This window comes from Gobio gobio, assembly GCF_949357685.1.
Source record: "Gobio gobio genome assembly, chromosome: 18".
Lineage (NCBI taxonomy): Eukaryota > Metazoa > Chordata > Actinopteri > Cypriniformes > Gobionidae > Gobio > Gobio gobio.
In genome coordinates this window covers 45,886,447-46,030,625 of record NC_137111.1, presented here as the reverse complement: position 1 = coordinate 46,030,625, position 144,179 = coordinate 45,886,447, and the positions used below count along the sequence as shown (strand labels likewise).

General features: G+C 39.1%; 3 protein-coding genes across 7 annotated transcripts in view; 2 read left to right on the top strand and 1 right to left on the bottom strand.

Annotated features, from left to right (window-relative positions):
• map10 (microtubule associated protein 10) overlaps window positions 1–2,712 on the top strand; it is a gene marked incomplete at both ends in the record, with an annotated part of 4,872 nt that extends 2,160 nt beyond the window's left edge. Inside the window, one exon of the mRNA XM_079842281.1 lies at window positions 1,364–2,712. Within this exon, the coding sequence (XP_079698407.1) occupies window positions 1,364–2,712 (1,349 nt within the window). The remainder of the gene's footprint in view (window positions 1–1,363) is intronic.
• A 3,101-nt stretch (window positions 2,713–5,813) lies between these two features.
• ntpcr (nucleoside-triphosphatase, cancer-related) lies at window positions 5,814–25,587 on the top strand. Of its 2 annotated transcripts, XM_079842546.1 has the most exons (5): window positions 5,814–5,925; window positions 8,169–8,331; window positions 8,422–8,518; window positions 15,514–15,714; window positions 25,143–25,587. In XM_079842546.1, the coding sequence occupies exons 1-5, from the start codon at window positions 5,895–5,897 to the stop codon at window positions 25,209–25,211; spliced, it is 561 nt and encodes a 186-aa protein (XP_079698672.1). In that variant the 5' UTR covers window positions 5,814–5,894; the 3' UTR covers window positions 25,212–25,587. The 2 variants fall into 2 exon arrangements, with proteins under 2 accessions (XP_079698672.1, XP_079698671.1); XM_079842545.1 differs by having other exon boundaries at window positions 5,816–5,925; window positions 8,169–8,518.
• Window positions 25,588–44,826: 19,239 nt separating this feature from the next.
• On the bottom strand, window positions 44,827–130,756 carry mymx (myomixer). 4 transcript variants are annotated; one of them, XM_079843592.1, is made up of 33 exons: window positions 130,023–130,756; window positions 126,632–126,700; window positions 116,150–116,290; window positions 105,861–105,998; window positions 105,159–105,350; window positions 103,387–103,470; window positions 102,929–103,047; window positions 99,010–99,124; window positions 98,729–98,806; window positions 98,473–98,588; window positions 95,644–95,797; window positions 80,726–80,841; window positions 80,536–80,617; window positions 78,672–78,821; window positions 77,518–77,667; window positions 75,450–75,706; window positions 75,253–75,373; window positions 73,839–74,033; window positions 73,549–73,701; window positions 69,765–69,982; window positions 68,135–68,318; window positions 67,623–67,778; window positions 62,943–63,254; window positions 62,708–62,815; window positions 55,525–57,432; window positions 54,510–54,575; window positions 53,825–53,905; window positions 53,628–53,714; window positions 53,396–53,487; window positions 53,225–53,310; window positions 52,873–53,139; window positions 51,104–51,211; window positions 44,827–47,947 (listed from the first exon to the last, which is right to left on the bottom strand). In XM_079843592.1, exons 1-33 carry the CDS (start codon window positions 130,485–130,487, stop codon window positions 47,715–47,717), a joined length of 6,801 nt encoding a protein of 2,266 aa, XP_079699718.1. In that variant the 5' UTR covers window positions 130,488–130,756; the 3' UTR covers window positions 44,827–47,714. The 4 variants fall into 4 exon arrangements, with proteins under 4 accessions (XP_079699718.1, XP_079699721.1, XP_079699719.1 ...); XM_079843595.1 differs by lacking the exon at window positions 55,525–57,432; XM_079843593.1 differs by lacking the exon at window positions 62,708–62,815.
• Window positions 130,757–144,179: the final 13,423 nt, after the last annotated feature.

Below are 144,179 nucleotides of genomic sequence, written 5' to 3'. Positions count from 1 at the left end.
TTTGTTCAGAGAGTCTGCCCACTCTCCATTGACAAGCGTTAACTTCCTTGAAGGCGGGTCCTCTGTTGAAGTGTAAAACTATTGGATCCCGCTCTGGATCTGCCATAACCAATCGCTAACGTTTGGTCGTGATGTATGTCATCTCAAACTAGCACACGTTCTCAGACACTCCCTCTGTTCGCTGATTGGACCGGTTCAAATTTGACCGGAGAAAACCAGAGAATATACTGCAATCCCAGACGGAGTACTGAAGGAAAATGAAAATTGAGCGGAAATACGTACACTCTAAAAAAAAAAAAGGTTCTATATTGCACCAAAAATGGTTCTTGGCTCGTAATCATAGGGGAACCTTTTTTAGTGCTATATAGCACCAATTTTGGTGCTTCAGTGGTTCTTCAGCAGTTCTTCAGAGGTTCTTCACCGGTTCTTTGACTAAGGTGCTATATAGCACCTATGAAGAACCGCTGAAGAACCACTGAAGCACCAAAATTGGTGCTATATAGCACTAAAAAAGGTTCCCCTATGATTACGAGCCTTTTTTTTTTTAGAGTGTAGGCGGGCGGAGCCAGGCTAATGTACAGGGGCAATTCTTTCATTTTAGGGGGGCTCAGTCCCCAGTGAGGGTATAAAAAAAAATTGGTATAGTTTAGGGTCCAGTTCTCACTATAGAACAGTACGCCCTAAAAAAAAAAAAAGTTCTATATGGCACCAAAAATGGTTCTTGGCTCGTAATCATAGGGGAACATTTTTTATATAGCACCAATTTTGGTGCTTCAGTGGTTCTTCAGCGGTTCTTCACCGATTCTTTGACTAAGGTGCTATATAGCACCTCTGAAGTCGGAATTGAGAGGAACAGAAACTAATATTTACTGGATGGTTATTTACCTTTTCACCGCTAGATGGGGGAAAATATCACACAGTGTAGCTTTAATTAAAAAAAAAAAAAAAATTATATATATATACATTTTTTATTATGGAAAAAAAATGCTGGGTCATAATTATTGCATAAATATTAATTATAAATCATAAATGATCTCAAAACACCAAAAAAGAAAAGAAAAAATATTATTGAACAAAAATATATTTAATTGATTTTACTCAAATCTTTTTTATCTTAATCCTGCCCTCTGGGTCATTTTTGACCCGAAGGTCCTGAGTGTGACCCATAAATGAAGAACCCCAGAGGGTTAAATAACGGGACGAGGCCGAAGCCTCCCGCCAGTTTGAAAGGTTAATCACACATTTTTTAATGAAGCCCCCCTAAAAAGGGCCTAGTGACGCCTATGCTTGTGTATATGAGCCATAAAAGCCTGATGTATCAAATAATTATTTTAAATTTCCTGACGATTATTTCTTTTTTCAGGCTTTACAGGGTTTCATGCAGCAATGGAGAGTCTTAATCTAGAGGATCCAGAAGATGGAAATAATGAATCATCTGTCAATCATGAGTTTCCAGAGATCACAGCTGGACAGGCGGACAGATCGAGAAAGTTGACTTCAACTCCAAAGTCAGCGCATGAAGAGACGGATTCAGCTCCGCTTGGGAACGTTATCAGGCAGTTACCACTGCTCAATGCTTTACTCGTTGAACTTTCACAGATTCACGGACAGATGCCACAGCAGCCGCTATCCATTCATCCGAACCTGGCGTGGCTGTACACATCAGCACAGAATCCACCAGCGCCTGAGGAGCAGAAAACAATCAAAGCCAGTCCCGAAAAGAGACCTGGCCAATGCAAGAGAAAGTCAGCGAAGAGTGCAAGTGGTGCGAAGAAAAACGAACCCAAGAGGACGCTTAAATACGGCTTGACGAAGACGTTTCGTCTCAGACTCAAGATGGTCAAACCAGGTCTGACCAAACGGCACGAATGCATCGAAGACCAGAACATAAAGCAGGACCAGCCAATGAGACCGGACCGGAAACATGTTCGTAAGGCCGTTTACAGAGGTGAAACTATTGAAACATTAGTAAGCAGTTTTGAAATGGATCCAACTGCAACAAAACATGTGGCATCCTTCACAGAGACGACTTTGACTGAGAGAGACAAAAAAGTCAGAGTTCATATTCCAAGTGACCGCAGTGAGCAGATTTCAGATCCTGGCGTCCAGAGATTTAAAGAAAGCATCAGGGAAGGTAGTCGAGCGAGCAGCCGTCCTCTCACGAGGAATGACTCCTTCGAACAAGAAGAGTATCAGGATGACTTCACAAGCCTCAACACAACCGACGGATACTCGCCTGACCCGCTCAGCAGTCCCGAAACACACAGGCGTAAAACACACTCGAGTGCTTCGAGTGCTTCCGGTCAAAATAAAGCTCTTCCTGTTCCTGTCAAAGCGGAGAAGTCTCCACAGCGCTCTCTCAAGGCCACGCATGTCATCCGCCCGCGTCTGCAGACCTCGGCTCTGAGTCTGTCTTCAGACGACAGTGAGGATGAGTTCCAGTCCTCTGGGAGCGGCAGACACGCGAGGCCTGGGTCGCAGAGCAGTGGACCAAACGCTCCATCTGTCTGCGGGACGTCCAGAACATCACAGAGCTTGGACAGTGACTCTGGTGATAAGGGCTTGACACAGGACTCGGATAATAACCCTGTGCTAAAGCCCGTTTCAGACGCTGAAGAGGAACGGGACAAACTGGGCTCTCTGGGACTGGACAGGAATTGCCATCACATTTCAGAACTGGTCTTCAACAAACTTCCTGGATACACACTGTGATTAGACACGAAAGGAGTTACGCCAGAAACCAGCAATATGAATAATATGCTGTTTCATACTGTTCAAATACAGCTTTTGATTTGATATGGCAATAATGGTTTTATTATTGATATATTTTTCAGTATTTGTAGAAAATCCACAAAGGGTTATTTTTGGACCTCAAAAGCCTCCAAACCCACTTTTTGTATGTAAAAGATGGTAAAGATTCTGTTAAATATCTTGTGTTTTCCAAAGTCAGGTCAGTTTTTCTACATTACAGCAATTAACACAGTTAAAGGGATAGTTCACCCAAAAATTAAAATTCTGTCATCATTTACTCACCCTCAAGTTGTTTCAAACCTGTACGAGTTTCTTTGTTCTGCTGAACACAAAATAAGATATTTTGAAGAATGTTTGTAACCAAGCAGAGAGAGCAACCATTGACTACCATAGTAGGGAAAAAATTAGGGCTGTCAAAAGATTAATCGCGATTAATCGCATCCAAAATAAAAGTTTGTGTTTACATAATGTATGTGTGTGTACTCTGTTAATTATTATTTATATACAAATACACACACAAGCATGTATATATTTAAGAAAAAAATATTTTTATATATAAAACAGTTATATTTATATATATATTATAGATTATATAAATGTATATACAGTATATACATGCAAATATTTCTTAAATATATACATGAATGTGTGTGTATTTATATATAAATAATAATTAACAGAGTACACACACATATATTATGTAAACACAAACTTTTATTTTGGATGCGATTAATCGCGATTAATCTTTTGACAGCCCTAGAAAAAATACTATGGTAGTCAATGGCTGCCGAGATCTGCTTGGTTACAAACATTCTTCAAAATATCTTCTTTTGTGTTGAGCAGAACAAAGAAACTCATACAGGTTTGAAACAACTTGAGGGTGAGCAAATGATGACAGAATTTTCATTTTTGGGTGAACTATCCCTTTAAGCAGAACCGTGAATAGGCCTACATTAGGACATGATTAATGAACCAATGTCAAGTCATTTAAATATGGATTAAATGGGAATGTGGATTATATTAAATTAATATTTGTTTTAAATGAGATGCTTCATGCTTTTAGTTTTTATACAAAAATGATGCCCTGTATGCTTCAATATTTAAGCACAACAACAATGTTATATTTTATAAATATATTAGTGCTGTCAAATCGATTAATCGTAGTTAAACATAACTATGTTTATATAATGTGTGTGTTTGTGTTGGTCGCACTTTTGCTGTCAAAACAGCCCTGACCCATCGAGGCATGGACTCCTCGAGACCCCTGAAGGTTTGCTGTGGTATATGGCACTAAGATGTTAGCAGCAGATCCTTTAAGTCCGGTAAATTGTGAGGTGGGGCTTCCATGGATCGGACTTGTTTGTTCTGCACATCCCACAGATGCTCGATTGGATTGAGATCTGGGGAATTTGGAGGCCAAGTCAACACCTCATGTTGTGCTCCTCAAACCATTCCTGAAGCATTTGTGCTTTGTGGCGGCGCATTATCTGCTGAAAGAGCCACAGCCACCAGGGAAAACCGTCTCCATGAGAGGCTGGACATGGGCTCAACAATGCTTAGGTAGGTGGGACGTGTCAAAGTCACATCCACATGATGGAGGACCCAAGGTTTCCCAGCAGAACATTGCCCAAAGCATCACTGCCTCCGCTGGCTCGCCTTCTTCCCATAGTGCACCTGGTGCCATGTGTTCCCCAGGTAAGCGACGCACACACACCCGGCCATTCATGTGATGTAAAAAGAACACGTACACACACACACACACACACACACACAGTCTGGTGCGCTATCCTTCTGGGGACTCACCATAGGCGTAATGGTTTTTATACTGTACAAACCGTATTTTCTATCCCCTTACACTGCCCCTAAACCTAACCCTCACAGGAGACATTCTGCATTTTTACATTTTCATAAAAACTCATTCTGAATGATTTATAAGCTTTTGTGCCCGTGGGGACCTCAATTTAGGTCCCCACGGTGACACGAGTCCCCATGAGTCTTTCTACAGTCAGGTTGAAGTCCCCACCAGGCTAGAAAAACATGTACACACACACACACACACACAATACATAATTATATAAACACAAACTTTTATATGCAATTAATCGATTTGACAGCACTAATAAATATTATTTTTATATACTGTAGATTTCTATATTTAATTTACAGCCTGCACAACAAGATTGGGCTGTAAAACTAAAAACAAAAAATAAAGAAATCAACAATTTCCACATTCTCTATTCGTTAACTTGAAATAAGATCATAATTTGATGACTGATTTGTTTTTGTTTGTGTTTTTTTAAACAGCATGACTTTTTAAATATATAATAATGTGTAGTTAATCAGACCAAACCTTTAAATTAATATAGTATTAAATCCTATAAATAGAATACATATAATTTATGATTTCTCCCTTTCTTTTAAACCTTTGAGAATAAGTACTTTCAGAGTATAATAAATCTTTGGCTTTTTTGTCATAAAAATAACAGATGATTTAATGTTCCTCGTGGTGAAGGAATCAATTCTTGCACAAGACACATTTTTCCTCATTTATTTATTAATTTGTTTTATTGATTGCAAACAGTAGAGATGACAATAATGATTTACAACATTGTAGACAATACACAAAATGTATCAACAATATGTTCAATGTCATCAGAACATACAGGAGAGGAAGAAAAAAAGTTTTTGCTTAAAAATAACAAAGGAATACAATAGGAGACGATAGAGAAAAAAAAGACCATAAGGTAAGATATTATTAGAGTGTGTACAAATTAAAATCATTACAAATTGAGGTTGTTTTACTTGCTTTCTTATTTACTGAGGATGAAATAGCGTTAAGGTAAAAAAGAAAGAAAGAAAAGAAATATGGGTTTGATGAATTTACATTTATGGATATAGAATTTGCCAAGAAAATCAATTAAATTGATAACAAAGCAAGCTTTGTTTTTAGTGTGGTAACAGTCAAAGTATCCAAAAATAATAGAATTTCCTCATTTATAAACTTTCAGTCTTGAGTCTCGAGCGGGTGACTCCCTCTGCGCATGCGTCATAATCATGCTGCCGGAAGTAGCAGTCATATGGTATGGAGTGTGTGGGATCCTGACCTGAACCTCAACTAAAGCAGCAAGAATCATCTGTACACGATGAAGCACGTGTTCCTGACTGGCGTTCCCGGTAAAATGCATCATACATTCATCAAGTTAACACAAAAGTCGTGCATTGTTCTGCGTGCCCCATGGAAATGTGAATAAACGCGAATATAATATTCATTTACACTAATAGAAGGTATAGACATGCTTTTAAAGAGAAGGACTCGGTTAGCTTGTTTTTAAGCATTAATACTACTATTATTAGTACAAACCTGACACATCTACAGCCCCTTTGAGCTTAGTCAAAACTTTTGAAAGATTTGCAATGATATGCACATTTAATATGCAATTAATTATATTTGATATTAATCAATCACAACATTCTGATCACTGAACCAAGCAGCCAATTTCATGCATTATTGTGCTAGAATATAATTTCACAGCATTTTCCTTCTTACGTAAAATAATTTCTAATCAATATTTCATCAATCAATTAATATGTGCTTGTAGTAATTTATGTGATAAATAGCCATGCAGAAAAATAATTTACAACAGAGCCCCTAAAGGGACATGATGGTGGAAAAAAAGGAAAAATAAATGTCAAAAGATTGCCAAATCATTTTTTCTCCCATCTCATATTAGTTCTTCTCCATGTCAAGTCAAGTCAACTTTATTTATATAGCGCTTTTAACAATGCAGATTGTTTCAAAGCAGCTTCACAGTGTTAAACAGCAAAATAATGCAGCATAATTTTATTCAGCCGTCTAGCCGTTCTGGAGAAAACGGTGATGTCATCAGTTCATTTCAATTATCATACAGTGTGACAGTGTGGGCTTTAGATCAGTAATTTAGTTTATATAGTTAATTTAGTTTAATAATTAGATTTATTTTGATATTTAGTTGAAAATTTAGTGTCTCCAACTGAGCACGCCAAGCCAGAGGCGACAGTGGCAAGGAAACCGAAACCCCATCAGGAGCAGAATGGAGAAAAATAAACCTTGGGAGAAACCAGGCTCAGTCGGGGGGGCAGTTCTCCTCTGGCCAATTAACAAACAGCGTATGATTATTATTCTGGCAACCTTACAGGTCAGAGGTCATTATAGATCGGAATATTCGAAGGATCGGAGGCAACACGCCAGAGACGGGTTTATTGAGGATGATGTGTCGATTAAATAATTATTAAAGTGCAATATTCGAAAGATCGGAGTCATCACGCCGGAGACGGGTTTATTGAGGATGACATATCGATTTAACAATTATTAAATTGTAATATTCGAACAATCGGAGTCGTACTAGCGAGTTCACACACCTCTTTAAAGGGTTAGTTCACCCAAAAATGAAAATTCTGTCATTAATTACTTACCCTCATGTCGTTGGACACCCGTCAGACCTCCGTTCATCTTCGGAACACAAATGAAGATATTTTAGTTGAAATCTGATGGCTCTGAAAGGCCTCCATTGGCACAATGCACGGTTCACTCTCAAGACCCTTAAAAGGTACTAAAGACGTCGTTACAAAGTCCATCTCACTACAGTGGTTCTAAAATAACTTTATTAATTGGCGAGAATAGTTTTTGTGCGCAAAAAAAACCTAAATAACGACTAACATAGTGATGACGATTTCAAAGCACGGCCTCATGAAGCTTCGAAGCGTTATGAATCAGCGAGTCGATTCAGCAGTTTGAATCGCCAAATTTCAGCAGTTTGGCGGTTTGACACGCGATCCGAATCATGATTCGACTCACTGATTCATAACGCTTCGAAGCTTCATGAGGCCGTGTTTTGAAATCATCATCACTATATAAGTCGTTATTTAAGGTTTTTTTGCGCACAAAAACTATTCTCGTCGCTTCATAAAGTTATTGTAGAACCACTGTAGTGAGATGGACTTTGTAACGACGTCTTTAGTACCTTTTAAGGGTCTTGAGAGTGTAACGTGCATTGTGCCAATGGAGGCCTTTCAGAGCCATCAGATTTAAACTAAAATATCTTAATTTGTGTTCTGAAGATGAACGGAGGTCTGACGGGTGTCCAACGACATGAGGGGAAGTAATTAATGACAGAATTTTCATTTTTGGGTGAACTAACCCTTTAATGTTAATTTTGGTGATCTCCGACTGGCGAAGTCGAACATCATTAGTGCCGACGTGAATAATAATCTTAGAGAATTTACGATTAGCTTACAAAGAGGATGGTAGAACAAAGAAGATATATCAAAATAGAGATTCAACCTTTAGGGGCTCCGTAATTTACAGTCAGATGGTCATTATCACCAAAATAAATCCATTTGAGGTGATTAGCCCAGAATGAAGTGTTTTTCTGTCCCAGGTGTGGGCAAGACGACTCTGGTGAAGAAAGTGTGTGAGGCGATGGCGTCCGCCGGGGTCTCAGTCAGTGGGTTCTACACAGAGGAGGTGCGAGAGAGAGGCAGGAGAGCGGGCTTTGATGTGGTCACACTCACAGGTGATCGAGGACGTCTGTCCAGGCTCAGGTATTGTCCATCAATCAGCCACTGCTCTTGTGTTTTAGTGCTGTCTCATCCTCTAAAACACACACACTCTCTCTCTCTGTTTGATCCTAGCACTGAATCGGCCGCAGGTGGACGTGAGTACAGGGTCGGACAGTACGTGGTCGATCTTCAGTCGTTTGAGAATCTTGCGCTCCCTCTTTTCAGAAACGTATGTATGGATGGATGATATAAACAACCTACATAATAATATTCATCATTTAGTGGATTTTCTTATCTAAACTTATGTATGATGTACAAAATGCATGTTATTTTTTTATTTAGTACTGTCCTGAATATTTAGATATTTTACTAGATATTTTACATAAAATATGTTTACACAGTCCACAAAACAAAAATGTATAAATTTTTAATAAATAAATTAATACATGTATCCAAATTACCCCCGAAAAGTTTACATACCCTTTCTTAATACTGTGTGTTGTTCCCTGAAGATCCATGGCTGTGTGTGTGTGTGTGTGTGTGTCGTTCCCTGATGATCCACGGCTGTGTGTGTGTGTCGTTCTCTGATGATCCACGGCTGTGTGTGTGTGTTTTGTGATGGTTGTTCTTGAGTCTCTTGTTTGTCCTGAGCAGTTAAACTGAACCTTCTGCAGTTTTCCAGTAGGGCTGCACGATTATTCAAAATCGAACCGGAATCGGAAGAGAAAAATTGTAAAGTGGGCAATTATATAGTGGGTCCGTTGTGTTCAAGTCCCTCAATTGTCCTCAGTGTGAAAAGATGGATCTTAAAATCATAGTCATTGCTGGAGTGGGTTCAAATATGCAAAAGAGGCTGGAAAAACTGAAGAATGTGCAGGATCTGGAGGATTTTTCAGTTTATTCAGTTTATGATTGGACAGTTTAACTGCTCAGGACAAACTAAAGAGAGACTCAAGAACAACCATCACAAAACACACACACAGCCGTGGATTATCAGGGAACACACACACACACACAGCCGTGGATCATCAGGTAACGACACACAGTATTAAGAATCAATGGTACATAAACTTTTGAACGGGGTTATTTTAATAAATTCAGCAATTTTTTTGTCTTGTGGACTAGATGTAAACATATTTTATGTAAAATATCTTATTCAGGACAGTACTAAATTAAAAATAACATGCATTTTGTATGATCCCTCTTATTTAGTTAAAATGATTCACATTTTCACAGATTCTGCAAGGGGTGTGTCAACTTTTGAGTAAGACTGTACACTGAAAATTAACAAATAATTACAATGAAACTGCATGTAACATTGAATTAAGCGTGACATTTTAATGTAGAAAAACTGACCTGACTTTGGAAAACGCAAAAGATATTTAACAGAATCTTTACCATCTTTAACATACAAAAAGTGGGTTTGGAGGCTTTTGAGGTCCAAAAATCACAAAAAAAAGCACCATAAAAGGAGTCCATACAATTTCTGTGCTATATTCAACGTGTTCTGACACCACACAATAGACCTTAATCAGGGTAGCGCCATATTTAAGTTTTGACAGGAATAAAAAGGAGGTTTAGAAATACAGGTGTTCAATGGATTGTAGTGTTGTTTAAAAACACAATATCGAAAAACCACTTGAACAATGTTATATATTTTGTTGACTTGTGTACTTACATTATCCTAAATGTTTCCAAGAATGTTTAAATCCAGAGAAATAAGCAATTTTATCCAGGACATGGACCGTGGGACCGCTTTAAAGGTCCCATGGCATGAAATTTTCATATTATGAGGTTTTTCAACATTAGTATGAGTTCCCCTAGCCTGAATATTGTCCCCAAGTGGCTAGAAATTTTGATCGTTGTAAACCGAGTTCTGGCTGTCTTTCTCTGCCTTTGAGAAAATGACAGGCCAGACGAGCTGATTTTGAATTCTCCTGTTATGATGTCATAACAGAAACGGTTACCTCCCTTTCCTCCACCCAGAGGATTTTGCACACCCATGCGAGCGCCATATTTGTCCTCGAGAGATCATGGCTTGTGAAGGAGTGAATGCTGGCAGTTTCTCAGTGTTTGGATGTATAAATGAAAACAGAAGTCTTTTTTCAGTTCCTTCTGATCTGTGATCATTGATTTCTGATGTGTAGCTAATTATTTATTATTAGTGCACACACTGCGGCTTCTCTCTCCCGACACAGAACGGTGTTTATTATCTTGTGAGTCAGTGTTTTTGTACGTCCTCGTCGCGTCTCTCTGTTCTAAAATGTGCATACAGTCGTGAGTTTCTGCTCAACATCGGCAGAGTCACATCTTTAGAGATAAACCTTACACACGCCGAAGCTCTGGCTGCACTGGCTGGTGGCCTTCAACATCCCCGACCCCCAGTACTGCATCTGGCCCACAGCGGAGGCACCAAACGCGGCGTGAGATTAAGCAGAAGGAGGGTAAGCGTGAGCGTATCTGGGCTAGCCAGCTATCCCCACAATAAACTGGATTACATTCGATTACTGCTGTTGTGTCTTTGTTTGCGCTGTGTACTCAATGCGATATGATAGGAAAATATCTAAAAATAATGCTTTAATCAACACTTACTCGTAACTCGTTCATCTTGACAGCTGTAATCGACATTACATGTGTTACAAAGTTGGCAGAATAAGGAGGAAGACGGACTCGGTGTGACTGGGACTCGTGTTTATTCAGAACTCTCACATACAAACACAATAAACTCACAGCGCTGACAGCTCTCACAACTCAGTACAATATACACTTTGTTAGCAATCTCTCAGTTTCTGGTCCATTGATGTCCGGTTTGCGAACGAATCGTTCTTTTGAACCGTTTTTTTTTTAGTGAACAAGTCGAACCAGTTCACCAAATCGGACTGAATCGTTTTAAACGGTTCGCGTCTCGAGTCAGTGCTGATCCATAATTTACTAAAGTTACTAACTTTCTGACATAAACTAATAACCTGAAGTATATGCTAGTAACTACAACAGTTCACTGAACTGAGACGTGCTGAGAGAACTGATGAGAAGTGACATCCGTCTCTCTGGCACAGCCTTGTGCATCGTAGACCTCGCTAAACCACGCCCCCTCCGCTCATTTCAAATGCAAAGATGACAGCCAATCACAACAGTGGGCGTTTTTACTTAAGTCTCACAGCAGACACGCCCCTTGAAACAGGGCATTCAGCCACAGGGCAAACAGCAGTATAGAAAAAATGCCTTTTATTTCTAAATTATGACATTTTATGATGTAAAAATCATACTAACAATATAAGTGCACCTCAGAATACATTATAAAATAAAATAAAAAATCCATGCCATGGGACCTTTAATATATTGTGCGTTTTATTAGACAAGGGAACAACTATTAATACATTAATGGATACATTCATGAACAGAAAATGAATCATTGTTCTCCAGCTCAACACAGTTAGTCTTATTGTTTAAATCTGGTTTTCTCGATTTACCACGAGTACCATGTTTTACCATGACTAATGTGGCGTTCACACCGGACGCTTGAACATTTTGAGTTTACTCGCTTCAATCGCGCGTGACATTCACTGCACAACAGACGCGAATTCGCGTCATGGGCGGGGCTTCTGCCAGGGACTCGTCTCGTTGAGAAATGGCTGACATGGGCTGTGTTTACACGTCTTTTTTTTGTTAAAATCTACTGTTAATGTGTGACAAAACGTAGTTTTAAGTCTTTTTCAGTCAATAATGTAGTTGTTTAAAGCTCAAATCTGTGGTTTATTTATATAAAGAGTGCCTATTTGAACATTTTATCTGGCATTTTTGGAGTTGTGAGCTCCAGCGGATCAGCAGCGCTCAACGCTCATTAACCCCGGCGAGGGCAACCTTTCCTCGGCCAGTCCTTCTGCCACTGGCTCTGATGTCTCTGATGTCTCTGTGGCGTCTCGAGCTATAATTCGTCTTGTAACGGCCGATCTTTGGTCTCATGGATCTATAATTTGTTCCCTGGCAAATCGTTTAGGCTGAGGGCAAAGAGAAGTTTCATTACTTTATATTTTTAGGCTATAACTGTACGTTGCAGTTGTAACGTTAGCCGACTAGTACTGACTTTGAATATTTGACTGAATTGTTTGCTTTATTTCATGTATGGCTTGTTATACATTACTTATACTTTTGTATTATTGATCATACATAAACTTGCATTTAACAAAGAGACTGTGTTGTGTTTCATGTCATTTGATGTTATCACAGTGATAATCAGATTGTCTGAACCAGATATTAATATACAGATTTTCTCCTCATTGTTGTCACTACTAGAGCAAGCTCCTGATTGGTTAACGCGGCGCGAAATATCCGCCAAAGTTCAGATTTTTCAACTTGAGCGATTCGTGCGATTCCCGCGAATCGTGCGTTCAAAACGCTCAATTCGCGTCGCCTCAATCGCGCCGCAGAATGCCATTTCGCGTCTCTGCATTGACTTGTATTGTGAATTGCGTCCGGTGTGAACGCACCATTATATAGCTCTAGCTCACTGCAGTGTGAACAAGTGTCTCATATTCACCGCCGAGCGAACGCACAGAGTAGCACACTCAAATAATGTAACTAATATGATAAGACGCTGCATTATCCCCGGGTTGGGCGATGTCTACCAAATTGGCATCAGATGATGTTTTGCTTTCCTGTAGCTCAAACAATAGAGCACGGTGCTAGCAACGCCAAGGTCAAGGGATCGATTCCCAGGGAAAGCAAGATCTGACAAAAATGTGTACATTGAATGCAATGTAAGTCGCTTTGGATAAAAGCATCTGCCAAATGCGTAAATGTAAATGTTTACGGTGAAATATTGTGATGGCCGATGACATCTGGTGTTGTGTTTGAGTCATTTCCTGAACACATGCTTAGTGGAGGAGCTGTAATAAATGTAAAGTATGTGAAAATATATGTTTTTTGAACAATCAAGCATAAAAGCATTTTCTAGTACACCCCAAAAACAAAATCAAGACTTCGTAAAAGGGCCTAACAGGAGCCCTTTAATTGCACAAAGATCAAGGCAAATTTGACTTCTCGTGTCATGACCTCTAAGTTCTTGTTCAGTGGAAGTGTGTGATAGGAAAATTTATGAGTCAGTCATTTCAGGTTTGAACTTCCATATCTCCACCACTATGCTACCATCATACACAAACACATATTTCATCTGTCTGTGAGCCATAGTCATGCATTCCTGACTGACACGTTTAGTGTGTCTGGATCCAGAGCCTTCATGCTCATAGGACGAGCCCTGAAACCTTTGAATGAACTTCAGCGTTATTTCAGTATCATTATGACAGCCTCATCGTTTTTATTCATATTTTGAAGTGGTTTTTATTTTATATTTTCCATTTTAATTTTAAAGTTTTGGTAATTGTGTTTGTCATTTTTAATATGTCTATGATTTTTATTAGTTTTTTTGTTAAATGAGAAACGTTTTTTTACACCATTTTATTTCCATTAACATTTTATTTTAAATAACGGATTTTATGGTTTTAATTTTAGTTAATTATAATAACCCTGCACTATACAAAAAGTTAAGTACAGTCCACTTGGATATTTAAGTTGTTTCAACTTAAATTACATTAAACTGATTTAAGAAATGAGTTGAATCTTGTAAAACTAATCAAAATAAGTTATGCAACTGTTTTCATGAGTTAAATCAGTGTAAACGCATATGTTGTCATAATTTATTGATCATATCACAACAGTGTAATGCATTTAACACAATAGAAGTACAACCATCTGTTATCAACACCATGAGACGTTATGACTAAAGAATAATTCTGGCATGACAAACGCAGCATGCATATTAATATGAACTCAAAGATATAATTGTGAAAGTGAGAGTTGTGGAGGAGGGGGACTTTATTACACAAATAATACATTACTATTATGATCTTAAAGGGATAGTTCACCCAAAAATGAAAATTAGCCCATAATTTACTCACCCTCAAGTCCTCCTAGGTGTATATGACATTCTTCTTTCAGACAAATAAAATCGGAGTTATATTACAAAAGTCCAGGCTAATCCAAGCATTAGAATTTGATTCATAGTTGCTCTGTTTTTGAAGTGCATCTATCCGTCATATAACTGCTCCACGCGGCTCTGGGGTGTTAATAAAGGCCTTCTGAAGCGAATCGACGCGTTTGTGTAAGAAACATATTCATATTTAAACTTTATCACGTTAACTTTCGACCGACCGCCTTCCATGGAAAAGTGTTGAATGTTGAAAGTGAAACTCAAGATGCGTACGTGACGTCATGACGAGCGGTTAGTCTTTCGATCGGCAGAGGAACTTTCAACAATTTTTCCATAAATCGAACAGGGAAGGTGTTCGGCAGAAAGTTTACTTGATGAAGTTTTAAATATGGATATTTTTCTCACACAAACGCATTGATTCCCTTCAGAAGGCCTTTATTAAAACCCCAGAGCCGTGTGGAGCAGTTATATGATGGACAGATGCACTTTTTATGGACTTCAAAAACAGAGCAACTATTACTGCTATTATAATGCTTAGATTAGCCTGAACATTTGTAATATAACTCAGATTTTATTAGTCTGAAAGAAGAATGTCATAAACACTTCGGATGACTTGATGGCGAGTAAATCATGGGCTAATTTTCATTTTTGGGTGAACTATCCCTTTAAAGCTACACTGTGTGATATTTTCCCCCATCTAGCGGTGAAAAGGTATATGACCATCCAGTGAATATTAGTTTCTGTTCCTCTCAATTCCGATTTTGTTTTAACTCCTACGGTGGCCGATTTAGTCCAAGATTAATATGGCTTCCAGTTCGACCTCGTCCACATTCGACACGGTGCCATTGAGTGTTAAAACGCGAAAAGGCGAAGCTTGAATTTACGGGTATGTCCCTCTTTGGCTGATGTACTTTCAAGATGGAGGGGCAACATGGCGACCCGCATTCGAACCCTCACCCGTATGTATTTTCAATGGCATATTATAAACTTACGAGAATACTTTATTACTTGAAACAAGTAAATATACATTAATGAGCACATATATTTTTGAAAGAACTAAGCTAAACTAAAAAAGTTACACAGTGTAGCTTTAATAAATGTTTTTTGGAGCTTGGTGGCCACCGTCACGGTCTGGTTGAAAATCATAACGGTTCCTAAATAAGTGTCGCTGTAAATGCAGAAAGTTTGTTAAACATGTTGAGATTTGAGGTTCATTATCCGCTGTCCTTATCAAACAGATGTGTGAGGGACGCGGGAGGGTGTTTGTCATCGATGAGATCGGGAAGATGGAGCTGTTCAGCCAGGCGTTTATCCGTGCGGTGAGACAGACTCTGGACGGCTCCAGCTGTTCAATCCTGGGCACCATCCCTGTTCCTAAAGGAAAAGCTCTCGCGCTGGTGGAGGAAGTGCGCAGCAGACAGGACGTCAAGATATTTATGGTAAAAATGTTCACTGGAATTTTCCATACAAACATCCTTGGTACCTTTAATTTATACTTAGACCTACTGTAGAGAGACTGCAGATGGAAAACACTATAGTTCGCTCTTGTCCTGTTCGGAAGTTCCCATGAAATCATAATTGCATTTTTTTGGCTTTTAGTGTGAATATTTAGCCTTACTGTTATGCCGTAATGTTACCTTTAAGATGATGTGCTCCAAAACAATGACAGAATTTAGAAGATAGAAGCATTCGAAACTTCTCTCACTTCCACCAATAAGGATCAATGATTTTGATGACATCCCTGCACTTGAGCTTCTCATCAGATTTTCTGTCCAATCAAATGCTCTCTAGAATCTGAAGCACCGCCCCCTACATTATAAACAGACGCTGAAGCTGAAATCGGTCACTTTGGTCACACATTTACTATTTTCTACATGGTGAACGGCACTGTGCACTTTATAGGGGATAGGGAACAATTCAGACAGTGCACTATTCAGGGGATAGGGAACGATTTAGACAGTGCACTATATAGGGGATAGGGAACGATCAGACTGTGCATTATAGGGGATAGGGAACGATCAGACTGCACTATATAGGGGATAGGGAACGTTTCAGACAGTGCACTATATAGGGGATAGGGGACATTCAGACTGTGCATTATAGGGGATAGGGAACGATCAGACTGTGCATTATAGGGGATAGGGAACGATCAGACTGCACTATATAGGGGATAGGGAACGTTTCAGACAGTGCACTATATAGGGGATAGGGAACGATCAGACTGCACTATATAGGGGATAGGGAACGTTTCAGACAGTGCACTATATAGGGGATAGGGAACGATCAGACTGCACTATTTAGGGGATAGGGAACGTTTCAGACAGTGCACTATTTAGGGGATAGGGAACGATTTAGACAGTGCACTATATAGGGGATAGGGAACGATCAGACTGCACTATTTAGGGGATAGGGAACGTTTCAGACAGTGCACTATATAGGGGATAGGGAACGATCAGACTGCACTATTTAGGGGATAGGGAACGTTTCAGACAGTGCACTATTTAGGGGATAGGGAACGATTTAGACAGTGCACTATATAGGGGATAGGGAACGATCAGACTGCACTATATAGGGGATAGGGAACGATCAGATTGTGCATTATAGGGGATAGGGAACGATCAGACTGCACTATATAGGGGATAGGGAACGTTTCAGACAGTGCACTATTTAGGTGATAGGGAACGATTTAGACAGTGCACTATATAGGGGATAGGGAACGATCAGACTGCACTATATAGGGGATAGGGAACGATCAGACTGTGCATTATAGGGGATAGGGAACGATAAGACTGCACTATATAGGGGATAGGGAACGTTTCAGACAGTGCACTATTTAGGGGATAGGGAACGATTTAGACAGTGCACTATATAGGGGATAGGGAACGATTCAGACAGTGCACTCTATAGGGGATAGGGAACGATCAGACTGTGCATTATAGGGGATAGGGAACGATCAGACTGCACTATATAGGGGATAGGGAACGATCAGACTGTGCATTATAGGGGATAGGGAACGATCAGACTGCACTATATAGGGGATAGGGAACGTTTCAGACAGTGCACTATATAGGGGATAGGGAACGATTCAGACAGTGCACTATATAGGGGATAGGGAACGATCAGACTGCATTATAGGGGATAGGGGACGATTCAGACAGTGCACTATATAGGGGATAGGGAACGATCAGGGAACGATCTTCCCGTGGGCCCACCACTCACGGGAGGGACCGTAAGGGGCCGGTGCAAAGCGAATCGGGCAGCAGTCGAAGGCGGGGGCCTAGACGACCCGATCCCTGGACACGGAAACTGGCTCTTGGGACATGGAATGTCACCTCGCTGGCGGGGAAAGAGCCTGAGCTTGTGCGTGAGGTTGAGAGGTTCCGACTAGAGATAGTCGGAATCACCTCCACGCATGGCTTGGGCTCTGGAACCACACTCCTCGAGAGGGGATGGACTCTTTACCACTCTGGAGTTGCCCATGGTGAGAGGCGGCGGGCTGGTGTGGGTTTGCTTATAGCCCCCCAGCTCTGCTGCCATGTGTTGGAGTTTACCCCGGTGAACGAGAGGGTCGTTTCCCTGCGGCTTCGGCTCGGGGATAGGTCTCTCACTGTTGTGTGTGCCTACGGGCCGAACGGCAGTGCAGAGTACCCGACCTTCTTGGGGTCTCTGGGAGGGGTGCTGGAGAGTGCTCCGACTGGGGACTCCGTCGTTCTACTGGGGGACTTCAACGCCCACGTGGGCAATGACAGTGAAACCTGGAGGGGCGTGATTGGGAGGAACGGCCCCCCTGATCTGAACCCGAGTGGTGTTCAGTTATTGGACTTCTGTGCTAGTTACAGTTTGTCCATAACGAACACCATGTTCAAGCATAAGGGTGTCCATCAGTGCACATGGCACCAGGACACCCTAGGTCGTAGGTCAATGATCGACTTTGTGGTCGTTTCATCTGATCTGCGGCCGTATGTCTTGGACACTCGGGTGAAGAGAGGGGCGGAGCTGTCAACTGATCACCACCTGGTGGTGAGTTGGATCCGATGGCGGGGGAGGAAGCTGGATAGACTCGGTAGACCCAAACGTACTGTGAGGGTCTGCTGGGAACGTTTGGCCGAGTCTCCTGTCAGAGAGATCTTCAACTCCTGCCTCCGGCAGAGCTTCGACCGGATCCCGAGGGAGGCTGGAGATATTGAGTCCGAGTGGACCATGTTCTCCACCTCCATTGTCAAAGCGGCTGCTCGGAGCTGTGGACGCAAGGTCTCCGGTGCCTGTCGAGGCGGCAATCCCCGAACCCGGTGGTGGACACCGGAAGTAAGGGATGCCGTCAAGCTGAAGAAGGAGTCCTATCGGGCCTGGCTGGCTTGTGGGACTCCTGAGGCAGCTGACAGGTACCGACAGGCTAAACGGACTGCAGCCCGGGTGGTCGTGGAGGCAAAAACTCGGGCCTGGGAGGAGTTCGGTGAGGCCATGGAAAAGGACTATCGGCTGGCCTCGAAGAGATTCTGGCAAACCGTCCGGCGCCTCAGGAGGGGGAAGCAGTGCCCTACCAACGCTGTTTACAGTGGCGATGGGCGGCTGTTGACCTCGACTGGGGATGTTGTCGGACGGTGGAAGGAATACTTCGAGGATCTCCTCAATCCCGCCGTCACGTCTTCCATTGAGGAAGCAGAGGCTGGGGGCTCAGAGGAGGACTCGTCCATCACCCGGGCTGAAGTCACCGAGGTGGTCAAGAAACTCCTCGGTGGCAAGGCACCGGGGGTGGATGAGATCCGCCCTGAGTACCTCAAGTCTCTGGATGTTGTGGGGCTGTCTTGGCTGACACGCCTCTGCAGCATCGCGTGGCGGTCGGGGACAGTGCCTCTGGGATGGCAGACCGGGGTGGTGGTCCCTCTTTTTAAGAAGGGGGACCGGAGGGTGTGTTCCAACTATAGGGGGATCACACTTCTCAGCCTCCCCGGGAAAGTCTATGCCAGGGTACTGGAGAGGAGAATCCGGCCGATAGTGGAACCTCGGATTCAGGAGGAACAGTGTGGTTTTCGTCCTGGTCGCGGAACACTGGACCAGCTCTATACCCTCTACAGGGTGCTGGAGGGTTCATGGGAGTTTGCCCAACCAGTCCACATTTGTTTTGTGGATTTGGAGAAGGCATTCGACTGTGTCCCTCGCGGCGTCCTGTGGAGGGTGCTGGGGGAATATGGGGTCCGGGGTCCTTTACTGAGGGCTGTCCGGTCCCTGTATGACCGAAGCAGGAGTTTGGTCCGCATTGCCGGCAGTAAGTCAGACTTGTTCCCGGTGCATGTTGGACTCCGGCAGGGCTGCCCTTTGTCGCCGGTTCTGTTCATAATTTTTATGGACAGAATTTCTAGGCGCAGCCAAGGGCCGGAGGGTGTCAGGTTTGGGGACCACACGGTTTCGTCTCTGCTCTTTGCGGATGACGTTGTCGTGTTGGCCCCTTCTAACCAGGACCTTCAGCATGCATTGGGACGGTTTGCAGCCGAGTGTGAAGCGGCTGGGATGGGGATCAGCACCTCCAAATCCGAGGCCATGGTCCTCAGTCGGAAAAGGGTGGCTTGCCCACTCCAGGTTGGTGGAGAGTTCCTGCCCCAAGTGGAGGAGTTTAAGTATCTAGGGGTCTTGTTCACGAGTGAGGGGAGGATGGAACGGGAGATTGACAGACGGATCGGTGCAGCTTCTGCAGTAATGCGGTCGATGTACCGGTCTGTCGTGGTGAAGAAAGAGCTAAGCCGTAAGGCGAAGCTCTCGATTTACCGGTCAATCTACGTTCCTACTCTCACCTATGGTCATGAGCTTTGGGTCATGACCGAAAGGACACGGTCCCGGATACAGGCGGCCGAAATGAGCTTTCTCCGCAGGGTGGCTGGGCGCTCCCTTAGAGATAGGGTGAGAAGCTCAGTCACTCGGGAGGAACTCGGAGTAGAGCCGCTGCTCCTCCACATCGAGAGGGGTCAGCTGAGGTGGCTCGGGCATCTGTTCCGGATGCCTCCTGAACGCCTTCCCGGGAAGGTGTTTCGGGCATGTCCAACCGGGAGGAGGCCCCGGGGAAGACCAAGGACACGCTGGAGGGACTATGTCTCCCGGCTGGCCTTGGAACGCCTCGGTGTCCCCCCGGAAGAGCTAGAGGAAGTGTCTAGGGAGAGGGAAGTCTGGGCATCTCTGCTTAGACTGCTGCCCCCGCGACCCGGCCCCGGATAAGCGGAAGAAGATGGATGGATGGGAACGATCAGACTGCATTATAGGGGATAGGGAACGATCAGACAGTGCACTATATAGGGGATAGGGAACGATTCAGACAGTGCACTATATAGGGGATAGGGAACGAGACAGTGGACTATATAGGGGATAGGGAACGAGACAGTGCACTATATAGGGGATAGGGAACGATTCAGACAGTGCACTCTATATGGGATAGGGAACGATTCAGACAGTGCACTCTATAGGGGATAGGGAACGATCAGACTGTGCATTATAGGGGATAGGGAACGATCAGACTGCACTATATAGGGGATAGGGAACGTTTCAGACAGTGCACTATATAGGGGATAGGGAACGATTCAGACAGTGCACTATATAGGGGATAGGGAACGATCAGACTGTGCATTATAGGGGATAGGGGACGATTCAGACAGTGCACTATATAGGGGATAGGGAACGATCAGACTGCATTATAGGGGATAGGGAACGATCAGACAGTGCACTATATAGGGGATAGGGAATGTTTCAGACAGTGCACTATATAGGGGATAGGGAACGATCAGACAGTGCACTATATAGGGGATAGGGAACGATTCAGACAGTGCACTATATAGGGGATAGGGAACGATTCAGACAGTGCACTATATAGGGGATAGGGAACGATTCAGACAGTGCACTATATAGGGGATAGGGAACGAGACAGTGCACTATATAGGGGATAGGGAACGTTTCAGACAGTGCACTATATAGGGGATAGGGAACGTTTCAGACAGTGCACTATATAGGGGATAGGGAACGTTTCAGACAGTGCACTATATAGGGGATAGGGAACGTTTCAGACAGTGCACTATATAGGGGATAGGGAACGTTTCAGACAGTGCACTATATAGGGGATAGGGAACGTTTCAGACAGTGCACTATATAGGGGATAGGGAACGTTTCAGACAGTGCACTATATAGGGGATAGGGAACGTTTCAGACAGTGCACTATATAGGGGATAGGGAACGATCAGACAGTGCACTATATAGGGGATAGGGAACGATCAGACAGTGCACTATATAGGGGATAGGGAACGATCAGACAGTGCACTATATAGGGGATAGGGAACGATCAGACAGTGCACTATATAGGGGATAGGGAACGATCAGACAGTGCACTATATAGGGGATAGGGAACGATCAGACAGTGACTGTCCAGAGACACTATAGCACAGAGTGGATCATGTGATCGAGTCAGCGCAGACCAGAAAACGTATCGGACCTGTTTGAATTCTGCACAGAATTATACAATATGGAGGAGATCAGCAGGAAACTGTGGCTTTATCGAGCTCAACGGCTCTGGCCGAGCTGTGATATAAACTAAACGCTATTGGCTATTTAAAAAAAAGGGGAGGAACTGTTTGATATGTCCCGCCCTGTCTTCCTCTTTCAGTGGAAATTACATCAACACATTGAATAATGCGGTGCGTTTTGAGGCACTTCAGTGGGACTTTAAGACGGGTGATTCTCCGGAGGTTGGAGATTTAACTGCTCCATGTAAACTTTCTCGCTTGTTGTGACAACCAACCACTGTCACTCCCACAACAGACACGTGTCAAAGCTTTACTCTATTTACAGATATGACAAGACACGAACGGGCGAGTGACATATGTACAGTTTCCCAGCAAAAACCATCCCGACAGGTCTAAAATATAAACATGTAAAATAGGCTTACCATAGGGGATCAGGGAAAGACAAAATCCTTGTTTTGGAAGAAGGATTGATGTAAATTTTTTTCATTTTTGAACAGAAAAAAAAGTTACAGTGTATATTTAACGGGATGCATATTTGCACGCATTATGAAATTGTGAATTGTTTCACAAATCGATCTTAAATTTATGTCAATGTTTATTTTCCATCACCAAAAGTGCAACGCACAAAATTCCCCAAAAGATATATTATGCATGCTGGCCTATACAAAAAGGAAAATGGAAGTGTGGCTACTTTTAAGCGTTCATCCGTGAGTCATCACCCTGTGTGTCTAGACCAGTCTGTGATGAATCCAGGCGTGTGGAAACATACGTTGTGAACCCCAGGTTTACATGTGTTGTGTGCTGATATGATGGTTGATAGCACAGATTCCTTTACATAATGTTTGGTCTGTATGGAATCTGAGCCCACATCAACAGAAGTCAAACTTGCATTGTTCATCAAATTCTAAGCATTCCACAATTCCTTGTTTATTTATTCAGTGTTTTGAGAAATAAGTGTTTAAAGGGGCTATATGCAAGCATTTATGTATTAATCGCTTGTTTTATTGGCAGTGTGTGAACCGAACTTATGATCACGCAGCACATATTTACATGCTCATCTAAACGTCGCTCTCAGCAGCGTCTTGATGTTTGTTAACAGTATATCACTGCAAAGGCATTTCCAACATCTTTTTACCTTTAAAGAAGAACAAAAAAACTTTGCCGTGAGTATATCGGGGTTTTGAATCATGTTCCCTGCATCCCATTGTCCATACTATCCATCCTAAATAGTATGAGAGTTTAGAATAAGTGTGTCCCAATGCATAGTATGTTGAAAAGAGTATGTCAAAAGTCCCCAGATGGTCTTCTATTTCCGGTAGATTTTGTAGTGTGGATCTGTGCACATCGTAACGGCTAATAATGCTCATAACCCATTGCACTTTGGAGGAGGATTTGGTTCAGAACTACAAATATGAGTGAAAAAATGTTTTAAAAAAACCTACAAAACATGGCGGATATGAGCAACCGACGATGAGAGTTTGAGTGACAAATCAAAGTTTAACCTGATAATCACGTTCCCTGCATCCCAATGTCCATACTATCATCCTAAATAAAAGCCCACATTGTTATTGCAGATGAAATATAACATGTTATCCATATATAACAATGTGGACTTTTATAAAGATTTGTTTGGCTATTAACTTTTAACCCTCTGGGGTTCTTCATTTATGGGTCACACTCAGGGCCTTCGGGTCAACAGTGAAGGGGTGAATCTCTAAAACATCAAGAGTGCAAAACAGACAAAAAAACCTCACACACACACTTATACACACAAAAAACACGCACAAATTCCTAAAGCTAATTGTGAGTGTGTGTGTGAGTTTTTTTTGTCTGTTTGGCACTCTTGATGTTTTAGAGATTCACCCCTTCACTGTTGAGTGCTTTTTTTCTGCATCCTGGCTGATTTGTAGATTGTATGCACAAAAAAACTCTGTATTTTGATATTTTTGCCAATTTCCCATTCATTTCCTATTGGGGTCATTATTGACCCGAAGGTCCTGAGTGTGACTATTTTTTTTATGACCACTTAGACTTTTCAAATCATGTACCCAATTTGTTGGGGTGTTCATATACCAAGTACCAATAAAGTCACCAAGTTTTGGACCATTCCAATGAAGCTACGATTTTTTTTTTAATTTTAACATCAGAAATGACCGAAGAGCCCCAGAGGGTTAAATGCATCGTTATGCATTAATATGAGAAGTTCTTCGCATGAAAGACCCATGACTATAGATTGACGTGCTAAAAAAATTATTTTCATTTTTGGGTGAACTAACCCTTTAAACTGTGACAAGATGATTGACACGCCCCTTTTACAGTGACAGGATGCCCCAAAGCTTGTCTACTCTTTCTTCACAAAAAGAGTCCATACTTCTAGGACGTAGTACAAGTAGGTGGAAGAGTGTGAGCATGAGCATTACGTTTGTGGCTGTAGTTCACTTAACGGCCACCGGTGTCGCTAATAACAAGTGTTTTTGAATTCTACATATAGCACCTTTAAAAGGAACACGCCACTATTTTTGAAAATAGGCTAATTTTCCGTCTCCCCTAGAGTTAAACAGTTGAGTTTTACTGTTTTCGAATCCGTTCAGCTGAATCTCCGGGTCTGGTGTTAGCACTTTTAGCATAGCTTAGCATAGATCATTGAATCTGATTAGACCGTTAGCATCTCGCTCAAAAAGGACCAAAGAGTTTCGATATTTTTCTTATTTAAAACTTGACTCTTCTGTAGTTACATCGTGTACTAAGACCGACGGAAAATTTAAAGTTGTGATTTTCTAGGCCGATATGGCTAGGAACTATTCTCTCATTCCTGCGTAATCAAGGAACTTTGAGCCGTACCATGAGTGCAGCGGCTCAATGATATTACACAACGCCTGAAAATAGTGTCCAGCATGCTCCCTGTGCAAGCAGATTGTCACGTTGGTTATATTGACAGAAGAACGCATATTTTCAGGCAGAGTTGGAAAATGAGCCTATTTTCAAAAATAGTGGCATGTTCCTTTAACTAATTTAACAGTGCTACATTCACTTTATAATACTGTCTGCTACCAATATATACAATAAAGAGCCAAATTTCATTGTATAGATCCATTCTGCAGAATTCTACAGACAATTAGCAAAGACCGTTTGAAATGCGTCGGATATATAGGCTTTTCTAGTTATTGATCCACTAGAACCTGCTCTTTTAGAGTGCAAACTCTATGAAAGTATATTTAAAGTCTTATTAAAATCGCAAACAACTGGGAAAAATCATGTAAACTTGAGCTGGGAACAGTTCAGCCCTTATTTTTGCTCATTTCATAATTGCTCATCGTTTTCTTCAGAAAATTCCAGTTAAGTTCTGCGGTCTGTGTTTCCTCCCACAGGTCACAAAGGAAAACAGAGACACGATCTTTGATGACATTGTGTCTGCTGTTCAAGAGTGCCTGAAGTAAGCGAGGAGGAACTGATAAACTACTGATAATATATTTAAGTCAACCAGCCCTTCAAGATCTCCATTCTTTTAATATAGTGCAGTGTGTCACACGTGTTAAATACATGCATGTGAATGAGCTTCTCTCTCAAACACGCCTCATAATGGATCGGCCTCTGCATTATTGATTGGGAGCAAGTGCACTGGAGGAAGGGAGCGTGAGAGCCACGGATTCTGTGGATGAAGACGAGATGATGCCCCTGTGAACACCCGTCAGGCCTTTCAGTTCCAGAGAGAGGCCACTGAGACGCCGACCTTTCCTCTTGCAGAGACGTGCACTTCCTGTATCTATGTTTCCCATTAAACAGGAAAATAAATTCATATTTGATAGGACAACACTGTCAGGCTTCCAGATGTTTTATTTATTAAAATAACTCCTTATAATTCCCGTGAATATGGAAACATGTGCCTCAATATGCCTAAAACAGTCTTTTTTAGTACACAGAAGGACAAATTTCACTTTTATGGTTCTTTTTTGAATAGGAAAATACTGTTTTGATTCACTAAAACCTTCCTCTGTGCAAGTTAGATTTCAGTGCTACAACTCTTGAAAGAATAACAACATAAATATTGATGGAATAACACCATAAATGTGGCTTTTCCTCACACGAAGCTGTAATATCACTTGGAATGTAGTCATATGAACTACTATTATGTTTGTTTGTTTTTTTTTTTTGGGGGGGGGGGGGGGGGGGGGGGGGGGGGGTTAGGGTTATTTTATACCCCAAAATATTTAGGGTTATTTTGTCCTTTTTGGTACTTGACAGTCCCTGGTCAATGTGCTTTTGCCAAGCAATTCTGGAAAACATCTCATGTGTTCAACAGAAAAAAGATGGACAGGTTTTGAATGATATGTTGAGTTTTTCATGAACATCTAACATTCCTTAAACACAAAGTATTAACAGTAATGCATACAGTATTATTAAAAACAATGGTAAAAATTAAGAGTCATTGTGCATGATCACAGATGGCCAATCCAAAGATATTAATCTAACCATAACCACTGTTAAAAATGTGCATATCGACATTAATACATGTAAAATGAATGATCACAGATGACCATATCTATTAATCCAACAGCTGCCCCCCCCCCCTCTTTATAATTTGTTTATCTCACTTTAAGCATTTTAAGCACTGTATTTAAAATAAAAATAAGGAATTTAGCCAGAAAGTGCTCGTGTTCAAACTATAGTGTTGTGCTTTAGTGAAATCAAATAAAAAATTCATCTGCCATTGCATTTGCATTAATTAGTGAAGATTTCCTCTTGCATACGCTGCGATCAGACCAGACAAAAACTCAACTGCTTTTGTCTGAGTTTTTGCAGAGATGAACGGGCCAAGGGTCAGTTGGTTAACAGCTTTTCCAAAAGCAAAGGAAGGAGAAAAGGACGCTGCCAGGCGAGATGTGCGTCACAGACGATTCTGTGCCAGTTTGATCTCTGCATTGACGTCCAGCATCAGACGCAGGACTCTGACTCATGAATCATCTGGTGAAGTCTGTGTTTTAGTGTGTATACACATCATATTCTTAGCTACTGCTCATATAGTTTTCAACTAGCATGTAACGGGTCTCAAAAAGTTTAAAATTCAACCTGAGATGACATTCACAGGCTATTTTACTTGCATATTCTGTCACAAGAATGCGTCTTCTGTGAACGGCCCCCTAAAAAGTGTTGAAACATCGCTTTTAAAGTCGGCATGAAATGGAAGTTGTGATCTTTTCTACCCTATTGTGACTATATCTGAGTTAAATGGTTTCTCAAACAAGAAAAATGCTGGACGAGGCTTGATTTTGTCAGCGGGGAATTGATTGGATGGTCGTGGTTTGCTATTGGTGGATCTGATGTGAGTGACAGGTTGCCCCGCCCTCATCATCAGAGAAAAGAAGAGATGTCACTGCAGGAGGGAGGGGAAGATATTCAAGTCAATTAAAATGAGTAATAGTCTAATTGACTTGAATTTGTGATGTTAGACTTGAATAGTCAATATATTTCCCATATTTGTTTATGTCTGATATTAACTGAGAATTATATATATAAAAAATAAAATAAAAAAATAACTACGTGCTTGTTAGTAAAAAGGTTGTGAACTAGTGTTCAATACGGTGACAAGTCACGTGGCAAAAGAACGAATGACTCAAACGTCAAACCCGAAAGACTCGTAAGAACTAATCTTTTCTGTTTCCGCTACTGACAGCATAGAGTCTATGGGACTGACAGGAAGAACGAAAGACTCAAACCCGAACTCGAGAATCGAGACTCGAAAGATGAACTAATCATTCTGTTCCCGGACCTGTGTCACATGACCCGGCCCCATCAGAGTCAGACACAGGCGAGTCGACAACTAACTTGAGGAGTTCGAAGACACGAGAGGCGGAGAACAAACGTGATAAATATGAAGTTGCAAAAGAAAGAATGTCTTGGATCAGGAGGTGAGGTGAACTAACAGAGTTAGACTGCAGTAGCCTGACCCAACAACTAATCAATTCATTAAATTTTTCTTATCATTTGGCTTTGGTTGCAGTACCCTATAGTTTATTTTTATTTAGTTTTACAAATGTAATCAACATTTTCATAAGTACTAGATGGGTTGGGCTATTTAACATGTCATTTTAATTATATTTTTCTGAACTGAACGAAATGACTCGAAAAAAGATTAGTTCATTTTGCTGAACGAGACTCAAAGATCCGAGTCAGTAAAATGATCCGAACTTCCCACTACTAACTGATCCAGCACAGAAGCCGTGGGACTTGCCAGTTATGGTAAGGTGTGTTACATTTCTGACACGCTTTCAAAGCGGTTGACCAATCACAGCCGACGTTGGCCGGCTGACCAATGAGAGCAGACTTGACTTTTCAAGAGGTGGGTTTTAAAGAAACTGAAACTTGTTGAAAGTTGTGTCCCAAATAGTGCACTATGATGGACTTATACTATGCACTCGCGCGCAGTCCTACATCACCGGACTAATTTGCCTAATCTTCACGGTACTTTAGACCGCAGTGGAAACGCAGACATTAGATTAGATACAACTTTATTGTCATTACACAAGTACAAGTACAAGGCAACGAAATGCAGTTTAGGGACATGGATATGTACTGAATATATATAAATATATATAAATAGAGAGATGGTTATTACTATAAACAGAATTTACAGGTGAATATGTACTATGAATATAATATAATATACAGATGGCTATTACTATAAACAGAATTTTACAGATAGAGTACATTATAGTAGCAGGTCTGGGGGAAAAAAGTTCCTGGTAGTTTCGGTGGAAACGGGGCTTAAGCATGCGAATTGGGACGCACCTTAAAACAGAGGATGAAAAAAGGTGCTGCAACAATTTAAAAGTTATACGAAAAATAATCAGTTACATTATATCATGTAAATGTATTCTTGTAGACCCCCTGAACACAATTATGAACCTGTCAATTACCATAATATAGGCCCTTTCATTTTGGAGTTTATGTTTCTGAATTACCATGTGTGTGTATTTGTTCCAAGGCTGCATTAAAGTAAAACATTTTATGCCCTTCCCTCCATCTCGTTCACTCGGATGTACGTCATTGCTATAAGTGCAAAGTGCGTAATTTGGGACATCAGTCTTGGATGTTAAATGGCCAAATAACCTTATTAAATGACATGGTTGAGTGCATAGTATAAGTCCATCATAGTGCACCATTTGGGACACAACTTTCAAAAAGTTTCAGTTTCTTTAAAACCCACCTCTTGAAAAGTCAAGTCTGCTCTCATTGGTCAGCCAGCCAAAGTCTGTTGTGATTGGTCAACCGCTTTGAGAGCGTGTCAGAAATGTAACACACCTTACCATAACTGGCAAGTCCCACGGCTTCCGGATCAGTTCGATCCCGAGTTCAATTAATGACAGTAAAGATTTCGATTTTCAGTTGTGTTGTTTTTAAAGTCACCATTAAAATCTAAATTAGTTTTTTTAATGGAATATTGCAGCATTTATTATAAATGATTTATCCGTGCACATCATTTTGTCAAATTCATGCGTCTCGTAATCTTTAAACAGAATATCTTCCCCTCCCTCCTGCAGTGATATCTCTTCTTTTCTCTAATGATGAGGGCGGGGCAACCTGTCACTCACATCAGATCCACCAATAGCAAACCACGACCATCCAATCAATTCCCCGCTGACAAAATCAAGCCCCGCCCAACATTTTTCTTGTTCGAGAAGCCATTTAACTCGGATATAGTCACAATGTACATGCTTATGTTGCACAAGCGCCCACTACTGGCGGAACCCTTGAAATGTGTTTAAATGGAATCCAAAATGGCGCTGATTTATTATTCATAAGTGAGTTTATATGTTGCGGGTCTGTCCAAATAAACTTCCCTCGCCCACTTGAAGTTGACCGCACTTCAAAATGGCGAGGGGGAAGTGTTTAGGGAAGTTTGTGAGTGTATGTCTAAAAGTGGAGTTGAACGCAGCCCAGGTCATTTGAAGGGGAAGGGCTGCAGAAGGCCAGACAGATTGAGAAGGGGATTGTGCGGAGTTGTGGCTGTCAGGGGACCGGTGAGGGTCACCCCGTTGCTGTTCTCTTCAAGGCAGTGCCAATCGCCTGCAGCGGCAGCACAGATGGATTATATAATAGTGCTGACGGGGGCCGTGCCAATGCCCGTCCCGTACCTCACCCACTGCGACGGCCAGCTCTGCCAGAGACGCCTGACCCAATATGCATCTGTGTTCCTCCCTTTATCTAAGCTCATGTCTTCTTGCATAACAAACCAGAGAATAGCATGCCTTGGGAAATAGATGTAACCATGAATAAAGGAATATGTTTCACATGAAAGGGCAATAAAATTCAGTTAAGTAGACAAATAAAGACTAACTTTACTAATAAAGACTCTGTCTTTACTACTATAAGACTATATCCAGTGAGAGGCTGTTGCTAGGATTTTGGGTGGTTTCTAGGGTGTTGCTATGCAGTATTCTGCGTGTTTGCATTGCTAGGGTGATGCTATGCAGTTGCTAAGGCATTCTGGGGGGCTGTTAGGATTTTGCCATGTAATTGTTCGGGTGTCTGTACTGTTTGCTAGGTCATTACTATGCAGTTGCTAAGGGGGTGGTTGCTATGCAATTGTTAAGTAGATGTTAGCGTATTGAAATGCTGTTGCTAGGGAATTCTGGGTGTTTGCATGTTTCTATGCAATTGCTAGGGAATTGTGAGGGGCATGATGCCATGTGATTTCTAAGATGTTTTGGGTGGTTTCCAAGGGTGTTGCTATGCAGTTGCTAAGGCATTCTGAGGGGATGTTAGTGTGTTGCTATGCGATTACTAGGATGTTTTCGGTGGTTTCCAGGGTGTTGCTATGCAGTTTGCTAAGGCATTCTGAGGGGATGTTAGTGTGTTGCTATGCGATTACTAGGATGTTTTCGGTGGTTTCCAGGGTGTTGCTATGCAGTTTGCTAAGGCATTCTGAGGGGATGTTAGTGTGTAGCTATGCGATTACTAGGATGTTTTCGGTGGTTTCCAGGGTGTTGCTATGCAGTTGCTAAGGCATTCTGAGGGGATGTTATTGTGTTGATATGCTTTTACTAGGATGTTTTTGGTGGTTTCCAGGGTGTTGCTATGCAGTTGCTAAGGCATTCTGAGGGGCTGTTAGTGTGTTGCCATGCGATAATTAAGGCATTCTGAGGGGCTTGTAAGTGTGTTGCCATGCGATAATTAAGGCATTCTGAGGGGCTGTTAGTGTGTTGCTATGCGATTACTAGGATGTTTTTGATGGTTTCCAGGGTGTTACTATGCAGTTGCTAGGATATTCTGGGTGGTTGCTATGTCATTGCTAATCAGTTGCTAAGGTGTTCTGTGTGGTTGCGATGTCATTGCAATGCAATTGTTAAGTAGATGTTAGCGTATTGATATGCTGTTGCTAGGGAATTGTGAGGGGCTGATAGCATGATACCATGTGATTACTAAGATGTTTTGGGTGGTTTCCAGGGTGTTGCTATGCAGTTGCTAAGGCCTTCTGAGGGGACGTTAAGTGTGTTGCTATATGATTACTAGGATGTTTTGGGTGGTTTCCAGGCTGTTGTTATGCAGTTTGCTATGGCATTCTGAGGGGATTTTAGTGTGTTGCTATGCGATTACTAGGATGTTTTGGGTGGTTTCCGTTTCCAGGGTGTTGCTATGCAGTTGCTAAGGCATTCTGAGGGGCTTTTAGTGTGTTGCCATGCGATTACTAGGATGTTTTTGGTGGTTTCCAGGGATTTGCTATGCAGTTGCTATGATATTTTGGGTGGTTGCATTGCTAGGATGTTGCAATGAAGTTGCTAAGACATTCTGAGGGGCTGTTAGTGTGTTTCTATGCGATTACAATCATTTTGGGGGGGTTTCCAGGGTGTTACTATGCAGTTGCTAGGATATTCTGGGTGGTTGCTATGTCATTGCTACACAGTTGCTAAGATGTTCTGGGTGGTTGCTATGTCATTGCAATGCAATTGTTAAGTAGATGTTAGCGTATTGATATGCTGTTGCTAGGGAATTGTGAGGGGCTGATAGCATGATGCCATGTGATTACTAAGATGTTTTGAGTGGATTCCAGGTTGTTGCGATGCAGTTGCTTGGGTATTTTTGGTGTCTGCATTGCTAGGAAGTTGCTATGCAGTTGCGAAGGCATTCTGATGGGCTGTTATTGTGTTGCCATGCGATTACTAGGGTGTTTTGGGTGGTTTCCAGGTTGTTGCTATGCAGTTGCTTGGGTATTTTGGGTAGCTGCAGTGCAAGGATGATGCTATGAAGTTGCTTAGGCATTCTGAGGGGCTGTTAGTGTGTTGCTATGGGATAACAGGGATGTTTTGGGTGGTTTCCAGGGTGTTGCTAGTGTATTACAAGTGGTTGCATTGCATTGTGTTTCTATACAGTTGCTAATTAAAATAAAATGGCAAAATAATTCCACATTTCTATGACATTCTGGTCTCTAGAATCTGTCGCTCCTTCAATATAGGCTAAGTAAGATCTGTTTAAATGGTGTGATGGGTGTGTTTGATTGCTTAGAAAAGTATTTGCTTTATATTTTGAGGTAATATTAGACTACTAAGTTTCTGCATAAATGTCGACTCATTCTCTTTTAGTTGGACTAATAGCATTTAACATCAGAGCATCATTACACCCAAGGATTTTGTATCCTGTTTTTTTATTCATTTTCCTCTAAAATAGCTTTCAGTGCCGTTCCCTTGTGCGCACTAAAGAGGAGTTTAGCCTCAGCGAAAATGGACAAAAGCAATTTCTAGAAGTCTACTTTATCTTAGCTTGCAGAACAGCTTTGGCCATAACCACGAGCGTATGCCCATAAGAGCCCCTCCATCCGCTGCCAACACATACAGATGGTGAGGAGCACGCGCGTGTGTGTGTGTGTGTATTTCTCCACTCATTGACAGATCCGTCAACACAAAGCTTTACTGAATAAGCATGTTTGGACGCCTTCGAATCGGCTTTCATTTCCATATCGCTGACATGCATTCAGAGAGGGCAGACGCTAAATGTCCAACCCCTCCCTGAATGAAGCCCGGGGGGGTTTACACAGTCTCGGGCTTATAGAAAAGAGCGAGGGGGCTTTTGTGAGCACCCTTTTAATATATTATAGTGTACAACAAGCTTCCTCACACATTGAGATGAATCTCAACAGACAGGCGTGCTGCCAATTAACCACTGGCTCAGAATACAACAAATGAGAGATGCACTCTGAACAAAGCAGAATAAAGAGTGAGACGGCAGCATAAAGTCTGAGATAATGAATGAGTTAATGCATAAAAGATAGACTTCGGAAATTAAAGCCAGCACAATATTTTGTTCAAAAGGGTGGAACAGATTTCAGGGGTCTTGAAATGTGTTTTTCAAAGGTTGAAAGCGGTTTCATCTTAATGTTAATGATAATTCAAATACAATAATTGTATGCAATATACAGTATATTATAATATTGCATAATATAATAATATATATATTATTATAATATAATATTATAATATTGCAATCAATATTTTCTGGAAAATTCAAATACATTGCAATATTAATGATTTTTGGATGTTTATATATATATATATATATATAAACATCCAAAAATCATTAATATTGCAATGTATTTGAATTTTCCAGAAAATATTGATTGCAATATTTAAATATTTGCAATTAGTTTAACAAATAAATGCAGTTAATTTGTTAATTTATTGACAGCTCATATACAGGCAAAACTGCTTATTATTTATATACTGCTTATTATATACATATTTACACAATTAACCCTTTGTTTGCGCATTGGCTGTGGCTCTTTCAGCAGATAATGCGCCGCCACAAAGCACAAATGCTTCAGGAATGGTTTGAGGAGCACAACATGAGGCATTGACTTGGCCTCCAAATTCCCCAGATCTCAATCCAATCGAGCATCTGTGGGATATGCTGAACAAACAAGTCCGATCCATGGAGGCCCCACCTCACAACTTACAGGACTTAAAGGATCTGCTGCTAACATCTTGGTGCCAGATACCACAGCACACCTTCAGGGGTCTAGAGGAGTCCATGCCTCGACGGGTCAGGGCTGTTTTGGCAGCAAAAGGGGGATAATGTTATGCCTGATCGGTGTATATATACACATATATATCAAATTTCCACAATTAATACATTTGTTTGCATAACCTTTAACCTGAAAGGAGAACAAAAGTACAGGACCGACCACAAGAGCAGAAGTTCCCTGTAAAAGCGCTGCGAGGCGAGCCGTGATCAAAACACGCGTGTAGGGTTTCACCTTTGAAGACACACGGATCAAAGCCACTGAGGAAGACCACAGTAAAGAGATATAAAAGCACCCGAACTACAAACACTCGATACCAGACACCTGTTCATGAGAAACACACTCACGTCTATTCAAAGCTTGGTGAAGAAGTCAGTTTGATGCAGTAAAGCTAAACTCATCTCTGGTGCAACCTATGAGCAGATCTCTCAATATATTCCAGGAATGGGGTTATGCACAACAAACTTCTGTATAATGGGTTGCATCACATCCGGTTCTGGTCTTTTGTATGTGCGTCGTTAAATATAAAGCAGTTTTACTCAAGAGGCCTTCAAAGGAGCGACTCGTGAAGTTTTCCTGTTGCTCAAACAGAGCGTGATGCACTAAAATCATGGGTTCAAATTCATAGAAATTCATAACTGATAAAATGTCCACTTAGATTAAAAGTATCTGCCAAATTATTATCTGTGGTAATCAACAGAATTGAGACAAATCATCATGAAACGTTTGCTTCAGTCAAGAGCTCTTGTTTCTCAGCATTCATTTGACAAACACATCCTTAGTTGTCCTGAGACGGGGTATAGGATTCCAGCCTCCTCGTATGAATCAGTGAATACTGAGAGAGGTCGTGACCTCTGAGGCTACTGGCCACTGGTGACAATAACAAGAGAGATGGTCAGAAACGGCCCTCAGGGACACATTTGGACAGAGTTTCCCATGACACCGGGTCAAACCCTTCAGCTCGCGTTCAGAGAGGAATCTGTGGAAAGTTAGCCAGCGAATTTGTGCCCATGCATAACTAGATTTAACTCATCACCAGCAAGATGCTGCGCAAACACCACTAGAAATATACCATGAAATACTGCTGTATATCTTACAGAACCACAAATTTGTCGTTCAACCACGTTGGTTAATGAGGAACTTTTAATGAATCGGTTTGAGGTTGAATAAATGCTTAGATTTTTTGCTATAAATGACAGACATGCCATCTGAGAACTAGTTCTCATTTTGCTTTATTTCCAGATTCAATCATAGGCTCGTTCTTGCATACTAGAGCACGTACACACACTTCAAAAACACCACTTTAAATCTCTTGACAAACTAAAAGACGTAAATGACACATATATATATTTATATACACACATACACATACACACACACACACACACACTAGATAAGATATAGATTGCACTCAATAAATCCTTATTTTGAGCAAATCTTTCTTAAATCCACGTCATGCAAACCAAAAACTTTAACCACAGACCACTCAACTTTGCGATGCTGTTTGCGAATGTTTGTTGGAACGATAGTTTCGGAAAACACAGAACTCGTTGAAATATGCTGATAACGACAGAACGATTTTTTTTATTGTTTTGAAAGAAGTCTCTTCTGCTCACCAAGGCTGCATTTATTTGATCAGAAATACAGTAATATTGTGAAATATTATTACAATTTAAAATAACTGTTTTCTATGAGACTATATATTAAAACATAATTTATTCCTGTGATCAAAGCTGAATTTATCATCATTACGCCAGTCTTCAGTGACCCTTCAGAAATCATTCTAATAGGATGATTTGATCCTCAAGAAACATTATCAATGTTGAGAACAGTTGTGCCGTTTCATATTTTTGTGGAATTTTAAAATATATTCAAATAGAAGCTATTTTGAATTATTCACAATATTAAGTTTAACCCATAAAGGCCCACTGAAGTGCCTTGGAACGCGCAGCATTGTTCAATGTGTTGATGTAATTTCCCCAGAAACGGCTCCAGCTGTTAGCAGCTCCTCCCCTTTTTTGAAACAGCCAATAGCCTTTTGTTATTACCACAGTTTGACTAGCCTTTCTGTTTTTTTTAAAGCCAGTTTCCTCCGAATCTAACCGTTTATCATCATAATCTCCTCCACATCTCTTTGAAATACAGCATTCTGTGCAGAATTTAAATGGGTCCGATATGTTTTGTCTGCGCCGACTCGCGCATATGATCCGCGCTGGGCTCTCGCGTCTCTCAACGGCTCTGGTCTGGACTGTGTGTGTGCGCGTGAAACTATCGTGAACCCAGACTTCATTCGCCTCAACTGAAAACATATTTACACCGTCTGAATCTTTTCCTATCGCATGTATAGTGCGCTATGTGCCATTCACCATGTAGAAAATAGTAAATGTGTGAACAACTGACCGTTTTCAGATGTAGTTCAGGGTCTGTTTATAATGCAGGGGGCGGGACTTCAGATTCTAGAGCGCATTTGATTGGACAGAAGATTTGATGAGAAGGTGAAGTCTGAAAATCTTTGATTCGTTTTAACGGAAGTGAGAGACTGTAAGTTTTGAACGCTTATATCTCCTAAATGCAAATGTTTTCATTGTTTTGAAACACATCAGCTTACTCATATCCTTAAGGCTAAGATAATCATACTAAAAGCTAAAAAACTTTATTTTGATTTCAGTGGGCCTTTAAGGCTGGTTTACACTGGGACGATTTTCGTGCACGTTCATCGCAGACGTTTAACGCCTCGTGACTAAACAAAGGGCGCCAATGCGAGTGTGCACACGCGCAAAACACCAGACGTAAAAGCGGCATTTAAAATTTTTTTAAAACTGGCCGACCAATGAGATCTGCACTTTTATTCAGGTGCCTGGAGCTGCTGAAGTGACAGTAAAACACCACTTGGTGGCGCTCATGCGCAAAACGGTCTTGCCGAGCACACATTGATACGACGAAGAGGAAGACAGACAGACAAAGAAGAAGATGAGCTTTTCATATATATGGAGCTGTTAATGCTGCTTGCCAGTTAGCGAAAAGTGTGTGAATGGTTTTGACCATAGATATACATAATAAAGGCTAGATGTCTCGTCCGCGCTGCTGGCCAATGGAGGTCGACGTCACCACCTGGCGGCCATCTTGTCACAGGCAGCACGCTCACTCGTAACATTATTTTCATGGTGCTTGCACTTTTTAAATAACCATAACTTGCTCAGTTTTCTACCGAAGAAAGCTTGCCTGTGACAAGATGGCTGCCGGTGATGACGTTAGAGACTCCGCCGTAAGACATCTAGCCTTTATTATGAATATCGATGCATGTAAATACTGTCCCTCTTCTTCTTCTGCGTGACAAGCGAGTGTCAGAAGTGTAAAGTGGCGTAGCACCACCAACCGAGAGAGCTATCTACTGAATTTGCACGTTCACGCATCGCCAGTGAAAATCGCTTGGGTGTGAAGACAAAGACGCGCCGAAAAACGTCTCGAAAAATGCTGGCGAATCGTCCCGGTGTGCACAGGTCTTTATGTTCTGTTCATTTTCTTTTTCGTTAACTCTTTCCCCGCCAGCGTTTAAAAAAAAAAAGTTGCCAGTGTTTTTGATCATTTTCACAAAAATGTAATAGCCCATAGAATATTTTGTTGTATGAATATCTGAGCATGCAATATATCAAAAGAACAGAACCTCTGCTTTTAAACAAACAACAAAAAAAATGTTTTATTCTAGCTTCATGTATTCCTTTTTTATCAACACTTAAATATGGGCAAGTTTCATAAAAATAGCAACATTTTGAACAAAAAGCTGAGAAAATCGAATTTTTGTCAAAGACTACATCCAGATCAGAATCAGAGCGATGATCAAACACAGATGGAGTCGATCGAGTTCATCAACACCCCAAAGCTTCACAGTCCTGTAGCTCGTCCCGGGTTGACATTACATTCAGTAACATTAGGCAGTTTTGATTTATATGATGTTTAATGTAACATCATATAAATCTTGTTTTTTGTGTCTTCTTTTTCCTGTGTTTTGATCAGGAGACTCTGTAGTCATTCAGAAGATGCGTAATAGCGCCCCCATAGCATATATTTCTTAAATATATACATGAATGTGTGTGTATTTATATATAAATAATAATTAACAGAGTACACACACATATATTATGTAAACACAAACTTTTATTTTGGATGCGATTAATCGCGATTAATCTTTTGACAGCCCTAATCTTTATGCTATGTTATCACCAAATATTGGATTCAATCTTTTTGTCAACTTGTTTTCTTTCAATTAGGGCAGGTTTTGAGCTGACAGATTGTAGGCCTCATTAATCTGAGCTTATATTGGTCAAAAATGACCATCCATTGAAAATGAATGGGGGAGATCAAAAATAACATACATGTTCATCATATTCATGTTCACATAGGAACACGTGTGCTTGCAAAGATAATGGCCTCCGACCTGTGCATGCATGGATAAATGCACACACACACACACACACGTACACAAACCAACTATTTTGAGTATTCATGCTTTCACAGATGAACTTTATCCTCAGATCAATGAGGCCTACGACCAATCAGATCAAAAAATTCATACAAAACCAGTCCTATTTGAAAGAAAAGTTTTATTTAAAGAGTGATTTACAAGCAATTTTTTTAATGCCGGTCATCCGAGAACACCAAAAGTGTTACAAGGTTTTCAACACATGAGGGTTAATGTATTCATTCAAAAACGTTAAACTCTTATTTATTCTGGTAGTGTATATAGAATATTCCATATCATTTTTGATAAGCGTTTCTTTGGTTCAGGCAACGATGTAGACTATTGAGAATGTGAGACGCCTGTTAGTGCAGATTGATTTCTTCTTTCTTGTCCCATAGAGTCAAGTGAGTTTGACCTGTGACGTGATCAAGTGTTGACAGCGGGACAGACTACAGGAGCGGGTCACGACCTCTGTGACACGGGGCAGTGGAGGCGACACATGCCCCTCTGCCCTGCCATTGACCGGGTACTCTCCAATTCAGTCCCTCTGCTGACCGACAGAGAAAGCCTCGATTGTTGGCTTCCATCAGTGTAATTGACTCGTGACCACCAGTCAATGTTCTTTTTAAACCGGCTCTGCTCATTTATCAACATCGTGGAGTAAAAGTGACAGCAGGACCATCAGAATGAGACTGGTGGCCCCAGAACTTTGGACCTATGACATTTAAACATTGATGTTTGCTTCAGACGGTTCTCCTAAAATTCCTTAAAGGGTTAGTTCACCCAAAAATGAAAATTCTGTCATTAATTACTTACCCTCATGTCGTTCGACACCCGTCAGACCTCCGTTCATCTTCAGAACACAAATGAAGATATTTTAGTTGAAATCTGATGGCTCTGAAAGGCCTCCATTGGCACAATGGCACGTTACACTCTCAAGACCCTTAAAAGGCACTAAAGACGTCGTTACAAAGTCCATCTCACTACAGTGGTTCTACAATAACTTTATGAATCGGCGAGAATAGTTTTTGTGAAACCCTAAATAACGATTAAATGACGATTTCAAAACAAGGCATCATGAAGCTTCGAAGCGTAATGAATCAGTGAGTCGAATCAGCGGTTTGAATCGCCAAATTTCAGCAGTTTGGCGGTTTGACACGCGATCCGAATCATGATTCGACTCACTGATTCATAACGCTTCGAAGCTTCATGATGCCGTGTTTTGAAATCGTCATCACTATGTAAGTCGTTATTTAGGGTTTTTTGCGCACAAAAACTATTGTCGCCGATCCATAAAGTTATTGTAGAACCACTGTAGTGAGATGGACTTTGTAACGACGTCTTTAGTGCCTTTTAAGGGTCTTGAGAGTGTAACGTGCCATTGTGCCAATGGAGGCCTTTCAGAGCCATCAGATTTCAACTAAAATATCTTCATTTCTGTTCTGAAGATGAACGGAGGTCTGACGGGTGTCCAACAACATGAGGGTAAGTAATTAATGACAGAATTTTCATTTTTGGGTGAACTAACCCTTTAAGAGAAATAAAAATCAATAGTTGACACACAGTCAGCGCTATAGCAGCTCAGATCAAGCTCCATTTTCTGTATTTGATCTTTGAGATCTCGTTTGTGATTTTCTTTCCTGCGGGATGTTTTTAATGACCACAGACGAATGTTTTTAGAGAAAAGTCCTTGAAAGTAGAGAGTTTTTCATAAGTCGTTGATTCATTATGAGCGCCAGGGATCAAACTGGGGTGAGATGTGATGCGAACGGACAGGAAAATAGCAGCAATGTTAAACGTAGCTCAGTGTAAACGACTGACTCATTGAAATAATGAGTCTTTGACAGAGAAGAGGGTTTAATTAATGCCCTGTCTCGCTGATGTCAGGCATACAGCCAGGAATAAATTATATTTTAAAATGGCTATTTACAATACAAAACAGCTATTGTAAAAGTAACATCTTGCTGTGTTTAATGTATTTTTGATAAAATAAGTGCAAACAAGGCATTTCTGGGCACGCACTGAGGTTTTATGAGTGGTTTTAGCATGTTGCTAGGGTGTTGCTTGAGTATTCCAGGTGGTTACAAGGCCGCTGCTAAAGTGTTCTGGATGATTTTAGCGTGTTACTAACTTGCTACTGTAGGCAGCTGCTTTCCAGTGTAAGATTACAAATTTAAGAAAGTACATTGTATTTAACATTTCAGGTATAGATAATAATTCTGGGGTTTTCCAGCAGGAGATTCCTTTTTCAGACTCTCACCGTCGTTGCCTCTATGCGTTTGAATAGTTATGCTGATTAGGAGTAGGATTGGTGATACTCTGTCTGGGCGGGTTTTTCCCAAAACCTGTATATTTAATTTACATGCTTTGTTCAACCTCAATGTAAATCCCTCCCCCTTTGGAATGTATATAACCTATCAGGTATGCTGTTTGAGTCAGACTGTTTTCGGACGACCTGCAGCACAGAGAGTTCTCATTAAAAGAATAACTTCTGTTTGATCCCGAAGTCTCCTGGTCTTCATCTTCTGAGTTTCCTACACTTTAGAAGATAAAAGTTCACAACACCAGCTAACAATTTTGGCTCCCAAAACTTTCTGGGAACGTTCCCAAAACATGTATTTGTTATGTTTGTATTTGGTTAGCCAGGAAAGTTTGTGTTACGTAAATTAAATTATAATTTTGCTACAATTTTTGCTTGAACATGTTAAACACATTTCTGTAATACATTTTCATTTTAATTTTGCAACTTATAAAGCGTTAAAATTTGTTAAATTATATGTTAAAACTAGTGTGGGAAATAGCGAATTTAAATTATATTATTCAATTTGAATTATCATTTTGCTCAAAAGGTATGGAAAATTTAAATTTAAATACTGAAATGCATTGCCATTTTGAATATTGCATTGCAAATTAAAAAGTGTTACCCATATGCTTCCATAAATGACAGATCCCCATAGAAGTCAATGGCAAAAATGTTAAATGTGTTACTAGCAACAAAATAATAGTTACAAGTCACTATCAAAATAGGTACTAAGTATTTATATCTAATAATAAGTAGTAACGATAGTATCTAATAAGAACTAGTACCAATTCAATAGGCACTAGAATCTAATGAATAAGTACTAGTGTCTATTTAAAAGGTACTAATATCTAATGAATGAGTACCAGTATCTAAAAAATAAGAATCAGTATCTAATGAATAACTACTATCTTTTAAAAAGGTACTAGTCTCTAAAGAATAGGCACTAGTACCTCTGCAGAGACAGTGTCAATTAGACTCCCCCCTGAAATTGCCTCATCGACACGGCATTCTCAATAAACCCGTCCCTGGTGTGATGATGACTCCGATCTTTTCCAATACTCCTATCTAATAATTGCCTTATCGACACTACATCCCAAGGTACCATCTCCAGCGTGATGACTTCGATCTTTTTGAATAATCATATAATAATAATGGTCTTATCGACACGACATCCCAATATACATCTCCGGCATGATGACTCCGATCTTTTTGAATACTCCTATCTAATAATTGCCTTATCGACACGACATCCCAATATACCGTCTCCGGCGTGATGACTCAGATCTTTCGAATATCCCCATCTAATAATTGCCTCACCGACATGGCATGATGGCCAGAGGAGAACTGCCCCCCCCCCCCTGTTTAATTTTCTCCAATAGGCCACCTGATGGAGTTTTGATTCCTTGCCACTGTCGCCTTTGGCTTGGCTTGCTCAGTTGGGGACACAATTTTCAACTAAATATATATTTTAAAAAAATTCAACTCTGTTGCATTATTTTCCTGTTTAACACTAGCTATGTTTCCATCGACCTATTTTTATGCGCATTTTGGGATATCGCATCAAAAAATGCTGAATGGAAGCGCCAAGATGCACATAAATTCTAAAAATGCGCATTAAAAACGTATGTGCTCGTTGGAGTCGGATACATTTTCTATCCAATACGAAAACATGCGCATAAACTACGATGGAAACGCATTTACCGAATAAATTCCTTGATGCGCATAAAGAAAATCATGTGACTTTCGCGATTTAACAGCATAACCGTACAAACCAGCGGAAAAATCTTGTTTGCACTGCCAGCAGCTGAAATGCTGTTTTGGTCTTTCAGAAGTCTTTTGTCAAATATGCTCTGTATATTTCCCTCCTAGAACTGTCTTACACGACTGCGTTCCCAAACAGCACATCTGCCTCTGAAAGCATGACAACACGTTTATTGAGACGCACAAGTTTCTCTGAGATGCAAATAAATCATTTATTATATACGAAAATTATTATATATGGCGGCTTCTCCTATGTTTCTTAGTGATTTTTTAGCGGTAGTTTATCAGGAAGTCCAGATTATGTTCTCTTCAACTCACTGGATGGAAACGGTGCTTTATTCGCAAATGTTTATGCGATATTGCATTTTTGCGCATAAATTATATTCGCAACTTTGGATGGAATTAACATAGCTAGTGTGAAGCTGCTTTGAAACAATCTGCATTGTAAAAAGCGCTATATAAATAAAGGTGACTAAAGAATAATCACTTATAGCTAATGAATAAGTACCAGTAGGCTACTTAATGGAATTAGTTTGTTTTAAGGATTACATGTTAAAACGGCTTGCCATAGTAGGCCTACATTGGGGCCACTGCTGAATGATGCTACACGGTCCATTAAAAAATCTGTCCGTCCCTTTGCACTTGGCACATTTCGAGTACTTAATGCATTCTAATCCGACATTGACCATGTGGTGAAAGCCATTGTTTGAGCACTTTCACCCCCCGCTGTCTGTCAGCACTCTCAATTGAAGCTCGGATTTACCACGGATCCTCTTTTGTTTGGCATCTTTTCGCGGTTCATTTCGAGTGCCGACTGTACCGTCTCTTATTATCAATTCAACATGAAATACTCACCAATTATGTATGCGCAGACTCTTTGAACGCTTAAAGGGATTGCAGGGGCATCCAGCTTCCAGCCATAACAGCTTTTCATATGCAAACGCACGAGCGAGGCATCGACCTCTGAGGGTTTGGGCTCGAGCCGGAAGGCTCTGATCTCCTCCGCTGTCTTAATGATTATTGTGGAGGATTTCTAAGTGTTTGTTTGTAGTTGCCGTATCAGCGCTTTTGAAATCCCCATCGGAGAGGGAAGGACGAGGTGTGTTGAATTGGAGGTGAATTTGCCAGGTGGATCGTTAAAACAAACAGGCATCAAACAAACATCTCATTTTCTTCTCTATGAGAAGCTGCGGACATTGATCTATCCGCTTTTCTTTGCCTATAGGAACACATTTTGCTCATTTTACAAATATATAAAGATGCTTTCAAATATTGTCAGTCAGATGAACCATCCAACAAATACTTCCTCTCAATTACTGGCCTCTCTCACATAGGCTCCAGATATATAGACCAGATTTATAGCATATAGACCTACTGTTATTAGGGTTGCACACCTTCAGTGTGGCAAAATAAGGGACACCCATTCTGTTTTGCAACAGCTTTAAACAAAATGCCACTCATTCAAATTGCTGTAATGACATTATTTTCCTTTTAAGGCACAATTCAGTAAAAATGTTTAGGGATGCATGATATATTGGCCACGGTATCGGCTGATATATGTCCAGTTTTAATGGTATTGTTATCGGCCCAGTAACACAATTTGGCCAACAAATTAAAGGTGCACTATGTAACTTTTCCGTCCACTAGATGCCGCCTTTTCAAAACAAAGGCGTAGTTTGATGACGCCAAGTTTGAGCAAAGAATCTTGGGACATGTGGTCTTCACCTCACAGGACTTGGGCAGAAATCATGTTGATGGATGTTAATGTTACTGTAGTCTGAAGTAGAGCAGGAGCGAGTGTTGTGGAGCTGAGGAACTGCTGGAGCGATTGTTAATAAGATGAACACAACACACGCCTCGCGAACAGCGGGACTTTTATTTTGGCATAGTCGTCGCCACTTCCCCTTTTCCAGTCATGAGTGTGAGGTAACGCAGCTCTGATTATCATATTAGACACATCGGAGTGTGTTAATGATGTTACTCTGTGCGTTCTCTCGGCGGCTGCTATGACACTTGTTCACACTGCAGTGAGAGTAAAGCGTTTCTGCAAAATAAAAAAAACAGAGGAAACCGAGGGGAACACGGATGACGACGCAATCAACAGGCGACTCCCGCGCACGTCCCGGTTCCTCGGGTAAAATAGCAATTTCTCACAATTTACAAATAGTTGGAAACATTTGGGATATTGTAAGTACTCAACTACACAATATATATATATATATATATATATACACAACACTGGCCTAGTGGTTTTTGGATATTTTATGGAATTTTTTTCTTTACATAGTGCACCTTTAAAGCCTATAAATAATGGATTATTTCCTTCAGCTGAGACACTTCAGATGTTCATCATGATGGTTTTGAATTGCTTGAAATATGATTGGAATCACTTTAAAAAGGAAAATATATGCAACATGTGCACCGCACATCTATCATATAGGCTTCATAAAATTATAATGAGAGCATCATTATAATTGTGTGCTTGTCTTTTTATGGTTTTTGTAATAAAATATATGTTATGAAAATTTGGATTTATGTTTATTGGCCCATATATCGGTTATTGGCTTTCAAATATAAATAATCACATCGGCCAAAATGTTCATATCAGTGCATGCCTCATTTTGTTTTTTACAAACATATCAACATAGTCCTAGAATGTTTTCCACTGTGAAAATGATGCATTACATGTTTCAAATAGTGTACAAATGTTCATAAACACCCAGGCCACCAACATTATACGACCGTAAAAACACTTCTTCCTATAAAAACATCCTTCTATAATGCACAGGACACACTGCATTAGTTTAAATACAGAAAGCAACCCTAGAATAAATGAATCAAATGTTTAGTTTTGAAACACATGTGTTAAAGGTATCATTTGCCAAAAAAAGTGAATGACAGAATCTTCATTTTTGGGTGAACTAACCCAGCACGACCACACAGAACTCAAACCAACACAGAAAAACATGACAAATAATATGTGCCAAAACCTAATACAAGATAAACAATGACTGGACAGATTGAAACTAAACTGCAATCCAGGCCCAAAACAGATCATACATGAAAACGCATCAGACCACCTCAACTGGAATGTGGTGGGAACACTGAACACATTAGATATCAAGAGTCTCAGATCAGTAGATTCATTATGGCACCATGTCCACAGCAAACTTCACTCATTAATGCACATTTCAAACAACAATGGCAAACAATGAACTTTTAGCAAACGCAAGAATTCATCCAACTCATGAAACTCAGCTCACCCTCTGGATGTTGCAAACTCAAATATCTCACTCTCTTGTGTTCCCTTTTTGAAGAATATTCAGTCCAGTCCTTCTCCTGGACGGCCACTTTCCTGCAGAGCTTCACTCCAACCTTAATCATACACACCTGAACCAGGTAATTAAGGCGTTCAGGATGACTAAACACATGCATGCAGGTGTGATAAAGCATATGCTGCCTTCACATGCTATCAGAAGTATAGTAAATACGAGTTTCCGAGGGTTAAATTGCACATGAGCGCCCTCTGATGTCGTGTTTACCACTGGGAAGTTCGGAAATAATTTTGATACTTTAAACATAGAACTACTGCTGTGTCAGGTATGATTTATTAGGTTTTCCCCCACAACAGCTTGATAGTCTTGTCATTAATGTAGTGCATATTTACACATACGAGTAATCATTTGAAGTATTGTATGTTTTAAACACAGCGAAGCCTGCGTTTGACTGAAATGACAGAATCTGGAAAGCATCATGAATGTTTATATGGATGTCAGTGCATGGGACAGTAACGTTACATACTGTATAATTTAGTTTTTAAAGGTGCAGTGTGTAAATTCTAGTGGTGAGGTTGCGAATTGCAACCGGTCACCGCTCGCCCCTCCCTTTCGAAGCACATAGAGAAGCTACGGTGGCCGACACAGGACAAAAATGTCGTCATCGGAGACATAGATATACATAATAAAGGCTAGATGTCTTACGGCGGAGTCTCTAACGTCATCACCGGTGGCCATCTTGTCACAGGCAGGGCTCTGTGGCTCCTGATGTAGGGCGAGTGATCTGCATGAACACAAATACTCTTATCTCGGATTTACAAATGTGGCTATAATTATGGATGCTTGAACAAATTATGAATAATTTTTCATAAGTATGCAGTGTCATAACTACATCTCTGACATTTATAACACACCAAACAGTTTGAAAATCGGTAGAAAACTGAGCAAGTTAAGGTTATTTAAAAAGTGCAAGCACCATGAAAACAATGTTACAAATGAGCGAGCTGCCTGTGACAAGATGGCCGCCAGGTGCGGACGTCGACCTCCATTGGCCAGCAGCGCGGACGAGACATCTAGCCTTTATTATGTATATCTATGGTCGGAGAGAGCAGAGAGTGACTAGCGCTCTGTAGAGAAGTTTGTCAGTTTAGGGCTCCTGTAGAAACATGGCGTCGCAAAATGGCGACTTTACGGTGTATGTAGATAGAAATGGCTCATTCTAAGGTAATAAAATATAACGGTTCATTATGTAAGGTCTTTATACTCCACTGAAAACATAGTTATGTATATTATATTGCATTTCTGTCAGTATATCCTCATATATACTACACACTGCACCTTTAATAAGATTTTCCCAATAATTAGGCAAGAATAAACCTGGTGTCCATGATTCCTGTTCAAATGCAACAAGTTCGTAATCACGACTTCTGAACGTGGGAATTATGAAATGTCCGATAGCATGTGAAGGCAGCATTAATTCTGCAGGAACAGAAGGACTGGACACCCCTTTTATTTAACGAAAGGGGTCAGTCAAGCTCCAAAATGACAAAAAAGCACAGAGGCGCGAGTCTGTTGCAAAGCTGTTTTATGACTTGGAATATAGTGGACAAGTCATATGCACTGTTATGATACTTTTGTGGTGCTTTTTGTCATTTTGACACTTGACAGAAGTGGTCATTATAAACTGCTATTCCAGGGTTTCCTTCTCTGCATTTTCTCCTCTTTTCTAGCTTGTTTGAATCTTAATAAACCTGTTATGGTATATTACGAATATCATTGGCTCTGTGAGGATTTGCTTTTGTTCCTTTTTTGGATAAAATCGTCTGCTAAATGCATAAATACAATGTTTGTATTGTATAGTAAATGCGTAAATGTTCCATGAAAGAAAGAGTCATATTGGTTTTGAACAACATAAGGGTGAGTACATTTCATGTGTGGCTAAACAAGCCCGATATCAGTACGGCTGATGAAGTGAGTGAATATTAAACAATCATACAAGATTTCATTTAAAAATGACAAGAAATGATTCTCGCCATCAAGTCCATAAATAAATTGTAAGAAAAAAGTTTGAACTTGTGTCCTGCACATGTCAGTCAGGGTCTTAGACCTGCACCGTGTCACAGAAAGTGTCAGTCACTCCTTTTTCCCAAAGAACTTCCTGAAGACGGATTTGTTCCGTGGCCGCGGGAGGCTCATGTAGCTCCTCATGGGCAGATCGGAGACGTCGCTTGGCTCGGCCATCGCTGTGCTTTTACAGACCGACGGCATCTCTGGATCTCCGATGAATAAAGTCACAGAGTAGCTGGAGCTGCTGTCCTGGCCTTTGCCTGAAGGGGGCGCTACAGGCTTTATCCTCTGATATGTTGCTGTGGACAGAGATATCAGTGTTTAAAGTTCATAAATACATAGATTACAGTGGATGATGTCCAGCCTAGGGAAGTTGACATCTTCATGCTTTATTTAAAAGCTTGTTGGCAATTGTGCATACCTGCCAAATGCATTAATGCAAATATACAGTAAAGTGATGTCCGGCGGGGATATTTGTTTTTAATGACCATACAAGTTTGATTAAACCATCAAAATACAAGGTAAATATTTAAAATTTTGATATATTTCAAATATGAGGGAAGAACAAAAGACTAAACTTGGTAAAGGTATTTATCTGACAAAATTATTCGGCAAAAAAAGGTAAACTACAGCTGCAAGATTTATTTTACAATGCATAGAAAAACAAAAATCATACATAAGTCCTATTCGGACAGTAATTGTTTCTCGTGGGGTCGTAAGGTATTTTCATCATTGACAGGGGCTAGTCTGTGATTTTATTGCCGTCAGAATCAGGCACGTGGAGAGGGAGGGGGGGGGGGGGGGGCTTTGGGTGCTCGAGCCCCTGCCCTTTTTCAAAATGAATCAAAAAAGTGGCCCTCTCAGACACATCAATGATAATATCGTGGTCAATAAAACTAAATAAATGTGATTATTATAACATGACATTGATGACAATAGTAACGAACGGCTCAAAAGTCGGACAATTTCTGTTGAGGCGTTGCCATAACGCGTTGCTATGGGTTGCGTGCGTTTTGATTGACAGCTGATTTTCCTCTGTTCGGAAGCGGCTCTCGAGACAAATATGGTCCTTTCAGAGAGTGTGTGGCCTCACGGGAAAAAAAGTAAACCAATATTTTTTTTCATCCATAATCAGAGCTAATGTGTTGAATTACAAATCTATATATTATATATTTTAAAGTGTTACACAATTCACCAATGCCCGTTTGTCATCATGTATATACACCAACCAATCGTGATCTGGCAAAGCAAGTTCAAATTCCATTGGGCATGTGAAGTGGAGCGGAAATTTTCTGTTCTTATTCATAAATCGGTTAAAAATTACATGGACAGACGAACTAACGTTTCAGGCTTTCGGTACGGTGCGCGCGTGTACCGAACGGTTATGAATGCAATCTATAACAGTTAACAGTCGGCTTGTTTAAAGCGCGGAACACACTTCAATCCGAGTTCCCACACGAACATATTAAGTATTCAGTCCATTTTATCACGAAAATTCAAACGATAAATGCCGTTTTAACGCTCTATTATGTGACGTGACAATTTGACGCGTATCAGTTCAACTTCAAGCGGCAGCGCGAGTGAACGCGATCATCTCTTCCTAAAGAAATTAATCTAAAGGTATGTTGAGGATACATTACAACTTACTGAAACGTATCATATGTTGTGTAATCGCTCCATCAGTGTTTCAACCGCGAAAAGACAATAAAACAGCTTGTAAACAATGTCATGTAGAATCACATTTACCTCAGAAGTCATTCAGTGTCCACAGCTGTGAGTTCACTAACTTAGAGAGATTAACTCTTTCACTGAATACATGCACTATTAGCCTATATATTCGTTATATTAGCCTATATATATATTCATTATATACCACTTAGCCTGTTAGTGATGTCTTGTTTATTTAATGTATGTTTAAATAAACCTGTCATGAAAATTACAGCCACTTAATTATTATATTTCAACAACGAATTGGAGAAAAAATAATAATAATTAGATTTAGATATTAATGCAAAAACTGCCTTATGTGAAGCTTATGAGTGTTGATTATTATATCTAAAAATAAATAGCAAATGAATTTAAGCTAATAGTTTGGGCTCTGTTGTTAATCTTTAATAGCAATATGTAAGGGCTCCCTATATAGTTTACAGCATTATCTTTAAGAAACTTTTTGTTATAACTGAATTTATTTAAGGACAGACACATTTTCTTTTTCATTAAACCACTGTTGAATAAAAATGAATAAAAAGCAATTTTGTAAAACTGCTGTACCGAATCCGTACCGAACCGTGACTTCAAAACCGAGGTACGTACCGAACCATCAGTTTTGTGTACCGTTACACCCCTAAAATATATATATTTACATATTGCCCCTTTTTTACATTTGAGCCCCTGCCTCTGAAGAACTCTCTGCACGGCCCTGGTCAGAATCCAGAATGTCAGTGTTTTTCTCCCAATACCCAGCTGAATTACCCACTGTTTTTAGACAAACACCAAGGTCGTGTGGTAATTTAAATAATAAAGTTTTCAAGAAATATCACTTAAAAATTCACAGTTTATATCCTTTTTGACCCATGCAGAGCACCGTACGGTTGCACTTCTCTGTAATTTAGATTCATTTTAAAGACTAGACTCTTATTACTGAAATGCTGGCCCGTATTTACATGAGCAATATATATCATCACACTCAAAAAAGAAAAGCACGTAAACATTTGAAACGGGCCGTTATTACGCATGTTAAAATAACCGCAGCGTTATGTTTACTCATGTAAATAAGAGGCTGTATTCACTTATCTCCGCTCATTTCCATGCGGAAAAAAATTACATCCTTTATTTTGAGATAAAACACAAGTAGTTAACCATTTTAACTATAATGTGCGTCTATATATCTTCCTATTTTTTTAATCATTATGATATTATTTTCCTATTATTAAATTAAATATGCATTTATTCTTATTATACCAAGCATATGAGTATTTTATTTACAGCATGCAATCATGTTATTGAGCACGTGAGCAGCCGTTCCCAAAACTCGCTCCTCCACCGGGAATAAATCACATCCGAATGCACGAGTTATCACTGAGGTGGCTGCACATTTATTTATACGGACGTCCACGTGAGAAACAATTACCGTTGGAATAGGGCTATAGACTACATCGTAATCAGTTGTTAATATTTCATTGGTTCTCTCTTGTTTTTGCATGTGTTCATAATTTCTTGCCAATATTGTCAAAAATGACGTCTGCTCAATTTGGCATGTTTCATTGTGCTATCAAAAATAAAACAATTGACTCCCGGCACAACTACGCAATATGCTTGTTTAGCACATTTTTTATAATATTTGAATAAAGGGTGTAGATGTCAATTTTCCTACCCCGGACATCACTTTTGGACACTACTGTACATCATAAGAATGAGCTGTTTACATGCAAATGTTGTGACTGTAGAGGCTGTACCTGAGGTAAAGGAGTGTGAGCGTCTCTTTTCACTGGTCCAGCCCGGAATTGAGGACACAGAGGACAACTTCTGTCTCAGAGACTCGCCATGAGACTCAAACTCATCCTCTACCGAGAGAAAAAACAGAACATGAATCATTCAACCTCTGCAGTACAAGGGCAGACAGTATAATAGAGTAACAAAGCACTGGAGGTGAGAAATAATGTGACCAAGGTGGAAATGACAGAATCCAGAGAGCTGAGTAGAAGTGCTCCTCCAGAAATAGAAAGCCACTGACAGCAAACAGATGTGCCCATGCCTCATTATGTCTGAGTGAAGCTCGGCTCATACCAGAGTCCTCTACTGCCCTCTTTTGGATGTCCAGAACATTTGTCTTGCATATCTTTTATTTATTACTAGCATTAGTGGCCAGTGTTGAGGAAGCTACTGTCAAACTAAAGCTACATTTATCTCATGAATGCTTTTAAATGCATTATACTAGCATACTTAAGATAAATTAGATATTTAATTAGATATTTATTTTAAAAATGTACTCGACAACAAGACAAAATACTGATGAAGAATTTTTTTAAACTACTTTGACGCTACTTATGGAGGAAACATCTAAAGTATACACATGTATAATAAATGAGATATTTTATCATACACTCTGAGACATTGTTCTGGAAAAATAACAATACACTTGAGTAATTTATAATATAATCGTAATGAACAGCAGCATTTAACCAAATTTCACTATAAAAAGTGGACTTACTGTAAATGCAATAAAATACATATATATATTTGTTTAGATAGATAGACCTACGCATTGACAGAGACAGACGGAACAACAGATGAAACAGATGGATGGGGAGATGGATGGACAGGGATGGATGGATGGATGGATAGTTGGACGGATGGACAGACAGACAGAACGACAGATTAAAGACAGATGGATAGATAGATAGATAGATAGATAGATAGATAGATAGATAGATAGATAGATAGATAGATAGAACGACAGATGAAAGGCAGACGGATGATGTATGGATGGATGGACGGACGGACCGACAGACAGAACAACAGATTAAAAACAGATTAAAGACAGACAGATGGATAGATAGATGGATGGATGGATGGTCACAGACAGACAGATGAAAGACAGACGGATGGATGGACATAGATATATAAATAGACAGACAGACAGAACGACAGATGAAAGGCAGATGGATGATGTATGGATGGATGGATGGACGGACAAATAGACAGATAAATAGAACGACAGATGATACATGACGGACGGACGGACAGATAGACAGACAGACAGATAGATGGACAGACAGACAGACAGACAGATAGACGGACAGACAGAACGACAGATGAAAGACGGACGGATAGATGGTCAGACAGAATGACAGATTGAAGATGGACGGATGGATGGATGGATGGATGGATGGATGGATGGATGGATGGATGGATGGACAGATAGACAGACAGACAGATAGATAGATAGATAGACAGACAGACAGACAGACAGACAGAACGACAGACGGATAGATGGATGGATGGATGGACAGACAGAATGACAGGTGAAAGACAGATGGATAGATAGATAGATATATAGATAGATAGATATATAGATAGATAGATAGATAGATATATAGATAGATAGATAGATAGATAGATAGATAGATAGATAGATAGATAGATAGATAGATAGATAGATAGATAGATAGATAGATAGATAGATAGATAGATAGATAGATAGATAGATAGATAGATATCTTACCAGAATGACCTGCATTTGGGAATGAGGGGAGCAGCAGATCCTGATGTCTTTGGTGGATCTGCAGGCCGTCATTGGTGTGCACTATGATCTCTTTGGTTCGGCCTGAGGCAGGCTGACTCTGTGCTAAAACGGTGGTGGTGACATAATTTCTCATGGAGCAGTGACATTTATCTCCATACTGACAGTCTGTGATAGGAGGAGAATGTCTGGAGGGCGTCGCTGAAGACCCATGACATGTCGATCTATTCACTACAGAATCACTGGACGCTGTAGAGAGAGAGGATTTCATCTGAATATGACTGTAAAAACAGACTGTTAAAGACAGACAGACAGATAGTAAATGGTATAATACCAGTGTGTGCTTGGATTCTAAGGATCCATTTCTTCATCATAAATCGGGAGGAGGCACTAAGGAGATACTCAGATCCATCACGCAATCTGAGAGAAAATGGTAAAACAAGTGAAGCGATTCAAACTACTTTCATCTGTAACTAAAACAACTCATTAGTTGTCCATCATTTACCTCAAGCAAAAGCAATTGGGTTTTTTGGTGTACTCCGGCGACGGTTCACACACTGCTCCAATTAGGTTCAGAGGAAGGCTTGTCGCACAGCTCTATATGGGGTACAAATACAGACTCGTTTTGGTTAACTCGTATCCTTAGCTGCTTTACAGCTGCCATTGAATCACAATTCAACCTTGCAATAAGTTAACTAATGATGTCTGTTTATAATAAAGGAAGTCTTCAAGCTTACCTTGAGTGTATCTTTCCTGTCCTGATAGAAACATATTGTTTGTTTGTACAGCACAGCATGATAGGAGTTCCACGTCCTGCATGGTGCCTGAAGAAATAGCACATTTATTGGTGGCATAAAGAACAACCAAATATACACCAAAATAACTTAAACTGACATATACCATGAGGCCTGATATCTGTAACTGTGATATTTACCTTCTTTCCGCCCAGCTGTAGTTTGTGTTTCCTCTCCAGAGTACCTTCCATAGACGGCAGTTCCAGTTCTTGTCTTCCCCTCTGAAAAAGCCCGGTTCAGAATAACCAACCATTATTTCACAATGAATAGAAACAGTCAAGGGTGTCGGAAGCAAAAAAAATTTGCCATTTACATTTAGTACAAATATACCGTCATGTTTGCTAAACGTCTAGTTGGGAAAGACACAATTACGGAAATCACCACATCATTGAGAGCAGCAATAGTGTAGGGGTAAGATGCATGGCATCAAGTTTTGACGCAAATCGAACCGAGGTTCAAATCTGCCTTTTGCCAAACTCACTCTACTCCCTTTTCCCATCACATATCAGATGGGAAAGGCATTTATTTTCAATAAAAATGAAGAAAATATTAGAAAAGTGGAAATAAAGTGTCTAACGTGTTTAATAATAAGTGTTTATCGGTTAGGGGTAGGTAAACAGACATGTGCTGAATTACAGACGATAAAAGTGAGTGGGTCCAATATCATTGGTCGTAAAAAGTGGGTGGGTCTTGTCCCATCCACATACAATGGTTACGACGACCATGGATACAGTAACGTCTTTTATTATTTTGAAGAACTTTTAAGCAGACTTGCAAGTAAATCTCATATACTATCCAATGCAATGGTCTGCAATTTAACTGTACCTGGATATCAGAGTCATCTGTGCCACCCAATCCCATATGGACAGACAGGAGGCTCATGGACTGCTCCTGTGAAGAGAGGAGGACACAAATCAGTGCATGCAAAAACAGATTAAATGTGCACTAATAATAGCTACAACAATGGGGATAATGATATGAAATGTGCTGGTCACAACTTCATTTGAAGTTAAAGATTTCCAAATAAAACCCTCAATCCTCCTGGGAAGATCCTAGCCTTTTAGTGCAAAAGCAACAAAACGAAGAGCATTTTATTATGTGTTTAATCATTCTCTTGATCCCTCATCAAATAACGGGAAATGTAACCGGTCACCTCATAAACCAGCCGACCAAGGAGTACTTTCTGGCCTTAAAGATAATCCTAAGATTCTAATTACAATACTGTGGTGGCGCTCATGGGTGCCCATCTCATAAAAATCATTCTGACATGTTGTGAAGGCAGCACAAGTCAACAGCTCAACTACTTAAACCAGAGTTGTCCAATCCTGGTGGTCCAACGTCCAGCAGAGTTTCCCAGCAAGCAATTTTACCATAAATAATAGCCATCCAAAATAGCCCTGACGTCTAGCCTAAAACAAGGCAAAAATTGGGCTTTCAGAGAAAATGTAATAGACGTCTAACCATAGCCCAAGTATAGACTAGTCATCTAGAACATGAACATATCAAAGAAATTAAACCAAACACCGTGCAATCACTGTTGACTTTGCTTACATGATGGAATATCATATATCTCGCAAGTATTTTGGCAAAAACGACATATAACCAAATTCAAGGTTATTTTGGCTAGAAGTGGGTTACTCATAGCCGGACTATATCGGGTCTATAGTTAACCGAGAAAGTGAAATGACGGCTATTGCTTGCTGGGTTAGATCTAATTTGACCCAACACCTTCCCTGATGTTTCTAGTAATCCTGAAGACCTTGATTTCCTTGGTTCAGATGTGTTTAACTTCCTAAACCACAGGGTTTGACAATATTAATTTCCAACTTGCAGACCTCACCTTCAGAAACCCTGTTTCCTTCTCCTCCTCCTCCTCTTCCTCCTCCTCCTCTCTATAATGGTAGATATACTTTTGCTGGTCCTCTATTTCGGGTAGTTTCACCGGATCTGAAGCGGTTTCGTTAATGGCCACCTGTTTGTAAACCTGTTCCTGTTGAGTGAATGCAGCCCAAGACCTCCTGTCCCGTTTATGCGGAATTTGCCACTCTTCCATTGAGTTTTTCTGCTTCCCACAACCCACCATAGACTGGATAGATGGTGCCAATCTAAACTCCGCCACAAGAAGGTTGGGTGCAGAGGCTGTGACCAACTTCCTGAAGAGTCCTGCTTGGTCTTTGGGTGAGGGTTCCCTGTGGTGGTCTGGAGAAGAGGTGGCTGTCAAAGCCTGGTAGCCATTATACATGATGTCAGAGTTTAGACTCTGTCGGTAGCTGTTGGTGTGGTTCCAGATGTCCTCCAGCTCCTCCTCTTCCTGCTCAAACTGTTGGTGGTCAGGGTGAACCGGATCCTCAACGTCAATAGATAAAGTAAGACTTTTGTCTTTGGAGAACTCTAAGTTCTTGTTGCAGACTCCTGCATCCAGGGATGGTACCTTTCCGATGGTCCTCTTGGGCACTGGACACTCTGAGGAGTCTACGTAGAAACCCTCTGAACACAATTTGAAGCTTCCAGAGCTGGAGTGACCAGAGTCCACTGAGTCCTCTCTTCCATTGGCTCTGAAGTTCAACACCACCTGAGATGCTTGGTTTGGACTTATCCGTTGAGTCTTTGTTGGCCTATGTAAGATGTGTCCATTAAGATTGTGAACCAAGGTATGGATGCTAGGACATACATGAATCTCTGCTGTAGTTGAGCTGTGGTTGGCTATCTCTTGGCTTTCATCTTCTGGAGGACTTACATTGTGGTTTTCTTTGTTGTCAAGTTTAGTTCCCATTGTATCCCAACTAACCACCTCTTCTTTGGGCATTGTACTTATCCAAGACAGGTGTTTCTGTTGGAGTAATGAGGGGTGATTCTCCTCAAAAGCGATGTCTTCAATGACTGGAGAAGGTGGAGGAGGAAATTCATCTTCAGTAAATGAAACTGTGTCAACGCTGATCCTTTTGGAGTCTTTACAATCAATCTTAAGGATTACTTCACCTTCTTTTTGCGTTGGAGGCGAGCGGGCTGTTTTAAAGGTGCTCAGAGGTGTTGGACGATCAACCTGGGAGTCCTGGTGTTGAGAGTCTGTCTTCTTTTGCTCGGGAGGGCCAATTGTAATGACATCTTGAATGCTAGGGATGAGGCTCATATCCTTGGGCAGGTCAAAGCTTAATACTGAGCCCAAGGACAGAAATCTACAGTGGTTCTTCACATGTCCTTGGGTGGCAACCTCTAAGGTGTGGTGAACTGGAGATCCAACCTCTCCAGAGCATTCTGCATCTATGTCTTTCACCAAAGGGTTCTTCATGTAGTCCAAGACCTGAGTCTCTTCGCTGTTTGGTTTCCTTGCATTTTTCCGCTTCTTCCTTTCCTTCAGGGGCCAAGTGTGCATATCATATGTCACCGGTTCATGTACAGGTTGCAAACCAGCCTCTTCTGACACCTCTTCTCCCATGATCTTCTGAATGGTGTGTCTACGGTCGTCTTTCTTCTTCTTCCCCTTCTTGCTCTTCCTCTTAAGGCTGCTGAAGATTGAGATGTTGCCGTTCTTTGGCAAGAGGTGAACAGAGGGGTTGCTGGCCTGCTGAAGGGGGTCTTCAGTGGAGGACGAGGAGTATGGAGAGGTGCAAGGGGAGGAGAAAGCGTACAGGGAGGTCCTGGGAGAGGAGGAAGAGGGCCTTGGGGCTTTGTCTCTGGGTAGTGTCATACTCTCATACACTGGGGCAACTGCCATGTTGTTTTCCATAACATGCAAGTAAGTACTCACCTAAAACAAAAGGAAAAGATTGTTTTAGAGTGTTATTTTCATTACTTTTTTCTCCCATGCATAAAGGGTTTAGCATGCATAAGTATCACGCTTCAATAAAAAGTTCTAGAGGTCGATTGATTCATCGTTTTTGTAATTAATCGGCACCGATAACCATTGCTGGAATAATCGGTTATCGGCAAAAATCCATACCGATAGTTTTTCTGGGTTGTGTCCGTTGCTGGAGCAGCTGAGAAGGGTCCACTGTCGTTATACAGTACGAGAGCGGCCTCTAGAGGCGAAATTAAAAATATCACTGACACCTTATGGAGTTTGTTTTGACACGTGAGGCTTCACTTCAGATACGGATTTAAAACAGACAATGAAACGGTATGTTATACAGTACACTACCGTACAGGTTTTCATATCATTATAAAGTAATTCATTTGTTGACTAGATGCTGCATTAGTGGAGAACAACAGTATGTTTGCCATCGAGGATGAGAGGACGCTAACATTAGTAGCTTTCCTCAAGCGGTTAAAACAATGTGACAAAAATACACTCAAGTCCGAACCAAATGTTTAATGTCACAATTGTTACCATCTATTCGCATTAGTTTATATCCAGCTGGTCAGTTTAAAAACTATCGGTTGATTAATCGGTTATCGGACAGCGTGGGCCAACATAGTTAGTGTTATCGGTAAAATCCCCTATCGGTCGACCTCTACAAAGTTCACCCTTTAAAGATACATCATGCTAATTAACGGACGTGCAAATGTCCAAAAAACATTTGGACAGTTAGGTCACACATAAAAAATGCATGAATGTCATTGCATTACATAGCAAAAGTTATGAAGTGGCATCTGCAAACAACTGTTGATGTTGTTTACTAGGTCATTTTTCATGCATTTATGAAATCAGTTCTTGTCGAGATCACACAGGTGCAGCTCATCACATTAACTATCAACATTCACTAATGTTTTACAACATGTCTTCATTTTGGACCATGCTTGTGTTATCTTTATAATAAATGTAACTTGGTTTGATATATTAGCATCTTATGCAATGGCATATTTAAGTCTGGCTTAAGTGTCCAAACATTTTTATAGCCAGTGCAATTCATAATTCAAACACTGCTGCAGAAAAATGATCATTTGTATAATCATTTGTGTAAATAAGTGTGTTTTAGTATCTGAGTATACAGCACTTCTGTGAGTGTTTGGCTCGATTTACATGAGAACAACATGAACACACACAAAAGAACACTAGCATGACTTTTTCTTTTTTTACTCCGGGCTTTAATAAGAATCATCTGCTCTTAAACATGTCGTCATACACAGCTGTAATGGCTTGACCTTTCACCTTGTGACTAATCTTGTGCTGCTCTGGCAGCCCCAGACCATAAATCACACAGGCCAGTCAAGAGGGCCTTCTAGAAAGTTCACAACAAATTTATCCAGCACCCCCCACTCCTGCTGGGAGCTATTTCAAAACTCAACGATCATGGGAAGCGAAGGGTGAGGTCACAGAGCTGCTGTCATGAGTGGGTTTACATCAGGCTTAAAGACAGCTTACATAAGAGTGAAAAACTCCACTTCATGCATCTTATCACCTCTCTTATCATCTGCTTCCTCTGTCTCTCTCCGTCCATGCATATCTAATTAAAACTACTGATTTGTAGCAAATCTTTAGATCTAACAAAAGCCCCTGGCCTCTGCTGGTTTCAGACTCGTCATGACGGAGCAACCGTTTAAAGAGAGTACATACTAAACATTTTGCTTCAGAAAACTTGAAACACTTTGGGAAACACTCTTAAAGGTGCAGTAAGTGATTTCTGAGAAACGCTGATGAAAAACAGACACGCCGCATCTTGATAGCTCCGCCCCCAAATTCACAAACATGCTATGCAACACAGGTACCCCCCCCCCCCCCCCCTAATGAGTGGACACGCCCCTTAGTGATGATTGGCTACAAGTGTGTTTTGGTGCTCGGCCCGATCCACTTTCAACATCGTTTCTCAGAAATCACTTACTGCACCTTTAATTTAAAGATGTCTGATGTAAGATTCTCAATGCATACATGTTTCAATCATCATTTCTGACTCGGTGTGATTAAATGCTCTGATCTCTGTGGTCTCAGCAGCATATACATTATGCAAAGTTATTGCATAAGTTCAGAAGACTTGAAACACTCATTATAGAGTATATTTCTGGTCTTAAAGGTGCAGTGAGTGATTTCTTAGAAACGCTGTAACCGATAATTCTATATATTTGAAAGGGAATAACCAATATATTGGCCAATAAATATAAATCTATATTTTTATCTCATTTTCGAGAGCCTGATTACAAAAACAAAAGTCTTGCCATGAAAAGCCATATCGGCCAAATTTTCTTATCGGACCGTGACGCTTTTTCGTACTATAGTACAGCGATGACTCATTGATGTCTCATAATTATTCCTGAATCTGCGTGTCCTTATCCTATGAGAAGACGCCTCTTGCTTAATTATTCACGAGTCTGCGTGTCTTTATCCTATGAGAAGACGCCTTGCTTAATTATTCACGAGTCTGCGTGTCCTTATCCTATGAGAAGATGCCACACTTAATTATTCATGAGACTGTGTGTCCTTATCCTATGAGAAGACGACTTGCTTAATTATTTATGAGACTGCGTGTTCTTATCCTATGAGAAGACGCCTCGCTTAACACAGCGCTTGTGATTGACAAGCGCTTCAAAGAGTGAGATCGCATTCGTAAGTGAGATCATAAGTAAGAGATGCATTAATGGATCAAAAACGAGTGATTATTTTTGCTTTGTATTAGTTTCTGCGTCGCATAAGTTCTCTTCATTAGATCCTGAGTCATCACACAAACGCGATTCATCCACAATGTGAGTGTAACCTCTCTTTACGGCCCATAAACCGATCAAACGGCTCATAAAACACTGCAAAATAAGCCTCAAAAGTTATCAATGATGCAACAGCGTGTTCGTATATATTTTCTATACAGAGAACAAGGCTGTGCATTTATTTGTGCAATAAATAGCTGTCATAGGATATGTATTTTATGTATTTGTGTTATTTAAGGTGAGCTTACAAAACCATATGTATATTGTGTTTACGTAATGATATTTTGCAGCGTGCAATTTTTTGGGAAGCGTTGATGCTTTTACTGAGAGTGAAATAATACTCAGTTTTAGGGCTGAACGATTAATTGCATTTGCGATAATATCGCGATATGCTATAACGCGATTTCCTAACCGCAAAGGCTGCGATTACAGTCTGGTCACGTGACACGCGAGAGTAAAGTCTGCAGAAGAAGCATCAACACGTTACACATAGCCTATCATATGCCTGGCCTAAAAGAAAAAAAAAATATTTGTGTTTGATCTATCTAATATGGTGTTGTTCATACTATAGGCTAATCATCTCTCCAATGATTCTGGATCGATTCTGAGCTTAGATTTTAACTGCAGGTGCGCGGTGGCGCTGCGTGTGTTTTAGAAACACCCGTATTCTGATTGCTTCCATTATATCTCTCTCTCTCACACACACATACATACACACAATCACGCACGAACCATAAAATAATATTTCATAACGTTCGGAAAGGTCGACGGCGCGAATTGCAATGACATTGCAATGTCATGATTAATAATCAAACAGTAAAGCTGAGAAAGAGAAAAATCACTCTCAGTTCAGACACTCTTAAATACTGAAAGCACTCTTTGTTCATTGCTTGTAATATGTTTTTTTGTTTCTCTTTATGATTTACTAGCTTATGTTTTGCAGCTATATTAGTTTATATATTTAAAATTATTAACATGCAATTGTTTTAATTAAAATGTTATAATGTGTAGTTATTTTAAAAAGCTTATAATTACATATATCATAATAAAAAACATATTAATTATTAATATTAATCTTATTAATTTATTAAAAACTTAAAAAGTTCAAGAATTGTTTTGGAATCGGATCGTGACTCCCAGAATCGGAATCGGATCGTGAGGTACCAATTAAAGATTTCCACCATTACTATACAATAATGTATTGTTGAATAATACAGAAGATAAACAGTTTAAAAAATAATAGCATATTAAAATCGCAATCGCAATATTGGTTAAAAAAATCGCAATTAGATTTTTTTCCAAAATCGTTCAGCCCTACTCAGTTTCCCCTCGCCCCCCTCCACTCCCCAGCTTAACCACGCCCACTTTTATAGCATTTTTCAAAACTGTGGTGAGAACTGACGGCTGCTAAAACAGGGGGTTTCAGGACCCTTTAATGCTGATTGGCTACAAGTGTGTTTTGGTGCTCGGTCTGGTCTACTTTCAACAGCGTTTCTCAGAAATCACTTACTGCACCTTTAATTTACAGATGTCTTATTGCTGACACCGTGAGAGACTCAATGAATACATGTCATTCCTGTGTGATTATACGCTCTAATCTCTGTGGTCTCAGCAGCATATAATAACACAATGACCATTGAAACATATGCATCGAGTCTCACGGTGTCATCCAGCAGCTCTATACGTGCTGAAAGCTCAGAGGACACAAAAAATCCCGCTGACAGATATCAAAATGCATCTAAAATTAGACGGCATGACCGCAGCTAGACAACTTCCCACAAGCCCCAATCCTCAAGATGTTTTTAAAAAAATCTGAGAGCTGTAAACGTACAGCAACAGCCAAAATTTGCACAAAATACTTCTACCACTGACCGAAGTTTACACTTCACAGACCCTAATGTCATAATAAAAGGAGGATACAGCAAATCCATTTAAGGCTACTATATGCTACTATATTTTTAAGCCCCTGTGACCGTTCCAAGAAACACACACTTATATTTTTGTTGCAATTACTTTCAAAACTTTCCCAAAGACAGTTTTGTAAACAACCAGAATGTTTGAAATGAGGCTTTATGTGTATCTTGGAAGAGTTTCTAATGCTTCCCATATACTGGCGGTGGAAGTGGCTATTTCCTCAGTCATCTTTTCATTACCTGCCTGCCTATACCTGTTTGCAATCTCCCCTAAACCGCAGCGACCCGTCTTCCATCAAAGCCTCTGTAGCGTTTCCAACCACCAAACAAATAAATGATCAGGCCAGTGGCTCTTTTTCAGAATAGCACATTATTATACTACGGTTTTGAGATGTACTGCAATGCTAAAATGATATGAGGAGATGATTTCCCTACTGAAAATCATGGTGTTAGTCAGTCCATCACACCAAAGACCTCATGCACACAAACACATTTTCTTTGTTTTCTCATGCAGGGCCACCGACCAACCGTATTTACCTCTTCTGCACTGTGTCGGTAAATCGTTTTCTTTCTCTTTAAACTACCAAAAAGCCCCTGGCAGCGCCTCCAAAAGCTTTTACAGGCAGAAGAGTGAGACTCAGCAGGCTGAAGGAGAACGTACAAGAGAATAAAACAGAGAAGGGTGTTGTTGAGGAAAGAGAAGAGAGAGAAGAAAGTGAAAGAGAACACAAACTTGTGTCATCTTGTTTTGCGCTGTTTAAATCATTCTCACCCTGTGCAGAGGCTCGGGCACCGGCTCGCCACCTTCCCTGCCAGGCGCCTGTACCTGGATTTGTGTGTCTCCAGAGTTACTGAAGCTGAGGATGAGGTTGACGGTTCCTCCTACAGCGGAGGGACTGGGATCCTTCAGCACCAGGTACGGTGAATCCGGATTCTCTGAATGACTGCTGGCTTCGCTTCCTTTAGGACTGACACTCTTCATCACCTCGTATTCATAACTGTGCTGCAAACTATCCTCCATGTCGCCAGGGGGACTTGTGAGGCTTTCTATTCTCTTCTGAGAGACTTCGGTTGAGGTTTCCACCTGAAAGAAATAAATAAGTAAGCAATAACTTATGAGGGGTCGTTGAATTATTAGAAAAATAATGCGCACAAAGCGTGTAGTGTGCATTATTTTTCAATAATTCAATGGCCCGGAGTCAATTATTCCGCTTATACACTCACCTAAAGGATTATTAGGAACACCTGTTCAATTTCTCATTAATGCAATTATCTAATCAACCAATCACATGGCAGTTGCTTCAATGCATTTAGGGGTGTGGTCCTGGTCAAGACAATCTCCTGAACTCCAAACTGAATGTCAGAATGGGAAAGAAAGGTGATTTAAGCAATTTTGAGCGTGGCATGGTTGTTGGTGCCAGACGGGCCGGTCTGAGTATTTCACAATCTGCTCAGTTACTGGGATTTTCACGCACAACCATTTCTAGGGTTAACAAAGAATGGTGTGAAAAGGGAAAAACATCCAGTATGCGGCAGTCCTGTGGGCGAAAATGCCTTGTTGATGCTAGAGGTCAGAGGAGAATGGGCCGACTGATTCAAGCTGAAAGAAGAGCAACTTTGACTGAAATAACCACTCGTTACAATCGAGGTATGCAGCAAAGCGTTTGTGAAGCCACAACACGCACAACCTTGAGGCGGATGGGCTACAACAGCAGAAGACCCCACCGGGTACCACTCATCTCCACTACAAATAGGAAAAAGAGGCTACAATTTGAACGAGCTCACCAAAATTGGACAGTTGAAGACTGGAAAAATGTTGCCTGGTCTGATGAGTCTCGATTTCTGTTGAGACATTCAGATGGTAGAGTCAGAATTTGGCGTAAACAGAATGAGAACATGGATCCATCATGCCTTGTTACCACTGTGCAGGCTGGTGGTGGTGGTGTAATGGTGTGGGGGATGTTTTCTTGGCACACTTTAGACCCCTTAGTGCCAATTGGGCATTGTTTAAATGCGTCGGCCTACCTGAGCATTGTTTCTGACCATGCCCATCCCTTTATGACCACCATGTCCCCATCCTCTGATGGCTACTTCCAGCAGGATAATGCACCATGTCACAAAGCTCCAATCATTTCAAACTGGTTTCTTGAACATGACAATGAGTTCACTGGACTAAAATGGCCCCCACAGTCACCTGGGGCCTCATTTATAAAACTTTGCGTAGGATTTGCGTCAGAATTGGCGTACGGATGAAACATAGGACGTGCGTACGCACAGAAATATTCGGATTTATAAAACCGTGCGCACGCACATCCTACGCAGTTTTCCCTTAATAAATCACAATCAATTCTAAATGTAGCGCAGCTTTTGCGGCTTCATGTCACGCCCATAGTTGCCCATAAATAGTCCGTGAAACGCCCACAAGTTAATATTCATAGGTTGCGAAATCATGGCAAACACAGAGAGGAAATAAAAAAAAAAACGTAACTTCACTCAATGTGAGGTAGAAGTTATCGTTGGCGAGGTTGAAAAGAGAAGAAAAGTGTTGTTTGGAGGGCACAGTGTGGGCATTAGGTCTACTAATGCCAAAAAGACACTTGAGTGGCAAAAATTTGAACCTAGGTTGCAGACGCCGTAAATGCTGTAGCCTCACAACCTCGGACTATCGCCGAAATAAAAAAGAAATGGTCGGACATCAAAGTCGAGGCAAAAAAGCGTCTAGTGCTCCATCGCCAGAGTGTGTCCTCTTGCTGTCTGAAGATGCGTTCACTCCGAATCCTTCCATTCGCCACATCTTCTAGAGCACAAGATCAGCCATTGTGCGTCATTACGCATTGAGATGGGCATTTTATTTCCATCCATTTAATTGAATCTGGCAAGCTACAGATGTCGGTTATAATCTACGTGGAAATGGGAAATAGTTCCGTGCAAATGTTATGTCTTGCAGCTTTCTGAATGGTTGAGACATACGTCATTTTATCAAAAATAAAACTAAAGGCATATGCATGAATACCATGAACGTAGCTGATGAAGAAATTTTACTATGAAAACAACTTTCCCCAGTGGACAATTAATACATCTATCTATTTATCTATATATCTCCCTAATTATCTATCTGTCTAATTGCATCTATCTGCTCCGCCAGACGGACACTTGACGAGAATATCAGTTTTGTACATTAGCTATTTCGTTGTTTACCATATTTATGAGGATGAATTGCAATGCATAACATGCCAATATTATTGCGGAACATATTTAACTTTTCTTTTTGCAAATATTTGTTAATTTGCATTTCTGTTGTAATTTTCGTTTGATTTTGTTTTTTACACTGCAGATCGATCAAACGGGTGTTTGTGTAGGCTGTTCATTGTAAGACTTGCTTTGTGAAGTCTTAATGTTATTTATGAGAGGCATAGCCATTTCTTTTACACAACGGTCTACAGTTTCACACACTTTCACGTGTTTCTTCCATCTGCCGACGGTGTCGCCATTTCTCATTTCACTTGTTTTTGTGCGTACGCCTGGGTCAGAGCTTGCGTGAAGGACCGCACATTTTTCCGTCAAGTTTGCTTTTTATAAATACCAATTATTGCGTAGAGAGCGGCGTACGCCTTCTTTTGTGCGTACGCAACGTTTATAAATGAGGCCCCAGATCTCAACCCAATAGAGCATCTTTGGGATGTGGTGGAACGGGAGCTTTGTGCCCTGGATGTGCATCCCACAAATCTCCATCAACTGCAAGATGCTATCCTATCAATATGGGCCAACATTTCTAAAGAATGCTTTCAGCACCTTGTTGAATCAATGCCACGTAGAGTTAAGGCCGTTCTGAAGGCGAAAGGGGGTCAAACACAGTATTAGTGTGTGTTCCTAATAAACCTTTAGGTGAGTGTACTATAGTTACCACATCTCAAAACATTGTTTAGAGGATTTATTTTTAAGACATTTGTCAGGTTTTTGTCCCTAAAACGCTCGTGTGACTCATTTCTAACACATCTAAAACCCACCCCAAAAGTATTTTTTTAACAAAGGCTTGAGCCATTGATAGCTGACTATTGCAGTTATAATGCAGTTATTCAAGAGAGAAAGAGAGAGAGAGTGCAAGTGTGTGAATTACCTCTACTAATACAAAACCGTAAGTTTATCTGCTTCAAGAACAGCGCCGTTATTACCTCTCTAGTGGGAAAGCTTGTCTCTATGTAGCTTTTAAAGGGATAGTTCACCCAAAAATTATCCCATGATTTACTCACCCTCAAGCCATCCTAGGTGTATATGACCAATTTTGGGGGTAACGCATTACAAGTAACTTGAGTTACGTAATCGGATTACTTTTTCTAGTAACTAGTAAAGTAACGCATTACTTTTCAAATTTACAACAAAAGATCTGAGTTTCTTTTTCACATTTATTTGACTGACAGCTCTCCTGTCCCCATGTTGAGAGAAACTGAGAGTAAGTGCAGAGGCGTTGTGTGTGAACATGATGGTTATTGTAGTTTTAGACTAAATGTGAGCATTTATTCATCTCATTGCACAATAAAGATTCAGTACTCCTCAAAATGAATAATATCAGTCAAATGCAAAATCAGAATACGATGCAAACCTCCAATAATTAAATGTTAAATAAAACAAATATTTGTATGCTTTTAATCTACCTTTATTGACCAATGTCTTGCTGCTAACCTTGGATGATTCAGTTAAACCAGGAGCAAAAATGGCTAGATTTTTTGTTTTTATTGGTAAAACTTTTTTTCTCCTGCGTCCTATTCTTCCATTATCCAGAATGGCAGCACAGCTGAAAGGTTTGTTTGAGCTGCGCCCTCTACTGTACAGGCATGAATTTTAATTTTTACCTCAGCCTGATGCTTATTATTTCAATTTTGGTATGAAGCTCAAAAAGCACATCCATCCATAATAAACGTACTCCACACGGCTCCGGGGGGTTAATAAAGGCCTTCTGAAGCGAAGCCATGGGTTAGTGTAAGAAAAATATTAAACTAACCCATCAGTTCACTTCAGAAGGCCTTTATTAACCCCCACGTTTCTCTGCGAGTGTGTGTCCGTACTGTATGTGTGTTTGACCGAGAGAAAGAGAGTGTGTGCTTTCCATGTATATTAAAATTTTGTCACAAAAAACATGGAAATCATTTGTTGTTTTTATCCTATTGTGTACTATATTTCTTTGCTTGGTCAGTGTCGCTGTGGGTTTTGGTTCTTTTGAAATAACTGAAATCATTTGGCAGCGTGATATGGAACTGTAATGCGGTCAAAACCTGCCTGGAACTACTTTATCCATGCGTTTCCCTGAAAATAACTGCACACCTTAGAACATTCGTCAACCGATCAGATTCACGCATTCAACAGCCCCATAGTATAAGAAATACTGCATCTCTTATTTTGTTACCATAAAGTTGATTTTTATGATAATGAATCACCATCAAGGAATGGTTTCTACCTGCGGTTGCGCGGTGCAGACCGTGGCTTCAGAGTAAATGGCATCTGTCTGAGGTTCTTCAGCCTTCTGTCTGCTCAACAGCTGATCCTTCTGAGCCCTCCAGTGGACCAGGATCCATCCCAGCATGCTCCTCAGCTCCTCCATCCTCTCTCTGATCTGCACGGGACAAAGAGCAATGGAAAAACATTCTATCAAACTGCCGGTTATGGTAAGGGGCGGGACATTTCCCAAACACACTCAAAGCACTTGACCAATCACAACACACTGATCTGACCAATCAGAGCACATTGTACTTTTCAGAAGGAGGGGCTTCATAGAGACGGGAACTAAACAGAGCGTTACTGACAGACTGGGAAGAGAGGAGCCGCAACAATGGAGAATATGGGAAAAATAATGTGTTTTTTGAACATTCAAGCATGAAATCCTTTTCTAGTAGATCCTTGGTATAAAGTGACATCTTTAAAGAAAGCTTATTTGTGATTTTTCTTTTATTCATGCAAAACATACTCTACCATTTTGTTAAGGTGATGCTCGTCGCCAAAGAGTTTTTCTCCAGCCACGGTGAGCTGATCGAACTCCTCAAACTTCTGTTCTATCTGCCGATCCAGAACCTCAACCAGAGGCTCCTGGTTCTCTCGGCTCTGACGCAGAGCACTTTCTGAGAAAATGCAGGAGCGGGTGTCTTCTGTCCAAGAGCTGTGGGAGAGAAGATGAACGGCAGAGGGATGAAGACAAGAGCTTCAGGCCAACACACACAGCTCAAGATGATGCTTACCAGACCTTTCTCCAAATGCACGAAGAGAACACAATGTGAACAGGCATATCCCATCAATAAACAAAACATTATTAATAAAACAAACTCGGCAAATAAATCCATAGAACATTCCGTGTGAGTCACACCAAAATATGTCCAGGTCACATTTCCCCCCCGAAATCAAAACAAATTATGTTGCATCTATTTTAGGACCATTATGATTTTTTTTGCATTATGCCATTATTTTTAATGACAATTACGCAAATTTTGCCAAAATTTATATTGCTGTAATGTGTTTAGACATTTCAATTATGCACAATTTTTTTTTATTATTTTAATTTGTTATTAGATTATCATTACTCAACTAAAGTATTTTTTAAATAAATATTTAATAATTTTTTAAAAATTAAATCAGCATTCATTAAAACCAGAACTAATCCCAACTACGTAGTAATTTTAGGGGAAATTGTCATGAAAATATCATAATGCAAAAACGTGATAATCTTGAAACAGTGTTTCTGCAGGTTTCACCAAGTCAAATTTAAGACTTTTTGAGACCTTTTTAAGACCATTATGAATGAAATTTAAGACCTATAAAAGGAAATGCAGTCACAAATTTACTTGCAAAGTAAATTCATTTATTCAAATTGAACAAATCGATAAACTTTGCACTCTCTCATAACTCAATTCCACCAGAATTTTGCGACTTTTTTTTGGTGATATTTGAGATCAAAATGACTTGAATGATTTTGTGGTGGTAATTTCCAGACATTTGCATTTTTTTTCATAATTAGGACACCACATTTACCATATTATGCAAGATGCACAACAGCCACACATGACAATATAATAAAAAACGAAATACATCAATCTTACAAATAATGCAGGATCTCAAAAAAAATGCATGTTGATTTTTCATTACATTTAGTAATCGCAGAAACACGAAAAACTGGAGGACTATTAGCTGAAGAATAAAATCCGTTTTATGTGTCTGTGGTACAATCTGAAAGAGGCTCCAATAACACGAAAGCTGATTGGCTGCAATAAAAGCTGCATGTTGATCTCACTTGTAGTCGTATTACAGCGAATTATATTTGGACTAATTAAACATTCTAAAGTGCTGCAGGATTTCAATGAGCATTAGAGCTAGCGTTATATGGACGTAGGAAAATTAAAACCTGTTTAAAATTATTTAAGACCTAGAACAGAATACTTTAGCGAATTTAAGACTTTTTTAGATTTTGAAATTCTAGACTTTTTAAGACCCCGCAGAAACCCTGTGAAAGATGGTGGTTTTGGTGTGAATTATGACCTGGACATGTTCTTGTGAGGTGAACCTTTAACTTTAACAGAACGAGTCTTATTTAATAGATTCATTATTTCCGTACATCATCGCCAGGTAGTTCCTAAAGAAATGGCGCAGGTGCCCAAACTGCAGGAGTCTCTTCTTGTTTTCGGCCACACTCTTGCCGAGCTCTTCCCAGGCATGCAGACTGGTCTGAATCTCAGTTCCTATGGCGTTCATCCTCTCTGGACAAACATCTGACAAACGGCTCGCCAGACTCTTCATAGCCCCGACCTCCTCCTTTAGGACCCCGTATTCAGCCTGGAGAAAGAAAAGACGCCCATGTGTGAGTTGAGAATGGTAAACTACCTGTGCTTGGACGCTTTACATATGCAGCGCTTGCATCACTGACATTGTTTCAGAAAGTAATTAAAAGTGTTAAAGGCTTAATAAGAATCAAGCCGCTCAGTGTTTCAGATCTGCGCCTGCAAAACAGAGATTGTCAGATGCCTTGTGCATGAGCGTCAAACTATTTTAGTATGAGCCATTAGGTCATTTCTTGCGCTTTGGGGTTTCCAGACAGCTGTGCGTGTTTGTGCAATGCACGCTATTGAGGTTGCATCGCAAAGCACCCCACAATGCACAATGCTCCAGTCACAAATGAATCCACTGACACATACGAATGCACATCATAAATGCCAAAACTCTCACACAATGGAGTCCTGTGTGGATAATAAAGTCATGTGTGGGCTCACGCGTCGAGGCTGACTTCATTAACATCTATTGAACAAAACAAGGGTCTGGCTGAGCCTCATTGGATGTCAAACTTCAACCACAACAGGAAACAGATTCTAGAAACAATGTGTTAAAACAAATGGGAGAAAGTCATTTCCAATAGATCAACACTGCGAGGTCACAGAGTCCCGGCAAACAAGATGCTTCCTGTTCTCGGAGCGCGTTCACTAGTAAGTGCTTTGGATGTGTTATTGTTTTGCAAAAACGCTTGGTTGCTGTCTGGAAGGTCTTTTTTGAATAAATAAAAAAAAACAACCCCACAAAGAGGTGAATCTCATGAAAACATATCCAGGTCACATTTCACCAAAAGAATATGCATGAATAAAACAGCTCTATTACAGCAACCATTTTTATTGTGATGTTATAATAATAATAATAATAATAATAAGGTAACACTTTAGTATAGGGAACACATTCACTACAGTGTTAATTTCGTTGACGAATAATTTTCGTCATAATTTTCGCCAACAACCTTTTTTCACTGACGAAAACGAGACGATAACTAAATAAAAACTAGTGTTGGATGACAAAAAACTATAACGAAAATCAACTGTCATTTTCGTCAACAAATAAAAACGAGACGAAAATGTTAGGGAGGGACGATTAGGGAAGAGATCCAGTCAGAACTGATGTCCTGTGTAACAGATGCGCACATTTGATCTGAACGTGTTGATCTAACCACTGGAAAACACACGGCCTACAGGCTCACGCATCCCCAATCCAGAGCTCCAGAGCGGCTCACAATCACTGAATAACACACATTTATGCCACGCAACTGTTTATGAACTAATGCTGAAGAATAATGACAATGTTTACTTTACCATGTTTATATAGTAATGTGTTTTAGACGGTTGTAACAATGCATATTTTATCTCCTGAACTTGAATGAGCTCCTGCAACTGCAATAGTAAAGCGCATGCCTTTCAAAATAAGAGTCTCTGTGTATTTCGAGCTTGTTTATCAGTAAAAGTCACGCATTATATATTCGTTTTAGGTTACACAATAAACTGTATTTAATTTCATTCCCATTTAATTCATAGTCAGGAGGAAAGACCAGTATTTGACACATATTCAATAAAGTATCAGGGTTATAATAGTTCACTAAAACCATTAAAAAAAATCTTCATTACTTGAAATTAAATAAATGTTAACTGAAATAATAAAATAAAAAAATAAACAAACTTATTTGAAGCTTTAGCTTAACCTGATATGGCCTACTGACTAAAACTTTTAAAACTAAAAAGTTATAAAAACTATATAGATGTTTTTAAAAAATAAACATAAAAGTGAATTGAGCTCTTTCGTGTATTTTTAATGTCAAAAACAAAATTATGTCAAAATGTCAGTTCAAGTGACAGTCGGTTATGTAAAGCTTAAATGCTTAATGTTTTAAAATTTAACTAAACTCATTAGATTTTAGGAGACTAAATCTACTGCAGATTTAGTCGACTAAAATCATATTTAGTCGACTAAAACTAAAAACAATTCAGGTGACTAAAATATGACTAAAACTAAATTGCATTTTAGTCAAAAGACTATGACTAAAACTAAATCTAAATTTGCTGTCAAAATGAACACTGCTTCACTATTAACTATGACTTTTGCCTCAATTAACTCTTAATTTACTGCTTTTTAATAGTTTAGGTATTGGATGCATTATGACCACTGAAGGTGAAGTGAATAACACTGATTATCTCTTCATCGCGGCACCTGTAAGTGGGTGGGATATATTAGGCAGCAAGTGAGCATTTTGTCCTCAAAGTTGATGTGTTAGAAGCAGGAAAAAGAGGCAAGCGTAAGGATTTGAGCGAGTTTGACAAGGGCCAGATTGTGACGGCTAGACGACTGGGTCAGGGCATCTCCAAAACTGCAGCTCTTGTGGGGTTTCCCCGTCTGCAGTGGTCAGTCTCTATCAAAAGTGCTGCAAGGAAGGACCAGTGGAGAACCGGCCACAGGGTCATGGAGGAACAGTGGAGAACCGGCCACAGGGTCATGGAGGACCAGTGGAGAACCGGCCACAGGGTCATGGAGGACCAGTGGAGAACCGGCCACAGGGTCATGGAGGAACAGTGGAGAACCGGCCACAGGGTCATGGAGGACCAGTGGAGAACCGGCCACAGGGTCATGGAGGACCAGTGGAGAACCGGCCACAGGGTCATGGAGGACCAGTGGAGAACCGGCCACAGGGTCATGGAGGAACAGTGGAGAACCGGCCACAGGGTCATGGAGGAACAGTGGAGAACCGGCCACAGGGTCATGAAGGACCAGTGGAGAACCGGCCACAGGGTCATGGAGGACCAGTGGAGAACCGGCCACAGGGTCATGGAGGACCAGTGGAGAACCGGCCACAGGGTCATGGAGGACCAGTGGAGAACCGGCCACAGGGTCATGAAGGACCAGTGGAGAACCGGCCACAGGGTCATGAAGGAACAGTGGAGAACCGGCCACAGGGTCATGAAGGACCAGTGGAGAACCGGCCACAGGGTCATGGGCGGCCGAGGCTCATTGATGCACGTGGGGAGTGAAGGCTGGCCCGTGTGGTCCGATCAAACAGAAGAGCTACTGGAGCTCAAATTGCTCAAGAAGTTACAAAATATGAGCCAGGCATGTTCATGACAGGTTAATCCTAAACTCTTTTGCTTTGCTACATTTTTCTCTGGTAGTCCTGCAGCCTAGAAATCTAGACGCACCCTAGCGGTAGCAAATCTAATTTGCAGCCAAAGTCGTCTAGCAACTCTGCGTTGGCTTGCAAGCTGGAAAAAACAAACTCTGGTCAGGCCAATCACATCGTGTATAAAGTCGGTGGGCGGGCTTAACATAATGACAGCGTTTCTTGAAAACAAAGAAGCTGGCGAACAGCTGTCTTTTGAATCGTCTTTGGCCGCGACTCTGGAAGACTTTGAGTTAAGCTTTGCTTTGAGAAAAGGACAAAGAATGGGACTGAAGTCATTCTTAAGAAAGGAAGATGTGTTCGGAGTTTTGCCGACCGGATACAGCAAAAGTTTTTTGAAAGACAACCGTTTATCCTGCCCCTCGGATTGAGCCCTGCCAAAGGCTTGTCAGGCTAGCAGCAATGTTCATTGTACCCGTACCTCCAGCTGGTCCTGGTACTCCTGCAGGCCATCCAGACCGCAGCGATCCGGCTCACACCTCACAGCCATCTCACTCTCCATCTCAAGCACATCTACGGCTAGTTCGGCACAGCGCTGCAGACACTGCTCCACGCGCACACACACCATGGCATGCTGGGAAATGAGGAGACGACGAATAGTACAGGAAAGAATGTACACTTATATGCCAAATCTATGCTTTCTTGCCAGGTCTGCCTTAACACAAACATTGAAAAGTCAATCTGATATCATTGATTTCTGATTCTACACACCCTGGTGAGCAGCTCCTGGATGCTCTGGTCATGTGACTGCGAGCGGCCCCGCTCTCGCGCCGTATCATTGAGCATCTCCACAGCTTCTCGGAGTTCCTTTACAGGGTTTCCAATGGCTTCCATCAGGGGCTCATCATGTCCGCCCCCCGGCAAGCCCAGAAGAGACGGTCCAGAGTCAAGTTCACTGCACAGGGGCTGGAGGAACACAAAGTTAAACAAAGACAATAAACTACTGTAAGCCTCACTTTATTATGCAGCTCTCTGGAATACTCAATTCTGATTGGTTGACCATGCCATTCTGATCAAATACTTAGTTTAATATTATTATAATAATATACTAAATATAAGTATAATTTTAATAATAATATTATTATTGCATTGAAAAATTATATAGATTTTTATAAGTATAATATAAATTTGATAGCTTTATTTTATAATTTTATAAATATTAATTTTATAATAATATTATATTAATTAGTTGAAGGCTGGACTAACATCATGCATCTCTCTAGAATACTCAATTCTGATTGGTCGCTCATGCCATTCTGATAAAATATTTTCATATAATGACACTATATTTATATTTTTGGGCACTTTGCCTTTATTGGACAATCAAGGGACTGTTTTCCTATCTATGCTAGTTTAATGTCCCGTCTCCTTTGTCAAAATATTAATTCAATATTCCATATTCATTTGCTCAAAATGGTGCAGTTCATTTCACCTTTTTACTTATTTTGAATGTAATATTGAAAAATCTGACTATGAGTCAAAATTCTTTAAAAATGACTAACACTTGATTGATCGATTACAGAATTGGGACATTAGCATGATTCTAAACTAACTACATGATACTATAATTATCATAACAATCCACATTACACACAAATATCGGGGAAAATATCCTCTATTTTTAATAGAATAAGTAATTTATTGATAATTTAAATTATTGAATGAATTCTAATAATATTTATTCTAAACTTAAACGTTTTGATAAGAATAAGTAACTAAGTATACTTATACTTATATAAGTATACTTATAATTCTCAAGTGATAATATTTTTAAATTAAATTCAATGTAATAATTATATTATTTTTATTGTTTATAAAAAATTGATAATACTGAATAATAGTTATATAATAGTGAATAATAGTACTTTTATAAATATGTATTTTGTAATCATATTATAGCAATTGGTTATTATAAATATAATTTTCTATTATTATTATTATTATATAAATATAATGCTGCCATTATCAATGCTAGTAATGAACAGAGTTCAAATGCCAAGGCAGGTCATGGGTTCGATTCCCAGGGAATGCATGAACTGATCAAATGTACAGCTTGCAATACAAGTCTCTTTGGATAAAAGCATCTGCCAACTGCATAAATGCAAATGAACTGCAAAAATCCAACCTGTCCCAAGGTGCTGTAGTGACTCTCCTCAAGCTCCATCCTCTCCAGGAACTCGGTGAGCATCCGCGTGTCCTTCAGCTCTGAGCTCTGTTGGGTCAGGGCCATTTGCACACTGCTGAACCTGAAAGAAAAGCCCACGTTCATACACCTGAACCAGTGTAAGCAACATCTGTCCGTCTTGAACTGGCAGCACATACTTTTCCTCCACGTCCTTCAGTCGGGCAGGAAGCAGCTGAGTGTGAAGATGTCTTTGTTTGCTCAGATGATCCACTTCCTGTCTGAGGTTCTGTAGCTCCCGTCCTCTGGCCTCCAGCTCCTGCTCCAGCTGACAGCTCTCTTGCTCTGCCACGCTCACAGACTCGGGGTCTCCAGCCAGTGACGCCTGCCTGATGGACAGCTCCACCGCCTCCAACCACGCCTCCAGACTGGCCAAAGACTGCAGCATCTGCACCACCTGCCAATCACAGTCAATCATCAACTAAACACAAAGCCGCTGTGCTCTGTCTGGTTGCAGTTTTAAACTGTAAATATCCATTGCAATGCACAAATCACAAACACACTCATGAGGCAGAGCAGACGTTTTGTATGATATTTTGTATGTATATTGCATCAAGCGTGATCAAAAATACAGAAAAAACAGGGTTAGGGTTGGTTATTTTAGGGCTAATATTTTGAGATATTACAATTTAAAATAATGGTTTTCTATTTTAATATACTTTAAAATATAATTTATTTCTGAGATCAAAGCTGAATTTATCATCATCATTACTCGTCACATGATCCTTCAGAAATCATTGCAAACTTTTGACAGCAGTACTGCACATACTACATGCATTTGCCAAAGTATGAATATTTTGCATGTTAATTTGTGTGTGTGTGTGTGTGTGTGTCTGTGTATGTAGAATATATTTTGGCAGTGTGAAATAATGAGTCCAAAAGATACAAATATGTCCTGATGTTTTTAATTTAATTGTGTTTTTAACATTTAATATGTTATTTTATTCGAATTTTTTGCCCCTTTTATGATACTTTCAGTTTAAATGGATTTTTGTGCAAGATATCTTATATTTTGGGAGTCCAATGAAATAGTTAAACATCATGCAAATGAGTCCAAGTGTTTTTAATTTAATTTAATTGTTATTATTTACTTTTTTTGTTGCCCCTTTCATATTACTTTCTTTATAAAATATTTTGTGTGTGTATGTGTGTATAATATCTTATCTGTTGGCAGTCGAATGAAATAAATGAATAAATATTTGTATGATTTTTATATTTTGGACTTATTTATTTAATTTTTTTGCCCCTTTTTTGTTTTTTATTTCAGTACACTTTGCAAGTATAACTATTTGCCTGACATTGTGTTTTATTTGTATTTTATGAAAACAACTTTTGCATTGTGACATTATTTTTATGACAATTAAGCACACAAAAAATCATATTACTGTAAATGCATCCCAACATTTTTTTGTAATTCCCATTACATATCATAGCTGCAATAAAGTAAATATTAAAATATTAACTGCGACGATAATAGCAAAACAATAGTTTTTATTTCAAGTTTTTAAGTATATTAGCATAAATGAAATGTGTCATTTAATATATATATATATATATATATATATATATATATATATATATATATATATATATATATATATATATATATATATATATATATATATATATATATATATATATATATATATATATATATATAGAGAGAGAGAGAGAGAGAGAGAGAGAGAGAGAGAGAGAGAGAGAGAGAGAGAGAGGATTAAAAATTTTTTTTTTAAATATTGACGGCATTAAAAAATAGGCTTCATTTTCTTTATGCAAAACACAGAATATAACATATATTAAATATACTTTTTTTTTTAGAAATATAGAATGCAAAATTCAATTATCAATATTTGCTAAATTTGTCACATGACCTTGTTATGTTGCATATTTAATTCATCTTATAAATATATACAGTGTTTTTGCTGTTATATTTCAGTTTTGTGTGCATTGCAATCAAATAAAAATAAAGAATCATCACGATTGATCATATTTCCTTCATCACACTGGAAAAGGATTCTTAATGTTGTTGCATGCATTGCATTAGGGATACAGTTCCCCACACAGTGTGCTCATGTTACAAATGTAGTAGGTTATCTGGGCATACTAGGCTAAATAAGTGGCATGTTGTGCTCAGTGCACATAGTGCATGCTACTCTCTTTCAGTATGTCATTCCAAACATTCAAAGAAGCATCAGATATATGTACCCTATAGTTGAGTTCCTCGGAGACCTTCAGGATTAGCCCATTCCTCTCATGTCTTCTCTTCAGCTCGTCCCACAGGACCTCCAGCTGACTCAGAAACTCCTGGATCTTGACACTGCCCGGATGCTGAGCCCTCACCAGACTGTGACCCTCCTGAATCGAAACAGATGCTCTTCACCAACATACAATATACCAAATATTGTGCTGTTTCAATTCATGGGGCCCTATCACACACCCAACGCAATGTGACGCCAGGCGCGACGCAAGAGTTTTTGCCAGGCCATCGCAGTTCTCATTTTCACGTCCAGCGCCAAGTTGTTTAAATAACAAATGCACTGGTGCCATCTGTTCGCCCATGGGCGTGCTGGTCTGAAAACCAGGTGTGTTCATTGTTGGCGCGTTGCTATTTCGAGGAACTGAAAACGACTGCGCAATTGACCAACAAAAACATGCCCTAAAGTCAATAGCGCAGTATGCTTTGTGTTATTTAAAGGCTGTGTTAGTAATATGAGCCTATAGGGGGCGCTCAATAGGGGGTGTACACTTATTACACACACAGGGACGTGCAGCACACACACACATGCCAAATATTAAAAATAAAAGGATTCCTCTCTGGAGAAGCGTCTTTCTTCCATGTAAATAGCTAATCCGCCATGGCGCGAGCGCAAATGGCTTTTTGAGACTCTGAGACTCTGATTGGATTATTGCACGTTACGCCCAAAACACACCCATGACTCATTAAGAGACGAGGGACAACCCTTTTGTACCACATGCCTGGCGTGCCGACCGTTTTTTCCGTCGTTAAACTCCGAAAAGTGGATTGGGACACGCCCTCAGTGCACCTGTGCGCTTCAGACCATGTGCTCAGATCGTTAAAATAGGGCCCATGATATGTATGCATTTTTATAGTACTGTAAATTATTTTTTTACACTACAAAAGAGGACTGATCATATTAATAAAATCATGCATGCATGACAAACTGCCTTTTTTTTTGTTTTTGTTTTTTTATACAAAATAACATGATTAATGTGCTAAAGTTGCAGTGGACAAAACCACATTAGGCATCATAAGGTTAGAGTTAGAGTTAGATGAGGTCTCTCTGCACACTTCGCCAGCGAACATCCCAGCGCTAACACACTCTGACAGCTGTGCTCACCTTCTTGACCAGCTCAATCCTGGCTCTGTTGGACAGGATATCCTGTTCCAGTGAGGCCTGACGCCTCTTGGCTGCGTCAAAACCGTTCGGTCCAGCCAAGCTGCACATATGAGTGGCCGTCGCAACGCTGTCTTTGAGCCAGGAGAGAGTCTGTGGAAAACACAAAGAGAACATCAACACATAACACCGATAGCTGTCTACTCCCTACATAGACATCTGTCTTCCTCACAAGACAGATTGATACAATTCCAATAGTTTGACATTTGCATGTTGCTAAGCTAGCGACACAATACTCAAGTAATAATGACACAGCACACACAAATATGTGTGTAATAACCTATATTAACCACTAGAACTATTTATTCTAATAATAAATTAATAACCATTCATTATGCATTATTATTAGAATAATCAGAATTATTAAAATAATCGGTAACACTTTATTTTACAGCGTCCTTGTTACATGTTACATGTAGTTAACATATTATTAACAGTAAATTATGGATAACTACATGCAACTAACCCTCAACCAAATCCTAATCCTACCCTAGAGTAAGTACATGTAGTTAATTATTATTACTCAGTGCTTAAATATATAATTATACTGTAACAATGACACCTTAAAATAAAGTGTAACCAAATAATCAAAACAAAATAATTAATAGTCATAATAATAAAAAACGAAGTATAATTTGGTAATAATATTATACTAAGAATAATTGTAATAGCAATTTTCTTTATGATTAATAACTATTAATAATTATTACATATGATAATGATATTCATTTGTATAACATTTATCAGTATAATAGAAATATTATTACGGTACTTTAAATAAATTATATATACATATATATCAATATAATTTATATAAATATAATTAATATTTATGAATAAAATAATTTAATTAATTATCAATTTGTAACTGATTATTTCTCATTTATTTCAAAAATGATTATTGACTTAATTATTACATTTGATAATGATATTCATTTTGATAATATTTATTAGTACAATATTTCTCACTTATACACACGCAAATATGAATATAATTTATATAAATATAATTAAAATATAATGGATATTTATGAATTAAATTATTTATTTATTTTAAAGTCTGATAATGTACATTTGTTAACACTGTTACTTTAAATATATATATATATATATATATATATATATATATATATATATATACACAATTTATTTAATTAATTAAAGTACGCTTTCTAATTGATATTAATACATTTTAATACTTTTAATAATCATTATTAATGATTATTAACAAATATTAAACTTGATTACATTTTATTTTATGACATTTATCAGTATAATAGAAATTTTTATTATGTATGTGTGTATATATATATATATATATATATATATATATATATATATATATATATATATATATATATATATATATATATATATATATATATATATATATATATATATATATATATAAAATGTCAAGAGCATACCTACTATGCTTACTATGCCTAAATGGTTTCTAGGTATCATGGAAAAAGAGACATATTTCCAACAGAAAGCGAGAAGAAATCCTTATTTAGACCTGGCTGACCTCTGAACCGCTGGCTACTCGGGCCAGACTGGGTTCAGAACAATTCCTGGAAGTCACATACACCAGCGGAGACCGACACTGGTGTCAAACCAGCACACAATCCTCAAACAATTAGAAAAAGACCCATCCATCAAGCTTTCATGGGTTTATTTTGGAACCGCAGGAAAAAGACGTCGGCTGGAAGAGCTTCCCTGCTCTGTTCGATTGGACACAGTCAGTCTTTTCGAAGCATAAGTGATTGTGTAAGGATTGTGTAATGGTGCAGTAATAAATGGGCACCTTGTCTGCAGAAACGGTGAACTTCTGGAGTTGCGTGTGGAGCGGTGGGTGGCCGATGGACTCGGGCCTCGGCGCGTTCCCGCTGTAAAGCCAAACACAGGACCTCTATTTAACATGCTTCTCTAATTTGCATGTGTGCAAAAATGTTCCGAAGAGGAAAAACACAAGACAGGGCCGTGCTAAATGTCACCTTTCAGTGGCTGTCTGGAGTTTGACGATGATATCGCTGGCACAGGCGTGTGCTGGGATCTCTCCGGCATCTTGGCTGTCTGGAGGCTTCCCGTAGCGCTCGTCGTCTCTCCCAACCTGTGAAGTCAAGTCAGCTTTATTTATATAGTGCTTTAAAGTCCCATTAAAGTGCCTTAAAACATGCAGCATTATTCAACGTGTTGGCGTAATTTCCACTGAAAAAGGAAGACAAGGCGGGACATATCGAACAGCTCCTCCCCTTTTTAAAAATAGCCAATAGTGTTTAGTTTATATCACAACTCGGCCAGAGCCATTGAGCTCGATAAAGCCACAGTTTCCTGCTGATCTCCTCCATATCGCTTTAAAATATCATTCTGTGCAGAATTCAAACAGGTCTGATACCCATTTTCCACCGAGGCATTGCTGGTGCTAATTCGGTTCTTTCGTCTTTCCACACCCAAAGGACCAGCTTTAAACCAGAAAAAGTGGTTCTTAAAGGGTTAGTTCACCCAAAAATGAAAATTCTGTCATTAATTCCTCACCCTCATGTCGTTCGACACCCGTAAGACCTCCGTTCATATTCGGAACACAAATGAAGATATTTTTGTTGAAAGCTGATGCTGAGTAAGGCTTCAGATAGGCCTCCATTGGCATTCAGTACATTTACACTCCCAAGACCCATAAAAGGCACTTAAAACGTCATTACAAAGTCCGTCTCACCACAGTGACTCTACAATAATTTTACGATGCAACGACAATAGTTTTTGTGTGCAAAAAAAAATCTAAATAACACCTTTATCCAACTTGTTCTTGTCTTCCGTGTGTGCCTCCACGACGCATGCGCGAGAATATGACGCAGATCCTGCGCTCGGACACATGACCCAGAAGCGATTTTTTTACAAGCAGAGGAAGACGTGCGTATCTAAGCTGAATTCTACATTGATCGTGCTTTAGGTCTCGGCGTAGTGCTCAAAATCGGGCTAAAGTGTGCATTTCATGGATTCCCGAACGCCGGCGCTACGTCATATTCTCGCGCATGCGTCGTGGAGACACACGCGGAAGACAAGAAGAGGTTGAATAAAGTCATTATTTTGATTTTTTTTTGCGCACAAAAACTATTGTCGTCGCTTCGTAAAATTATTGTAGAGTCACTGTGGTGAGATGGACTTTGTAATGACATTTTAAGTGCCTTTTATGGGTCTTGTGAGTGTAAATGTACTGAATGCAAATGGAGGCCTATCTGAAGCCTTTCTCAGCCTCAGCTTTCAACGAAAATATCTTCATTTGTGTTCTGAAGATGAACGGAGGTCTGACGGGTGTCGAACGACATGAGGGTGAGGAATTAATGACAGAATTTTCATTTTTGGGTGAACTAACCCATTAAGTAGCACCAAAACATTGCTGGTCTAGAAGAACCACTTGCATCAGGGGCTGGGGTTATCGTGACCAACAAGACCAACACAAACTTGTGACCGCCATTTTTGAAATAGCAGCTAATGGAGCTAACAGCTGCTCGTTTGTAATCTCCGTCTATACAGTTTACGGCGAGCTGCACGAATGCGTTAGATTCGCTGTGTTTTGATGCCGATGTAGGATCGTAAAACCATGAGCATCAATAGTAACGCAACGTTCGCCAGTGTTGATGGAAGGCTTGTTCGAGATGCATTGGCGCTGTGCAGACCGATCGCCGTATGACAACGAGTACAACGAGAGCAGACGACTCCTTATGCTTTTGATTCACTCATGCAGTGTTTGTGTTTCCCGCTGCCTCGCTAGTGTTGCTGAGAAAGATGAGACGTATAACATTACAGTGACGCAAGACTGGCTCTGTGGCGGCTCTCAGCATGTGGAAAGACAAACCTGTTCTTAGAAGGCTCATCAGTCGAACCAACTCCGAACTGGCACTAGCACTAGCTCTGAACGAGCACTCGGTTCATTCTGGTGGAAAAGCGTATGATACGTTTTCTGGTCTGAGCCGACTCGATCACATGATCCGCTCTGCGCTGTGGCGGTTCACTGACACTAATGTGAATTCAGACTTCATTCACCCCAATGGAAAGCATATTTACACTGTCTGAATCATTCCCTATCCCCTATATAGTGCACTGTCTGAATCATTCCCTATCCCCTATATAGTGCACTGTCTGAATCATTCCCTATCCCCTATATAGTGCACTGTCTGAATCATTCCCTATCCCCTATATAGTGCACTGTCTGAAACGTTCCCTATCCCCTATATAGTGCACTGTCTGAAACGTTCCCTATCCCCTATATAGTGCAGTCTAATCGTTCCCTATCCCCTATATAGTGCACTGTCTGAATCATTCCCTATCCCCTATATAGTGCACTGTCTGAAACGTTCCCTATCCCCTATATAGTGCAGTCTAATCGTTCCCTATCCCCTATATAGTGCACAGCCTGATCGTTCCCTATCCCCTATATAGTGCACTGTCTGAAATGTTCCCTATCCCCTATATAGTGCACTGTCTGAATCATTTGCTATCCCCTATATAGTGCACTGTCTGAAACGTTCCCTATCCCCTATATAGTGCAGTCTAATCGTTCCCTATCCCCTATATAGTGCACAGCCTGATCGTTCCCTATCCCCTATATAGTGCACTGTCTGAAATGTTCCCTATCCCCTATATAGTGCACTGTCTGAATCATTTGCTATCCCCTATAGTGCACTGTCTGAAATGTTCCCTATCCCCTATAGTGCAGTCTGAAATGTTCCCTATCCCCTATATAGTGCACTGTCTGAAACGTTCCCTATCCCCTATATAATGCACTGTCTGAAACGTTCCCTATCTCCTATATAGTGCACTGTCTGATCGTTCCCTATCCCCTATATAGTGCACTGTCTGAATCGTTCCCTATCCCCTATATAGTGCACTGTGTGAAACGTTCCCTATCCCCTATAGTGCACTGTCAGAATCATTCCCTATCCCCTATATAGTGCACTGTCTGAATCATTCCCTATCTCCTATATAGTGCACTGTCTGATCATTCCCTATCCCCTATATAGTGCACTGTCTGATCATTCCCTATCCCCTATATAGTGCACTGTCTGAAACGTTCCCTATCCCCTATATAGTGCACTGTCTGAAACGTTCCCTATCCCCTATATAGTGCACTGTCTGAAACGTTCCCTATCCCCTATAGTGCACTGTCTGAATCATTCCCTATCCCCTATATAGTGCACTGTCTGAAATGTTCCCTATTCCCAATATAGTGCACTGTCTGAATCATTCCCTATCCCCTATATAGTGCACTTCACCATGTAGTAAATGTGTGAATAAGTGACCAATTTCTGCTACAGATTCAGTGTCTATTTATAATGTAGAGGGGGGGGGGGGGGGGGCTTCAGATTCTACAGAGCATTTGATTGGACAGAACATCTGATGAGAAGCTGACGTACAGCGTGATGTCATCAAAATCATTGATCCTTATTGGCGGAAGTGAGAGACTGTGAGTTTTGAACACACATCTTCTATATGTGAATTTTGTCATTGTTTTGGAGCCCACTAGGAATCTTAGGGCTAACATATTCATACTAACTTTGATTTAATGGGGACAATCTGGGCTGTGTTTCACTGTTGGCTTAAGTAGATCGTAAAACCATTTCCACCAATTGTCTCTACGATCAACTTAGTTCATGATGCTTATGAGAAACGCAGCCCAGATTGTTTTAAAGCAGCTTCACAGTTATAAACAGGAAAATAACAGAATCAATGATGCAAACTCTGGCTCAGATGTGGGTCCTCTTTTGGTGTTAAAAACCTACTGTCAGGATTTGCAGTGAAAGGTTAGCGCTGTAAAGGCGGGACAGAATCTTGCGGATGACCTTATTGCATATGCATTTGTAGGAGTTTCCCTTTCAGACGCAGTATTTATGGGAGGAGAGTATTTAAATGTGATTTACTAAGGTTTGCGCTCGTCAATTTACTGGTGTTTGCGGCATTCACAAGCTTTCGATTCGATTCCATTCGTTTCGATTCAATTCAATATGAATTATTTGGGATATGTATCAGGTATAATACATGGAAAATCTTCTCAAGGAAAACAAATTTCTGAACTAATGTTGTAAACTATGGGAGTCAGTTGATACTACATTAGCCTACACTCAAAAAAAAAAAAAGGTTCTATATGGCACCAAAAATGGTTCTTGGCTCGTAATCATAGGGGAACCTTTTTTAGTGCTATATAGCACCGATTTTGGTGCTTCAGTGGTTCTTCAGCGGTTCTTCAGAGGTTCTTCACCGGTTCTTCAGTGGTTCTTCAGCGGTTCTTCAGAGGTTCTTCACCGGTTCTTCAGAGGTTCTTCACCGGTTCTTTGACTAAGGTGCTATATAGCACCTCTGAAGAACCACTGAAGCACCAAAATTGGTGCTATATAGCACTAAAAAAGGTTCCCCTATGATTACGAGCCTTTTTTTTTAGAGTGTACTAATATTGAAAGTACAATTGAACAGTATAGAAACACTTAAATGACACTAAATTATGTTTTTTTATATTTAATAATAAAGTTATATAAGATTAACTTTATAATTACATAATCATAATTCTATTTCTACTCCAATTAGGTTTTTGAAATATAAACATTTAAATGGTGGTTGTCATAAAAACTTGCCAGATTTATTCATACATACATGACAATGAATATCCTATGTAATGTGGTGCATATAATTAGCAAAATGCTCCTGTGCCGCTGCAGCCATGGTACGGCCGCGAAGATCCGCGACTATTACGCAGGAATGAGAAAGTAGTTCCTAGCCATATAGGTGTAGAAAACGCAACTTTTCATTTTCAGTTGGTCTTAGCACACGATGTAACTGTAGAAGAGTCACGTTTTAAATAGGAAAAATATTGAAAGTGTCTTTTTTCATTTTTTGAATAAGATGCTAATGGACTGACCAGAATCAATGATGTATGCTAAGCTAAGCTAAAAGTGCTACCGCCAGATACAAAGATCGGCTGAATGGATTCAAAAACAGTAAAACTCAACTATTTAACTCTAGGGAACTTGTAAAATGAGCCTATTTTCAAAAAAGGTGGAGTGTTCCTTTAAGCCAGACGCTAATCTGCTCTTGGTAGATTGTGTTGGTCATTATGGAAATGATCGGCTGCGTCAGTGTGCTTTAATGTGTGTCATCAGTAGATCACATGCTGAACTTTCAACTCCCATCCCCGCTTTTATTGTCATGCGATCTCACGCTAATTTGCCCTGTTCAATAAATCTGGCCCTTTAAATATGAGACAAAAAAATTCATCTGTAAAGCAGCTCTAAAAAGACAATAGTGTCATTATTCAGCTCACGTCAGTTCAGTGTTGATTCAGTTCAGCTCAATAACTGTGCAAAGCTCATCAATTATGAACCTAGTTTCATTCAGCTATGAGCAGCAGAAGACAATGGTGTCGTTATTCAGCTCATGTCAGCTCAGTGTTGATTCACTTCAGCTCAGTGTTGATGTTGCAATATTTGTCAACTATGAAACGCATTAGATAAAGCAACGTGTCTTTTTAAACCCGACTAAGCGAGCCAAATGCGACAGTGGCAAGAACCCAAACTCCCTGTGAAGGGAAACAAGGTGCATGTTCATCTAGCAGACAGGGATGTGTTTAAACAGCTACAATGGACCCTTGTGTGCTTGTTTAAAACACGGTGGTCCGTCGTGATATTGACGCGTCTCTGAACTGCGTGGTTGGCGGGATAACCTGAGTTTGAATATCAGCGTGCGGTTGGAGGTGTGGACAGTGTGGATGTAATCCCAGAAAGAAAGGGAATATTATATAATATAATAATATAATAAATATCATTTTTTTCTGGAAAGTTACAGTAAGCAGCTGTTAAACAGGCTCCAGCGTCACAGGAGGAAGCCAACACAGGAAAATTATGTTTCTCTCACTCGCCATCATGTCTTGAGTAGAAGGTCACAAACTCTGTTCAGGCTGCGCTGCTTTTTCATGCACATTTCATAATTAATGATGATCAACATGATGCTAAAATTCAGTTTTGCATCACAGGAATAAATTGCATTTTACAATATACTCAAATAGAAAACAGTTATTTTCAATTATAATAATATTTCACTATTTTTACTGTATTTTTTTTTTCAGACTTCTTTCAAAAACATTCAAAAGTCTTACCCACCCAGACTTTTGAACACTAGTGTACTTAAAGCAAAAATGTACCAAAAAATGAAAAATCTTTACTAATAATTTCTTCCATAAAACACAAAATGCGACCGAATCGTGATCTTGTTCTATACAGTGAAAGTGAATGGGGAAAGATGACAAAAAGCACCATAAAGTAGCATAAGCTCTCAAAACTCATTCATATATCCACATGTTCCAATTTGGTACTTAATAATTTGTTATATACACTAAATATTCAGCTATATTACTGATCTGCCCGCATTGACACTATATGATAATTGCCCAGCAGGCACCGGACGTCAGACAGACGTTGCATTTTGGTTGAAAATGAAAATCGGGTTGACGTCAGAACCCAACGTCATATTCAAGTTAACCTCCAATGTTTGTCCATTGTTGGAGATCGACATCAATATGACGCTGGCTTGAGACGTTGGCTTAACGTTGGATTTTGGTTAGTTAGTAACACAACCTAAAACCAACAAAAGATCAGCATCTAATGATGTTATAATTTGACGTTGTGTGGACGTTGGGTTTCGGTCACTATACGACTAAATGTCAGTATCTGAAGAACGGGCGCAAGAAGCAAAAAAAAATGTGGGTGGGTCCGCTCTCAGAACATTTTTACTGGAGTAGATGGCATTTATATAAAGTACAAATATATCGCCTTGTTTACTAAACATCTGGTTGGGCCAGACAAAATTACGTAAATCAATGAGTTATTGAGAGTGGCAATAGCGTAGGGGTAAAACGCATGGCATGAAGTTTTGACGCAAATTGACTTTAAAAAAAATGAAGAAAGTATTAGAAAAGTGGAAATAAAGCAAATGTGTTTAATAATAACGTGTTTCTCGGTAAACAGACATGCGCTGAATTCAGTCATATGGTGTTTTTTCATTCTATTGCGCTACTTTTCAATCGTTTTTAATGTAAACATAGCCCTAGTGTTTGACTGTTGTGCTATATAAATAAAGGTGACTTGACTTGACTTATATATCGTCGCTGTCCGATGAAAACCACGTATGTCCATTTTGCCGATTTTTAGATTTTTCGACGGATTGAATGTCCAGGTTCATTTCCATATACAGTATGCTTCACATATCTAAATGGCCAATGAAAAGTTGTGAAATCATGTCATCTGTTTTTCACGTATATCTATTTGGTGTCAAAGCTGTCAATCACGCTGCGTATCTCCCGCCCTGTGGAAGCATCTCGCCGGTCTCGTGAAACATAGCCTGGTGAGACAATGACTTTCCTTCATCGAGGTAAACGTTTCCCCCCTGACGCCAGACGTACGTCTAGGAGTGACAAAATTACGGTAGGACTGTACAAACTAAGTATCTGTCTAGCATTACCATGTCAGTGTATTGATTCATTGTCCCTTCATAGTTTGCAAGAGACATTTAATACATTTATAATTAATATTAAATAAACTAAGCGTATTTAATAAACTAAGACGTAGGCTATTTAATAAACTGAGCGTATTCCTCTGTCAATATGAAACGCGACTTGGCCATTCTAATTAATGATCGGAAGAACGCATATCGACCACCGTTACTGTAAAATATGCACGTATGTCCATTTAAAATCAATTTTGGTCAAATGTGGATTATATCATTACACTGGCAAGAATATGGTTACATGTAAAGATAGCGTACCAAGTATGACAACGCTACATTCAACTGCTTTTGAAATACAGTGTTTTTTTCACTTCCTGAAAAGTAACCGTTTTGGACATTGGTGAGTTTCATCGGGCAGCGACGATATGCAAAAACCAATGAAGTTTGGCTGAAAGGGATCGAAAATGAAAATGATCCCATGATTTAGTCCCCCCTCAAGCCATCCTAGGTGTATTTGATTTTCGTCTTTAAACCGAAAACAATCTGAGATATAAAAATATATCCTGGCTCTTTCCAGATTTTGAAGCCCATAAAGGCGCATCCATCCATCATAACAGTGCTCCACACGACTCCAGGGGGTTAATAAAGGCCTTCTGAAGCAAAGCCATGCGTTTATCTAAGAAAAATATCCATATTTATAACTTTATAAACTATAATCACTGGCTTCCGGTAACGGCCATACGTGAGTCTAGTTCCGGTGGAAGAGTGACCTCTGACCCGACACATGACGTAGGAGTAGCATAAGCTCAGGTGAGAGTAGACGCCTTTCGCGGTTCAAACAGCAAACTCAAGCTCCTCCCACATTTCTCTTTAAAAATTCTCCTTTTAGACTTTTAATTCGAGAGCTGTGTTTAGTTTTGTTCCATGCTCTGCGCTTACGCGTTCGTCAATACGTCGGGTCAGAGGTCACTCTTCCTCTGTAACTAGACTAACATACGACCGTATGATTATAGTTTATAAAGTTGATTATAGTTTATAAAGTTATAAATATGGATATTTTTCTTACATAAACACATGGCTTCGCTTCAGAAGGCCTTTATTATAACCATTCACTCCCATTATAAAGCTTGAAAGAGCCATGCTATTTTTTAATATAACTCCGATTGTGTATGACTGAAAGAAGAAAATCATAAACACCTAGGGTGGCTTGAATGACACAACATGTAAATAGGAAAATGTTGGCGTATTTTGTCACTTATTGAGCAGTAGGCTAGCTGGAGCCATTTACCTCCAGTCTTTGTGCTAAGCTAGGCTAGTGGTGGGTGCGTCAGACAGAGTTATGGCACGAACAGAGATGAGAATGGTGGACTTATCTAACTCTGGGGTATACGGTGAATAAGCTAAAGTCCCAAAAAGTCGGCGTGTTCCTTTAAGTGGCTTATTTGAATGCAAATGAGAATGAGTCAATGATTTAAATTTCAATGACATAATATGACTTGGTATAATATAGAGCATGAGTTGTATGGACTACTTTCATGGTGCTTTTCTGGTCATTTGATGTCTCATTTTGTGTTGACTGGGGATGGATTTTAGATTTGAAACATGCATCTGTGCAATTAAATATACCAAATCACATTTCTAGTGCAAACAGAAGACAAATACTTGAAAAAATATGCTATGAAAGTTTTTTGACCAAGACACAGAGGGTGAAAATTAAAACGGAAACATTTCAAAGTAATAACTTCAGAAAGGATTTTGCTGAAAACAAAATCAAGCAAAACTTCGACAGTGTTTTCACCCAGACAAAATGGGTTTCCATGCTTTATGGCAGCGTATGAATCAGAGCCGGGCTTTCTCTGATTATGAGCTCAGGATGAATGAGTCAGAGTTTGGGAGAGAGAAACGCGTGATGCCTGAGAGAAAGAAAAAAACAGTCGCCTGAGAAAGTGCCATTTGGAGCGCACAGCAAATTTACAAGGCTTAATAGCATTTATAAACACGCCACTCAAGGAGTGGAAGCCTCCAGTTTAATCGCACAACGGCACGTTATCATGCTATTCACTAGCGTGAAGCGTTGGCGTAACAAGCGTGCCGTAATTACATACTGTATAACCATTACAGACGTCTCCTCCCCACATGATCAATCCAGGCTTTTATACAAACTCCAGCACCTTTCCTCCATGATGAAACGTGAGGAATTGTGCATTATGTCACAGACAGCTCTCCAATGGCTTTCTCTGCCCGTTCCCAGCGCTGATACCAATTAGCGCTCGAGTTTTTGCTCGTATTTCATCAGCTCTCGCTCTCTATCTTTCAAGACCTCCGTTTCAGTGTAAAGTTGTGCAGTGATGTCAGCCAATTGCTCTCGTGGCATCTGGGAGCCATTAGTCAGAAATACAAGCCTCTTCATCATATTTACCTCACGTCACTAAACAAGAAGTTTGGTTATACATGCTCACCAACGGATAGATGCTGTGCCTCGTCGTAATGTGTAAATATATGCATTTAGACATGCTAGAACTGACGAAAAAACTGCTTAAACTAACCACGGCACTTTAGTCAACCAGCTTGGCCATGTTTAAAAGCTGACACTGACATATGAAATAATGCTCAGAAAAGTTTGCATAATGTTTTTTGTTGAGTATCATATTTGATGCATCAGGCTTTTATGGTTCATACAGAACGATAAGAATATGGAGGGGAAAAACCCCTACATTTTAGGCCCAAACTGAGCAAAAATATGCAATTGTTGATATTTATATGGACAAAAGGTAAGATGATATTCTGATAGCTTGTAAATCAGATTTTATAACAATATAGTCGATACTTACATAAAACGCATATAAATATAAGTCGTCACTCTTTATCTGCCAATAATATCTTAGTAAGATGATCTTAAATGTCTTAGTAAGATGATATTTAAATGCTTAGTTTTATAATCAAATCTCTGTAGTTTTAAAACTTATAATACAATGCATGATTGAGAGATGAACAAAGATTTTTCTAAAAAATGATGTATGGACTGTAAAAAATTATCGTGATTTTAACAGTAAAAAAACCTGTAAAGCCTAAAATGTTGCATTTTACTGTAATTTTAAGTAAAAAATGTTGCTACTGTATTTTTTACTGTAAATTTAAGTTAAATCCGTAAAGCCTAAAATGTTGCTACCATATTTTTTACTGTAAATTTAAGTTTAAAAAAAAATTTAGCTACCGTATTTTTTTACTGTAAATTCAAGTTAAATCTGTAAAGCCTAAAATGTTGCTACTGTATTTTTACTGTAAATTTAAGTTTAACATTTGTTGCTACCATATTTTTTTACTGTAAATTTAAATTAAATCCCTAAAGTCTAAAATGTTGCTACTGTATTTTTACTGTAATTTTAAGTTTAAAAAATGTTTGCTACCATATTTTTTTTTGTCTAAATTTAAGTTAAATCTGTAAAGCCTAAAATGTTGCTACTGTATTTTTTTACTGTAAATTAAAGTTCATTCCCTAAAGCCTAAAATGTTGCTACTGTATTTTTTACTGTAAATTTAAGTTAAAAAAAATGTTGCTACCATATTTTTTACTCTAAATTTAAGTTAAATCTGTAAAACCTAAAATGTTGCTAATGTATTTTTTACTGTAAATTAAAGTTCAATCCCTAAAGCCGAAAATGTTGCTACCGTATTTTTTACTGTAAATTTAAGTTAAAAAAAATTTACTACCGTATTTTTTACTGGACATTTTTGGCAAAAAACATCTGCCGTTTTTTACCGTAAATAAAAATATATATATATTTTATAGTATGGATAATGAAGTAAAGTTAAGTTATTAAGTCCAGTAATCTTACCAAGTTAATTCTTACATTTACTTTATAAAAAAGATTTCACAACAAAAAGACACGTGAAGCACAAGATGAAAGTGGACGTTTGTACAATTATATTAAAAGGCTTTTACTTGCTAAAAAAAGTGCAAGAAAATTCACGTACCAAATATGATACAGTAGGATTTATAGGGTTAAAGCAGCAAAGACCAGGCGGTAAACCATATTAGGCTGGTTTAAACTGGTTTCAGGCTTGAAATATAGTTATAGTCTCTTTCTGGAGACATTTTTCTCTTTTAAGTCAACTGCCCTCATGACAAAACAACAGTTTGAAGTGAATCTTACTGGGAAAGTTACACATTGCAGTGTATTACTCAAGCATTGGTGTGTTTGTGAGAGCCGTTCGGTTAGAAGCATTCGGACCGGTGGTGCCATCTGGCATCTCGCTGGTTTTGGGGATTTGCGTCTTCCAGTAAAAGTCTCCATAAAGAGTAATGAGCGCGGCTCCCATACACGATACACCCAGGTAACCTCTGCTACCAGCGCTGACACAAGTGGCCTTTGTTTCAAACCTGCTTCGGTCCAGAATGTCGCCAGCATTGTGCCAATGAAACCAAACCCAGAGAACCACCTGATGCAACGCAATTAAAGCTAGAGACAATATGGCGCACCTGGGCGAAACAAGTCATGTTTTACTGGAAATTACTCTTTATTTTTGGCAGTATCAGTTTAAGTACATCCATGAAACATTGGGAAAAGAAGATCTGCATGTCAAATATGGGTGTTTTGGACATTTGATACCTCGACATTTGGTATATATTTCTGGACTATTTTATCCAGATGCACCTAATCATCCCTAGCTCCATTTTTGACTACCGGTAGTTTTAATTGTTAAATTAATATAAAATAGCAGTTATTTGGATCTTTACCATGTTAGTACAATGGTATCATTCAAAAAGTTAATGTATACCCATATATCACATATTTTATATGTATTTTATCACATGATCATTTAGATATCATTCTAATATGCTGATTTACTGCTTAAGAAACATTTATTATATTTTCAATATATTTTTTATGTATATATTATTATTCCCCAGATAAGCGACGCACACACACCCGACCATCCACGTGATGTAAAAGAAAACGTGATTCATCAGACCAGGCCACCTTCATCCATTGCTCCGTGGTCCAGTTCTGATTCTCACGTGTATATATATACGTATATATATAGTTTGATAGATAAATATAGATTTATTTTGATATTATATATTTTTTAGTTTTCTTTGAACAGTGTTCATTTGAAATAGAAATATTTTGTAACATTATAAATATATTTACTGTCACTTTTGATCAATGTAATGCATCCTTGCCGAATAAAAGTATTAATTTCTTCTTTTTTTGACCCGATAAATGAGAAAGGAAGGAAAAACATCCAAGATAATCCTAATGCACACACACTGAAGCTCTTCCTCTTCAGCGCTATTGGCCTGTAATATAACAAATGGTTTAAGTTGCTATTTTATTAATCCAATGAGTGTTTCTATTTTCTGCAGGTACGTCCAAAAGATGTTATTTCAGCCATAATGTCAGCGGATATGAAAACTTCTAGATTTGGGAGTTTTGAGAGAGAACGGCGTTTGTCCTGGCGGCCTGTTTTTGCCCTCGCAGCACAATCGAAGCGCGTCATACTTCATGGAAACGTCCAGATCTGTCGTGCCAGTGTCAATAACACCTTGAAAGGCTTTTCCTGAATGTGGTGTCTCACAGACAACGGGGCTTTGTTAGATAGAGAGGCTGTCATAAAATAAATGACAGAAACTGACTCATTTACATCCCATCCAAACCGACAGGCAGGAAAAGAGGAGCCTCAGATTTTGCCCTCTTAAATAACGGCACCATCATCCGTGGAGTGAAGCGAGTGTGTTTGTGTGGCTGAAAGAGGAGCCAGACTCGAGGTGTCAGAGGTCATTCACAATCAAATCTACAGCGGCTGAATCAGCTCTATGCACGAGAAATTAACACTTGCGTCTGTTATGTAATTATGGCAAAGTGCTGGTCACCCTTTCAGCATCAAACAGTAAAAACATTCAAGATTCTTTCACATGACTCAAGTCAGGATAAAAAAAAAATACTGCATCCCAATTCGCCTACTTATACTATTCAATTTAATCTCCTACTGTTTGGTAGAGAAATGTAGTAGCACGTTGATCTGCCAGTCGTGCGGAGACTCCCCTCATGTGTTTGCAATTTGCATAATGATGCATTTAAAAGTTAAGGACCAACGTGTCTTTATAAAAGTTCACAATGACGTTGCAGATGACATATGATGTGGATAACACTGAATAAATATCTTGTCGTCAGGTTAAATACTGATAATTAGTCACTCAAACCCCTTTATCTAAACCTTAACTGTCGGACTCGCACATCCGCCATGTTTGTAGTTTTTAAACACTTTTGTAAATCTGTGTTTGTAGTTCTAATCGAATCTTCGTCCAAAGCGCAATGAGTTGTGGGCAATATGAGCCGTTAAGAGTGTGTACGGAGTGTGTATTTTTTTACGGTCTATGGTACGGATCTGCACTTCGGATTCAAACCGGGAAAAGTAGACTATCCGGGAATCTTTGGATCACACATTTCAATACACTATGATTTGTGACACTAATTCTCATTTTGAATACTATTTAGGATGGATAGTATGCGAATTGGGACGCGTATTAGTGTTGTTATTGCTCACTTAAACTATTAAAAACGTTTTAATTGAAATAAAATATAAATATTATATGATAAACTTGTTGCCATAAGTACAAGTTGAAGTGCTAAATTACTAAAACTAAAATATAAATACATTTAATCTAAATAGAAATATATATTTTTTAAAACCTAAAACTAATAAAAATGACAAAATTACATGACAAAACTAATAAAACTAAAATAAATTAAATCTAAACAGAAATATTTAAAAAAAAACTAAAACTAATAAAAATGAAAAAAGCACATAACAAAATTACTAAAAAGTAAACTAAGATTAAACTGAACACAAAAAACGACAATTCAAAATATGAATAATTACTATAATAGTATATAATATAAATAATAGCCCACTAAATAACCCTGTTAAAAAGGGATTTTATCATTTAATCATCAAGCATTTAATTTGCACAGAATATTTAATGTGCATAATAAAGGGGCTTAGTGATCATTATTAAAACTTTAAGAATGTTTTTTTGTTTTTGTTTCGCTTAATTACTGTTTAAAGAAAACAATTGCCGTCAGCCACATAAAATGACGACTAAACAGAAACTACATAGTAATCTTTTAATTAGACTGAACATATACATATATATATATATATATATATATATATATATATATAACATTGTTCATGTGATTATAGTCACTATCACAAACGTTCTAATGATGCACCATCATTAACGAAATCAATAAATCTGCAGTGCTCTGCAATCGCATAACGTCAATGTTTTGGGAGTCATGTGAAAACTCTGGTGCCATTATGCATTTCCGCTCAGAAAGAGTACCAAAAAAAAAGGGAGAAAAGAAAAACAAGCAGCATAAGAAAGCTGTACAATTATAACAGAATCAAAGCTGCATACCGTAAACCCCTTCAGACGGTTTTGTTCCTCTTTAACCTCCTTTCCCATAATTCTGTGTGGGTCTGTTCCCACGCTGCCGGGCGTCTCTTGGCTGAAGGTTTCAGGGTCACTGCCTTCCCTGGTTAACGAGGGTAGTTGAGCTGCCTTTTCGTTCCTACAAACACAAACACTCAGCCATCAAATCAACCTGCCAACAGCACTGAAGGCCCAGGCCAAGAACACAGAAGCTCCGTCCCTGATTCTAATTATATCCACGGTGGATTCTCATTTACTGTCACTCTGTGGAGATTGAATATAGTGACTGTGAGCGAGCGATGATAGCTGATTACACATCTGGTATTTGTAACTTCCACAATATTTTCAAAGCACAGCCACTAAGATGGATGACTAAATACACTACATCATGTCTTAAAATAAATACACACATGGGAATAACCAGATTCAAGAGATGTAAAGCATGAAATGCTAAGATTTTGGAGGATAATACACACATACATATATACACAAATTATATTATATTATATACACTAGTTCTTCCTTAAGAAAATGTGAATGGTGTTTGACTTTACAAAACGCCACTAATAAGGAATTAATAGTATGGAACAGTATTATTTACTAAAAATATATACATTGATCAGGCATAACATTATGATCTAATATTGTGTTTGTCCTCCTTGTGCTGCCAAAACAGCCCTGACCTGTCGAGGCATGGACTCCTCTAGACCCCTGAAGGTGTGCTGTGGTATCTGGCACCAAGATGTTAGCAGCAGATCCTTTAAGTCCTGCAAGTTGGAAGGTGGGGTCTCCATGGATCGGACTTGTTTGTTCTGCACATCCCACAGATGCTCGATTGGATTGAGATCTGGGGAATTTGGAGGCCAAGTCAACACCTCAAACTCTTTGTGCTCCTCAAACCATTCCTGAAGCATTTGTGCTTTGTGGCGGCGCATTATCTGCTGAAAGAGCCACAGCCACCAGGGAAAACCGTCTCCATGAGAGGCTGTACATGGGCTCAACAATGCTTAGGTAGGTGGGACGTGTCAAAGTAACATCCACATGATGGAGGACCCAAGGTTTCCCAGCAGAACATTGCCCAAAGCATCACTGCCTCCGCCGGCACGCCTTCTTCCCATAGTGCACCTGGTGCCATGTGTTCCCCAGGTAAGCCACACACATGCACCCGGCCATCCACATGATGTAGAAGAACACGAGATCATCAGACCAGGCCACCTTCTTCCTTCTTCTCACGTGCCACTGTTGGTGCTTTGGGCGGAGGTCAGGGGTCAGCATGGGCACCCTGACTGGTCAGCGGCTCTGCCGCCCCATACACAACAAACTGAGATGCTCTGTGTATTCTGACACCTTTCTATCAGAACCAGCATTAACTTTTAGCAATTTGAGCTCCAGTAGCTCGTCTGTTTGATCGGACCACACGGGCCAGCCTTCACTCCCCACGTGCATCAATGAGCCTCGGCCGCCCATGACCCTGTGGCCGGTTCTCCACTGGTCCTCCATGACCCTGTGGCCGGTTCTCCACTGGTCCTCCATGACCCTGTGGCCGGTTCTCCACTGGTCCTCCATGACCCTGTGGCCGGTTCTCCACTGGTCCTCCATGACCCTGTGGCCGGTTCTCCACTGTTCCTCCATGACCCTGTGGCCGGTTCTCCACTGGTCCTTCCTTGCAGCACTTTTGATAGAGACTGACCACTGCAGACCGGGAACAGCCCACAAGAGCTGCAGTTTTGGAGACGCTCTGACCCAGTCGTCTAGCCGTCACAATTTGGCCCTTGTCAAACTCTCTCAAATCCTTACGCTTGCCCCTTTTTCCTGCTTCTAACACATCAACTCTGAGGACAAAATATTCACTTGCTGCCTAATATATCCCACCCACTTACAGGTGCCGTGATGAAGAGATCATCAGTGTTATTCACTTAACCGGTCATAATGTCATGACTGATCGTGTATATATGTGTAATAATATATATTATATTACATTATATTATAAAAAAATATAATAATATAATATATAACGGAATCTGTTTTTCTATTATGATTTTTAACTACTTACGAGAAACTCGCTGTCTTTGTTAATTACCCTTAGAAACGTTCCGCTCGGCTGTGAACTTTTACTATGTTTGCAGAACAGAACGAGCTGCTTGTGTATTATTTTACCATTAGTAACTTTTGCCATGAATTCATCTTGATTAAACATCTGCATTGCCCAAATAAACTCTTATGCATTTAATATAAGGAATAAATTCCTCTTAATTACAGGGATAAACATGCTTCATCCTCAACCAAAGGCACAAGGAGGAGATGGCAATCTTTCCGCAGTAAGCACATTATTTATTATTACTAACTGGGCTCGGGAGCAGGAATCCCAGACTTTTAGACCTTAAACGACAATGAAATCAATACGGACGCCTTAGATGATGGAGCAATAAAATGCAAAACAAGCTCAAACTTGGATTCAGTTGCAAAATTGCAGCAAACAAACTAAATTTGATATTAAACGGCTTGTTTTGGTGTTTAGCATTTTAAAACATTACGTTAAACGGGGGGAGGGAATTCTGATTGGTAATAGCTGACATTATGAAAATAAGCACACATTTTTTATATGCATCTAATTATCATTTGGAAACGTTTTCCCTGGCCGTGCACCACACGGCTGGTGGAGGGGAATACAAATGCAACAAAAACAGGATTGTGGAAAGAGCCTTCGGCTCTGTGGAAAGCCCACAGTTTGCCCATTAAGGAGGGAAATGGCTTGTGTCCCCGAGAGGACACCATAGGGTTTGTGCGGTTTATAACTATGGTGGTTTGAGTTACCTGAGAGTCTTCTGGAGGACGGCCCAGCAGTCTTTTAACTCGCTCTGCTTCTGTGTGACCCGGGCCGCCAGCGCCGGGTGCAGGTTGGATAGCTGGGAAACAGTCACATCGAGCATCTGAAACCACACAGAAAGACACAGGAAAACAAACACGGGCGTCAGGATGGTGTTTGACAGACAGTTGGACGGTGAACTAACGCATTCAGGGCACAGCAGCTTGCGTAGCTATAATGGGATATGAATTTTGGATCGCACACCATGATTTGACTGGCAATGTCCCGAATTTCCCCGTCTCTGCCGCTTTCCACTCCACTGCTTGGAGAGAGGCTTTTTCTCTGGATGAGAAGATAAAAAAGGAGCAAAACCATAAATAACATGATTGGATTACATCAGCACATCCCAACATTCGGTGCAGCAGTGGGGTGTACATTCATATCAAAGGACACTTTGTCAAAGCAAACTGTCACAGACATTGGCCTTCCTGTGGGGTTTGAACTGAAATAGCACCGCTGATGGAACTATGAAGGAAAATGATTACCATGTTATTGATGGAACAGACAACATTATCTGCCAGCTGGTAGAAGGATGAGACTTCGAGGGCAAGCTGAAGATTTTCATGATATTCTTTCAAGTGCGACTGGGCCTTTAGCCACCTAGGTAGTCAACAAATAATAATGAGGAGGGGGGGGGATTATATACAGTACATATATACATATACAGAGCCTAAAATTAACACTCGTCAAGCGCTAAATGCGAGTACAAATCAGTGTTGGCGAGCATATGAAACGCTGTAATCGGCATTTTTATGAATTATAACCATGCAAAAGTGTGAGAACATGAACAAACATAAACTTTTGTGATGATGCAACACTGGCCCGTCATCTCATCGTTCAAGCCTTGCCAATTGAAATATTCAAGAAGAGGCACAAATTCGATACTCAGAAATCTGCATCTCAGACAGCGCATGAGTACAGAATCACGCTCTCTTTCACGTCGTCTTGCGCTTGAACAGACTTGTTCAAACTAAATTGTCAAAATGTCCATCTTGGCAAATATCCTTGTAAACATACACTGTTATCCCTGAAATTGTTTTAATTCAAATTATTTAGGTACAATAAACATAAACTCCAACAGATTTGTTCAATGACTAAATGTTTTTCGTTTGTTGTATGATTTGCATGATTTTTTTCATTCTATTTAATTGTTTAGATTAAATGTACTTAAAGAAGCCTATTTTAGTCGGTTGTCAATACAACGCAATACAAGGAAGATGCTGATTGGCTCTTTGAACTGAAGTCAGGCATGGATGCAGCTGCACGCATTTTTATCAACGTTTGCTTCAGTATAGGCCTTGTAACTTTACATTTTGGTCTCAAACAGCTAATACATTATTAATCCCTAATACATTAGATGTATAACAGTTAGCCAGTAAAACAAAATGTAAGTTTAGGCTGTGTTTACACTCAAAAAATTATTTTACGATACTGTTGACTTTATTTAAACAATTTATTTTGTTTAAGGTTTTCATTTTGAAATAACTAAATAAATCAACAGAAGATAAAAGAAGACATTAAATCTCTGAAGATCTCAGCAGAGGAGGATTAAACAACTCCACCAACAGCATTACCAGCTTCACACATTACTAACCAGACTGGCTTTATTTCTGTCTGACCATGATGGAGATAAGTGTTTGTTTTAGTTGACCCTTGGCTCTTTAACATTAGTTTTTTCTTTTCTTTGGCTGCTTTAACTGTGTGTTTAAAAAAACACTTTAGTTATGCCAAGACAAGCCAAAGAGAAAATGTGATCAGGTGACTTTGACTTACTGTATTGATGATGATGACATCATCATGTAGAAGCTGAATCACTAATCTCAATCACACTAAAATGTTCTGTTTATAGAGGTAATGTGTTATCAATTTTGTGTTTACGTGATGTTATTAATGTTATTCTATTACACGAGATCCAGTACTGTTATGGTATTTGAATAATATTCAAGATTTTAAAACCATGTAGTACTCAAAAGGTTTAAATCTACGGCATTACTTAAACACATGCAGACATCAAGAATCTGCGTATGAATCTCAACAATGGTGACAATGAAAAGCTTCATGCTGCAGTGCATGCTGGGTACCACCAATCAAAACTCCCCCATGGGTCCCAGCATGCATTGCGGCAAGAGCCCAACTAAAACGAACACTCATCTGCATCATGGTGACCTAAAATTTAAGTTAGTTTGTTAGTTCAATTAACTAAAAGTTTTTAATTAAATGCTGTTGAAATCTTAAGTACATTAAACTGGAAATGTTTTGTTTTTTCAACAAGACAAAATTAACTTTTTTAGGGCAACGAGTTTCCATAAATTGTTTAAGTTCAATCAACCTGTATAAGCTTACAGTGTAGTTATGTCTTAACTGAACGTAAACAGTTGAGAAATAAAACGCATGTGTAACAGTATATTGGATCCGTGCATTCGCTCTTAAAGTGACAGCAGCCTAATATTTCTGCTGCCGTCTGTGTCATTAATTTTAATAAAACAACAAAAGACAAAGAACAATCACTCACTGCTCTTAACAGAATAGCTTTTGTAACTTTAATAAGGATTAATCTGTGTTTCATGGCTGGTAAAAAGATATTTATGGCTGATACATTTTCTAAAAAAGTTAATTTTAGGCTCTTAGGACTTGACATTAACCTTTTTGCTCACCAGTCAATGTGGCTAGTCCAAAGTTACTAGCCACTCAGCATTTTCACTGGCCACAATTTTGACATCCATATTTAGATTTATTAGGTTGCTGTCACTTTAAGACCTGACGCACGGATCCATTATACTGTTTCTTTCTCAACTGTTTACATTCACTTAAAACAGAACTGACTTTGCTTATGTGAATACTTACCAAGACTGGCATTTTTACATTATTTTGTGTGCATTTGACTGCTTAAGCGTAATAAGCAGCGAAAAAGAACTTAATTTAGTACAGAGGCAGCTTTATGCGCCACACTTTGGGTGTTTGAGCACAAAATCTGCGGGAATGAGTAAAATTATGCGCAATACATGCAATACAAATATATATATTAGTGCTGGGCAAATTAACACGTTAACGCGGGCGATTAATTTTTTCAGCTTAACGCATTAAAAATATTTAACGCAAATAACGCAGCGTCCGTTTTTATATCCATTTTTGCTTAGCGTTTCATGATCATCACGCTCCTATTTATGTAAATGCTTCCAAGCGCGACAAGACACAAGAGAACGCGCTGTATGCCAATGTCCTGTCTGTGTGTGTGTGTGTGTGCGTGTGTGTGTGTCAGTGTCCTGTCTGTGTGTGTGTGTGTGTGTGTGTGTGTCAGTGTCCTGTCTGTGTGGATGCGTCTCATGTCAGCTAATCAAGGGACACTGACACACACACACACTCGACGCATAGATAGACTCGTGTCAGTTTCCTGCTCACATCGAGTTCTCTTTTGCTCTTGAACAAACAATAAAACAGAGGATTTTGAGTATTCTCATATTAGGAGTCTTAAATTAGTTAAATAACGTCTTAAATGAACTTAAAGAGTTGTGAGGAAATGAGATGCGCGGGACAGCGCGTCAGATCCGCGTCATGTTCTTAAAGTGACAGGAGCACTGATGATGCCTGTCATTAATGTTCATCAAAGAACAACGGGAACAGAGAAAATTGTAGCTTAAATGATGATTCATCTATATTTCATTTATTATTTATGCAGTTAAGAAAGGTGTTTGATAACTATTACATTTCTGTATATGTATAACAGGGAAGGCCATGGGTAAATATAACATTTATTATTTTGGGTTTATGTAAAGATTGTTTTAAGTTCACTTAAATTAAAAGTTGTTTTTTAAAGCCTAATAAATGTTGAAATTGGGAGCTTTCAGTTATAGTATAATGTAACGTCATTAATGTTTCATAGACACTTTAGTATCAGTGATACTGGCCTTCATTCATAAAAAGATGACAATACAACACATATTTAAAATATGCTGTCTTTAAATTGTTTATACATTAATTTGGAGAGTAACTGAAATTACTACAATATCAAAATATTAAAAACTTAAAATATTAAAAACTTGCGATTAATTACAGAAAAAATGCAATTAATTAGTTAATTTTTTTAATCGATGCCCAGCACTAATATATATATAAAGAATGAGTAAATTATGCGCAATACATGCAATACAAATATATATATATATATATATATATATATATATATATATATATATATATATATATATATATATATATATATATATATATATATATTTGTATTGCATGTATTGCGCATAATTTACTCATTCTTTATATATATATATATTTGTATTGCATGTATTGCGCATAATTTACTCATTCTTTTGAAAAATTTGCACAAATAATAAATGACTCTAAAGGCCTATAATCATGTTTTTATGTATTCTTACTATTGTGTGCACTTACATTTTGTTGATGTGTTTTCTGCGGGTTGAGATGGTCTTTCCTTCAGTCTTTCCCTGTTTTTCCAGCCTGAGGGCCATATGATTGATCTCCTCATGAAGATTATGATACAGCTGCTCATCCTGAAAAAAAGTTAAGCAAAGAAGATTTCCTGAGCTCTAATGATCTCAGCCACATTTTTACCAGGTGCTTGGATCACATTTTTGGCAATGGTCTAATATTCCCAACCCTGGAAGTACAAATGACTGTTTCGATTGGCTTGAAGGACGCAAGTGAATCAATGACATCTGTAAGTAAGTAATAGGCAGAGTAAGCAATGAATAGTGGCCTATGTGCATAAACAGAAGCACTTACTAACATACACGTTATCTCAAAAAAGCCAATTATTTTCCAGTATCGATAATTGAGGCCTGCTGAGAGTTTAGCAGCAATTTCTGCGGCTGTTGTCTGGACTCGCCCACCTGTTTCAAATCCAGTATCTTCCTGGTAAGCTGCATCTTGTCAGTGTTTTCCCCAAGGATGTTGGCCAGCGATTGTTCCTGCTCCTGCTGACACATATAAAAGCTTTACAGCCCTGAATTATTTTAGCCCAGCGATTGTTTTCTTTGAATACGGCTTCTGTTGCTCTAAATGAGCCTGGCTACCATGGTGAGATGTAAAACAGACTTGTTAAGTAACACCTCGGCATCATGAACGCAGATGCAGAGCAGGCAGACGATTAATGAGTGAAGAAAAACAGTAAAAATATGACCAAAATCACACAAGGAACACATATTTCAATGGATTTTAAAATGCTTATGGCTCTATGTTGTGTTGCAAACAATACACTATTGTTGTTTTTTTTTTGCCTTAAAATTTTACAAATACTTACTTTTTTAAAAGTTGAAACAACTTAACTTACTTTTTACAGTGTACATTTCATAAATAAATATACTTCAAAGCATAATAAATACTAAAATATGATATCATTTAAATTTCATTCTAACAATTCTAGCACACTAAAGTAAATTTTACATTGATGTTTTTACGTTTTTAAGTGTATTTTTATCATTTTTATCATTTACAAGCTCTGAAACTTAGAATAATATTCAAATATTTAAATAAATGTAGAATTTTATTTATATATATATATATGTATATATATATATATATATATATATATATATATACATATATGTTTTTTTTGTTTTGTTTTTTGTTTTTTTACACACATTCACTCATTAATAGTTCTAACAAAAACCTGTCAAGAACAAGAACATGTTCAGGCCATATTTACATTTTTTAATTTTTTTACCAAAAGAAAATTCTCATTACAAACAAACAAATTTACTGTAATTTGAAAAAATAAAATTACAAATATTTGTACGTTATGCTAGTATGTGTTATAATGCCTTAAAGGTGCATTATGTACAATTTGTTCAGTAAAATATCCAAAAACCACTCAACAGTGTCAGTTGAGTACTTACAATATCCCAAATGTTTCCAACTATTTATAAATCGTGAGAAATTGCTATTTTAACCGAGGAACCGGGACGTGCGAGGGAGTCGCCTGTCGATGACATCATATCTGCGTTACCCTCGGTTTCCGGTTTTATTTTGCAGAAACGCTTCACTTTCACTGCAGTGTGAACAAGGGTCATAGCAGCCACCGAAAAGCGGAAGTGGCGCCGGCGACTGTGTCATAATAAAAGTCCCGCTGCTCTCAAGGCGTGTGTTGCGTTCATCTTATTAACAATCGCTCCAGCGGTTCCTCAGCTCCACAACACTCACTCCTGCTCTGCTTCAGACTACAGTAATGTTATTAATCACATCCATCAACATGATTTCTGTGAGGTTCTGCGCTCAAACGTGGCGTCATCAAACTACACCTTTGTTTTGAATGGGCGACCTCTAGTGGACGGAAAAGTTACATAGTGCACCTTTAAGCTACTTTGAATTTTTTTAAAAGCATTGTTTCACAGTACACCTTTTAAAAAAGAAAAGTATATACAATAAATTCAAATTATGTAGAAAATGTGTATGAACATGTGTCATAAAACATCTTAATGTATCTAGAAATAGGCTTCAAATTCTTTATGGAAAATATACATTTATATTTGTCTCTTTTGAATGTGAATGTTTATCCTAGCACAGGTCTCTATGTAAACCACAAAGATTACTGATTTAGGACAAAATCCAAAAACAATCGCATTCAAAGGGTTTGTTAATTAGTGTAACTAGTGGTGTATTTAACCTTCTCTTTGATCCATGCCTCCAAACGGTCCACCTTCTTGTTAAACTCCTGGAGAGTCTTAGCTCCGCCCATCGCCTTGATTTGATTGGCCGCCGTCTGTTTGAGTGCGTTCCATTGGTCGCGGATCTGACCCAACTGTTTCTTTACCAGGTCAGACGTCGGGTTAAGCTTGCACATTAATTGCTCTCCCATCTGCACAAACATTCAGCAACATTACACAAGCTACAAAAGAACACTCTGATGATTTACAGTCCGCTAAAACAACAGCTTAATCATATCAGCGCACTTGAAATCCACCCAAATCCTCGTTCCCCTTCTCTTAGACTAACAGGAGTTCCGGTTTTGCAACCCTCCGGGGATGTGTGTCAGGAGAGGTTAATTATTTGCAATGTACTATTTCAGAATGTAGGGAAAAGAGGACAAATTTAGCTGTGCTGGGGGAAAAAAATCATTTTGGATGTCTCACAAAAATCTTTTTGAGGTTCTACAGGTCTCGTCACAGTTGAACTGTTAAAAATTGCTTTGACAAGTCAGCATTAAAAGATTGTTACCATAACAATTTGTAAATGTTTTGCCGTTTATTTACAAAAGGGAGAATTTCTTTTGTTGATTTTGGCTGAGGAACCTGTCGAAACCTGACAAGCTTAGAACGATGACTCATCGATCTTTTACTGTCCTAATGAAGACGGTTTGCCTTCTCACCTGGTTGAGTTGTATGACGGTGTTCTCAAAGTCCTTCAAATCTCTCTGGAGTGTTTGGCAAACTTCCTCCCAGTCTGTCAGAGGATATTTTTGGCTGTCCCGCAGGTCTCGTAGCTTCGCTCTGATCCACGCCTCGGCCTGTGGGACACAAACACATGACGCTTTCTTTAAAATCTTCCAATTCATCCAAATGGAACCTCATGAGTGGCTGATTTGGAGCACAAAAGTCAAGAAAAGTCAACTTTATTTATATAGCGTTTTTTAAAATGCAGATTTTTTTCAAAGCAGCTTCACAGTGTTAAACAGGAAAATAATGCAACAGAATTTGATTCGGCCATACAGCCGCTCTTGAGAAAACGTGATGGATTTATCCAGTAATTTAGTTGATATAGTCAATTTAGTTTAGTAATTAAATTTATTTGGATATTTAGTTGAAAATTTAGTGTCCCCAACTGAGCAAGCCAAGCCAAAGGTGACAGTGGCAAGGAACCAAAACTCCATCGGGGCATAAAAGAGAAAAATAAACCTTGGGAGAAACCAGGCTCAGTCGGGGTGCCAGTTCTCCTCTGGCCAATTAACAAACAGCGTATGATTATTATTCTGGCAACCTTACAGGTCAGAGGTCATATTAGATCGGAATATTCGAAAAATCGGAGACATCATGTCGGAGACGGGTTTATATTGAGGATGACGTGTTGATTAAACATTTATTAAATAGGAATATTCGAAAGATCGGAGGCATCACGCTGGAGACTGGTTTATTGAGGATGCCTTGACGATGAGGCAGTAAAAGTGACAGTAAAGGGATTTAGAATGTTACAAACGCTTTCTATTTCAAATAAGGCAGCGGCTATTTACACTAGATTCTATTTACACTAAGTGAAAATAGCAGTATTTTCTTTGTAATAAGTGTAAATAGTTATAAAGAATTATCGGTTATCGGTCAAAATTGTCATATCTGTCACAAACAGACGTGCAGGCAGGCAGGCAATGAGCTCACGGAAACTTTAATAAAAACTCAGGAACATAAATAAGAACACGTCCAACATGAAACGAGAACCGACAAACACAGAAGGAGAACTGAGAACTAAATACACAGGGGCAAACGAGATAATGGGCAAGACACAGGTGATGGACATTCTTAATTAACAGAACACAGGTGATGGAATTAACTCATAAGGACAATGGCCGGAAAACTGAACAAAGGAACATGTGACAACTCAGAACACAAGCAAAACAGACTAGACATGTGACAATATCGTTGCATCCCTAATTTATACTAATAAATAGTGGCCCTTAAAAATAATATACAAATTTGGATTTAGATTTATCACCCAATATATCGGTTATTGGCTTTCAAATATAAAAAATTATCGTTATCGGTCAAAATGTTCATATCGGTTCATCCCTAATTTATACTTATAAATAGTGGCAGATACTATTTGCACCTCAGTGTTGCACCTCATTGTTGTACATTAAACGGTATGCAATAATAACAGAGTGTAAATTATTATATTTATTAATATTATTAAATGGATGCCGCCTTATTGGGATAATGAAGCCCTCCCTACACCTACACCTATCCCTAACCCTAACCGATAAACACTTTATTCTTAAACACACGTTAGACACTTTATTTCCATTATTATCCAATATTTTTTCTTCATTTTTTAATAAATGCCTTTCCGATCTGATATGGGATGAAAAAGGGAGTAGAGCGAGTTTGGCAAAAGGCTAGCTAATTTGCATTTAGTGTAAATAGACTCCGTTCAAATAAATGCTGTTCTTTTAAAATGTTTCTATCCCTGAAAAAAAAATAAAATGTATCACTGTTTCCACAAAACTGTTTTCAACATTGATCATAATCAGAAATGTTTTCCGAGCATCAAATCATCATATTAGGATGATTTCTGAAGGATCATGTGACTCTGGAGTACAAGACTGGAGTAATGATGATGAAAATTAAGCTTTGATCGCAGGAATAAATTACATTTGAACATATATTCACAAAGAAAACAGTTATTTTAAATGATAATAATATTTCACAATATTACTGTTTTTACTGTATTGTTGATCAAATAAATGCATCCTTGGTGAGCATAAGAGACTTATTTTAAAAACATTAAAAAAATCGTACAGACCCCAATATTTTGAACGCTAATATTATTGGAGAAACCTGGCCAAAACAAATGTCAATTCCACACAAAATGACCAGTTTCTGAACTATTGAGCCTGGATCACATCACAGAGGATGTCAGTTTCATCCTTTGTGTTTTTTCTTTGTGTTTTATTGTTAATGCTTGAAACATGAACACATGTTGAGACACTTAAGGCCCATTTTACGCTCGCTTAGCTTTCTGAGAGCGTTCTGGAAACACAATATTAAGCAAATAGATTTTAAAGGGTTCTCTAAAGTCACAGTCGCTCGCTATTATTTCACGGTGAGGAAAGACAAGCTCCTCAGTGACTTCTTGTTTTTGAAGAAAGCAGCGATTACTAGTGTCTCGACTTACAGAAACACTTCAGAAACATCATCGGGAGATTGCTCGCTGTTTCTCAGATATCACGTTATGAGCAGCAAAGGTTTCTTTTGGCTGGAGCGCACAGATTGTTGCATAAGGCTTTTGAAACCACCATTTCTGGCCATGTTTGCACTGCGCGAATAGAAAACAGGTGGCCGAGCCCAGATAGGTCTTGGACGTGTTTATTTGGTATGAACACAATGTATGACCACTGGCGGTCTTCAAAAAGCCCACCCACATCACCGCCAACGAAAGGATTGTTAAATGAACTTGTCATTTCTACAAGACTAAACGCAGCGGTTTGCGTTGTGATCTCCAAAGGCAATAAAACCAACAAATCGGGCTAAATATAAGGAGACGGCTTAGAGCTGCTGGCTAATGCTATAGTGCACATTAAATAATAATCTTCGCCTCATAATTCGCCCCGCACCGACAGATGTGATTGATTGCTGAGGACACGTCAATTTTGTTTTCCACATTTTTCAGAAATTTGTGGTCTTGAGAGTACAAAGCCGAATCTCTCTCACATCAAAAACACGGAGATTCACATCACATGTGGACAAAAGGAAGAAAAAACCCCACCACAATGCTTGGCAAGATCTCCCAGTGCAGATAAAAAATAATATGATGTCACTTCTAATAAAAGATCAGCCATTATTTTTAATGGCTTCCCACAGGCTCAAAGGTATTTCTATATTGGAGGCCTGTGTAAACAGCTCTATCGCCTCGTTTCGGCCCCGCCGGTGACTTCATACAGGAGGACAATGCCTTTGTTTCTTCCGCTTCCCTTTGGAACAATAGTGTGTTTTTCAAAAAAATAACTCTGTAAATCATACCGAATGTTTGGTGAAATGATACTGCTATAGATGTCATTGGCGCGCCTGAGGTCATACAGGTTTTCCAACATCCTTCTTTGAGTAAATGAGCAAAAAGACTTCCTGTACTGTGATATTGGCCCTGTTTACACCTGGTATAAAGATGTGTCGAATCACATGTAGACACATTCGCGTTTACACCTGGTGTTTTAATCCATCTCTTTTGTCCACTTTCGACCACTTCTGTCCTGATTTCTTCGAGGGGAGGGTCTATGGGCAGGTAAATGTATGGGATTTTTTTAGATCTTTCGATCTAATGGGCAAGCTCACAAAATTGACATATGAACACGAAGGTGACGTAAAAACATACAGCATCGGATTTCACTTCTGCTCTGACAGCCACAAGACCAGCCAAACGCTGCGAGTGTGTGTTAGAAATCAGGAATAGTGAAAGAACATTGCGCTTGGTATGTTTTCCGTCTTCAAACCAAACTTGGATCTTTAGCCGACAACATTTAATCCCGTCTGGCTAGCGCGATTATACGGGGAATAAACATTATTTACCATAATGTTTACGCATGAGGTCAGTCGGGAGAGAGTAGATGCTGTTCGCATGCATTCGATCACATGAGCGTTCACACTATGAAAGCATGGGTATAAAAATCCATATTTTAATCGATTCATTTTCAAGGGTTAGTTCACCCAAAAATGAAAATAATGTCATTTATTACTCACCCTCATGCCGTTCCACACCTGTCAGACCTCAGTTCATCTTCGGAACACAAATTAAGATATTTTTGTTGAAATCTGAAGTAGGGCTGCCACTAACGACAATTTTTATATCGATTAATCGATTGACTAATTTATCGATTAATCGATTGACTAATTTATCACAATTTCCAACAGTTTTACTTTTAACATTTAATTTAACTTGCAACGTTGGCATTCAGTAGTGTACAATAAAATGTATAAATGTAAACAAGCCCTTGACAAAATGTAAAACTAAAAGAGTACAAATGTAAAAAGGTACAAATTTAAACCAACATAACAAAAAAAAGCGAATATCAGCAAATACTTTATATAGAATAGTGTTGTCACGATACCAAAATTATGACTTCGATACGATACCAGACTAAAATACCTCAATACCGATACTGAATCCATACCATGGCAAAAAAACTGTAAAAGTAATTGAATAATATGACAGAACTTACTATTCATTGTTTTATCATTGTTTCAGGGTTAAAAAACCTAAAAACTCACTTGTCCGGCATGTTCCTGCCCTGCTTCACACAGAATATGAGGTCCGGCCCTTTAAGAGCTGCACGGACCAAATTCATAATAACACCCGATTTCTCATTCAACTCTGTATATGTTCACTTAAGAAATATCCGACTCAAATCCGACTGCGTTTACCCGCATGCTCGCCAGGTCGTGCATATTTACATATTTTTTACCATTCAAACCCAATAATCCGCGAAACTGCCGTCACGATCTGTCTGTGTGAAAGGTTGCTGCGCGCTTCAGGTCAGAGTCCGGCAGCGTGAGCACGTCCATAGGGAGCAATGATATTTACACTCTCAAGATCCATTAATGTACTAAAAACATATTTAAATCAGTTCATGTGAGTACAGTGGTTCAATATTAATATTATAACGCGACAATAATATTTTTGGTGCGCCCATAAAAACGAAATAACGACTATATATAGTGTTAACCGATTTCAAAAAACTGCTTGATGAAGCTTCGGAGCGTATCGAATCAGCGAGTCGATTCAGTGGTTCGAAGCGCCAAAGTCACGTGATTTCAGCAGTTTGGCGGTTTGACATGCAATCCGAATCAGGATTCGACTCGCTGATTTGATACACTCCGAAGCTTCATGAAGCAGTGTTTTGAAATCGGTTATCACTATATAAGTTGTTATTAAGTTTTTTTTTGGCGCACCAAAAATATTCTCGTCACTTTATAATATTAATATTGACCCACTGTACTCACATGGACTGATTTAAATATATTTTTAGTACATTAATGGATCTTGAGAGTGTAAATTTCATTGCTCCCTATGGAGGCCTCACAGAGCCTTCAGATTTCAACAAAAATATCTTCATTTGTGTTCCGAAGATGAACAGAGGTCTTACGGGTGAGGAACGGCAGGAGGGTGAGGAATAAATGACATTATTTTCATTTTTGGGTGAACTAACCCTTTAACTCCCAAGAAACGATTAGTCATGTTTTCAGTTCATGAATGAACATGAAGGAACATTGTAGCGCGCCTCCCATCCAATAAATCGCTTTGTGCTTTGTTACCATTCATATGAAACAAATTCTCAGATACATAAATACCGTTTTGGCGCTGTGGCGTGAGAGCGCTCTGGCACAGCTCAGCTCAAGAGAAGCGGCACATGAACTGATCTTCTCTTCCGCTTTAAAACCAGTAACAGAAGGAAATAAACATGAATGAGCATCTGCGAGTGTTAAAAGATACAGGACAACAAACCGAAATCCATATCATGTCACATGGAATCGCTCAATCAGTGTTACTACCATGGAAAGACGTCAGTAAAACAGCTCGTAAACAATGTAACGTCACATTTACCTCAGAAAAACCATATCCGGTGTGCATTACGCTTTATTTAGTATACAAATCAGTTCATTTTTACCTTCAATATTATAGTAGGCTAATGTACCAACTGACTCCCATAGTTTACAGCATTAGTTTAGAGATTTGCAATGTATTGTACCTGATGTATATCCAAAATAATTGATATTGAATCAAATCGAATCGCAAGCTTGTGAATCGAAATCGAACTGAATTGTGAAATTTGTGTCAATACCCCCAGCCCTATCAACTACATCTGGAAGTGGTTGAAAGTGGACAAGCTCAAAATGTTTTACACCCCGTTTACACCTGTATTTTGCGTTGTCCGTGATCCGATCCAATCCAATTGATTCGAAAACATCTTAATACCAGGTGTAAACAGTCTTTAACTACTATGTACTAACATTTGAACAAACTATTGGCCCCACTTTATATTAGGTGGCCTTAACTACTATGTACTTACATCAAAAAAATAAGTACAATGTATTTATTGTGTTCATATTGTATTGCAAAACACGTTTGCTGATATTGAGACGGGATACGGGTAAAGTTAGGGACGGGTGTGGTGTTATGGGTCAGTTTAAGGGTAGGGTTAGTAGTACATAGTTGTTAAGGCCACCTCATATAAAGTGGGTCCAAACTATTTGATCCAGTGTCCATAACTGTTTTTACAATTTACTTATATTTTTTAAAACCTGCTGTAATTACCCTTCCCTTACCCCTTATCTATACCCATACCACCAAACCCATCCATAACCCTACCCGTATCCCATCTCAATCGCAGAAAAAGAGTTTTACAATACAACATCAACACAATATCTACACTGTACTTTTTTTGATGCAAGTAAATACACTGTAAAATGTTTCAAGTACAATTAACTTGGCTATTTAAGTCAATTCAACTTAAATTACATTAGAAAATTTGTTGAATCTTGTATAACATACAGAAAAGTTGAAAATCGCTTATTTTTATGAGTTAGAGTAATGTAAAAATGTATGTTATATTAAAACTTATTGGTCATATCATTTTTTACATTGTAGTAGTTCAGGACACCTAATATAAAGTGAGACCAAAGTCTCTTAAATGCTACATTTATTTGTAAAAAAAAAAAAAAATACAGTAAAATCTGTAATATTGTGAAATATTATTATCATTTAAAATAACTGTTTTATATGTGAATATATTGTAAAATGTAATTTATTATTGAGTTGCAAAGATACATTTTCAGCATCATTACCCCAGTCTTCAGTGTCACATGATCCTTCAGAAATCATTCTAATATGATTTGATGCTCAGGAAACATTATCAATGTTGAAAACGGTTTCATATTTTTGTGGAAACAGTGATATGTATGTTTGTTCAGGGATAGAAACATTTTAAAAGAACAGCATTTATTTGAAATATAATCTTTTGTAACATTATACATGCATTTACTGTCACTTTTGATCAGTTTAATGCATCCTTGCTGAACAAAAGTATTAATTTCTTTCTTTAAAAAAAAAAAGGGCCTGTCCTTTAATCAGAGTGGATGCCATACGTAATTTGACTTTAAATCTAGTTTCATTTAATTGCTATATAAATGTAGAATTAAGTGACTTTTTAAATGGATCCCAACAGAATACACAATATTATGCTTTCTACATTATAAAGGGTTTTACAGGGCAATTTTTTACAGCTTTCACCTTCATTTGGGATTTCTTAAACGGAGGCCCATTTCCACATCCTCACTAACAGGGATTCATCAGTGCTATCGGTCAACGGAATCGCCCATAAAGAGATGGAGGGTTTGCCCAACACCAACATAAGGGTAAAAATACGTCCAAAGGCCACTTCCTAAACATTTAGCCTATTAACATTAACGACGTGTTACACTCATCTGTCGTCTACGACACTGCTCTGCCCACTTCACTCGAACTCAGTGAATTTCACGGGTTTCATGTGCTGTTGACAGTCGGACCGGAGAGCAGCAGCTGCGTCCTGAAGCAAAAATGCCCTTGTATGTCAGAGCGAGCGTGGCGATGGGATAACGCGAGCACTTGAGCGGCTCGGTTTAGCCTCAGAAGGCCAGAGGCGTGAACAGACAGGGCCAAACAATGATCTCATCCCGAAATAATTGCTCCTCTTGTGGCTGTTCTCGTCCCTCCCACTCCCCTGTGCTGCCCGCACTCCAACTTCAGACAAAAAGAAGTGAAGAAAAGAAACCGCGGGGCTAGAGCAGGGTCAGAGGGCCAGGACGGCCTGTTTCCACCTTTATCGCTCTGCTTTTTTTGTCTTTAAACTGCGAGTGTAATTTTCCACTTTAGTGATGCAAACACTCAATCAATTCACTACTTATGACATCAGTTTAGTGGGAAAAACCATAAACAAAAAAGTGACCAAAACACATCTACCTCTTCAAAGAGACATAAAGTATATAAATAGCATAACGTACGGATATTCTGATTTTAACGCTATTAACTTTCAAGAACAGGTCAGATTTCATCCCAAAATCAACAAGAATCAAATAAGAAATTTAATTTTGTATAAAGCATAGTTTTAGGCCCCTTGATCTATCCATCCATCCACCCACCCATCCATCCATCCATCTATCTAACCACCCATCCATATATCCATCCATCATCCATCTATCCACAATTTCCTCCATCCATCCATCCATCCATCCATCTATCTAACCACCCATCCATATATCCATCCATCATCCATCCATCCACAATTTCCTCCATCCATCCATCCATCCATTCACGCATCCATCCACCCATTCACACAGCCATCCACCCATCCACCCACCCATTCATCCATTTATCATGCATCCATCCACTCATCCATTCACGCACCCATTCATCCATCCATCCACCCATCCATCCAACCATCCATTCACCCATCCATCTCTCCATCCATCCATTCATCCATCCACCCATCGATCCATCCACCCACCCATTCATCCATCCATCCATATCACCCATCCATCCACCCACTCACCCATTCATCCATCCATCCATTCATTTATCATCCATCCATCCATTCACCCATTCATCTTTCCATCCATTCATCCATCCATCTATCTAACCACCCATCCATATATCCATCCATCATCCATCCATCCACAATTTCCTCCATCCATCCATCCATCCATCCATCTCTCCATCCATCCATTCATCCATCCACCCATCGATTCATCCATCCACCCACCCATTCATCCATCCATCCATTCATCCATCCATATCACCCATCCATCCACCCACTCACCCATTCATCCATCCATCCATTCATTTATCATCCATCCATCCATTCACCCATTCATCTTTCCATCCATTCATCCATCCATCCACCCATCGATTCATCTATCCATCCATTCATTCATCCATCCATCCACCCATCCATCCATCCCTCCACACACCCATCCATCCATCCATCCATCCATTTATCTCCAATCCATCCACACATTCATCCATCCGCTCATCTATTCATCCACCCATTTATCATCCATCCATCCATCCACCCACTCATCCATTCATCTATCCATCCATTCATCTACCCATCCATCCATCCATCCATCCATCCACCCATTCACGCATCCATCCACCCACCCACTCATTCAACCATTTATCATCCATCCATCCATCCATCCATCCACTCATCCATTCACGCACCCATCCATCCATCCATCCATCCATCCATCCATCCATTTATCATCCATCCATCCATTCACCCATTAATCTCTCCATCCATTCAGCCATCCACCCATCGATTCATCCATCCATTTATCATCCATCCGTCCATTCACCCATTCATCTCTCCATCCATTCATCCACCCATCGATTAATCTATCCATCCATCCATTCATCCATCCATCCACCCACTCATCCATTAAGCTATACATCCATTCATCCACACACCCATCCATCCATTTATCTCCCATCCATCCACACATTCATCCATCCGCTCATCCATTCATCTACCCATTTATAATCCATCCATCCACCCACTCATCCATCCATCCACTTTTTTATTGTTAAAATAAATTGTTACAATGAGAAAAAAAAACGTAATGGTCTTCATTTTCGTACACAAATACAGTTTTCCAATTAAGTTGGTCAATGTGACATTTTCAAAAAAAACAGCAGCTCTGGAAAAAGTGTTTAATTCCCAGGAATGCACAAAATGTTTAAAGATATGCAATATTATATATATATATAATGCCTTGCATGCAATAAAAGCAATACAAATCATCTGCCAAGTACATAAAATGCAACTGAATAACACATAAAATGCCACTAGTGAACTGTTTAATTCTTGTGAGAATAATTCCCTTAATCTGTCTTGATTTCCAAATACATGTCCAGTGCTCATACCTGAGTGATCTCCTTGTTAAAAAGGGCGTTTTGTTGGGTCAAACTGTGGTCATTCTGCACCGATGAGAGTTTTGAATCCAAACACATGTCCTTGTGCTCACAGGATGGACTGTCCACCGCAACCTTTTTCAGTACATGGGTCTGTGTGGGGGAAAAAAATGAAAATGTGACTTATTCATGGGGAAAAGTGGTAACATAAACGAGCTAAAACATCTGAACACGAGATGTTTGTGTGACGTCATTGTGAGTTTATATTGAGAGTAAGACGCTTACAGAATGGAAGGACTGCGAAAAAACAAGTCCGGGCAAGAAACAAGGTCATTTCAGATCACTGGGACACAAAACCACAAAGCAAATTCCCACAGTGATTATGTCATTGATGACTACGAGTGAGGAAGAGCAGCTCGGCACCACTCGTGTTTAAATATGTGGGAAATTATCCACACAAGCAATGAGAAAACACATTGGTAAACCAAACTACACTCTAAAAAAAAAGGCTCGTAATCATAGGGGAACCTTTTTTAGTGCTATATAGCACCAATTTTGGTGCTTCAGTGGTTCTTCAGCGGTTCTTCAGAGGTGCTATATAGCACCTTAGTCAAAGAACCGGTGAAGAACCTCTGAAGAACCGCTGAAGAACCTCTGAAGAACCGGTGAAGAACCTCTGAAGAACCGCTGAAGAACCGCTGAAGAACCTCTGAAGAACCAAAATTGGTGCTATATAGCACTAAAAAAGGTTCCCCTATGATTACGAGCCAAGAACCATTTTTGGTGCAATATAGAACCTTTTTTTTTTTTTTTGAGTGTACTGTGTGTTTAAAATGTCAAATCATATGACTACAACTAAACAACAACAACTGGAAAATAATGCATTTATATAATTATATATAAAATGCATAAAAAAAACAACAAAACCCTGAAAGTCGCAGTAATGCACAACACCAGGGTTAACTGATTATGAAGTGTTCGCTATCACTAACACATGGGCAACAGTAATAGTGATGCTATTGGTGATTTGCTCTATGATATCAGCCATCCAATCAAATGATGTCTAATTAGGGGCGTGTAAAACCGTACATTTGAACAGATAAAGACACGGTTTACAACACAGAAAGCCATTGTCTTATATAACCGAAAGCCACCATCAGCACAAGCGGTGGCGATAATGGTGGTGAGGACACATTTAAAGTGCTCGAACAATTTAACAAAGTGAATAAAGTCAGGAAACATCTGTGCCGATGTGGGGAAAGGGCGGCCCATTACTTTATCATTTCATCACATGAGGCCACATCAGGAATAAAAGATGAGAGCGCATGTTTGTGTCCAAAAACATTATAATGCACAAAAATCATCTTCATCAGTATCTTTGTCTTGTTTTATCTTTTATACAAGATACATTTGCTTCAGATGTTAATGGAACACTAACATTTGGTTATTCTTATTACAATAATTATTTATTAAATAAACAAATACAGAAATGAATAGTAATATAAAATAATAATACACACACACACACACACACACACACACACATATATATATATGTGTGTAATATTATCTTACTATTTATTTATTTATTTATTAATTAATTAATTAATTAATTAATTAATTAATTAATTAAATAATTAATTAAAAGTATAAAAGTATGTTATATTATAATTTATTTTTATTATTGTTTTAAGCAATATTTTTTAATTAATGCTTAATTTAAAAATGGTCATAAATTGAATTTATGACCATTTTTAAATTAAGCATTAATTAAAAAATATAGCTTAAAACAATAATAAAATAAATTATAATTTATAAGCAAATTTTTAAATTAAGCAAATTTAGTTTCTTGTTTTACGCAAATATAAAAAATAAGGTTTATACACTAAACATATACATTAAAAATATGTCAATATTGTAAGAAAAACACACTTTAACATACATCTAACAACTCTGAATATTTTGTACATTTTTAGTGCTGGGGAAAAATTAATCGTGATTAATCGCATCCAAAATGAAACTTTGTGTTTACATAATATATGTCTGTGTATAATTATAAATACACACACATGCATGTATATATTTAATAAATATTTGCATGTATATACTGTATATATAATTTTTGTTATATATAATTAATACAAATATAACACTTTAACATATATAATATATTTTTCTTAAATTTATTTATATATACATAATAATTACACAGTACACACACAAATATTATGTAAACACAAAGTTTATTTTGGATACGATTAATTTTTCCCCAGCACTAATATTTTGTAATGTTAAGTAAGTGTTAAAATAATAAATAAATAAATAAATAAATGTATTGTATATATATATATATATATATATATATATATATGTATATATATATATATATATATATATATATATATATATATATATATATATATATATATATATATATATATATGTATGTATGTATGTATGTATGTATGTATGTATGTATGTATGTATGTATGTATGTATGTATGTATGTATGTATGTATGTATGTATGTATGTATGTATGTATGTATGTATGTATGTATGTATGTATGTATGTATGTATGTATGTATGTATGTATGTATGTATGTATGTATGTATGTATGTATGTATGTATGTATGTATGTATGTATGTATGTATGTATGTATGTATGTATGCATGCATGCATGCATGCATGCATGCATGCATGCATGCATGCATGCATGCATGTATGTATGTATGTATGTATGTATGTATGTATGTATGTATGTATGTATGTATGTATATATATATATATATATATTAAAAGCATATATTGTATAATATAATATAATACATGTATATTATATAATATTATTTGATAATGTATTATAATTAGATTGTTTATTCTTTTTTTAGGCAATATTTTTAAATATATATTTTGAAATGGTCGTAAATCTAATAAGCAAAATTTGTTTGTTTTAAGCAAATAAAAAAATGTGTATAAAGGAAATGTTATACACTCGACATAAACAATAAAAAAACATGTCAACGTTGTAAGAAAAATACACGTAATTAAACAGACAAAGTCAGAATATCTTGAGCAATATCTCAAGTTGTTTTGTGGACGTTTGGAAATTTTCTACTGTAAATCAAGACAAAAACACAGATAGAGAAATGATTCTTGCAGTGTGTAAATCTAAACCGTGTCCATCACTCGGCGTGTCCCGTCCATGTCCAGCGATTCCGAGTGTCATCCCATCCTGTATGACCTCATGTTTTCCACATGGCGGCAGTGAGGAAAGATTCCCGATCTCAGGATGACTCAAGCCTCGGCCCAGAGGCGCTCAGGCTGCGGCCAGATTGTTTTGAATGCTGATTTCTCTTAATGCTGCAAGTAAACATTTATTTCGCAGGCATCAAGCCTCTCAAACAACAGCGTTGAGCGCAGGTGGCCCCGACCGCAGCCGCCGTCTCATCAAAGGCCGGTCCACGCTTTAAGGGCCTCGGCTCACATTAACCCAAAACGGCTGTAAAAGTTTCACCGCTGCTTTTTCCTCTGCAAAACCCAACTGAACACTTAAAATAATAAGTCGTTTAGGCTTGGCCTGCTGCGCCACTGACATCACTTCCTAAATTCCAAGAGCCCATTATCTTATATACATCTGGCTACGGCTGAACACAAACCACTCAAGAGGGAATTCACCGACAAAATGTAATTCTGCCGCACGGAGGTTTGGGGTCAGTCGTGCGTTTGAGACATTTTTACAACGGAAGAGGAGCAAATACAAGAACTACAGCGAGTGTTTAGTTACAATCCCGTTACTATTTAAAGGTCTGTATAGACTGAACAAATTAGGCTACACTTCATTTTAAGGTGTCAGTATTACAGTATAATTATACATTTCAGTACTGAGTAATAATAATTAACTACATATACTTACTATAGGGTTAGGGTTAGGGGTAACACTTTATTTTAGTGTAAGTTACACATGTTACATGTAGTAATATTAACTGTAAACTATGCATAACTACATGCAATTAACCCTAAAAAAGCCTAATCCTAACCCTGTAGTAAGTTGGGTTGGGTATCGTTTTAATTTTAACGATTCCGCTTATCGATTCCTAAATTCGATTCCAATAGGATAAAAACCATGAACAAAAATCAACAGGCTAGCAACTTTTGCCTATTGTTTAAAAATACCATAGCCAAACAAACAAAATCTAATATATATACATTTCAAGCATTATTAAAGACAAGTAAGCACTCAGTAATTATAAAAAGAACAAATAAACAAATTAGCAACTGCACAAATAAATGCAATTGAACAAAGATAGGACTGAAATAAACATTTTCAGGTATTCAGGTACAGAAACTGTAATCAAATGTAAAATAACACTGTAATGTATAGCCTATATTTTATCAATAAAGTGCAAATACAACTAAAAGTTATTCTGTCTAGAACAGCAAGTGAATTTTCTCGTCTTTTTTTGTTTGATGAACGTTATCATAGAGACGGCATCAAGAAAATCTGCCGTGAACGACATAACCGTCTGGATTTATGAGAGTATTTAGACATCTTTGTGTGTATTTGTCCATTCGCGAGCTGTGCAAACAGACGAGGAAGAGAACTCAGTACATTATCACGCACTATTCATTCACTACGAGGAACGAGTGTGTGTGTGTGCAACGGTTTAAAATGACAATGAAACCAGTAACCGATAAGCGGAATCGAAATGTGTGTTTCTTATCGAATCACCGGTTCTGGGCAATTTAGAACCGGTTCTCGATACCCATCCCTAGTAGTAAGTACATGTAATTAATTATTATTACTCAGTATGTATAAACATGGACACCTTAAAATAAAGTGTACCCGGATTAGGATTAGGTTTGGTTTTTTCGTGTGTAATTATGCATAATTTAGAGTAATTACTATAGATGTAACGTGTAAAAGGACACTGTAAAAGAAAGTGTTACCACAAATGTATTGTAAAATAATCCAACAGTAATTCTAACAAACACTTTTTAGTTAACTTTACTTAGTGTCTTCACTTAATTGTAAAAATCTAATTTTAACATACTATTCCTTGTTTACTCAGAAAAAACAAGTTAAGATTAATTGATTGGTTTGAGTGCCATTTTGTCAAGCAAAAAACAAAAAAACTCACCATTGTGGTGATCAGTGTTTGGGATGGGCGATTTACGATACCGATACTTTCAAGGCCAGTATCACCGATATCGATACGATATTTCTAAACTGAACTTTTAAATGATTCAATTAATTCAATTATTAAAATTACTACGAGTAAAATGGGTAAAGATACCCACTTAACATTTATATTTGAAAGGCATTTTAACCTTCAATATGCCTTAATTGCTACTTATTAGATCATATTTTTGTTTACACATGGTTAGAATATGTTTACTTGTAGTGGTAACCATGGAAATCTACAAATACTATAGCTGAACTGCAATCACTGTAGTAAAACCATGGTTCATTTTCATAAGGGACTGCCAGTGACAGGACTTTGCACCTATAAAATGCAACCTTTTTATTCTGACAGTGTAGATTTATTTTAACATTAGGTACAGAATAGAACATGATAAATATCAACGTTTAACATTAAATTTAAAAAGTGTAATTGCACAAACCATGTAGGCTATAATTTCAATTAGTTTATTGTGAAATAACTTCTGATGAGCATTGTTCTGTGCTGCGTTTCCAAAAGCATCAATGGTTTCTTATGGTAGTTTTGGGAAACGCCGCGCTGTTTGAATACAGTGTCATCAGTGAGCGAACGCTCTTCTCTGTGATTGATTGGTCCTGGTTCAGATGAGCAGGAAAATAGTTCTATACTACACAACTATTCTGTTACATAGGTTATTTGTATTGTATGCATTAAATAATCTTTTTAATTAAACAAAATTTCTGGTAAAAAAAAAACACCTTAGTATCGATATTTTTATTTGAGTAGCGATACTTTTCGATGCTCACATTAATATCGGTATAGCGACACTTCATATCGATACGCTCATACCTAATCAGTGTTCCCTTTGGTTGGGCACTTGAAACATTCATAATATTATTAGAACTCTCTTTCTGATGCAGCGATGCAACAAGAAATTACAGCTATTTGGTTTCAAAGAAAGAGAAGTAATAAACAGGTTGCTTTTAAAAGTTGACCTAGCTTCTGACTGAATAATTAACTAGTTAATGATTTAGTCCGAAATTAATGTCACCTTTTAAAATCAACCAATGTAATATTTCCCTTTATGTCATATAATGATCGTTTACAATTTAATTGCTAACACTTACGTCATAAACACCTGTGAAACTTTTAATTGGGTTGACATAATCCCTCTATATTTGTAACAATATCTTGTATTTTTTCATTCTTGAGTCACACACAGACTTCAACATTCAGCAAAACACAACAATGGTAACATCTATGGTAGCTATACTAAGTCAAGAGTAAACCTAAAATAAAAGATCAAATACTCTAAAGTTAAAATAAAGTGTTAACACAAATTATTAATTTTCTCCTTAGAGAAACAGATTTTTAACAGTAACAAATGTTTTAGCTCTGAGGTTGTTTAGTGAAGATATTTGCTTCTTCAGGAGCCAAAAAAAAAAGTAATTTCTAAATTCCTAATTAAAAAAACTGCAATAAGCATAATTCACAAATGAGAGAAATCGCTGTTACATGGAAACAGAAATAGCAGCAAAAAAGGTTATTATAGTTAACTAAAACTAATTAAAAAAGTATATATATTAGGGGTGTAACAGTATTCGTACCGAACCGTTTCGGTACAGGGCTTTCGGTTCGGTGCAACGGTTTCCGAATGCAATCTTTAACAGTCGGCTTGTTTTAAGCGCGGAACACACTTCAATCCGAGTTCCCACATGAACATATTAAGTATTCAGTCCATTTTATCACAAAATTCAAACGTTAAATGCCGTTTTGGCGCTCTTTAATGTGGCGTGACTGTAGGCACTGTATAGGAGCTGTATAGACACGTTAGTTCAACTTCAAGCGGCGCGCGAGTGAACGCGATCATCTCTTCCTAAAGAATAAACGTAAATTAATATCTTAAGGTATTTTGATGATACATTACAACTTAATGAAATGTATCACATGTCGTGTAATCGGTGTTTCAACCGCGGAAAGACAATAAAACAGCTTGAAGGCCTGTTCACACCGGGACGATTTTCGCACGCGTTTATCGCCGACGTTTAACGCCTCGGGACTAAACAATGGGCGCCAATGTGAGTGTTCACACCGGCGCGCAAAACGCCAGGCATAAAAGCGTCATTTTTAAAATAACGCCTCGGGTTCGTTTTTTTATTTTGACGCGGCGCGTAAAAAACTGTCCGACCAATGAGATCGGCGCTTTTGTTCACGTGCCTGGAGCTGCTGAAGTGACAGTAAAACACGACTTGGTGGCGCTCGAGCACAAAACGCTCTTGCCGAGCACACATTGATACGACGAAGAAGTAGTAAGTAGACAAAGAAGAAGATGAACTGCTAATGCTGCTTGCCAGTTAGCAAAAAGTGTGTGAATGGTTTTGTCCATATACATAATATGTCTATGGTTTTGGCAAGCACGTAAATAACAAAAAAAGTGACAAGCGAGTGTCAGAGGCTTAAAGTGCCGCAGCACCATCTTGTGTACCGGGAGCGCATCGACTGAATGTGCACGTTCACTCGGCGCAGCGCCAGTGAAAAATCGCTTGGGTGTGAACACTCAAGACGCGCCGAAAAACGGCACGAAAAACGCTGGCGATAAGCGCGCGCGATATTCGTCCCGGTGTGTACAGCCCTTGAGAACAATGTCATGTAGCATCACATTTACCTCAGGCAGTCATTAAGTGTCACAGAGAAATCAACTCTTTCACTAAATATATGCACTATATTAGCCGTTATATTCTACTGAACCTGTTAGTGATGTCTGGATTATTTCATGTGTTTAAATAAATGTCATGAAAATGACAGCCACTGTGTATAAATGATTATATTTCAACAACCAATTGGAGAAAAAATATATATAATTAGATTTAGAAGTTAATGCAAAAACTGCCTTATGTGAAGCTTGAGCTAAAAATAAATAGCAACTGAATTTAGGCTAATAGTTTGGGCTCTGTTAAGCCTACAATAATGTGTAAGTAAGGGTTTTGTGTACAATTACACCCCTAATATATTTACACTCACCTAAAGGATTATTAGGAACACACACTAATACTGTGTTTGACCCCCTTTTGCCTTCAGAACTGCCTTAATTCTACGTGGCATTGATTCAACAAGGTGCTGAAAGCATTCTTTAGAAATGTTGGCCCATATTGATAGGATAGCATCTTGCAGTTGATGGAGATTTGTGGGATGCACATCCAGGGCACGAAGCTCCCGTTCCACCACATCCCAAAGATGCTCTATTGGGTTGAGATCTGGTGACTGTGGGGGCCATTTTAGTCCAGTGAACTCATTGTCATGTTCAAGAAACCAATTTGAAATGATTCGAGCTTTGTTATGGTGCATTATCCTGCTGGAAGTAGCCATCAGAGGATGGGGACATGGTGCTCATAAAGGGATGGACATGATCAGAAACAATGCTCAGGTAGGCCGTGGCATTTAAACGATGCCCAATTGGCACTAAGGGGCCTAAAGTGTGCCAAGAAAACATCCCCCACACCATTACACCACCACCACCAGCCTGCACAGTGGTAACAAGGCATGATGGATCCATGTTCTCATTCTGTTTATGCCAAATTCTGACTCTACCATCTGAATGTCTCAACAGAAATCGAGACTCATCAGACCAGGCAACATTTTTCCAGTCTTCAACTGTCCAATTTTGGTGAGCTTGTGCAAATTGTAGCCTCTTTTTCCTATTTGTAGTGGAGATGAGTGGTACCCGGTGGGGTCTTCTGCTGTTGTAGCCCATCCGCCTCAAGGTTGTGCGTGTTGTGGCTTCACAAATGCTTTGCTGCATACCTCGGTTGTATCGAGTGGTTATTTCAGTCAAAGTTGCTCTTCTATCAGCTTGAATCAGTCGGCCCATTCTCCTCTGACCTCTAGCATCAACAAGGCATTTTCGCATACTGGATGTTTTTCCCTTTTCACACCATTCTTTGTAAACCCTAGAAATGGTTGTGCGTGAAAATCCCAGTAACTGAACAGATTGTGAAATACTCAGACCGGCCCGTCTGGCACCAACAACCACGCCACGCTCAAAATTGCTTAAATCACCTTTCTTTCCCATTCTGACATTCAGTTTGGAGTTCAGGAGATTGTCTTGACCAGGACCACACCCCTAAATGCATTGAAGCAACTGCCATGTGATTTGTTGATTAGATAATTGCATTAAAGGGTTAGTTCACCCAAAAATGAAAATTCTGTCATTAATTACTTCCCCTCATGTCGTTCGACACCCGTCAGACCTCCGTTCATCTTCAGAACACAAATGAAGATATTTTAGTTGAAATCTGATGGCTCTGAAAGGCCTCCATTGGCACAATGCACGGTTCACTCTCAAGACCCTTAAAAGGTACTAAAGACGTCGTTACAAAGTCCATCTCACTACAGTGGTTCTACAATAACTTTATAAAGCGACTAGAATAATTTTTGTGAGCAAAAAACCCCTAAATAACAACTTATATAGTGATGACGATTTCAAAACACGGCCTCATGAAGCTTCGAAGCGTTATGAATCAGTGAGTCGAATCATGATTCGGATCGCGTGTCAAACCGCCAAACTGCTGAAATTTGGCGATTCAAACCGCTGAATCGACTCACTGATTCATAACGCTTCAAAGCTTCATGAGGCCGTTTTTTGAAATCGTCATCACTATATAAGTCGTTGTTTCGAGGTTTTTTGCGCACAAAAACTATTCTCGCCGATTAATAAAGTTATTGTAGAACCACTGTAGTGAGATGGACTTTGTAACGACGTCTTTAGTACCTTTTAAGGGTCTTGAGAGTGAACCGTGCATTGAGCCAATGGAGGCCTTTCAGAGCCATCAGATTTACACTAAAATATCTTCATTTGTGTCTGAAGATGAACGGAGGTCTGACGGGTGTCGAACGACATGAGGGGAAGTAATTAATGACAGAATTTTCATTTTTGGGTGAACTAACCCTTTAATGAGAAATTGAACAGGTGTTCCTAATAATCCTTTAGGTATAGGTATATATACCTATACCTATATACCTATATATAAAAATCCTTTAGCTTTAGGTATATATATTAACTGGAATAAAATACAAATTTAAAAACTTTTAAACTTTTAGCCAAAACAACATTTCTGATTTTCATTTAGTTTATCTTGATGTACTACAACAACTAAAACTAAATCTAAAAACTAAAATTAATAAAAATGTTTAAAAAATAACTAATAAAAATGACAAAAACTTTAAAATTAAATTGGAAAATATCAAAAATAATAATAATTTAAAGAAATTGTCTCTGAATGAAACCAAAATAAAATGTAATCAAATTTAAACTTGATTAATCATAAGGTTTACCTGTGGAGAAGAGGAGAATTTCTCTCGGTCGGCGCTGCACTGCTTCTCACCATCTTTACAAAGCAACACCTAAATACAGACACAAACACTGAGCTCTTATGATACATAACTATTATCTGAGATATTAGACAATGTTGTAGTTTTGATTTTCATGATCCAAACAGATTCATTGTACAACATGTTGTTTTTAATACACTAACATACAATAGAAAAAACATTTATTCATTTATTTATTTAAAAGCAACATTGAGCCTATGTAAAGGTGCTATATAAATTAAACATGTTTTATTACATTTTTATTCTCTTTAAAAAAAAAATTATATTGTTATAATATTTTATTACGGGTCTTACGGGTGTCAAACGACATGAGGGTAAGAAATTAATGACAGAATTTTCATTTTTGGGTGAACTAACCCTTTTATTAGAAACTGAACAGGTGTTCCTAATAATCCTTTAGGTATAGGTATATATACCTATACCTATATACCTATATATAATAATCATTTAGCTTTAGGTATATATATTAACTGGAATAAAATACAAATTTAAAAACTTTTACATTTTTTTAACAATAAAAAAAATTATATTGTTATAATATTTTATTACGGGTCTTACTAATATATAGTTATAAATCTGAACATACATTTACATTCATATATTCACGATCTGTAATTATTATATATTATAATGTATATTATAATTATATGTAATTATTTCCTGTTTGGCCCCCCAATATAATATAATATAATATAATATAATATAATATAATATAATATAATATAATATAATATAATATAATATAATATAATATAATATAATATAATATAATATAATATAATATAATATAATATAATATAATATAATATAATATAATATAATATAATATAATATAATATAATGGGAGGCCAAACAGGAAATAATTATATGTAAGCCGTGAATATAAAAATATAAATCTTAATATATCGTTTTAAGTAAATGTATAGTATACATTTATATATTTACAATTTGTAATTTTGATATATTATAATTATATGTAATTATTTCCTGTTTGGCCCGAATATTATGTTATGTTATGTTATGTTATGTTATGTTATGTTATGTTATGTTATGTTATGTTATGTTATGTTATGTTATGTTATGTTATGTTATGTTATGTTATGTTATGTTATGTTATGTTATGTTATGTTATGTTATGTTATGTTATATTATATTTATTATATTATATTATATAAAAAACAAACCAGAAAAATCCTGAAAAATTCTAAACTTTTCACTCAAACTGATACTGATAATACATTTTGTAATGAATTAAAAATGAGAAAAAAAAATAGGATAATTTTTCCTGGTGTTCTCAGACTTTTGGAGCCCACAGTATATCTATACATGTGACAGTATAAACATGCAGAAGCGTCAGTGAAAGGAGTCTCCTGCTGACCCATTGACACTACCGAAACCCGAGAGAACACACACACTGAATCCTGCGAGTGTATCGCAATAGAATGGAGCCTTTGAGCCGAAGCTCTGACATCATCTGAACTTGAGCAGTCATTCCAGGAAGAGCAGCGTTACATAATACACACATCATCTGAAGCACACAGATCCTGAGCACAACCGCACAGCTTGTGTAAGACGCTTCATAAGATGTGCCTATCAGTTCATGAACGAGTGATGACATCATCACGAGATCTGCTTCAGTGGTGTGTGTGTGTGTGTGTGTGTGTGTGTGTGTGTGTGTGTGTGTGCCGTTTCCATGACATCTCATTATGTTTTGATTACAGGAGCTTTCACTATACAATGACAGCATGAGGAGGCTCTGAAAACAAGATTCCTCTACACCGGGACTTGCAAGCCCGCTTTACGGCCCCATTGAATATTTACTGTAGTTGTTTTCTAACCGCACATCAATTAAATTAACTGTATTACAACAGATTGTGCATTTTTGTCATAATATTAACCCTAATAAATAGTTAACATATATATGTAAAAAGCTTTTTATTCATACACTCATTCATTTATTATATAAAGCACTTATTAACAAAGAATATCACATGCTTTATAAAGAAAACTAATAAAATGTCATAATTCATAATGATGAAATGAGCATAAATGTAATCCTAAAACAACAAAAAAACATTGTTTCTCTGAATAGCAATAGTTTTTTTACTTGCACATTATGTAATATTATACTGCCCTAAAAACAGATTTTTGTTTGTGCATTTTTGTCTTAATATTAAATTATTCCTAATAATGAACCTACGTTTATTATATCTATAAAGCACTTGTTTATAGAAAATATAATGTGCTTTATAAATAAAAACAAGTGGACATTTCATCATTAAAAAACAAAAAACGAACACAAAAATGTCTGAATATCAAGTTTGTTTTACTTACACATTATGTATTATTATAATGTTATTATTATGTTGTTTGTGCAATTTTGTCTTAATATTAAATTAATCCTAATAATAAACATTAATTAATCCATTATATATATATATATATATATATATATATATATATATATATATATATATATATATATATATATATATATATATATATATATATATATATAAATATAAAGTACTTATTTATAACAAATATTATGATAAAATAAGAATGTATTTCATTCTTAAACAATTTTTCCCATATCAATAGTAATTTTTTTTCTTACACATTAAATAATATTTAAAAATAGATTTTTGTAAAAGTTCTAAGCATTTGTGTCTTAATATTAAATTCATCCTAATAATAAACATTCATACATTCATTTATTTATTATATTGATAAAGCACTTCTTTATAAAGAATATCATGTGCTTCATAAATACATTTGTATCATTATCTCATATTAATAATGATAAAATGAGAATGTATTTCAGCCTTTAAAACACATATTTTCAGGATATCAATAGTTTTCTTACACATTATATAATATTATATTCCCCTAAATAGATTTTTTTCATTTTTGTCTTAATACTAAATCCATAATAAACATTAATACATTCATTCATTCATTTATTATATCTCTAAAGCACGTATTTATAATAAATAGTATGTGCTTTATAAAACAAAGTATGCTAATAATGATAAAATGAGAAGGTATTTTGCAGACATCAATGGTTATGATTGTTCTTACACATAATATTATATTGCCCCAAATAGATTTTTGTAAAAGTTCTAAGCATTAGCTTTTTATAACATAAAAAAACTTTTACTTGTCTAACACAAATAGTATAATAAATATCCATAATTCAGAATGATAATCATTTGTATTATTTTAGACATCACTTTAATATCTTGTGATTTTTTTTTTTTAAACCAAATTCAAATTTCTTTCAAATTGCATGACTTTTCCTTCTACACATGAATGCAAACAAAGCGTTTCTTACCTTCAGATGCGAGTTGGGTTTATTCTCACAGCTGACGCCCACTATTTTAGGCAGCTGTGTGTTGGAGGTTGTGGTGTTGTTGTTGTTGTTGTTATTAATATTCCCCGAGTTGGCTCTTATTTTCTTCAGCTCCATCCCTGGAGTCAGTCTGTCCTTCGCAGCCTCCATCCGGCTGGAGATGGTGATCTTGCGGATGGATCTGGACGCAGCGTTCGGGGAGGTCGTGTTTCTGTTCAGGTGGTCGTCTTCACGCGGATGCTTCGCCGGGATCGATCCGCAGCGTCTGTCGCGGCCGAGATAAAGAGACACCTGTTCGTTCAGGTGCCTCAGTTTGCAGTTGTCCGAGAACGTCCGATTTGGCAGGTAACCATCTGGAACCAAGTCCGAGCACTTTGGCACGGCTGGCGCCGAGAGTTTGGTCCCGATGGTGAAAGGCTGGATTTTCCTCACAATACTCTCCGACATGGTTGAGTTCAGTACGGACAAATTTGGGTGTCTAAATTAATACATAGCCCTATATATAAAGTCCAAGAAATGCAAGAAATCTAGTTGTCCACCTTCTTGTGCATGTTGAGAATGCACAGGACGCAGCCCAGGATGGCCTCCTTGGACTCCTGGGAGCTGATCCGGTCCCAGATGTGGCGCAGCGCGGTGCCGAGGTGGCCAGCAGCCGCCGTGAGGCTTCTGCGGAGGAGCTGCGCGGCTGAGGCTGCTAATCTGCTACTGAAGAGACTGACAACCAGAGAGCGCAGCAAGAGGAAAACGGCTGGCATGCTGCCTGACTGCAAGAGAGAGAGAGAGAGAGAGAGAGAGAGAGAGAGAGAGAGAGAGAGAGAGAGGAGGAGGAGGGGAAGCTTTCGTGAATGAGGGATGAAGTCACCGGACTTCTGTCAGAGCATGTGCAAAGCGCAGGCGGGAGGTTGTAAAGTCTGGCTGTCAAAACTTCCTCTCTGACTGAGAACAGAGCGATAAGAGCGGGGCGGTGGAGACGGCGGGAGACCCCTGGGTGACCCAGAATGCAAGGAGCGCTTACCTTCGAAACGTCCTGTAAATATTTAAAAATAGCCGATATGCATGCTTTCTGAGGGGAAATAACGTCTGAGAAAAGCAGTTCCGAAGATGAGGATCTGTTGCCGTCTTGAACGTCTACACAGAAGACTGTGCTCGCGTCGCCGCCCGCTCTCAAATGAAGCACTTCAGACTTTCTCCTCGCGTCTTTGTTCTGGTCCTCCAACAGTTGTCTCAACAGGTTTCCTGCCCAATGAAAGTGCACGAGCTAATTTAAGCCGAGGAATGACATGTGTTCTGAACAAATGATGACCTTTGACAGCAGTGATATAAGGGCATGTGTGGAGCTGACTGGTCACATTCACAGCAGCGGAGAAAACAACATGAGAACGCAGACAAGAGGAAAGCTGTTTTAGAAAACCGTATTAAACTTTTCATCCTGAACATCTTGCTATGGAAACAGAGCACCCTAGCAACATGTTAAAAACCTCAACTACATGCAAATGACCTGCAATCACCAAGAACACCCTAAAAAAACTCTAGCAATTACTTAAAACACTTTCAGAACAACCAAAATAATTCAAATCACCTTAGTAACCACATACCAACAGCTTAACAACCATTCCCTAGAAACCACCCCTTTAGGCATAGCAACACCCTAGCAACCACCTAGAACACCCTAGCAATGCCCGTATGTCATCCAGATCATCATAGCAACAACCTAGCAACCACCTAGATTCTAGGCATTGCTAAGGTGTTCTAGGTCCTAGAAAAATTCCAATCACTCTAGCAACAGCCTAGCAACCACATTGAACACCATAGCAATGCCCTAAATAATCCAGATCACACTAGCAACCGCATAGCAACAGCCTAGCAACCACCCAGAACACCATAGCAATGCCTTAAACAATCCAGATCACACTAGCAACCACAAAGCAACACCCTAGCAACCACTTAGAACACCCTAGCAATGCCCTTAAATCATCCAGATCACCCTAGTAGCCGCAGGAGCAAGCAACACCCTAGCAACCACTTAGAACACCCTAGCAATGCCCTAAATTAACCAGATCACCCTAGTAACCACAGGGCAAGCAACAGCCAAGAACACCATAGCAATGCCCTTACATAATCCAGAGATTACCCTAGCAACCACATAGCAACATATTTAAAACCACTCTGAAGCAACTACATGCAAATGTCCTGCAGTCACCAAGAACACCCTAAAAAAGCCCTAGCAATTACTCAAAACACCTTCAGAACAACTAAAATAATTAAAATCACCCTAGTAACCACATACCAACAGCTTAACAACCATCCCGTCAATTCCCTAGAAACCACCCAGAATACCTTGGGCATAGCAACACCCTAGCAACCACCCAGAACACCTAGCAATGCCCTTAAATCATCCAGATCATCATAGCAACAACCTAGCAACCACCTAGATTCTAGGCATTGCTAAGGTGTTCTAGGTCCTAGAACACCCTAGCAATGCCGTAAAAAAATTCAGATCATCCTAGCAACTGCCTAGCAACCACCCAGAACACCATAGCAATGCCTTAAACAATCCAGATCACACTAGCAACCACAAAGCAACACCCTAGCAACCACTTAGAACACCCTAGCAATACCATTAAATCATCCAGATCACCCTAGTAACCGCAGGAGCAAGCAACACCCTAGCAACCACCTAGAACACCCTAGCAATGCCCTAAATTAACCAGATCACCCTAGTAACCGCAGGGCAAGCAACAGCCTAGAACACCATAGCAATGCCCTTAAATCATCCAGAGCACCCTAGCAACCACATAGCAACATATTAAAAACCACTCTGAAGCAACCACATGCAAATGTCCTGCAGTCACTAAGAACACCCTAAAAAAGCCCTAGTAATTAAACAAAACACCTTCAGAACAACTAAAATAATTCAAATCCCCCTAGTAACCACATACCAACAGCTTAACAACCATCCCGTCAATTCCCTAGAAACCACCCAGAATACCTTGGGCATAGCAACACCCTAGCAACCACCTAGAACACCCTAGCAATGCCCTTAAATCATCCAGATCATTGTAGCAACAACCTAGCAACCACCTAGATTCTAGGCATTGCTAGGGTGTTCTAGGTCCTAGAACACCCTAGCAATGCCGTAAAAAATTCAGATCACTCTAGCAACTGCCTAGCAACCACCTTGAACACCATAGCAATGCCCTAAATAATCCAGATCACGCTAGCAACCACATAGCAACAGCCTAGCAACCACCCAGAACACCATAGCAATGCCTTAATCAATCCAGATCACACTAGCAACCACAAAGCAACACCCTAGCAACCACTTAGAACACCCTAGCAATGCCCTTAAATCATCCAGATCACCCTAGTAACCGCAGGAGCAAGCAACACCCTAGCAACCACCTAAAACACCCTAGCAATGCCCTAAATTAACCAGATCACCCTAGTAACCGCAGGGCAAGCAACAGCCTAGAACACCATAGCAATGCCCTCAAATCATCCAGAGCACCCTAGCAACCACATAGCAACATATTAAAAACCACTCTGAAACAACTACATGCAAATGTCCTGCAGTCACTAAGAACACCCTAAAAAAGCCCTAGCAATTACTCAAAACACCTTCAGAACAACTAAAATAATTCAAATCACCCTAGTAACCACATACCAACAGCTTAACAACCATCCCGTCAATTCCCTAGAAACCACCCAGAATACCTTGGGCATAGCAACCACCTAGAACACCCTAGCAATGCCATTAAATCATCCAGATCATCATAGCAACAACCTAGCAACCACATTGAACACCCTAGCAATGCCCTTAAATCATCCAGATCATCATAGCAACAACCTAGCAACCACCTAGATTATAGGTTTGCTAAGGTGTTCTAGGTCCTAGAAAAATTCAGATCACTCAGGCAACCACCTTGAACACCATAGCAATGCCCTAAATAATCCAGATCACACTAGCAACCGCATAGCAACAGCCTAGCAACCACCCAGAACACCACAGCAATGCCTTAAACAATCCAGATCACACTAGCAACCACAAAGCAACACCCTAGCAACCACCTAGAACACCCTAGCAATGCCCTAAACAATCCAGATCACACTAGCGACCACATAGCAAAACCCTAGCAACCACTTAGAACACCCTTGCAATGCCCTTAAATCATCCAGATCACCCAAGCAACCGCATAGCAACAACCTTAGCAATGCCCTAAATAATCCAGATCACCCTAGTAGCCGCAGGAGCAAGCAACACCCTGGTAATCACCTAGAACACCCTAGCAATGCCCTAAATTATCCAGATTACCCTAGTAACTGCAGGGCAAGCAACAGCCTAGAACACCATAGCAATGCTCTTAAATCATCCAGATCACCCTAGCAACCACATAGCAACAACCTAGAACACTCTAGCAATGCCCTAAATAATCCAGATCACCCTAGCAACCGCATAGCAAAAGCCAAGCATCTACCTAGAACACTATAGCAATGTCTTAAACAATCCAGATCACGCTAGCAACCACATAGCAACACCATAGAAACCACCTAGAACACCCTAGCACTGCCCTAAATTATCCAGATCACACTAGTAATCGCAGGGCAAGCAACAGCCTAGACCACCCTAGCAATGCCTTAAACAATCCAGATCACACAAGCAACCACATAGCAACACCCTAGCAACCACTTAGAACACCCCAGCAATGCCCTTAAATCATCCATATCACCCTAGCAACCGCATAGCAACAACCTAGAACACCCTAGCAATGCCCTAAATAATCCAGATCACCCTAGTAGCCGCAGGAGCAAGCAACAGCCTAGCAACCACATAGAACACCAAAGCAATGCACAAAATAATCCAGATCCCCCTAGTAACCATATAGAAACAGCCAAGCAACCACCTAGAACACCCTAGCAATGCCCTTAAATCACCCAGAGCACCCCAGATTACCCTAGCAACCTAATAGTGGCAGCACCATAACAACTGCATAGCAATCAAAAAAAAACACTGAGAACATCTCTAGAAAACAACCTAGCAACTGCATAGTGATGTCCTAGAAATCACCCAAATAACTGCATAGCATATTCACAGAAATCCACTCAGGTAACACTCTAGTAACCACCCAGAACACCCTAGCAACCGCATACCAACATCCTACAACTACCCAAAGTACCCTAGCACCACGGCGGTGAGTTTTTCAAAGGCAAGTTTTTACAAAATGTAAAAATCTCGTTACCTCTGCAATTTGACCCGGCCGTCACACATGATGTCAGTTTTTAACGAGGAGTCGTAACAGAGGCAATAAATCTCTCACTCGCTCACAGTAAAAGTGAAGAGACCGTGATGAAGGGTTCTGAAATGAGAGAAAGCAATATTAATGTCACAATGGAGAAGCACAAAATCATGATGGGCTCAGTTTACAAGATTTCTAAGCAAAAAATATGTATTCTTTAATATCTCAGTTGTTCCAGTAAAGAGACAGAATGGAGAGGAAATATGAGTTTTGTTAACACCTGCCAAAGGTTTCAGAAGAGATCTCAAGTCAAAAGTCACTTATGTGTCGTCACTTTAAACTCTCAATAATCGCTATTGGCCGATTGTTTAAAAACAGCTGATAGTCCGGTCCGAACCTGTCAATCAAAAGGGGGCGGGAAAACATGTCAGCTCTGTGATGTTACGCAGCACGTTTGAGCTTCAGTGAGAACCAATGAGGTTCATTCTCGTGCTACGCATCACATTTGAGCTTCAGTGAGAACCAATGAGGTTCATTCTCGTGCTACGCGTCACATTTGAGCTTCAGTGAGAACCAATGAGGTTCATTCTCGTGTTACGCATCACGTTTGAGCTTCAGCAAGAACCAATGAGGTTCATTCTCGTGTTACGCATCACGTTTGAGCTTCAGCAAGAATCAATGAGGTTCATTCTCGTGTTACGCTGCACGTTTGAGCTTCAGCGAGAACCAATGAGGTTCATTCTCGTGTTACGCAGCACGTTTGAGCTTCAGCAAGAACCAATGAGGTTCATTCTCGTGTTACGCATCACATTTGAGCTTTAGTGAGAACCAATGAGGTTCATTCTCGTGTTACGCATCACGTTTAAGCTTCAGCAAGAACCAATGAGGTTCATTCTCGTGTTACGCATCACGTTTGAGCTTCAGCAAGAACCAATGAGGTTCATTCTCGTGTTACGCAGCACGTTTGAGCTTCTGCGAGAACCAATGAGGTTCATTCTCGTGTTACGCATCACATTTGAGCTTCTGCGAGAACCAATGAGGTTCATTCTCGTGTTACGCATCACATTTGAGCTTCAGCAAGAACCAATGAGGTTCATTCTAGTGTTACGCATCACATTTGAGCTTCAGCAAGAACCAATGAGGTTCATTCTAGTGTTACGCATCACGTTTGAGCTTCAGCAAGAACCAATGAGGTTCATTCTCGTGTTACGCATCACGTTTGAGCTTCAGCGAGAACCAATGAGGTTCATTCTCGTGTTACGCATCACGTTTGAGCTTCAGCGAGAACCAATGAGGTTCATTCTCGTGTTACGCAGCACGTTTGAGCTTCAGCAAGAACCAATGAGGTTCATTCTAGTGTTACGCATCACGTTTGAGCTTCAGCAAGAACCAATGAGTTTCATTCTCGTGTTACGCAGCACGTTTGAGCTTCTGCAAAAACCAATGAGGTTCATTCTCGTGTTACGCAGCACGTTTGAGCTTCTGCAAGAACCAATGAGGTTCATTCTCGTGTTACGCAGCACGTTTGAGCTTCTGCAAGAACCAATGAGGTTCATTCTCGTGTTACGCATCACGTTTGAGCTTCAGCGAGAACCAATGAGGTTCATTCTCGTGTTACGCAGCACGTTTGAGCTTCAGCAAGAACCAATGAGGTTCATTCTAGTGTTACGCATCACGTTTGAGCTTCAGCAAGAACCAATGAGTTTCATTCTCGTGTTACGCAGCACGTTTGAGCTTCTGCAAAAACCAATGAGGTTCATTCTCGTGTTACGCAGCACGTTTGAGCTTCTGCAAAAACCAATGAGGTTCATTCTCGTGTTACGCAGCACCTTTGAGCTTCTGCAAGAACCAATGAGGTTCATTCTCGTGTTACACGTCACGTTTGAGCTTCTGCAAGAACCAATGAGGTTCATTCTCGTGTTACGCATCACGTTTGAGCTTCTGCAAGAACCAATGAGGTTCATTCTCGTGTTACGCATCACGTTTGAGCTTCTGCAAGAACCAATGAGGTTCATTCTCGTGTTACGCATCACGTTTGAGCTTCAGCAAGAACCAATGAGGTTCATTCTCGTGTTACGCATCACATTTGAGCTTCTGCAAGAACCAATGAGGTTCATTCTCGTGTTACGCAGCACGTTTGAGCTTCTGCAAGAACCAATGAGGTTCATTCTCGTGTTACGCATCACCTTTGAGCTTCTGCAAGAACCAATGAGGTTCATTCTCGTGTTACGCATCACGTTTGAGCTTCTGCAAGAACCAATGAGGTTCATTCTCGTGTTACGCATCATGTTTGAGCTTCTGCAAGAACCAATGAGGTTCATTCTCGTGTTACGCGACACGTTTGAGCTTCTGCAAGAACCAATGAGGTTCATTCTCGTGTTACACATCACGTTTGAGCTTCAGCAAGAACCAATGAGGTTCATTCTCGTGTTACGCAACACGTTTGAGCTTCTGCAAGAACCAATGAGGTTCATTCTCGTGTTACACATCACGTTTGAGCTTCAGCAAGAACCAATGAGGTTCATTCTCGTGTTACGCATCACGTTTGAGCTTCAGCAAGAACCAATGAGGTTCATTCTCGTGTTACGCATCACGTTTGAGCTTCAGCAAGAACCAATGAGGTTCATTCTCGTGTTACGCATCACGTTTGAGCTTCAGCAAGAACCAATGAGGTTCATTCTCATGTTACACATCACGTTTGAGCTTCTCAAGAACCAATGAGGTTCATTCTCATGTTACACATCACTTTTGAGCTTCTGCAAGAACCAATGAGGTTCATTCTCGTGTTACACGTCACGTTTGAGCTTCTGCAAGAACCAATGAGGTTCATTCTCGTGTTACACATCACTTTTGAGCTTCTGCAAGAACCAATGAGGTTCATTCTCGTGTTACACGTCACGTTTGAGCTTCTGCAAGAACCAATGAGGTTCATTCTCGTGTTACGCATCACGTTTGAGCTTCTGCAAGAACCAATGAGGTTCATTCTCGTGTTACGCATCACGTTTGAGCTTCTGCAAGAACCAATGAGGTTCATTCTCGTGTTACGCATCACGTTTGAGCTTCAGCAAGAACCAATGAGGTTCATTCTCGTGTTACGCATCACATTTGAGCTTCTGCAAGAACCAATGAGGTTCATTCTCGTGTTACGCAGCACGTTTGAGCTTCTGCAAGAACCAATGAGGTTCATTCTCGTGTTACGCATCACCTTTGAGCTTCTGCAAAAACCAATGAGGTTCATTCTCGTGTTACGCATCACGTTTGAGCTTCAGCAAGAATCAATGAGGTTCATTCTCGTGTTACGCTGCACGTTTGAGCTTCAGCGAGAACCAATGAGGTTCATTCTCGTGTTACGCAGCACGTTTGAGCTTCAGCAAGAACCAATGAGGTTCATTCTCGTGTTACGCATCACATTTGAGCTTTAGTGAGAACCAATGAGGTTCATTCTCGTGTTACGCATCACGTTTAAGCTTCAGCAAGAACCAATGAGGTTCATTCTCGTGTTACGCATCACGTTTGAGCTTCAGCAAGAACCAATGAGGTTCATTCTCGTGTTACGCAGCACGTTTGAGCTTCTGCGAGAACCAATGAGGTTCATTCTCGTGTTACGCATCACATTTGAGCTTCTGCGAGAACCAATGAGGTTCATTCTCGTGTTACGCATCACATTTGAGCTTCAGCAAGAACCAATGAGGTTCATTCTAGTGTTACGCATCACATTTGAGCTTCAGCAAGAACCAATGAGGTTCATTCTAGTGTTACGCATCACGTTTGAGCTTCAGCAAGAACCAATGAGGTTCATTCTCGTGTTACGCATCACGTTTGAGCTTCAGCGAGAACCAATGAGGTTCATTCTCGTGTTACGCATCACGTTTGAGCTTCAGCGAGAACCAATGAGGTTCATTCTCGTGTTACGCAGCACGTTTGAGCTTCAGCAAGAACCAATGAGGTTCATTCTAGTGTTACGCATCACGTTTGAGCTTCAGCAAGAACCAATGAGTTTCATTCTCGTGTTACGCAGCACGTTTGAGCTTCTGCAAAAACCAATGAGGTTCATTCTCGTGTTACGCAGCACGTTTGAGCTTCTGCAAGAACCAATGAGGTTCATTCTCGTGTTACGCAGCACGTTTGAGCTTCTGCAAGAACCAATGAGGTTCATTCTCGTGTTACGCATCACGTTTGAGCTTCAGCGAGAACCAATGAGGTTCATTCTCGTGTTACGCAGCACGTTTGAGCTTCAGCAAGAACCAATGAGGTTCATTCTCGTGTTACGCATCACGTTTGAGCTTCAGCAAGAACCAATGAGGTTCATTCTCGTGTTACGCATCACATTTGAGCTTCTGCAAGAACCAATGAGGTTCATTCTCGTGTTACGCAGCACGTTTGAGCTTCTGCAAGAACCAATGAGGTTCATTCTCGTGTTACGCATCACCTTTGAGCTTCTGCAAGAACCAATGAGGTTCATTCTCGTGTTACGCATCACGTTTGAGCTTCTGCAAGAACCAATGAGGTTCATTCTCGTGTTACGCATCATGTTTGAGCTTCTGCAAGAACCAATGAGGTTCATTCTTGTGTTACGCGACACGTTTGAGCTTCTGCAAGAACCAATGAGGTTCATTCTCGTGTTACACATCACGTTTGAGCTTCAGCAAGAACCAATGAGGTTCATTCTCGTGTTACGCATCACGTTTGAGCTTCAGCAAGAACCAATGAGGTTCATTCTCGTGTTACGCATCACGTTTGAGCTTCAGCAAGAACCAATGAGGTTCATTCTCGTGTTACGCATCACGTTTGAGCTTCAGCAAGAACCAATGAGGTTCATTCTCGTGTTACGCAGCACGTTTGAGCTTCTCAAGAACCAATGAGGTTCATTCTCATGTTACACATCACGTTTGAGCTTCTCAAGAACCAATGAGGTTCATTCTCATGTTACACATCACTTTTGAGCTTCTCAAGAACCAATGAGGTTCATTCTTGTGTTACGCATCACGTTTGAGCTTCTGCAAGAACCAATGAGGTTAATTCTCGTGTTACGCATCACGTTTGAGCTTCTGCAAGAACCAATGAGGTTCATTCTCATGTTACGCAGCACGTTTGAGCTTCTGCAAGAACCAATGAGGTTCATTCTCGTGTTACGCATCACGTTTGAGCTTCTGCAAGAACCAATGAGGTTCATTCTCATGTTACGCATCACGTTTGAGCTTCAGCAAGAACCAATGAGGTTCATTCTCATGTTACGCATCACTTTTGAGCTTCTCAAGAACCAATGAGGTTCATTCTCGTGTTACACATCACGTTTGAGCTTCAGCAAGAACCAATGAGGTTCATTCTCATGTTACGCATCACTTTTGAGCTTCTCAAGAACCAATGAGGTTCATTCTCATGTTACGCATCACGTTTGAGCTTCTGCAAGAACCAATGAGGTTCATTCTCGTGTGACGCATCACGTTTGAGCTTCTGCAAGAACCAATGAGGTTCATTCTCGTGTTACGCATCACGTTTGAGCTTCTGTTTATGTTCGCTTATCAATGTTAAAATGTGAATAAAAGCCTAAATTAAGGCTTTGAGTCTTCTGAAAATTTGGACTTAACCGCTCAATTCGTATGGATTAGTTTTAGGATCTCTATGAACTTTTTGAAGTTCATCAAAAAAAAGATCTTAATTTGTGTTCTGATGATGAACGACAAGAGGGTGAATAATTAATGACAATTTTTGGGTGAAGTATGCCTTTAATGTGTGTCAAAAATTTAATTTACGTTTCTTTTAGACATTTCAACTTCTGAGACAAAGCCGATGCTCCTATGAAATACAATGGAGAACTCCAGAGCTCTCTTTTCTCTAGAGCTTGGGACAATCACATTGTCATCCAGGTTATTTCACACCTCATTAAATACTTAAAAGGGATGTTTTACCATTAATAGTTTAGCATTTCACCCATATTTCAGGATTAGGCGTCTCATTTAGCAGATCCATCAGTCGGCAGCAAGCCATATGTTAGCGTCGGCCCTGGTTATGACATGGTTAATGACTGTTGTAAAAGGCTCTGGTTTCACCATGAAGTCATCCACAGAGAGCCTTTAATGTGTTGCAGCTTGAACATCAGAGATACATTCTATACATGAGGACGGGCCGTGAGGGAAATGGGTGGAGCTTTGAAAACACTGGATCTTTATTTCACATGATGCTGCACCTCAAAAGCCTCCGCTGTCCTATTATTACAGTTCTCAGGAAAGACATATTTGCAACACACCAAAACATATTCATCTGCATACGCATATACCAATAAATCTTAAAGTTATTGGTTCAAGGAAGTGTGGAATGAGGGCATTGAAATTAAACTTAAGGTGTTGGCCATATATTTCCCCAAATGTTTTAATACAAATAGCCATACTATCCACCCATCCATCCATTTATCTATCATTCATTCATTCATCCATCCATCCACCCACTCATCGATCCACCCACCAGCCCATCCATCTATCATCTATCCATCCATCTATCATCTATCAATCCATCCTTCATCCATCCACCCACCCATCCATCCATCATCTATCCATCCACCCACCCACCCATCCATCCATCATCTATCCATCCACCCACCCATCCATCCATCCACCCACCCACCCATGCATCATCCACCCACATCCACCCATCCATCCATCCACCCACCAACCCATCCATCCATCCATCCATCCACCCACCAACCCATCCATCCATCATCATCTAGTTTCAATTTATATCATTTATACAATTAATATAAGGCTATATAATTAGCAGAAGAAAGTCTGCAGAAGTTGGGATTTATTAGTATAGACTTACACGTTGAAAGATGGACCTGGGCCATACAAACAAGAATATCAGGGTGTAGGACTTTTTAGACTAGGGTCAGTAACCTAGCAACGGCCAAGCAACCACCCAAAACACACTAGCAACACCCTGGCAAACACCCAAGCAACACCCTGGCAACCACTTATAACATCAAAACAATACAACAAAAAAAGGATTTCCGATGTTTTGGATGAGAGTATGTTTTACAAGAAAGTACCAGAAATAGAAAAACTTTTTTCAGTGCACACCTCAGAAACTGCATAGCAACACCCTAGCAACCACTTACACCACTCCAGCATTGAGTTTTGCACTTTAAGTGTTTTTAGAAAATGTAAAATCTAGTTGCATAAACTAGATACAACTTATCTACTATGTTAAGACTGTTTCTTAAGAAGTGTGACCAACTAGCAGTTAGACAAGTCTTACTTTTCCACATCAAATTAGGCCGATCTGCATTCTTAAGTAACTAATTTGCAAGACAAGTCTAAGGAGTTTACGCAACCGGCCACAGTTCTTAGTAGTCTGAAAATGGAAAATATTAGTATAAAGAAACAGTGAGGCAATGCACCAAAACCCTGGACCGTAAGAGTGTCGTCTCGAGCGGATGAAATAAGCGAGATGTGCGGATGGTTCTCATTTGAATAAATATCTTGCTCATCTCTTAACACGATCCATGGCGGGGAGCTGACGCTGGGCTAGATGATATCATGCCCTCCCAAGATGATGATAAAAGACATGCAGCTCAAACCCCAGGCCTGGCTGGCAGAAGGTGGGCTTACATGAGCTTTACTGCAGGCAATAAACGCAACAATCTCCTCTAAGATGAGCGATGATGTCATGCCGTGACTGCTCTCATCAAAATGTGTGGTTGGATGTTCTTTTCTCTGCTCTGTGATTGCTCTCCCTCATCATCAGGCTTTGGTTTGGGGGTACGAGGCTTTATGATTACATTAAATTAACTTTGTGCTCGCTTATTTGCTCGCATTTCTCATTTGCATTTACCCCCAAAATCCCCATTACAATAATAACAAAAGATATCATTACTGTAATGGGATTTAAAAAAAAAGTTTTTATGCATCATGAGTATTTATGTAATATGCTGACATATGCTAATTTTACTGTTTACTGTACAACAGCGTGAATAATTTACTCAAACAATAATAAAATATTAGAATTTCGGGGATTAATTTGTCATGAAAATAAATGCAGTAAGTATTAATGCAGTACCCTAAATAGACACTTCTCTCTACAAAACAAATAATCAAATAATATTAAAATAAAATAAAAATATAATTAATAACAATGATAATAATAATCACTACAAAAATATCTTACATTTCAATATATTACATCTATCTATCTATCTATCTATCTATCTATCTATCTAATATCTATCTATCTAATATCTATCTATCTAATATCTATCTATCTAATATCTATCTATCTAATATCTATCTATCTATCTATCTGTCTGTCTCTGTCTGTCTGTCTGTCTGTCTGTCTGTCTGTCTGTCTGTCTGTCTGTCTGTCCATCATCTGTCTGTCTGTCTGTCTGTCCATCCATCCATCCAATCCATCAACTATCATCCATCCATCTATCCATCTAAATAAAATATCAATAACAGTTCTTTCAAATTGATAAAAAAAATCTAATATCCCAGGAGAAACTTAAAAAAAGTCCATCTGTCCGTCCGTCCATCCATCCATCATCATCCATCCATCCATCCATCCATCCATCCATCCATCCATCTGTCTGTCTGTCTGTCTGTCCGTCCATCCATCCATCCATCCTCTATCGTCCATCCATCCATCCATCCATCCATCTCTGTCTGTCTGTCTGTCTGTCCATCATCTGTCTGTCTGTCCATCCATCCATCCTCTATCATCCATCCATCCATCCATCCATCCATCCATCTCTGTCTGTCTGTCTGTCTGTCCATCATCTGTCTGTCTGTCCATCCATCCATCCATCCATCATCTATCATCCATCCATCGATCCATCTAAATAAAATATCAATAACAGTTCTTTCAAATTGATTAAAAAAAAATCTAATATCCCAGGAGAAACTTAAAAAAAGTC

Excerpts from the sequence above, each read along its gene's own strand:
- ntpcr (XM_079842545.1), top strand. The coding sequence starts at position 5,895 with ATGAAGCACGTGTTCCTGACTGGCGTTCCCG. Across the intron at positions 5,926-8,168 it reads GTTCCTGACTGGCGTTCCCG|GTGTGGGCAAGACGACTCTG; the intron begins GTAAAATGCATC and ends TTTCTGTCCCAG. Across the intron at positions 15,715-25,142 it reads AGGACGTCAAGATATTTATG|GTCACAAAGGAAAACAGAGA; the intron begins GTAAAAATGTTC and ends TTCCTCCCACAG.
- mymx (XM_079843592.1), bottom strand. The coding sequence starts at position 130,487 with ATGTCGGAGAGTATTGTGAGGAAAATCCAGCCTTTCACCATCGGGACC. Across the intron at positions 80,618-80,725 it reads CTCCAGACAGCCACTGAAAG|CGGGAACGCGCCGAGGCCCG; the intron begins GTGACATTTAGC and ends TTGGCTTTACAG. Across the intron at positions 75,707-77,517 it reads CCGAGGAACTCAACTATAGG|GTGGTGCAGATGCTGCAGTC; the intron begins GTACATATATCT and ends TGTGATTGGCAG.